The sequence below is a fragment of the Solanum dulcamara genome, chromosome 6 (genome assembly GCF_947179165.1).
Source record: "Solanum dulcamara chromosome 6, daSolDulc1.2, whole genome shotgun sequence".
In the NCBI taxonomy this organism is placed as follows: domain Eukaryota; kingdom Viridiplantae; phylum Streptophyta; class Magnoliopsida; order Solanales; family Solanaceae; genus Solanum; species Solanum dulcamara.
The window spans coordinates 5,194,877-5,298,943 of NC_077242.1; the positions used below are offsets into that span (position 1 = coordinate 5,194,877).

General features: G+C 34.7%; 6 protein-coding genes and 1 pseudogene across 8 annotated transcripts; 6 read left to right on the forward strand and 1 right to left on the reverse strand.

Moving 5' to 3' along the window:
- Nucleotides 1-16,376: 16,376 nt before the first annotated feature.
- Nucleotides 16,377-25,893, forward strand: LOC129891211 (cytochrome P450 CYP72A219-like; annotated as a pseudogene).
- A 1,226-nt stretch (nt 25,894-27,119) lies between these two features.
- Nucleotides 27,120-29,874, forward strand: LOC129891212 (cytochrome P450 CYP72A219-like). 3 transcript variants are annotated; one of them, XM_055966505.1, is made up of 5 exons: nt 27,120-27,515; nt 28,029-28,249; nt 28,344-28,588; nt 28,666-29,056; nt 29,138-29,874. In XM_055966505.1, the coding sequence occupies exons 1-5, from the start codon at nt 27,227-27,229 to the stop codon at nt 29,561-29,563; spliced, it is 1,572 nt and encodes a 523-aa protein (XP_055822480.1). In that variant the 5' UTR covers nt 27,120-27,226; the 3' UTR covers nt 29,564-29,874. The 3 variants fall into 3 exon arrangements, with proteins under 3 accessions (XP_055822480.1, XP_055822481.1, XP_055822482.1); XM_055966506.1 differs by having other exon boundaries at nt 27,121-27,515; nt 28,170-28,249; XM_055966507.1 differs by lacking the exon at nt 28,029-28,249 and having other exon boundaries at nt 27,238-27,515; nt 29,138-29,871.
- Nucleotides 29,875-32,864: 2,990 nt separating this feature from the next.
- On the forward strand, nt 32,865-35,482 carry LOC129891213 (cytochrome P450 CYP72A219-like). Its single transcript, XM_055966508.1, has 5 exons — nt 32,865-33,294; nt 33,689-33,909; nt 33,995-34,239; nt 34,326-34,710; nt 34,899-35,482. The coding sequence occupies exons 1-5, from the start codon at nt 33,018-33,020 to the stop codon at nt 35,322-35,324; spliced, it is 1,554 nt and encodes a 517-aa protein (XP_055822483.1). The 5' UTR covers nt 32,865-33,017; the 3' UTR covers nt 35,325-35,482.
- Nucleotides 35,483-36,826: 1,344 nt separating this feature from the next.
- On the forward strand, nt 36,827-46,289 carry LOC129891214 (cytochrome P450 CYP72A219-like). The gene is made up of 5 exons (XM_055966509.1): nt 36,827-37,179; nt 37,703-37,923; nt 44,594-44,838; nt 44,944-45,328; nt 45,639-46,289. Exons 1-5 carry the CDS (start codon nt 36,903-36,905, stop codon nt 46,062-46,064), a joined length of 1,554 nt encoding a protein of 517 aa, XP_055822484.1. The 5' UTR covers nt 36,827-36,902; the 3' UTR covers nt 46,065-46,289.
- Nucleotides 46,290-50,053: 3,764 nt separating this feature from the next.
- Nucleotides 50,054-68,521, forward strand: LOC129893438 (cytochrome P450 CYP72A219-like). The gene is made up of 5 exons (XM_055968967.1): nt 50,054-50,330; nt 63,324-63,544; nt 66,949-67,193; nt 67,298-67,682; nt 67,911-68,521. The coding sequence occupies exons 1-5, from the start codon at nt 50,054-50,056 to the stop codon at nt 68,334-68,336; spliced, it is 1,554 nt and encodes a 517-aa protein (XP_055824942.1). The 3' UTR covers nt 68,337-68,521.
- A 9,559-nt stretch (nt 68,522-78,080) lies between these two features.
- LOC129893216 (G-type lectin S-receptor-like serine/threonine-protein kinase SD2-5) lies at nt 78,081-80,815 on the reverse strand. Its single transcript, XM_055968713.1, has one exon. The coding sequence runs from the start codon at nt 80,764-80,766 to the stop codon at nt 78,280-78,282; it is 2,487 nt and encodes an 828-aa protein (XP_055824688.1). The 5' UTR covers nt 80,767-80,815; the 3' UTR covers nt 78,081-78,279.
- Nucleotides 80,816-93,453: 12,638 nt separating this feature from the next.
- LOC129892416 (G-type lectin S-receptor-like serine/threonine-protein kinase SD2-5) lies at nt 93,454-96,187 on the forward strand. Its single transcript, XM_055967982.1, has one exon. It carries the CDS (start codon nt 93,518-93,520, stop codon nt 96,029-96,031), a length of 2,514 nt encoding a protein of 837 aa, XP_055823957.1. The 5' UTR covers nt 93,454-93,517; the 3' UTR covers nt 96,032-96,187.
- Nucleotides 96,188-104,067: the final 7,880 nt, after the last annotated feature.

A 104,067-nucleotide genomic window follows, 5' to 3' on the forward strand; every position in this document is an offset into this window, starting at 1 on the left:
GGAGTACTTAAGGGATGTGCTTTGTCCATGTAAAATCTTTTTAAGATTTTCTCAGTGTAGGCAGATTGATGGACAAAAACTCCGTCTGCTAAATGTTCAATTTGTAGGCCTAGACAAAGTTTTGTCTTTCCGAGATCTTTCATTTCAAATTCTTTCTTTAGATATTCAATCGCCTTTTGGACCTCTTCAGGAGTTCCAATAAGATTTATGTCATCAACATAAACGGCGAGTATCACAAACTCTGATTCCGTTTTCTTAATAAAAACACATGGGCAAATGACATCATTTATATAGCCTTCATTTATCAAGTACTCACTGAGGCGATTATACCACATACGCCCTGATTGTTTTAAACCATATAATGATCTTTGTAGTTTTATTGAGTACATTTCTCAAGACTTTTTACATGCTTCAGGCAATTTTAATCCATTTGGAATTTTCATGTAAATTTCATTATCAAGTGAACCATAAAGATAAGCTGTAACAACATCCATTAGATGTATTTCAAGATTTTTATGTACAGCTAAACTGATGAGATATCGAAAAGTTATTCCATCCATAACTGGTGAATATGTTTCTTCATAATTGACTCCGGGTCTTTGAGAGAATCCTTGTGCAACAAGGCGTGCCTTGTATCTTACAATTTCATTTCTCTCATTTCGTTTCCGCACAAAAACCCATTTATAGCCAACTGGTTTTACACCTTCAGGGGTTTGGACTACAGGTCCAAAAACCTCACGTTTAGTAAGTGAGTCTAATTCTGATTGAATTGCCTTTTGCCATTCTGGCCAATCACATCTACGTCGACAATCTTCGACGGATTTAGGTTCAAGACTTTCACTATCTTGCATGAGGTTAATTGCAACATTATATGCAAAAACATTATCCACCGTAATTTTTGATCGATCTAAATTTATCTCATCACCGGTAGAACTTATTGAAAGTTCTTCATTCACTTGAGTCTCGGGTTCACTGATTTCTTCAGGAATATCTTCAGGAAGTTCGTGTGTAGTATCATCTTTATTATTTCTTATGCTTCTTTTTCTAGGATTTTTATCCTTTGAACCCAATGGTCTACCACGCTTCAGGCGTATTTGGGATTCAGAAGCTATGATACTAGTAGATGGTCCTTTAGGGACATCAATACGGATAGGTACATTCACTGCAGGGATATGTGAATTAGTTATCCGTTTCAAATCAGTAAATGCATCTGGCATTTGATTTGCTATTTTCTGCAAGTGAATGATCTTCTGGACCTCCTGTTCACATGTGCGGGTACGTGGATCAAAATGTGATAGTGATGAAACTTTCCACGCAATTTCTTTTTCTTTTTCGGGTTCCTTTTTCTCTCCCCCTAATGGCGGGAAAATTGTTTCATCAAACCGACAATCTACAAATCGAGCAGTGAATAAATCTCCAGTCAACGGTTCAAGGTATCGAATAATGGAGGGTGAGTCAAACCCAACATATATGCCCAACCTTCGTTGAGGGCCCATTTTTGTACGTTGTGGTGGTGCTACAGGCACGTATACCGCACAACCAAAAATTCTTAAATGGGCTATATTTGGTTCATGACCAAATACTAATTGTGATGGAGAATATTTATTATAATGTGTCGGTCGGAGACGTACAAGTGCTGCTGCATGTAAAATAGCATGACCCCAAACAGTAATTGGCAATTTTGTTTTCATTAGTAGAGGTCTTGCTATCAATTGTAGGCGCTTTATAAATGACTCTGCAAGGCCATTTTGAGTATGAACATGAGCAACAGGATGTTCAATTTTTATCCCAATTGATAAGCAATAATCATTAAATGCTTGGGATGTAAATTCTCCAGCATTATCAAGGCGAATGGCCTTAATTGGATAATCTGGGAATTGCGCTCTCAATCTTATTATTTGTGCTAACAACTTTGCAAACGCCAGGTTGCGAGATGATAACAAGCACACATGAGACCATCTAGATGATGCATCTATTAGGACCATAAAATATCTAAACAATCCACTTGGTGGATGAATAGGTCCACATATATCTCCATGTATACGTTCTAAAAATCCAGGAGATTCGATGCCAACCTTCAGGGTCGATGGTCTGGCAATTAATTTGCCTTGATAACAAGCAGCACATGAAAATTCATCATTTGTAAGAATCTTCTGGTTCTTTAACGGATGTCCAGTTGAATTTTCAAGAATTCGTCTCATCATTATTGATCCAGGATGACCTATTCGATCATGCCATAGCACAAATATATTTGGATCAGTAAACTTCTGGTTTACGATCATATTTGCTTCAATTGCACTAATTTTTGCATAATATAGGCCAGATGACAGAGTTGGTAATTTTTCCAAAATATATTTCTGGCCTGAGACACTCTTGGTTATACCAAGATATTCAATATTCATTTCATTTAATGTCTCAACATGATATCCATTTCTGCGGATATCTTTAAAACTTAATAAGTTTCTTGGAGATTTAGAAGAAAATAATGCATCTTCTATAACAATTTTTGTCCCTTTAGACAGAATTATAGTAGCTCTTCCGGAGCCTTCAATCATTTTGGAATTGCCAGAAATTGTAGTAACATTAGCTTTTCTTCTAAGTAAATTAAAAAAATATTTCTCGTCTTTAAATATAGCATGGGTTGTTCCACTATCAATTACACAAATATCCTCGTGATTTATCATTGATCCAAACAAGATTTGAGGCATTTCCATATTTTCTTCACAAAGAAAGAAAGTCAATATTATAATTAATACCTGATTTATTATACAAAGTTTTATTTCATTACATTGAGCTAGAAAAATACAAACATAATATTTAATACATACAACAACAAAGAGAATTATTTAAATATTATCGGGCTTATCAACATTCATATTTACTTCTGGAAAATTAAAGAAATCAGCTACATCCAGATGCATGGGCTCAATATTGTCCTCAGAGATAAAATTTGTCTCTGGATTATTTTCTGCCCTCTTTAACGATGCCTGATATAGCTGAACCAAGCATTTTGACGACCGGCAAATCCGCGACCAGTGCCCCACACCTCCACATCTATGACATATTGTTTCTGAATTATTCTTCGGTAAAGCTTCTGGCTTTATACCCTGCCTTTTATATTGCTGGTTATTTCTCGGTGCCAGCCGAGCATCATGATTAAAATTTCTTCTTTGACTACGACCACGACCACGACCACGACTGGGGCCATGGCCTCTTTCTCGTTGGTTAGAATTTGCCTGATTCACTTCAGGGAATGGCAAAGAACCAACGGGCCGACTATCATGATTTTTCATTAATAATTCATTATGGCGTTCAGCAATAAGTAAGTGAGATAATAATTCAGAATATTTTGTAAAGCCTTTTTCGCGATATTGCTGCTGCAGGAGCATATTCGCGGGTGGAAATGTGGAGTATGTTTTTTCAAGTTTATCTTGTTCCGTGATTTCATCTCCGCATAAAGTTAACTGAGCTATAATTCTAAATAAAGCAGAATTATATTCAGTTATATTTTTAAAGTCCATCAGTCTCAGATTTAACCAGTCATAACGCGCTTGTGGAAGCATGACCAACTTCAGGTGGTCATACCTTTCTTTTAAATTTTTCCACAATTTCAAGGGATCTTTTAATGTAAGATATTGTAATTTAAGACTCTCGTCAAGATGGTGGCGGAGGAAAATCATAGCTTTTGCACGGTCTTGACTAGATGCCTGGTTATCATCTTTGATGGTGTCTGCCAGACCCATCGATTCAAGATGAATTTCGGCATCTAGTGCCCATGAGGAGTAATCTTTTCCAGAGATATCCAAAGCAACAAATTCAATTTTTGAAATATTTGCCATTTTATGAAAATAAATTTAAATAAAACTCTTACCACTTTTTGTTACCTTGAAAAATTAGCCGGAGCCTCGTGCTGATAACGTGTTATAAAATTAACTTTGCAATTGATTAGGAGAATGAACAGTGAGAGAAAGGGAGATTTAAACAGAGAAACAGAGAAAAGAAATATGATAGTATCTGTATTCTACCGTGTGTTCTTTATCTGTCTTTCATTGCCCATATTTATAGGCATAATAAAAGTATTACATACCAAGTGGGCTAGTTGCCCACTTTGAGTGGGGCCCACTTGGGAAAAAGACATCCACTAAACAAATGCTCAATACCTAACATATTTATCTTTTTAATTTGATAGTATGGTAAGTAGATGTCGTATCTTAGTTTAATTTTTTTCAGATCATTAGTACAAAAATTGTATGTAAAATAATGTAAGGCAGGGTTTGTCCCGTGGGGCAGACTGGACCAGGCAGGACAAAATTATGAAAAGAAATATTTACTAAACACGCATAGTTTATTTATTATTTCTCCTCGATGTTAAATATTTTTATTAAAGCTTAATTAATTTGAATTTATATTGCGTATGATTCACTAAATTCTTGATGATGAATGAGTTAAAACTTGAGCGACTTAAGGCTTCATGACTTGAAATAAATGAAGTTTTATTTGAAGATGAAATTTTGTTTTCTTAAGTTATATTTTTTTCTCACAAGTATGAAAATCCCATAAGTTACAAAATTTATCAAAATTTTCTCAATTCTTTTGCAATCTTACCAAATAAGCAAACAATAGTTAGTAAATAAGATATTAGAATATCTAAGACAATGCATTGATAAATCACATACTCTATGTGTCTTTTGTAAATAATAGTAACTAACTATTAATATTACTATTATTTAATCACATACTCAATGTTTCTTTTGTAAATAATAGTAACTAACTATTATTTAATATAATCTTTTCATATGCTACGAACAATTTCTTCACAAGGTCATGATGACGCTAACTATGACCCATCGGTAGGCAAGACGACCTATATCCCGGATCTTCGAGTAATAGGATGTCAGGGTAGAAGACCAACAATTCAATCTAACAACAGTAATGAAATAATAGGAACATACATGAACGGGCGGAAGCAAAACTAAATATATATAAATAAAAGATGTCTCCCAGAACCTGCAAGTCACTGTACAGAGCTATTACAAAATAGTACAAGTCTCAAAAGTGGACCATAGGAATAGGATTGTCTCAAAATCAAAAGACAGGCAAAATATATATACAGAGGGAGATGGGTAAATCCAAAATGCAATGTGCTCACTCTGACCTCCGATCACGACCGCAACTCGCTCGAATCTACGCTGGTAGCTAGTACTCGAACCTGCATCACGAAAACAGATGCAAAGTATAGTATGAGTACCGAAACAACAGGTATCCAGTAGGCATCATAGGCTGACTGAGCAAATTAAGCAAAAGTAAACTGAAATGCGAGAAAGCAACCACAACCAAAACACGGGGCAAAAGTAAATGTAGGTATATACATGAGCGTACTCAACACACAAAGAGAAAGAACCTAGCTAAATCCGTCGGGCACCCATAAACCCAACGGGTAAGCTCATGCACAAGTCTAAGGTAACAAGCTGAACGGACTCCCATAAGCCAGGCAGGAATAAAGATAGTTTAAGTAAAAAGAGCGGATCTGATAAAGTTCCAACAATTCCACCAATTTTCCGGACTTGAACCGTACCGTCCTGATAACCTGAAACCTTAACCCAAAACTGAGGGTAGATAAGGAATTGAACCACGTGTAAGCTAGACCATAGACTTGAATCGGGTAACAGTAGCTAAGGAGTTGAACCACGTGTAATCTAGACTACGGACTTGAACCAGGTAACTGTAGCTAAGAAGTCGAACCATATGTGAGCTAGACCACAGACTTGAACCGAGTAGTTGTAGCTAAGGGGTCGAATCATGTGTAAGCTAGACCATAGACTTGAACCTGGTAACTGTAGCTAAGGAGTCGAACCAAAGTGAGTTAGGAGCGAAGGATTTGAACCGAGGTTGTATATAAATGCGGTGGGCTCGAACCATGGCTAAGTAAGCAAAATAAGAACTTAAACCACGAACAGAGACGAGTCGGTCCGAATTAGGATCAGCGGCCAACCGAGCATCATGGGGAGTACCCCAAATCGAGCACTATTATTGAATCACCCCAGCCTGACACACATCCAACCAGGATCATTGAAAGGACTTCCAAAACCAAGAACCAAGCGATACAAGACCAATAACAGAATAAGACGTTATAGAGGTAAGGTTCCCAAAGCTGTGTTACTGCCTATCTAAAGCTCACACTATCAGACTCAAGTCTGCTATATCAGTCTACAGGAAGCTAAGCAGTCCAAAACGATGTCGTTCTAAGACCCAACGGCACCCAATATCACGCAAGTCTAAGACAACACTAGTCTAAGCCTAGACTAAGGCCAAACATGCTTTTCAATATATAACCAAAGACACAACACACACCACAAGGTTTGTATGATCAACAATAACCGGAGACATGCTTAAACAGTCGGACAACATCCCGAAAATAACACCTAGGGCATGAAATCTATGAATTTAGCATGCTCGACATCCAAACCCCTCCAAACCCGTATAATTTAATATACAATTGCCTATACATGCTCAGTCTAACGATGGGAAAACCTGTAACACCCTGAATTTTTTTCGCAAAAACTCGAATATTTCTTCACGTGTGTGTAGACTCGAACCGAAGGACTTGTAATTTTACATATGAGTTAGTATTTATTCCTAAGTATTTGAAGTGTGTTAGAGGTGTTTAGGGGTCATAAGGGACCTCTAACACCAAGTCGAGTCCAAAGAACTCCAATTGATTAAGTTTTTGGATGAGTTAGTATTAGGGTCACCTTCAAACGAGCATATCTCCTAGAATATAATTAACTGGGTGGCCCATGACCTATCAAATTAAAGCTCTTTGAGTCTTCTTTCCAAATCCACCAATATTTCAATTTTTGGAGTTCAGAGTCAAAAGTTATGACCATTTTACTATAGACTAGTACTGCAGGAATTTTAGGCTTGGGCGACCACTGCAGGAATTTAGGAGTGGCACTCCAGTGGCGCCCGGCGCCACTATAGCACCAAAAAACAGCCTCAGTAGTTTGGTCCTTGGCGCGACGCTCCACTATTAGGTTTGCAGGGTTTTAAGCCTATTTTGGCTTGGCGCTGCAGGGGCGCGACGCGCCACTATAGCGCCAGCAGGATTTTTGCCCTGTTTTCCAGATTTTGAAGAGGGGCAACTTGAACATTTTTCCTAAACATATATACCCTCACTTGGAACGTTTTGGGATCATTTTTCAGTCCCCTCACCTCCCAAAAACCCTAATCTTCATCCCCTCTTCTCTTCCAAACATCTCCAACAAGAAATCCTCTCAAAAGCTCAAGGATTCAAGATCTTCAAGTCAAGTCTTGGTTTCTGGTGAGATGATCTTCAAACAAGGTATGTAAAGCTAACCTAAAATATAGATTGATTTCTTCCATATGCCCCATAGATGTGTTGGATGAAGATGGTGAAAGACTTGAACCTTCTATGAAGGTTTTCTTGAAATTTTTCTAAACTCTAGAATATTTTTATGTACTAGTAATGGATTTGGTGATTTTTATTGTTATGTCAAAAAATGGACGTGGTTTAAAATTAATTTCATCTTTTTAGAAAAAATCAATTTCATTAAAGAGGAGTCGCCACTTAATTTTTTTAAAAAATTAAGAAAACTTAATTTTAAAGATCCTAACAGATTTAAGTCTTAAAAATTAGAGAAAAGAGGTACGAGGTTCATATTACTATTTTAAGAAGGTTTTAGCACTTAAAATAGCCGCTAATATGCGGTTGTCCGATGATTTGAAATTATTTGACTAACTTTGGAGAAATGTGTTTTAACAATAATCAAGGTATTAAACAATTTGAAAGAAATATAAACTTTAAAACATTTAGAAAAATTTATAAGAGAAATAGATTTGGTATATAAATGATTTAATGAAGGAAGGATAATTTGAATAAATCATTTAAATGAGATAAAAACGATCGTAAATATTATACCAAATATAATGTTAACTATTACATAAATGAGAACATATTCAAATCATATAAGCAAGTTTAATATGTAATAGTAATAATAGTAGTATTAGTAGTAGTAGTAGTAATAATAATAATAATAATAACAATAACAATACTAACGATAATAATAAAATAATAATGACAACAATAACAATAATAAAAAAATAATGATAATAACAATAGCAAATAAAAATTTGCTACTACTACTAATAATAATAATAATGACGAAAATAATAATAATAATAATAATAATAATAATAATAATGATAATAATGAAAATGGTAATAATAATAATAATAATTATAATAATAATAATAATAATAACTGTAAAAGTACTAGTACTACTAATAATTATAATAATAAGGAAAATAATAATAGTGATAATAATAATAATAACAATAAATAAAGATACTACTACGAAAATAATAACAATAGTAATAATAAAAAATACTAATTCATGATAAAGAAACTAATACTACTACTAATAATAATAATAATAACAACAACGCTACAGTAAATAAACATACTAATAATAATGAAAATACTAATAATAATACTAACAGTAAAATAAAAATACAACTCTAACTACTAATAAAATATGTATACCAATAATACTAATATTAATAACGGTAATAAAATATGTATAATAATAATATTAATAACGGTAATAAAATATGTATAATAATAATATTAATAACGGTAATAAAATATGTATACTAATAATAACAGTAAATAAAATATACTATTAATAATGGTAATAATAAAAATGAATAATAATAATAATAATAAACATACTACTTCTATCAATAATATTAATAACGAAAATAATAATAATAAATATAATAATAACCGTAAATAAAATATACTAATAATAATGGTAATAATAACAACGAAAAATAATAATAATAATAATAATAAACATACTACTACTTCTATTAATAATATTAATAACGAAAATAATAATAATAAATATAATAATAACAGTAAATAAAATATACTAGTAATAATGATAATAATAATAATAACGAAAATACTAATAATAACAGTAAATAAATATACTATTACTACTACTACTAATAATAATAATAATAATAACAATAAAATGATAAAATAAACAAATAACAACAATAATGATAAAAACAGGAGCAACAATAATAACGACAATAACAATAATAATAATAATAATAATAATAATAATAATAAACAAAATGCTAAAAATATAAGCAAGCGGAATTGGGTCCGAGTGAGATCATCTTATTTCATTTTCTATTCGAGAGGTCTAAGATATCGGTTCCATGTGAGGGGATGACGACTATATTGAGTCTCAAATCAAGACTCCATTTTTGCTCCCAAAATGTCCATGCAAACAAGAAAAGAATGACGAAATTAGGGAGATAACATTTTTAGGACAATATTTTGTCATAATGACAACAAAAATAGAGGAACATGGAGTAAATATTACATGTTGTGGGGCCGTGAACGGAGATGGCTTCATCACGAATTTACTTTTGCTCTTTAAGTAAAATCGAATATAGTAGAGAGAAAACTAAAAAAATTCTTTAAAAAAATATGCAACTTTGTCTTTCAAATTTTTTGTCTCTCCTCCGTTTCTGTCTCCCTCTGCCCTTAGAATGAGTACTCGAATATATATAGGGAAGTAATAGGGAATGATGAATGATTAAAACAATACAGAGTGGATAAATTAATAAAATAATATGGAACGAGCAAAAATATAAAATAATGCGGAACGGCGAAAAATATAAAATAATGCGGAGTGGGCGGATAAATAAAATAATGCAGAAAGGCGAAAAAATATAAAATAATGCGGAGTGGGCGGATAAATAAAATAATGCGGAGTGATATTATTATATTATTATTTTTGAATAGATTATGGCAGATGAGTGTGTATATACATATATATATATATATATGGCGAAAATTGTTCCTTTACTTACTTATTTATTATTTTCGTTGCGGATGAATATATATATAGTGCAAAGATAAGGAATTATTTATTATTTTATTAATATTAGCTTATTCTTATTTTTTTTTATTTATTTTCTTTTTCAGATAAAAGGTATATATATATATGGGGGAATGGGGAGGGGACAAAAGTATGGCGGAATATTATATATATATATATATATTATTTTATTTTTATTTTATTTTATTTTTTGGTCGGATGAATATGAAATTATTTTATTTTATTTTTATATTTTAAAAAAGGGGGACAAAAGTGCGGCGGAATATATATTATTATTATATATATATATATATATATATTCATTTCATTTTTTTTAATTATTCGGATGAAAAGAGAAAAAAAATTATATATTCTTTATTATTATTTATTTATTTATTATTATTCATTTTTTAAATAGGGGACAACGGGTGATGGGTATTATTATTATTATTATTTTATTTTATTTTATTTTTAAATATCGGATGAATAGTATATATATTTTTTTTTCTTTTTATGATTCATTTAATTATTTATTTATTTTAAATTGGATTAATGATTTTTATTTATATTTCTTATATATATATTTATTTATGATTATTATTATTATATATTTTCGAAATAAAAAAAGGATAATATATATTATTTGCATAATGTAGTATTAATGTTAGAATTAAAATGTTGTTAATTATAATAGTAATTATGTGTTATTTAGGGGAAGAAATGAAAACGTAAAATTAATCAATTAATTTATGAAATAATTATTAGAAATAAATAAAATCTTTTTACGGGTCAATTTTTTTTAAAAAGGGTTATAATTATGCAAACTATATTCATTATCTTAAAATAATAAAGATGACAAAATTATTTCAAAATAACTTGAAAAATATATTTGACAAAGTAGAATAATTATTTGAAGAGGCTAGAATTAAAATAAGATGGGTATACGTCAATTAATTAACAAGTTTCTTAATTTTGACAAAGTAGAATAATTAACTCAAGTTTAAACTAATTAACTTGAAATGTGAGTCTATTAAATAGGTCAAACTAATTAACAAAATATTTATAAAAAAAATCTTTCTAAGACAATTTTCGAATAAATGATAAATACGTATATACTAATGATCAAGAATTATTTAATATATATATGCCAAAATTATTTTAAAATAATAATAATATATACATATTTCATTATTATATATATTCTTTTAATTTTTAATTTTTAATTTATTTACTTTTATTATTTTTTTTTAAAATTATTACGTTGTGGAGAGTCAAAATTGGGTGTCAACATTTATGACTTAAATTCTTGAATGATTATCTTTCATATTTATTTCACAAACCGTAGTTACATATTGACAACAATAAATTTTTGAATATAATTGATATGTAGTGATGGTGTTCTTGAGTTGAGTCTTGTTGAGAGTATGGATTTATGTATTCATTCACATGAATCCAAGATGAGATTTCTTTTATCATAATTGTCTTGAGGTTGAGATTGATGGTTTTGTGTGTATGTATTGGTTGGAATGAAAAGAATGAATTGGGGTAGTTATGAATGTGAAAGGCATAAAAAGGAACGAAACCTTGGTAGAGCTAGAATATTCTTTGTCTCTATAAATTGAACATAAAATTAAATAAGAATTTTAGAGTAGATGTTTGATGATGATGTGATGATGATGTTTGATGATGATGTGATGATGATGTTTGACTATGATGTGAACGATGATATTTGATAATGATGTGAATGATGATGTAAATGGTGGTTATTTAACATATGCAGAATGATTGATGAATAGGTTATGTTGATGAGGATGTTTTGTGATGAAGTGGATTGGAGTCTAATGTGATTATGTGATATGTGATTTGCATAAATTGATTTGATTGGAGTCTTATGAACATTTTGAAAATAAATGATCTTTTGAGAAGGAGTTTTAAATAAATGATTTGTGAACATTTTGCATAAACTATTTGTACACTATTTTGAGTTTAAAGAATGATTGTTTTCATCTTTGATTTAGAAAGAGTTTAAGCATGATTTGAGTTTGAAAAGTGTCTTAATTACTATTTTGAGTATGAGTATTTGGAGTATAAATGAGTTGAACATTTTTACATAAAAATGTCTATTTTGAGATTGTATCCAATTTAAAGAAAAGAGTTTGATGATTGAGATAAGTTGATTGGAAAAAAGGTCCAATGAGGCAAGATTTGACTGAGTTTTGAAAAGAGTCCAATGAGACTAAATGAGTTGATTTGAAAATAAGTCCTAAGAGACTAAATGAGTATTTTGAGTATTTTACTCACTTGATAAATATGAGCATATTGAGTCTTGAGAGGAGTATTGAGCACCGAATTGGGTATGAGTATAGTCCATACTTGAACTCCATAAACTACGTAGTCAGCGTAGGAAGGGATTGTACCGTGTCGAATGTTTCCCTATTTCATTGTCCTGAAATGATATGACTTGATTGATTGATAGATCCATGATTGATTGATTCGTTCATACCCTGGCAAAGTATAAACGGACGTGGCAATAACGTCGGCTTGTTGTATTATCACTTGCTCATATGGTGATGGTTGTCGGTTAGAGAAACTCCCAAATTGAGTGGATTGTGCATGATATGATTGGTTTGATTGAGATTGCTTGATGATTGAGTTGGATTCTATAACATAACTAAGTTCTAATTTGCATATTTATTGAGTTGAGTCCTTTGAATTGATTGTTGAGTTGATTGTATATGATATGATTGGATTGGATTTGACGATATGTGATTGGATTGGATTAGATGAATTGTGATTGGATTGAATAGAATGGTATGTGATTAGATTGGATTAGATGGTATATGATTGGTCTTTGTCTAAAAATGTATTCTTACTTTAGACTTATGACACTTTGATTGAGTCTCTCTTATCTTTCTGGTTTTGACATATTTGAACCAACATTATTCTTCCTTGAGGTATGTTTCATTCTGCCATATTAGATACTCCTACATTCCATGTACTGACGTCCATTTGGACCTGCATCATTTCATGATGCAGAGATAGGTTTAAGCGATCGTCAATAGGAGCACCATTGAGGATCTATACACATTCAGCGTATTGGTGAGTCCTTCCCTACATTCGGAGGACACCGCTTATGTTATTCTTGCGTTGAGTTAGCCCTTTCCATTTTGATTTGACGTAGCCATTAACATGTCATTGGCACCAATTAGATAGTAGTGATAGAGGCTTCATAGACTAGATAGTGATGGGTCGATTGAGTATTTTCTTTTCTTGAATTTTTCTTGCCAAAGTATTTTAATGACAAATATTAGAGTTGATTTGTTGGACCATGACCTTTATTCTTTGAGTTAGATTGATGATTTGAGTTGCTCGCTAAATTATTTCTTTATTTTAAACTTTCGCTGGTTGATTGATATTGAATGGATGTGTGATTGGACCAAGTGGTTCGCTTGGGGACCAACAATGGTCTTCGAGTGCCGATCACGTCTAGGGTACCCTCTCGGGGCGTGATAAAACCGTAGCCTACCTGTAGGCTGACCACGTATGCTCCAACTCACAGAATCTGAGCTTTCCCTTTTCGAATAGCCTCGGAACGATTTCACGCTGTCAAAAATCAGAACTACAATGTTAATACGGTCATTATGACACTAAAATTATCAAATTTGGAGACGGACCAATTTCAGAATATGAGAAATATGGGACCCGCGCCCAGAATTTCAAAATTGACTCCAAAAACTAGTCCAAAACAGCACTCCAAGCTCAACAATCAAATTAAAATACAGTTCGAGGTTGGGAAACGACACGAAATGAGCATGCAACGAAATTCCCGCATTTTCAAGATAAAAGAACGAACAAAGCAGCATCTATACACAGTAATTTCTTGAAAAAGAAACCCTCACGACCCAAACCAAACATACTATGATGTTTCTTGCGGAAAAACTCACAATTTAGCCTAAAAAAATCACTAAAAATGAAGCTAAAATGATCAAGTTACAATCCTCCTAAAAAGTCTTCCAAAAGCTATATGTGAATTGTGAGCCCTGGTCTGAGATAATAGAAACTGGCACACCATGAAGGCGAACCACCTCTCGAATGTAGATACGGGCCAACCTCTCAGCACTATAGGAAGTATGAACGGGAAGGAAGTGTTCTGACTTGGTTAATTGATCCACGAAGACCCAAATACTATCAAGACCACGGGAAGTGTGAGGCAACCCCACAATGAAATCCATGGTGATCCATTCCCACTTTCACTCGAGAATGGGTAATCTCTGAAACTCGCCACGAGGCCTCAAATGCTCGGCCTTAACCTGCTGGCAACTCAAATAACACGACACATAATCCATAATATCACTCCTCATGCTACTCCTCCAGTAATGCTGCCTCAAGTCACGATACATCTTAGCGGTGCCTGTAAACGCAAACGCAAAAGACATCACCAAGAACTCACAATGGTCGTAACGAGTCCTAAATGCGGTCTTAGGGACATCCGCTGCCCTAATCCTCAACTGGTGATAACCGGATCTCAAATCAATCTTAGAAAATACCACGACACCCTGAAGCTGGTCAAATAGATCATCAATCCTAGGCATGGGGTAACGATTCTTCACTATCACCTTGTTCAACTGCCTGTAATCAACATACATCTGCATAGTACCGTCTTTCTTAACGAACATGACTGGGAATACCAAGGCGATACACTTGGCCGAATGAGTCCTTTATCCAAGAGATCCTGAAGCTGAAAACTGAGCTCCTTAAACTCTGCGGGGGCCATATGGTACGGTGGAATAGAAATAGGACGAGTACCCGATTCTATATCAATGGCGAAGGCAATATCGCGATCAGGAGGAAGGCTGGGATGATCGACAGGAAGCACATCTGCAAATTCTCGGACTATAGGTACTGAATCAACTATAGGCCTTCCATACTCACACTCAGTACTAATAAAAAAGACACGGGATAATTATAGGGAGGGGTAAAATGATCATTTCACAAAAATTATAAAAAATGACTTTCAGTGCGATTATATTATCCACCACTAAAAATCATGTTCATCCTCGAACATAAAGTAGAAGAAAGAATACTTGACGTTACCAAGAGTCTGAGGCATAACCTCCAAGTTCCATATTTTTCTTCCCCAATTGAACCCATTCTTAGAGCATATCATCAGAAGCCACTATCATACTAAACTTTGAAATCAAACTTTGACGGTCTACAAGTCAGGAGTAATTTCCAAGTCACTGACGAATCCATGGACCAAACCTGAACTGAAATCTTCTAAACCACAACATGACCATCAGAACAAACCATGAGAGAATTCAAAACTAATACTCACTAAAATCAAGGGTAGGCTTGAATCAACCATCAACCACTTATAACTAAGGGTGTACATGGACCGAGTTGGTTCAAATTTTTTACAAACCAAATCAAATCATTTGTGTCTGGTTATTAAATATATAAACCAAACCAAACCAATAAAAGTCGGGTTTTTCGATATCAATTTTTCTCGGGTTTTTTTGGGTTTCTCGGGTTTTTCGGTTTTTTTCGAGTTTCTCAAGTTTTTCAGGGTTTTTCGAGTTTCTCGGGTTTTTCATAGTATCTAATAAAAAACACAGAGCAGTGCTTCTTAAAAAGAGTTCTAGTACAAAATATCAACATATAAGATGGAGGCAGAACACTATTTGAAGTTTTAACTTTATAAGATGAACTTTTTTTGTATATTATTTAGATGGGCTTCTCAAGTCCAAATCTATATGTAAGAAAGAAAACAAAAATTATGAAAATTTTTTAAAAAATATCTATAAATTACATTTTAATAAATATTTTTATGTATAACATAATTTAAAAGTAGTATATCTATAATCGGATCGGTTTGGGTTCGGTTTGACTTTTTTTAGTTAAAATCAAACCAACCCTATAATGATCATGTTTTTTTTCCAAACACCAAATCAAGTCAAACCAAATCACTAGTCGATTTTTTTTTCCGATTTGGTTCGATTTGTCGGTTTGATGCGGTTTATCAATTTGCCCTGTACAACCCTATTTATAACACACAAGCAGTTACATACTCTAGCAAAATCCTACCGTCCACTGGATACATTGGATCCAATTATACTAACCACATCCAAGGGACCAACCCAATTTTAAATTGCACTTTCTCACTAACATTGCCAACTAGTGTCACACAAGTATATTCCTTCTATAATGTCCATAACACACATTTCCATCTGTCTGACTTCACCATCGACCAGTCTGGTCTCGTAACAATCATAGACATACTCTATTTATCAACTTTCTCATACTCTCTGCAAGCTCAAGTTATACAAATCCGATTCATAGACGGTATCCACGGGGAATCAAATTTATCTGATCCAAAGAATTAAAATTATGATCCAAATGGCATGTGCAAAGCTGTTTCCTTTTGACTTCTTGTCATTTTTATATAAGAGGAGCAGTTTAGAGAAGCCTTGTCACTTGTGAAAATGGAGATGTCGAGCAACATAATAGCAACAATTTGGGGTGCAATTTTATTAATTTATACATGGAAAGTGTTGAATTGGGCATGGTTTAGACCAAAGAAATTGGACAAATACTTAAGACAAACTGGTCTCCAAGGAAATCCATACAAGCTACTCTATGGAGATTTGAAGGAACTGACAAAAAGTATCATTGAAGCCAAATCTAAACCCATCAATTTCTCTGATGATATAGTTCAAAGACTCATCCCCTTCTTTCTTGACACTATCAACAAACATGGTATGTTTCTATGAAGATGTTGTGTTTAGAAAAATGAGTTGTAAAATGTGTATCAACTGTTTGATAAAATGCCTGAATGAACTTTTGATATGCCTATCCTTATTTGAGAATTTCATCAGTGATTTTGTTGTTGAAATTTCCTTTCTGTAAAATGCAATAAATTATACCAAAAACTATTAGGTGTGTTTGGTATGAAGGAAAATATTTTGGAAAAACAAGTTGATTTCTTACTATTTTTTGTATGCATTTATTTGTAATCAAGCGAAACACTATGTGGGCGGGATGGGGTAGGGAGTGGGAGTTCGGGTGTGGTGGTGGTAGTGGGGGTGGGATGGTCAAGGGGTGGAGATTGGGGATGTTGGGTGGGCAGGGAGGGGACAACGAATACTTGTGGAACTTGTTAGTCCAACTTTCATTAGAGAAGTCAAGAGCTTGTTTTCCTAGGGAAAGTGTTTTCTAAAATATTTTAACCAACCAAACACGAGAAAATTGAAAAACATCCTCCATATTTAACACACACTGAGAGATTTTAGATTTTTCTAATCCCAAAATTAAAGTGACTACTTCGCAGGTAGTACTTCTTTTTATGTGGCTAGGCCCATATCCAGTTGTGCTGATAACAGATCCTGAACATGTGAAGGAGATTTTCACAAAAAATTATGTGTTTCTAAAGCAAACTCATCCCAATCCATTGACCAAGTTATTGGCTCAATGTCTAGCAAACATTGAGGGAGACAAATGGGCCAAACACAGAAAAATCATCACTCCCGCCTTTCACATCGAGAAGTTAAAGGTTCTTTTTATTACTCCCTCCGTTATATTTTATTGTTGTTACTGTTCTTGTTAAATTGATGACTGAAGATACAAAGAAAGCACACCTGAAATGGTGGAAACTAAGAAATCTCCATTAAAGGAGTATATGAAAGCTGAGAGAGAAACTTCTCTACTAACAGCTCTGCATAACTAACTCTAACGAACTCTGACGCACTCTAATTCTCTCTAACTATCTGACAAGTTGGAAAGCAACTAACTAAGCAATAAATATCTCAATACCCCACCTCAAGTTGGAGGTGAGATCAACACAACCAACTTGTTTAAGACTGCAGAGTGTTTGATCCCTGTGAGTGCTTTAGTGAGAATATCAGCCAGTTGATTATCAGTGCCAGTGTGATGCAATGAGATAAGACCATCCTGAGTTTAGCACGTACAAAATGGCAATCAATTTCAATATGTTTGGTTCTCCCGTGGAAGGCAGGATTCCTGGCAATTTGTAAGGCTGATTGGCTATCACAATAGACAGGAAAGGGACCACTCCTAGGAACAGTGAGCTCTGTAAATAGCCTGTCCAACCAAACCAACTCCCCAACTACCTTCCTAAGAGATCTGTATTCTGCTTCAGCTGAGGAGAGTGAAATGGTTTCTTGCTTCTTGGATTTCCAGCTAATTGGACTAGAACCTAATAGCACAATATACCCAGTAACTGACTTTCTTGAGTCAGGACATGCTTCCCAGTCAGAGTCACAGAAAGCTTGTACATCATAATTATCAGTAGAAGTCATGAGCAATCCTAAAGTTGGATCTTTCTTAAGATACCTGAGCTTATGGTAGGCAGCTTGCAAGTGTGGTTCCCTGGGGTCTTGCATGAATTAGCAATGTCCAGTCTAGTGTTGGTGAGGAAATTGAGTTTTCCAATCAATTTTCTATAGGAGCTAGGATCTGATATTGGTTTCCCTTCTTTTGCCTTGAGTTTGGCTGCTGCATCAAGTGGGGATGCAACACTAGAGTACTGAGAGCAGTGGTAGTCTTTGAGGAGATCAAGAACAAACTTCCTTTGTGAGATGAGGACTCCAGCTTTAGTGTAAAGGATTTCTAGACCCAAGAAGTAGTGTAACTTGCCTAGGTCCTTAATCTTGAATTGGTTATGGAGGAACCCTTTTAGATGATTAATCTCTTCAAGTTCAGTCCCTGTGAGTAGGATGTCATCCACATACACAGCTATGAAAACAGTAGAAGACCCCTTCTTGCTGTAGAACAGGGAATAATCATTGAGGGAATGAGTGTAACCCCTGGAGTTCAGTGCATCAGATAGCTTGGCATACCACTGCCTGCTGGCTTGCTTTAGGCCATACAGTGATTTGTTGAGTTTGCAAACCAAACCTTTGATAGAGACATCTAAACCACGTGGAATGTCCATATACACCTCATGTAATTCTCCATGGAGGAAGGCATTGTTCGCGTCCAACTGGTAGATATCCCATTGTTTCTTCACAGCAGTGGCAATTAGAGCCCTCACAGTGGTCATCTTAATGACAGGAGAAAAAGTTTCTGTGTAATCTATTCCATAATGTTGAGTGTAGCCTTTCACAACAAGTCTAGCTTTATACCTTTCTATGCTACCATCAGCCCTATGCTTGATCTTATACACCCACTTACACCCAATGGCCTTCTTACCATGGGGTAATGTTATGAGATCCCAAGTATTGTTATCATGGAGTGCAGACAATTCTTGAGTCATGGCTGCTTGCCATGCAGGATCTATAGCTGCCTCATCATATGATGATGGCTCACAGTCATGTGACACACTCAATACCAATGACTGGCTATCAGGATATAGAGTGTCAGAGGCAATATGATGATGGTTGGAAAATGATGCATGTAGTGAGTGAGGAGTGGGTTTAGGTGTAGGTTGATGTCCAGTGCAAAGGTAGTCATTCAGGTCTAGGGGTTTTGTGGACTCTAGTGGATTTTCTAGTTGTTGGAATATGTTCAGGTGGTTGATGGATAGGATTAATGGATTGGTCTGGTAACAAAGGTGGCACTATAACACTTGTATGTGCATGATCACATTGGACATTGTCAGATTCAGGATTAAAATGTGCCTCACTAGAGGGTACTGTCAGGAGGAATGGAATGATGAACAGAGAAAGGAGTGGAGTGGTCAATCACAGGAGAAAAATGATCAACCACAGGAGAGGAAGGAGGTTGAGATATATGTGAGTTATGCATCGTATTAGTCATATAGAAAGGAAACACTGTCTCATGAAATATAACATCCCTAGATACATGAATCTTGTTAGTGGCCAGGTTCAGCCCTCTGTATCCTTTTGTACCAAAAGGATATTCCACAAACACATGTGGGGTTGTTCTTGGGTCAAATTTGGTCCTGTGGGGTTTAGGTATGGTAGGGTAACATAGACAACCAAAACTCTTCATATGAGAGTATTGAGGTTCTTGGTTATACAACAATGTGAATGGGCATTTGTTGTGGAGAATGGCAGATGGGAGTCTGTTAATAATGAAGGTTTCTGTGAGTATGCATTCACCCCAGTATTCTGTAGGTAACTTGGATTGAAAAAGTAGTGCCCTGGCTGTTTCTAAGAGGTATTTGTGTTTTCTCTCTACACCATTTTGTTGTGGTGTGTAGGGGCATGATTTTTGGTGAAGAATACCTTTTGATTGAAAGAAAAGAGTGGATTCATTGTTGGTAAATTGGTAAATTCTAGGCCATTATCTGATCTTATAGTTTGGACAGTGGTTTTGAATTGGTTTTCAACCATACTGACAAATGCTTTAATGATATGCAAGGCATTGCTTTTGCAACTTGGTAAGTATGTCCAGGTGGCCCTGCTGAAATCATCAACTAAGGTGATGAAGTATTTAAAATTATCATGGGTTGTTATATTTTATGGTCCCCAAAGATCAACATGAAGCAATTCAAATATCTTTGTTGTGGTGTGTGATTTGGGTGTGAAGGGTAGTCTAGTTTGTCTTGCCATAGGACATATGACACAAGTAAAGGACTGTTTTGGGGAGAACTTCACAGGAATGGAGGATATGCCTTTCATTTTGACAAAAGGAACATGGCCAAGCCTGTAGTGCCATAACAAGTCTCTGTTAATTTCATGAGACAAATGAGGCAAAGAATCAAAAATATTACTTCCATTGTTGTGAATGCTATTCATTACAGATGGAGTGAAATGACACGAAGAATTGGAGACATTGGAAAGGGGTTATTTTACAGTGGGTAAGGGAATACAAGAACATGAATGAGAGAAACAGTTACATTGAGGACCTATGTTATCACTATGAGAAGGAACACATTGACTTGAACTCTTCAGTGGAGTAATGGAGCAGCTCTTCTGTATACAAGTTGAGCAAAGGAGGTACAGTCCATCTTGCATTTTACCAATCTCCAGAGGCCTCTTCATTGAAGGGCCCTGCAGTATACAAGATGAATTAGAGAAGGAAGCAATACATTTAAGTTGGATTGCTAAAGAACTGATTGAAATCAGGTTGTATTTAAAAGAACGAATGAAGAGGACTCTATACAATGTGATCATAGGAGCAAGTTTCACAGTACCAACTTCAGTTACTTTAACATTGTATCCATTAGGTAATTTTACTAGTAAGGGATATGGTAAGATAATGGTGTCTGAGAGATGGTTTCTACTAAAGGTCATATGATGCGAAGCCCCTGATATCCATAAATCAGTCCTTGCTTTGAGACAACCACATGAAAGTTTGTCAAAATCAATAGAAGTAGTACACACTATCATACCTGCAAAGTCTACAACTCCATTTGCAATTTGATTCCCATTGGTTTCTCCTGCACTACCAAGCTGAATGTCACGGACTTAGACTTCAACTAAGACCTCCGTGCGGCACTTGACAACTTACTCACGAATCTTTCACGATCGTGCAAGCTCAAGTAAGCCTTTAAGACTAGATCTCTAAGGGAACGCTAGATTTGTAAGAAAGACAAGAGAGCTTTTTACGTAGAAGGCTTTGTATTACTTGGAAGAATGCTTGATTTCTGGATGGATTGTTACAAATGAATGCCCCCTCTATTTATACTACTCCTAAGGGGCTTAAGTGTAAATAAAAATTGCTATACAAGTCCTTCCATATTTACAAAGAAGTCCCTCTCTAGAAATCTCTACACACTCTAGAGAAATCTAGGTCTTCAAAGACTAATCTACAAGATTCTAGATTTCTCTAAGTCTTTTCAAGAATTCTCTTGGACATTCTAGAGCCTTCTATTAACCTCTCCAAGACTCTAGATCTTTCCCCCGTCTTCATGATCAAGTGGCGGGTCATGACATGAAGCTGCTGCAGCAGATTGACAAGCTGACTGTATTGGTCTTTTGTAAGATTGGGGCTTGGGTTGTTTGTGGATCCAACAGCATCTCCAGTGTTGAGCCCAGTGTCAACTCCAAAAACATTTGCTGCTATTCCTTTTCCTTTAGCAGACCTTTGAAGTTGATTGAAATTTGAATTGTAGTGGGATGAAGATCTCTGACTCTGAGCATTACCATGTCTCTTTAGGTTCTGATTACCATAGCCATTGTGGCTTTGTCCATTGCCATTAGTGTTATTCTGGGGATAACCATAGATTTTGAGACATTTATCTTTGGTGTGGCCTAATTTTCTGCAGTGATCACAAAAGGGTCTTGATTTGTTACCGTTGTTGTTGTAGTTTGTTTTGTATTGTTGTCTTCCATTTGAGGAGCCAGATGAACTAGCATGCATGGAAGGGTTCATTGAACTTGCCTCTGCAAACATCTGATTGCTTGGCTTGAATTCTCTCTGCTTTTCCTCCTGAATCAGCAGAGCAAAAGCCTGAGCCATAGAGGGCAAGGGATTCAATCATCAGTATATTCCTTCTGATTACAGTGTACACCTCGTATAACCCCATGAGAAACTGAATGAGTCTCCTATCCTGTTCTGCTTTATGCATGTTCTCCTTTCCTCCACAGTTGCAAACATAGCTACACTGACCTTTGGCACTCAAATTACTCAACTCCTCCCATAGTTTCTTCATTCTAGTATAGTAGACAGTGATGTCAAGCACACCTTGACTTAGATCGTTAATTTCCTTTCGAATTTGAAACAACTTAGCCCCGTTTGTCTGATCATAGCGATCCTCTAGTTCCTTCCATAATTCCACTGCATCACAAACATATTCTACACTATCTGCAATCTCCTTTCCAAGGGAATTTAGAATCCAGGATGTGACCATATTGTCACACCTTTCCTATTGGTGATACTGGGGTGAATTGAGAGCTGGTCTCTTACACTCCCCATTGATAAAACCTAATTTGTTTTTCACAGAGAGGGATCTTACCACACCTCTCCTCCATGATCTATAACCGACTCCATCAAACGCTACTGGAACGAGAAGAAGACTTGGACTATCAGATGGATGAATGTAAAAAGGACTACTTATATCTATGGTATTGTTTCCTACAGAAGTGGTACTGTGATCTGTAACTTCTACCATTATGAGCTGAGAACTTAGTGAGTTTTGAACGAATCACTACTGCAAGAACAGATCAGGTGATTGCGAAAACTTCGAGAAAAAAAACTGGAGAAGACGATGAAGAAACAGATTGACGGATCTTAGTGAGAGCAACCTTGCTCTGATACCATGTTAAATTAATGACTGAAGATACAAAGAAAGCATACCTGAAATGGTGGAAACTAAGAAATCTCCATTAAAGGAGTATATGAAAGCTGAGAGAGAAACTTCTCTACTTTGTATTAGATGAGGATCAAAAGGTAATTGATACAATTGCTTCACTGTGTATTTATAGAGCTAATGAAAGCTAGAGGAAAACTAACTACTCCGACTTGTTCAGTAATGACAATAACAGCTCTGCATAACTAACTCTAACGAACTCTGACACACTCTAACTAACTCTAACTATCTGACAAGTTGGAAAGCAACTAACTAAGCAATAAATATCTCAATGGTTCTTTTCTCCATTATTTTTAACACAATTTTTTCACTATAGTATTGCACTTTTTAAACCTATTTTGAATTGTTATATTTGAGATGAGGGTCTTTCATAAACAACGTCTCTACCTTCGTAAGGTAGGGGTAAGGTCTTCGTACACCGGGATGTTATTGTTATTGTAGTTTGACTGGGCACGTACGAAGTTTAAGAAAATAAGGGTGACTATTGAATCTTGTGGTTTTAAACTAAAGGTGTGTATAAAGTACCAAAATATCTTTTGAATCTTGTGGTCTAAACATTCCATGTGGGATACTAGAAGGGAGGTAAGACAACTAATTGAATCAGAGGGAGAACCAAATTAGAAAACATGGCAAATTTCCCATGCCTATGACCTAGTATTGCTTATTGAGATGCCTTAACATTAGGAAGTTATCCATTTATAATAATCACTTGCTGGTTTTTTCATTTGTTTACAGCATATGCTGCCCGCATTTTATGTGAGTTGTAGCGAATTACTAAGCAAATGGGAGGAAATTGTTCCAATGGAAACATCATTCGAACTCGATGTATGGCCAGACCTTCAAATAATGACAAGTGAAGTTATATCTCGCACAGCATTTGGGAGTAGCTATGAAGAAGGAAGAACGGTATTCGAACTTCAGAAAGAACAAGTTGAGTATGTAATCGAAAAAGGACATTCAATTTATATACCAGGATCAAGGTACAGTAATTTACATACATCAGACTTCCATGTTCAAAACTTTCTTTGTGCTCGCAACTTCTCTGTGTAATTAAATATGAAAAATCTGATCCTAAACAAATTTTCTACTAAGAGACTTTTCTTGTTTGAATATTTGTTGATATAGGTTCTTGCCTACTAAAAGGAACAAAAGAACGATGGAAATTGAAAAGGAAATTCAAACGACAATTAGGTGTATCATTGACAAAAGATTGAGGGCAATCGAAGGAGGGGAGACTAGTAAAGATGACTTATTGGGCATATTACTTGAATCCAATTTGAAAGAAATTGAACTTCATGGTAGAAAAGATTCCGGAATGACTATATCAGACGTGGTAGACGAGTGCAAACTATTCTATTTTGCTGGACAAGAGACAACTTCAGTATTACTCGTATGGACAATGATTTTGCTCTGCTTACATCCATAGTGGCAAGTACGTGCCAGAGAGGAGGTGCAGCAGCTCTTTGGAAATAATAAACCAGATTTGGAAGGACTAAATCGCTTGAAAATCGTAAGTACTTTTCACAAGTTTTCCTCTTCTAAAATTTCAATATAGTAATTCTACAGGACTGCCGAAGTTGTCTAGAAGTGAGCTAAGAGCCCGATTAGCTTAACTAATTGAGACTTGAGAGTAGCTGATAAACATAAGTGTTGAAAACCATTTTTATGTGTTGAAATTGATTGTACAAATAGACAGTTACGTGTTCGAATAGAAGCACAAACAATTAAGATCTTTGTTAAAAAAATGTCCATAAGCATTTGTGTTAAAATGACTAAAATGCCCTGAAAGCTATTCACAAAAGATCTAAATGAAAAAGTATATTTACACGGAGAAGGAGGAATGACGGAAATGGCATGGAGAAGGAGTTAGTCGTGTTGATTTGAGAAGATATTTACTGGATTTCGAAATATAGTAGTGATAAAATAGTACTTAAGAAATTTTGGTCAGACCAAAAGTGCTTCAAAAGTTGAAAGCAAAAAAATCGCAAGTTGGGGCTAATCAACTTTTATATCTATTGGTTAATTTTGGGTTAAAAGCACTTTTGGTGTTTACCAAACGCGTATATTACCTAAAATTCTTATAAGCTTGTCAAAGCTTTACCCAAACACTTTCATTCTACTATCAACTTATGTAATACTTTTTTCCTTAGGTAACCATGATCTTGTATGAGACATTACGACTATTCCCCCCATTGCCAGTATTTGGTAGAAGGACTGAAGAGGAAGTGAAATTGGGAGAGCTAAATCTACCAGCCGGAGTGCTACTCATTATACCCGCAATCCTAGTACATTATGATAAGGAGATATGGGGTGAAGACGTGAAGGAATTCAAACCAGAAAGATTCAGTGAAGGAGTGTCAAAGGCAACAAAAGGACAAGTCTCCTTTATCCCATTTAGCTGGGGACCGCGTGTTTGCATCGGACAAAACTTTGCAATGATGGAAGCAAAAATGGCAATAGTAATGATACTACAAAAATTCTCCTTTGAACTATCACCATCATATACACATGCTCCATTTGCAGTAGTGACTATTCATCCTCAGTATGGTGCTCCTCTGATTATGCGCAAACTTTAAGATGATATTTTACGACATTGACGTTGTACGTTGATCTACTTGCATCATTCGAGTGATCGATACTAAATTTGTTGCGTGAACGCTGGAGTCTTCATGCTTCAAATTTAAACATTAACTGCAGTTTGGTTAATGTTATCAAAGTTGTTTAGCTTTTGATCTCCGATTTCTCCTTGTCTGTTTAACATTTTGGTGGACAATAGTTCATTTAATTGCGGATTTTTCTTCAAATGGGTTGATCTTAATTTTTTACCTTAGCAATCGAATTTATGTTTAGTGGGGCATATGTTCTTTCAAGGTGCGGAGCATAATTTGTGGGATCGATATTATGTTGAAAAAATATAAACCTATGCCCCGTAAATTATTTATTTGACAACATAAAATAGTAGCAAAAGTGCAAATGATCCAAATTGTTTGCACAAGAAACAAAAATAAGACGCTTTTCCATATAGTCAAATACAAATATAACGAGCTAAATAAATGAGTCAATATTAACCAAATGCGATATATAGAGAGAGCAATATTTAAAAATTGTATAGAATTCAAAAGAAAAAAGTATCTATAAAAAAACCAAAGGCATAAAAGTTTTTATAGGAGTATAGGACGAAGCTCACTTAAATTCATCAGCCCTATAAAAATTTTAACCCATCAAGTCTCGTCTTCATTTTTCATAATTTTAAAGAGTTTAAGTTATATACATTATCAGTACGTAAACAATTTATATGATTAGGTCATATTTACTTTCTATAGCAACCTATTTTATTTTCAAGTTACCAGAAAGATATCTGCAGGAGTGTGAGATAGGTAGACGAAGAGTACACGATCAAACATTAGGATTTCAATAGTCATATATAGTTGAACTAATAAGATGAGCCGTGCCTAATCCAAAACTGTAAATATCGATTTCGGTGAAGTTACAAATTAGAAAAACTCGAGAAATTTTGATTGAATCAAGCCTCCTTAAAATATAAGATTTGTAATCTTAAAATTAAAATAGATTATGTTGAAATACATAAATGTGTGACCAAATTGTATAAAAATTTCTTACACTAGCTATGGATATAACTTAAACAATTATATTGATTCTCATTGTTAATTATGACGGTGAAAAATTATGGAAAAGTCTTGGCCCTCATTCATGCACTAGTCCTTATTTTGTCTATCCATCATCCTAAAAAAGGTCCAGAAATTTGACCAATTGGGACAAGCATCTTTGTTAGTTGTGGAAAATTCACCAAAATAACTCTTTTTGTCGTTGATGCATGTATAATAGAAAATTCATGATAATACAGACATACATCTTAATTTTGCCTTCTTAACTTTCGTTTTTATTGTATTTCGTGGACACCTGAAATTGACGTGACACATAAATTTTAAAAGTGTCTAGATGATCATTTGGTAAGTTAGAGTGTTCAACTGATAACACAGTGAGAAGGTACTCTTAATTAATTTTTCATATTTATAAGAGAAAAGAGTACTTGAAAAAACTCCTTAATTTCATGGAGTACCAATCACTTGTGGGAATAGAGATGATAGCAGCAATCTGTGTTGCAATTTTGTTAGTAATATACACATGGAAAGTGTTGAATTGGGCATGGTTTGGGCCAAAGAAATTGGAGAATTGCTTAAGGCAAAGAGGTCTAAAGGGAAATCCTTACAAGTTACTCTATGGAGATTTGAAGGAACTCACAAATAAACTCAATGAAGCCAAATCTAAGCCAATCGATTTCTCTGATGATATAGCTCAAAGGCTCATCCCTTTTTTCTGTGATTCCATCAACAAAAATGGTAAGAACAAGAAGCAAGTTTTTTTTTTTTTTTAAAAAATTGTTTACTTATTTTTCCTCCTTGACTGCTCTGATATATCATGATTAAATGTGTGGTCATCTCATCTAAAACCATAAACTATTAAAGGGCTAGATATGTCTTCGACTTCATGCATGTAAGAAAGACAAGCACGACATTGCTCTAACTAGTGAAAAGTGGTGGTGGTTCACTAACGGCCATTCCTTGGCTTGAATAACGTAATTTCGGGAGGAGTTTTGTAGTTTGTCACTAGATCTCCTTGTATCTGGAGAATGTGTGACGTTAGGTTGGGGTTTGGTGAACCAAGCTAAGATTTTGAGTTTATGGGATTCTTGATTCTCGAAAATGCAACTTATTGGTTTCTTGACAAATTATTTATACGTATTACATAAAGTTTTGAACACAATATAGAGTTTGATCTACTGTCACTTACAATCTGGTTTAGTATAAGCCCTGCTTTTTTTTACCAACCCAAAACTTATAAATACTCTGCAGGTAAAAATTCTTTTGCCTGGCTAGGCCCCAAGCCTATCGTATTCATCACAGAACCTTCACTTATAAAGAAGATTTTTGAAAAATATTATATGTATCAGAAGAATAAACATTCTAATCCATTCGCGAAGTTATTGAATCAAGGTCTCGTTACCCTTGAGGAAGACAAATGGGCTAAGCACAGAAAAATCATCAATCCCGCCTTCCATTTTGAGAAACTAAAGGTTATATTCATACTACTAATTATATTTTTTCTTTTTGCGTATAGCTAGTATATATTTAGTGATCATGAGTGAAATTAACCTCTCTACGTAACAGCATATGCTGCCAGCATTTTATCAGACTTGTAGTGAAATGCTAAGCAAATGGGAGGAGATTGTTCCAAAGGAAACATCAGTCGAGTTCGATGTATGGCCACACTTTCAACTAATGACAGGTGAAGTCATTTCTCGAACTGCATTTGGGAGTAGTTATGAAGAAGGAAGAATAGTATTTGAACTTCAGAAAGAACAAGCTGAGCATGTAATGGAACAAGTTTTTTCGATTTATATACCAGGGTCGAGGTACGTACAAATATTAATGTATTTGATCAAATTTCTACTTCATAGCATAGAGAATTTTACTTAGATTTTACTTTTAGGTTCTTTCCTAGTAAGAGGAAGAAAAGAATGCTGGAAATCGAAAAGGAAATTCAAACGACAATTAGGCATATCATTGACAAAAGATTGAGGGCAATGAAAGCAGGGGAGACTAGTAATAATAATGAAGACTTATTAGGCATATTACTTGAATCCAATATGAAAGAAATTGAACAGCACGGAAGTAAAGATTTCGGAATGACAACATCAGAAGTGATTGAAGAGTGTAAGTTATTCTACTTTGCTGGACAAGAGACCACTTCAGTGTTGCTCGTATGGACGATGATATTACTGTGCCTACATCCAGAGTGGCAAGTACGTGCCAGAGAGGAGGTTTTGCACGTCTTCGGAAATGAAAAACCAGATTTTGAAGGACTAAATCGCCTGAAAATTGTAAGTACTTTTCACAAATTCTCTCATAAGTGCACTAATTCTACTTCCAACTTATCCAATGCATTTTATTTTTTTCCTCAGGTGACAATGATCTTGTACGAGACGTTAAGGCTATTCCCCCCAGTACCGACATATGGTAGAAGGAACAAAGATGAAGTCGAATTAGGGGACCTGAGTCTACCAGCTGATTTGCTACTCGTTATACCCGCCATCTTAGTACATTATAACAAAGAAGTATGGGGTGAAGATGCGAAGGAATTCAAACCCGAAAGATTTAGTGAAGGAGTGTCAAAGGCAACAAACGGACAAGTCTCGTTTATTCCATTTGGTTGGGGACCCCGAATTTGCATTGGACAAAACTTCGCAATGATGGAAGCAAAGATGGCAATAACAATGATACTACAAAGGTTCTCCTTCGAACTCTCTCCATCATATACGCATGCTCCAGTTGCAGTAGTGGCTATTCATCCACAGTATGGTGCTCCTTTGCTTATGCGCAAGCTTTAAAATGTTCACTGTTTTCTTCAGTTTGTGTTTTAATTCTTCAGCTTTTTATGGTGTTTAACTTTCATCTAGTCTTGTGAAGAGTTTGCATAGTACTTTCTGTATAAGCAGCTCGAACTTTCAACTGTGTTACAAAGAACAATAAATGGATCGGAATTTTGCATATTAAAGGGCAGGTCGGTGCACTAAAGCTCCCGCTATGCGCAGGGTCCGGGAAGGGCCGACCACAAGGGAATTTTGCATATTATTCACATTAATTAATAGTGTAAGTCAGTAAATGTAGCTGCTTCTCCAAGTATGAAACATTATTAAATCTTTTAACAATTGAGATATTTTTCAGTTTTGATTGTTTTGTCGTTATAACTAACCTTCTTTTGAATTTGGCTTGTCAATTTGGAGGAAAATCCAAAAGAATCTATAAAAATTAGACAAAAAATTATATAATACCATTGTATCCATTAGTATTATTTAGTGACGCTGAAAGCAAACCTAGTATTAATAAATATTCATAAGGATGATCTTTGAACTACTCAGTTGTTTTCCAACGGAATAGATTGGTCTGAGTTCCAATTTCATGATTGCATGAGAGTAATATTGACTTAAGTTTATGCATATAGAATCAATATTACTTTTCTCCTCCATGTTGGCCTGGATTGACATTTCGAGCCGTTTGAAGTTTCCATTCCGTAAGGATAAGTCATTTATAGTTAGAATGAAATTTTGTTTCTTCCTTGTGGACTCATCAATCATAGCATCAGCTAGTGCATCTCCTTCATAATTGCTACTGATTTTATTCATCCATTTAGGCTCCACAACACTGATAGCTTTGCACTGCCCTCAGCTACAATTCTATTTGGTTGCATCTTATAAACCTCAAACTGTCTAGACAATGCATCATTTACTCTGTTCTCAACTCATTTACTGCACTGTATATTTTAATCCCAATATCTTTGTGAGACCTTTTTGTTGTATGACTCTGGTAATCTTTTGTTCTAATAGGTATTTCAAACTGTTTCGATAGTAAAATATTTGAACTAGAGGTAGTGGCTCCATTTATCCACAACACTCAGAAGAGTCATATACTCCTTCTCATAAATGGATCTACTTTTCAATATATTATCTTGAATGTTGTTGTAAAAAAATTATTGACTAATATGAAGATTTGAGCTGTTTCATTTAAAGTTCTAAAATATTTCTGTGAAAAAGTAGATAGTTTTTCTTTCTTATTTTTTTAATATAAATTATGTAACTTTTTTTAATGTAAATTTTAATACGGAGAAGGGCCTAAAATGCCCTCAACTATTTGAATTGGTGCAAAACTATCCTTCGTTCATCTTTCGGCCCCTAAATAGACGTTAACATTTTGGTTCAAAAATACTCTTGTTTCTAACGGTCCACACTTATAAGGCGGATGAAGGACAATATTGTACCAAATTTCATAGTTGGTATTTTAGGCCCTTTTCATTAAAATAATTTGAATGAGCTCGTATGATTGGCTTGATTTTGGGTTTCATAGTAAATTTAAAATAAAAAAAGGCTAGTCATCTACTCTCTACACTCACCTATCCTCCCGCCCCCCTTTCTTCTATTTTTTTTTTGGATCTCGTCCATCATTTTAAATTTTAATTTTTTTAACTTATGAAAAAAATAGGGAGAAAAAAAGAGTAAAATAACGACAACATTCATACAGAAATAATTAGTTCATAGAAGATGATTTAATTAAGCAACTATGTATGTATACTGGATTTTTCTTTAGCATGTACCCAAAATTCAAAATAAAAGAATGAAAATAATCTTTTCTCCTACCCCGCCCCCCGCACGCTAACACACCATGATAATAATACAAATTAAAAGAATATAAACATGTAAATTCATTTCAAGTTTGAGTTCATGATATCCTAATTAAAAATAACAGATTAAAAAAAAAATAGAAAGAGGGAATGAGCAAGACAATTGGATAATTGATAAAAAAAATTGTATTAATGAAAAATAATAATATTTTTTAGATGGAAAATCAGACGGGCCAAGTATGAATTTTAGGTAGATCTCCAGTTATGAGTTGGGTTATAATAAATTGGGGGTTGATTTAAAATAGGCCAATAGAAACATGTCATGAAATTAATAATTTTTTGAATATTATTTTCAAGCGTATCGGGTCAAAACTTGAATTATATGTGATTTTTATTATTTATTTGAGAAGGGTTTAAATTTGAATTAATTAGATTAGGCAGCATAATAAATAAATATTTAATGATTATTTTTTATGGGGCTTTGATAAAAATAAAGGAAAATATGAGTCAAATGGTTAATATCAAGGATATTTTTGTATCAAAAAGTTGACGTCGTTAGGGATATTTGGAAGCTGAAAAGTGGATGAAGGGTAATTTTGTACCAATTCAAATAATTGAAGAGCTTTTTAGACCCTTCTCCGTTTTTTAATATTGTTTACGGTGAAATTAAAATAATAAAATTCACTATAATTTTTTTTTTGTGCCTCAAAACTTTGGGGGTGTAAACATATATCCAAAAGGTCATATCTTTGGATTTGGGTTTGATTTTTCTACAGAAGAGTAGGTGGTGTTAAGATTAGTTGGTTTTGAATTCATGATAGGGTAAAGATCCTATTGCTGAGTTGTATGCCTTTAGCAAATGTGATTGACAAGATATCATGGCTACAACTGGTTAAGTTCAATAACTTATGACGTAAAAAATGTTTTGTAAAATTAAGAGGAATGACAAAACATATTTTTTGAGTTATATGGGTGAGTTTGGTAAGGAGGAATTTCAGTTTTTTCATTTTTGATTGGTCAAAATTTTGGAAATACATTTTTTCTATGAAAACAAGTTACTTAAATATGTGGAATATGACTTTTGCAGTGGAAGTAGGAAAAATAAATATCACAAGTGACATTTCACATTGATTGTGTCTTCTGCACCTTCCAACACACTCATTATATTTGTCTAGATTATATATACGGGAAAAGGGCTAGAAATACTCTTGTACTATAAAAACATAGTTTTAAATATACTCATACTTTGGGTTCAAATATACCAATTTCGTTATATTTTCAGTCCAAAAATATATCCCTCCCATTATACTTTTGGTCCAAAATACCCTTCCAATTATACTTTTAAGTCCAGATATGCCCCTCCTAGAATAACAAGGGATATATTACTTTATATATATACACTTTTAAATTAATATTGTTTTTTTAGAACACAAGAAAATAATATTAATTTTCCTAGAAAATATCATTGGAATTCCTCAAAATTGAGTGGATCCAAACAGATTGGACAATGGTCTTATTAGTATGTCGTCGATATTATAGAGAGAAATAGCTAGGCCGGTGGCTTTATCTTGTCCAAACAACAAAAAATTAAAAGGAACATTAGCTAATTTCCCCTCTTTTTTCCTATGTAACAATAAACAGTTAGAAAGAAGCATATAACTAATTTCATGGAGATTTCTTACAACATAATTATAGCAACAGTTTGTGTTGCAATATTATTTGTACATACATGGAGAGTGTTGAATTGGGCATGGTTTAGGCCAAAGAAATTGGAGAATTGCTTAAGGCAGAGAGGTCTAAAAGGAAATCCATATAAGTTACTCTATGGAGATTTGAATGAACTCACAAAAAGTATAGTAGAAGCAAAGTCTAAGCCTATCAATATCTCTGATGATATTGCTCAAAGGCTTATCCCTTTTTTCCTCAACGCCATCAACAAAAATGGTATGTTTCTTTTATTGTTTTTTTATTTAGGTATAATACAAAATCAGACACTAAAACTTTGATTCAGCTGGAAAGTAAACACAATAATTTTGAGTACGCAAATTTAAACACTTCAACTCGTCTCTACTATTTGATTAGCTCACTCCAACTTACAAGATGATTGATTATTTAGACACTTGTAAAATCTATGTGTAACGTCAGCGTCAGGTGTCCACGAGACATACGGGAGACGAGTTGGAATGTTTAGTTACTAGTTGAGATCAAGTTGAGGTTCCTAGATTTGCACCTCAAAGTTGGAGTGATTCTTTGTCAGCTGAAATCAAATTTGAGTGTTTGTTTATGTATTATGCCGCCTTCTTTTTTTTTTTTCTAATCCAAAACGGATTACTCGCAGGTAAAAGTTCTTTTGTGTGGCTAGGCCCATATCCAACAGTGTTGATCACAGATCCAGAACATGTAAAAGAGATTTTGACAAAGAATTATGTGTACCAAAAGCAAACTCATCCCAATCCATTTGGCAAGTTATTGGCTCAAGGTCTTGTGGTGCTTGAGGAAGACAAATGGTCCAAACACAGAAAAATCATCAATCCTGCCTTCCATGTCGAGAAGTTAAAGGTTAGACTTCTTTTTTGTTTTATTGAATTTAGGCCTAACAAAGTAGAAAATTCAATGTTCTGGCTTTTCCATTTGTTTTGTACAGCATATGTTGCCAGCATTTTATATGAGTTGTAGTGAACTGATAAGCAAATGGGAGGAGATTGTTCCAAAGGAAACATCATACGAGCTCGATGTATGGCCAGACCTTCAAATAATGACCAGTGAAGTCATTTCTCGAACTGCATTTGGGAGTAGCTATGAAGAAGGGAGAATAGTATTTGAACTTCAGCAAGAACAAGCTGAGTATGTAATGGACATAGGTCGTTCAATTTATATACCAGGATCAAGGTATAACAATTTACTTGTGAGATTTCTACATAATATGGAAATCCACATGTTCATTACTTTGTTTGCTGTTAAATTTGTTTTGTTAGGTTCTTGCCAACTAAAAGGAACAAAAGAATGCTGGAAATCGAAAAGCAAGTCCAAACAACGATTAGGCGTATCATCGACAAAAGATTGAGGGCAATGGAAGCAGGGGAGCCTAGTAAAGATGACTTATTAGGCATATTACTTGAATCCAACATGAAAGAAATTGAACAACACGGAAGCAAAGATTTCGGAATGAAAACAGTAGAAGTGATTGAAGAGTGCAAGTTATTCTATTTTGCTGGACAAGAGACCACTTCAGTGTTGCTCGTGTGGACAATGATTTTGTTGTGCCTACATCCAGAGTGGCAACTACGTGCCAGAGAGGAGGTTATGCAGGTCTTCGGAAATGAAAAACCAGACATGGAAGGACTAAGTCGCCTCAAAATTGTAAGTACTTTCCACAAGTTCGTCTTGCCCATCATTAATGTGAAATTGTTCCAACTGAGATCAGATAGACCACATTTTTTACCGCGTGGGGAAGTTACTCTGAGACTGAAATATCTCGGAAAGGCATGACCCCTGAATTTTGTAAGAAGTAAACTTCCAACTTATGCAATACATTTTTTTCCCCTTAGGTGACAATGATCTTGTACGAGACATTAAGGCTATTCCCCCCATTACCAGTATTTAGTAGAAGGAACAAGGAAGAAGTCAAATTAGGGGAGCTGCATCTACCAGCTGGAGTGCTACTCATTATACCCACAATCTTAATTCATTATGACAAGGAAATATGGGGTGAAGACGCGAAGGAATTCAAACCAGAAAGATTCAGTGAAGGAGTGTCAAAAGCAACAAAAGGACACGTCTCGTTTATTCCATTCAGTGGGGGACCTCGAATTTGCATTGGACAAAACTTTGCAATGATGGAAGCAAAAATGTCAATAGCAATGATACTACAAAAGTTCTCCTTCGAACTCTCTCCATCTTATACTCATGCTCCATTTGCAGTAGTTACTATTCATCCACAGTATGGTGCTCCTCTGATTATGCGCAAACTTTGAAATGAATATTCTCCATTTATCAGCTCGAATACTAATAAATATATAGTTGGGTTATGGCTGAAGTCACTCTTTTCGAATTTCAAGTTTTGAAATGTTATCGTTGTTGTTTTTTCATTTCTCTTTTGTGGGTGAATTAATTTAAACTTATTATGATGCTCCATCTTGTCTCACAAAGAGTTTATATCAGTGGTTCCTATTGATCAAGGTCAAGCCTCTAACTATATAATGAAGATCTATATAAACTGCATTTTTTTTTGTTTCCATCCATGTCCGGAGTCCACATCTGGATTGCGCACTGCAAGGCCCATATGGGAGTGGCGCTCCCAACAAATTTTTTTCATACTCAGGGCTAAACCCAAGATCTCTGGTTAAGGGTGGAGACCACTGGGTGCCTGCATGTTGTTTCATAAGGTCGAAATCTAATTAAATAGGCAAAAATTTAGTCGCATCTAGTAATTAGATCAAAAGCAAGGAGTGGGTGCATAGTGAAGTGAATATGTAGGATTTAACGTCCAAAACTCCTCCAACTTCAAATTTTCAAACTGCGCCTCCAGAAATGTTAAAATTGTTCTTGTAAAACAAAAAGATAAAGAACGAAAATGAAAAGGACCCCTAAGTGAGGAGAACCTAAGACTGTTGTCAAGTAGTATAACTCCTATAGTTTAAATATGAAGAAGTAAATACACGAAGAAGACAAAGAGGAATCAACATTTACTATATATACATAAAAAAATAATTCTAACTATGCATCAACAGTGTTATATTTCACAGAAGAGGATTTGGATGAACCCCTCAGCCTTACTTGGCTCTGCCCTAGCCACAAGCGCTGGAAAAAAGAACAGAACACAATCTCCAAGTCTTCCAAACTAATTTATTGAAGGCATGGCTTTAAGTTTTACTCACTCCGTCCCTAAATAAGAATTGCTTTAGCAGAAAAAGAAATTGTTCCAAAATGAGTATCCCTTTAGAATTCAAAACAAAATATAGTAATTGTTTCCAACTGTACCCTTGTATTAAAAAACTACAAATAAAAAACTACGTGTTTTTAATAGTGCTCGTCTCTTAAAAAAAATCTAATAAATAAGGGTAACTTAGTAAACTAAACCTTTTATTTGTTTTTTCCTCAATAAGCATGAAATAAGCTAAATCGACACACTTATTTTGAGACGAAGAAAGTATATTCGAAGTAATTTTTTCAACATTGGAATTTATGCGGAAGTCTAGCCTTCGTATTTTGGATGAAGAAGACCAAATTAATCTATTACATTTGTCTTTTTTTAAAAAAACTATATTTATGGACAAGATAATATGTTGCAAAGATTGTGGGATTACAATAATATTTGAAAACTAAATAGATAATGTATTTATTAGCTAAATCTTGGTTAGAGATTTTCTTTGGTCAATTAAATCGCAGCCATTAAATCTAAGTTGTGCCAAGTGTTCCCAATCCAAGTAAGAATTTGGAGAAAATGAAGAGGAGCCGTATCCAACAGTGTTATTATAAAGTTATAAATTAGCTAACTTCCCCTCCTTTTTCTATGTAAAAGGAGGCAGCTAGAAAGAAGACTTATTAATTTCATGGAGATTTCTTACAACATAATTATAGAAGCAATTTGTGTTACAATTTTGTTGTTATATACATGGAAAGTGTTGAATTGGGCATGGTTTGGGCCAAAGAAAATGGAGAATTGCTTAAGGCAAAGAGGTCTAAAGGGAAATCCATACAAGTTACTCTATGGAGATTTGAAGGAACTCACAAATAAACTCAATGAAGCCAAATCTAAGCCCATCAATTTCTCTGATGATATAGCTCAAAGGCTCATCCCTTTTTTCCTCGACTCCATCAACAAAAATGGTATGTTTCTTTTGTTCTTCTTTAAACCAATAAAAAATTTCTATTCTTGTATAAATGCAGTGTAATTTTTCTATAAAGAGAGTCCAGATGAACCCCTTTTCGGTACCCTAGCTTCATCCATGAGTTGAGAGGAACTTTTAAGTAGAAACAGATCCAGAATTTAAAATTTATGGATTTTAATAGGGACCTTAAGTTAATATATAATAATAATTGGATACACAATTAAATATTTATTGATATTTTAATGCATATATTGTACAAGATCGGGAGAAAGCTACTTGATTTACATGAACCAGTATGTTTCGTGGTAGCTCTGCCCTTGCTCTCAAGACTACAGTTGACTGATGCAATTACCTAAGCAGTTAGAGCCCTATGCATTCACAGTTGATAATCAGTCTTGCCTATGTTAGCATATCTACATGTACACTCTCAAAATTGGAGTACTTATTTATTAGCTGAGGTCAAATTTGAGTTTCTGTTTATATTATGTCTTTTTTTCTAATCGAAAACGGATTACTCTCAGGTAAAAGTTCTTTTGTGTGGCTAGGCCCATATCCGGTAGTGTTGATCACAGATCCTGAACATGTAAAAGAGATTTTCACAAAGAATTATGTGTATCAAAAGCAAACTCATCCCAATCCATTTGCCAAGTTATTGGTTCAAGGTCTTGCAAAGCTTGAGGAAGACAAATGGGTCAAACACAGAAAAATCATCAATCCGGCTTTCCATGTTGAGAAGTTAAAGGTTATATTCACTTCATATTCTTAGTACTACAAGAATTTTGCAAACTTTGGTAAATTCTCATGCTTTGGACTTAAAATTGCATATTGAAATGTCTTAACATTATAAAGTTGTTCGTTTATATCCACACATGCAGTAACTGTTTGAGGGAGGAAGCACCACAACTAAAGTTTGATATGACAATAAATATGAAAATAAATTGGACACAAGAATTTTACGTGGAAACTCCTCTAACAGATAGAGGGGAAAAACCACGGGGTAGAAGGATCTCACTATTAAAATATGGAGTACACTGCTCTCAAATACAAGGGGAAAACAACAATTAACACTTCTCTCTTGTAAAAGAAACAACTACTAAAGAGGACACTCAAGACTAAAATATTTATTTTGGTGTATAACTCTCTTTGTATTCTTACTCTCTCTTTACGCATTAATTTTCTACGTGTTTTTCTATGCATTTGTCAAATTTTGCAAGCAAAAAGTTGCTTCATTTTTCTTTTTGCTTTTCACCATTTTGACTTCTTTGCATCAACCTTCTCTGACTTTCTCTCATTCTCCCACTTGAAGATTTAATTGAGAATCAATTAAGTCTTCACACCATCCTTTCTACCCAATTACTGCAATGTTACATTTCTGCTAGGCCAATAGAAGATCGACACCATGTAAACTTATTACTGTTGATCGGCTTCGTAAACATATCTGCTAGGTTGTCATTAGTGTGAATTTTCTGAATATCCACACTGCCTTCTTTCACCTTCTCACGAACAAAGTGATACTGAACTCGTATGTGCTTTGTCCTTGAATGAAATGCCGGATTCTTTGCAAGATGCAAAGCGCTCTGACTGTCACAAAATAAAGCAACCTTCTCTTGTTTGTGCCCGAGCTCCTCCAGTAATATCTGCATCCAAATTGCCTTTTTGCTAGCTTGTGTAGCTGCTACATATTCTGTTTCCGTCGTAGATGTAGCCAAGATAGATTGCAATTTTGAAACCCAGCTTACAGCTCCTCCAACAAGAGTAAACACATAATATATGGTGGACTTGCTTTTATCAAGATCACCTGCATAATCTGAATTAACATAACCTTTAACAGTAAAGTCTAATCCTCCATAACACATTGCAATATCTAAGGTACTCTTGATATATCTCAGGTCTTGTACATACCATGACGAACATTAAACTTCCCACTGCTGATGCATACAGTACTCGAGAGATCTCCATCCTCTTTGCTTCATTGCTAGGACTCATACTTGAGGATAACTTGAAATTAATAGGAAGTGGGGTAGAAATTAACTTATAGTCTTGCATCTTGAAGCTTCTCAAGAGTTTCTTCAAGTAGTTCTTTTGAGAAAGCCAAATCTTCTTATTATTTCTGTCTTGGTGAATTTGCATTCCTAGAATCTTATTTGTTGGTCCCAAGTCCTTCATTTCAAACTCTCTAGCCAATTGTGCCTTTAAATTTGTAAAACGATCTTTGTTGGGGACTGCTACCAACATGTCATTAACATACAACAACAAAATAACAAAATCGTCATTACCAAATCTCTTGTAATAAACACAAGGATCTGACTATGTCTGTTGTATCTAAGGACTATAATGAAGGAATCAAATCTTTTATACCAATACCTCGACACCTGTTTGAGACCATATAGAGATTTGTTCAACTTGCAAACCAAGTTCTCTTTTTCCTATTCTTCAAAACCTTCTGGTTGGAGCATGTAAATTTCTTCTTCAAGATCTCTATGAAGAAATGCAGTTTTGACATCTAACTGCTCCAAGTACAAGTCAAATGTAGCACACATCGCCAGGACCACACCAATTGTTGTGAGTCAAACCACCAGAGAAAATATCTCATTGAAGTCTATACCTTCTTTCTGAGCGAATCCTTTCACCACCAATCTTGCACGATACTTCTCTACTTGATCATTACCATTGCTTTTGATCTTGTAGACATATTTATTTCCAATGGCCTTCCTTCCTTGTGATAATTGAACAAGATCCCATATTTTATTTTTATGAAGAGCTTCAATTTCTTCTTGTATTGCTGCCACCCACAGAGATAATTCTTGGCCTTTCATAGCCTCGTGAAAAGTTGAAGGCTCTCCATCTTATGTTAGTAGACAGTATGCAATATTACTCTCCATAGAATAATCTGAGTGCCAAGATGGTTCTCTTCTCTCCCTAGTTGACCATCGAACTTCTAGAGTTTCGATCTCAGCTTGGTCTTGTTCTTCGTGCTCTGGTGCTGCTTCAGAAGAAACTGGAACTTCTTCTATTTCTTTAACTTCAACTGTAGTAATCTCTGGTTTTTCTTTTGAAGTGCTACCTTCTTTTGCTTGTATCTTATTTTCGATAAATACAACAACCTTGCTGATTAGCACCTTGCGGGCTGTGGGATCCCACAAGCGATACCCCTTGACTCCATTAGCATACCCTAAGAAAATGCATTTTCTGGATTTTGGATCCAACTTCAATTTTTCTTGGGTGTTGTACATAACATAAGCAAGACTTCTAAATATATGTAAGCGAGAATAATCAGCTGGTTTTCTTGTCCATATCTACATTGGCGTTTTTAGATCAATTGTGGTTGATGGTGACGATTGATCACATAACAGGCGGTTTTGACTGCTTTTGTAAAAATTGTTTTTCCAACCCTACAGTTGCCAACATAGCTCTTGTTCGTTTCAACAAGGTTCTGTTCATCCGCCCTGCTACTCCATTTTGTTGTGGAGTATATGCCACCATGAACTGCTGTTTAATACCTTCTTGTTTACAGAAGTTATTAAATTCATCACTAGTGTATTCTCCTCCATTATCTGTCCTCAAACACTTGATCTTTTTCTCAGATTCAAGTTCCACCCGCACTTTGAACTCTTTGAAAACTGGAAAAACATCTGTCTTTCTCTTGATTGGATACACCCAACTTTTTCTGGAGTAATTGTCGATGAATGACACGAAATATTTCGCTCCTCCTAGGGACTTCACAGGTGCTTGCCAGACATTAGAGTGGACCAGATCTAATATTTCCTTGCTTTTAGCAGAGGAACTGCTAAACTTTAGTCTATTTTGCTTACTTGTAACACAATTCTCACAAAAGGATAGTGAAACCTTTTTGAGCCCTCAAAGAAACTTTTGCTCAACAAGAATCTTCAAACCTCGTTCGGACATATGACCAAGTTTATGATGCCATATCATCGTTGATTCTTCAAATGGACTTGCTGACGTGGTTGATACTTCTCCTTCTTGGTGTGTTTCACACATATAGATTTGCAGCAAGTTTTTCTGCTTTCATCACTACAAGTGCTCCTTTGAATATTTTTATGACTCCACTATGAGTCTTATATGAACATTCATTATCATCTAATTGTCCGAAAGACAACAGATTCTTTCTCAAGTCTTTTACAAGTCGTACCTCCTAGATGGTGCATATCGTGCCATCGTACCTTTTTATTTTGAAGAACCCAATACCAATAACATCCAAAGCATGATCGTCTCCCATGAACACAGACCCTCCTGAGATAGGATTATACTGATGGAACCATTCTCTCCGGGAAGTCATGTTCCATGTTGCTCATGTGTCCATGAACCAGACATTAGTGAAACATTTTCTGCCTTCATTATTTGATATTGCTTCACTACATAAAATATCTCTATCATCCAAGGTAGATGCAATATTCCCTTGAGCATTTGATTGGTCAGGGTGTTCACTCTTCTTTTTGAACTGACAATCTTTCTTGAAGTGCCCTTTTTTGCCACAGTTGTAGCACTTGATATTCATCTTACTTCTTGATTGAGATCTACCATGATTATGACCCCTACTGGGGCCATGTTCCATTGGTCTTCCTCTCACCATCTTCAAAGCTTCAGCTTGCTGCGAACTTGCTTGTCTGTCATTCTTATTTTTGCGCCAATTTTTTTCTTCCAAGACAGTGGCTGCAATTTCATCGAAAACTAGACTGTTTGTATTGTTCGTCAGGTTGATGATGAGTTGATTATACGAGTCAGGCAGACTTTGAAGTAGAAGCTCCGCATGTATAGTCCCCTCTATTTTGCAACCCATTGTTGTAAGTTGCGAAAATAGAGTATTCAAAGTATTGATGTGTTCAGTAATTGACATGAACTCTGGCATTCGAAAAGTATACAATCTTCTTTTTAAGAAGATTTTATTATGCAAAGACTTGGCCTCATACAACCCCGTAAGAGTATCCCATATTTCCTTCGCCGTTCGTTTTTCAGTCACACTAGATAATACTTGATCAAGTAGTGTCAAGTGTAGATTAGCAACTGTGTTGCTGTCTATGTCATTTCACTTGCTGTCATCAACAAAGTCGGTGGGTCTGCCTTCAATTGCAGCTAAGCAATTGTCCTTTTTCAATATTTCTTTTATTTTCATTTTCCACAATGATAAATTAGTCCCATTGAATTTTTCAACGTCAAATTTTGTTGTACTCGACATTATTATTTTCTTCACACCCTTCTAGACCATTTCTGAATATTTTTACGAACAATCGTGACAAACTGCACCGTCACCAAAATTTACTATTCATGAAAATTTACTATTCATGGATAGTACCTTCGCATAAAACAGATAAAATAATCGAGGGCTCTGATACCACTATTGGGGGGGGGAAAGAACCACAACTAAAGTTTAATATGACAATAAATATGAAAATAAATTGAACACGAGAATTTTACGTGAAAACTCATCTAACAGATAGAGGGAAAAACCACGGGGTAGAAGGATCTCACTATTAAAATATGGAGTACGTTGCTCTCAAATACAAGGAGAAAACAACAATTAACACTACTCTCTTGTAAAAGGAACAACTACTAAAGAGGACACTCAAGAGTAAAATATTTATCTTGGTGTATAACTCTCTTTGTATTCTTACTCTCTCTTTCTAGAATGGTTTAAATAAGGGCAGAATGCTCTCTATTTATAAGAGAATGAAAACGCGTAGAAAATTTACGCGTTAATTTTCTATGCGTTTGTCAAATTTTACAAGCAAAAAGTTGCTTCATTTTTCGTTTTGCTTTTCATCTTTTTGACTTCTTTGCATCAGCCTTCTCTGACTTTCTCTCATTGCAGCTTTTTCTGACTTTCTCTCAGTAACAAACAACTTCAACTTTATCGGATTTTCATTATAGAAGTATCTATTTGAACCCATATTTCTATCATTTTGCACTTTGCAATTAAAAATGATAACATAAGGGGCACAATCAAAGAAATATAAGATACATATATTCTGTTAATTATCTATGTGATCACAATCACTATTAAAGTTACCCTAAATTAATAATCTAAACAAATTATATGCATACCATCAATTTTCTTTAGTCTTCTTTTCCCTCCACGAATCAAGATGTTTGGATTGATGGAGGAAAATAAGGCAAACTTGCAAAAAACAAATGATAAACACGAAATTTCAAAATAATGGAATTATAAATTTACAAAAAATTAAGAGAAGATCAAACATCTTGATAAGTAAAAAAAAATAAAAATTCTGGTAATTATTTTTAACCATATCAAATATGTAAACAACCATGAGAAGTAGGGAGTAAAACTCCTTTATACCATACGTGGATAAGTTATTTATTTTTCCAAAACTTAATTTTTTTTATTAATAATGGTATTTATTTTCAATGTTAAGATGCAATATTCCTCTTAATGACAGGCTTGAGTTGCACTAATTCAAAGGTTATAATATTGTCCCATATGTGGACAAAGTACCCTGCATAATTAGATGACAAAACATCTGATGATATAAGTATCACAAATCATAAAGAAATTGCACGTCAAAAGATTAGATAAGCACAAACATTTATAATAAATTTTTAACCTAGCATTTTGAGTATCAAACCTTTAATTTTCACTATTCGATGACAACTTTGCATCTAATCCTATGGTTGTGGATCCAAACTTTGGTTATAGGGTTGTGTGAAGTTTTATTTGTGCTATATAATATCCACCTCAACAACAAACATGACGATGATGTTATGAAATTGAAAAGATTGATAAGTAATATTGTTTGACAATTCACACGATATAAACTGTTTAAGTATAATAATCAAGGCTTTTAGATGAGGCAAGAACACACATATGCTAGACAAAAAGTTAATTAAAATAACAAAACTTGAGCTTGTGTAGAAAAATATATATATTAGGCAATCCAAGAGCACATGTGCAAAGGAGAAAAAGGAACCTATTGGGAGAGAAACCAAGAAAATACATTCATAGACAATTTTTGCTTGATCACTCACGGGAATCTCAAAGTTATAAAGCTCTCTTAATCTTCTCATCATAAATAAAAATATTTAATGATCATTAGTGGAGAATAGTAAGAGATTCAAATCATGGTTCATGAATATAGGTATTTTTTTAATCATAAGACGGTTAAATATTAAATAGGAATATGGTAATTATGTTAGGTGCACTTTCACAATATAGTCATAAGTTTTGGATTAACAATAATTTTACTTTTTATTATACATATTAAAATATAGACAACTTCTTAAATTACTATTTAATAATATAATAGTAATAATCATATATGTATATATTAATTAATTAATGATATTATTGTAGTAACTCAACTTTATATGGTTATTTTGATATTTCAACTTTCAACTTTTTTTGTTCCCACTTTTAGTAATATATGATTTGTTTTGTACAGCATATGTTGCCAGCATTTTATCTAAGTTGTAGTGAAATGATAAGCAAATGGGAGGAGATTGTTCCAAATGAAACATCATTTGAGCTGGATGTATGGCCAGACCTTCAATTAATGACCGGTGAAGTCATTTCTCGAACTGCATTTGGGAGTAGCTATGAAGAAGGGAGGATTGTATTTGAACTTCAGAAAGAACAAGCTGAGCATGTAATGGACATAATTGGTTCAATTTATATACCAGGATCAAGGTATAACAATTTATTTGTGAAATTTCTACATAATATGGAAAATCACATGTTTATTAGTTTCTACTAAAAAGACTTTTCTTGTTTGTTTTAAATTTGTTTTGTTAGGTTCTTGCCTACTAAAAGGAACAAAAGAATGCTGGAAATCGAAAAGCAAGTCCAAATAACGATTAGGCATATCATCGACAAGAGATTGAGGGCAATGGAAGCAGGGGAGACTAGTAAAAATGACTTATTAGGCATATTACTTGAATCCAATATGAAAGAAATTGAACAACACGGAAGCAAAGGTTTCGGAATGACAACAACTGAAATGATTGAAGAGTGTAAGTTATTCTATTTTGCTGGACAAGAGACCACTTCAGTGTTGCTCGTATGGACGATGATATTACTGTGCCTACATCCAGAGTGGCAAGTACGTGCCAGAGAGGAGGTGTTGCACGTCTTCGGAAATGAAAAACCAGATTTTGAAGGACTAAATCGCCTGAAAATTGTAAGTATTTTTCACAAGTTCGTTATGTAAGACAATTTAAAATAGCGCAAGATCACTGCATAGATCAAACTTCAAATATGAAGAACACCGTAAAATCAGGATAAAATAAGTAGCTTAAATTGTCTTGCCCATCATTAATGCGAAATTATTCCAACTGAGATCAGATAGACCACATCTTTATCGTCCTATTTCAGCCTCAGAGGGGCAATTACTCAGAGAATAAAATATCTCAGATAGGCATGACAACTAAACTTGCAAGAAGTGAACTAATTCTATTTCTAACTTATGCGATACATTTTTCTTTCCTTAGATGACAATGATCCTGCACGAGACGTTAAGGCTATTCCCCCCAGTACCAACATATCGTAGAAGGAACAAAGATGAAGTCAAATTAGGGGAGTTGCATCTACCAGCTGGAGTGCTACTCATTATACCAGCAATCTTAATGCATTATGACAAGGAAATATGGGGTGAAGACGCGAAGGAATTCAAACCAGAAAGATTCAGTGAAGGAGTGTCAAAGGCAACGAAAGGACACGTCTCGTTTATTCCATTTAGCGGGGGTCCTCGAATTTGCATTGGACAAAACTTTGCAATGATGGAAGCAAAAATGGCAATAGCTATGATACTACAAAAGTTCTCCTTCGAACTCTCTCCATCTTATACTCATGCTCCATTTGCAGTAGTTACTATTCATCCACAGTATGGTGCTCCTCTGCTTATGCGCAAACTTTGAAATGTTTTGCTGATATTTAAGATCAATGGTGTTGTGTTCTCCGTGTTTCAGCTCAAATATTACTAAACTAGTGGAGTTATGGCTGAAATCTCTCATTTCCTATTTCAACGTTGTAGTTTTGAAATATTATCAATGTTGTTCACTTTCTTTTTTCACTATTCCTGTGCGGGTGAAATAGTTTAAACTTGTTATTATGCTCCACGTTGTGTCGTGAAGAGTTTATATCAGTGGTTCCTAGTAATGCAAGTCAACATTTTGCTGAATAATCTTATGTGGTAACATTGGATTCATCTTCTCTTTTTTATTTTTAGTTTCCAAAAATATCTTCAGAGTAACAACAAAGATAAAATTACGAAGCAGAAACCACAATTGGAATTAACAATCAACTAGAACAATGAAGGGGATGAGAATGTGAGCGAGTGTTGCTTTTGAGCTAAACAAAATTTCAAAAAATGTCAGGATCTTTTTTCGAATTCAACCATATCATTCTCCTTCAAGCTTACCCATGCATGCTTCTATCCCATCGCCATTTCTTGTGTCAATCAGACTAATCAATTCATTATTTTTGCTAATAGTGCTCATCCATGATGAATTTTCCCAACCAAAGTCGGCTTCATACCAGGGAAATCTACACAAACTAGAGCAAAGATAAAAGTTCATGTAAAGAACTCAAATTCAATGCAACAGTAACCAACTTCTCAACTATACTAATAAGTTCAATTACAATTCCAGAAAGTAAGCGTAACAATTCAAATGGCAAAATCCCAAAACAAACACACAGAAATATTGAAAGTAAGACTAACGATTGATAGACGGAATAAGGGAGATGAAAAAATACAGACACTTGAGAAGGGAGATGAGGAGAACCATACTTTTATTAAACAATAAGCATAACCTCTCTTTCAAACTCCTCTTCCTTTTTAACTAGTTGCTAATTGACCCTGTATCCCAAACAACCTTCGTGAAGGCCTTCTGGTCCTATTAATTCTTCTTGGTCCAATAACTGATTCCGTGAAATCAATATTCATATCGGGCTGGGGCTGATTCATAACAATCCATCTCGTCCTTCTTACAAACTGGGAAACTGTTAGCAAACATGGAGGTAATATACTCGACGCTTGCCTTACCAATGTATGAAACCGTTACCAATGTATGAAAATGTGTCTCTTCTTAATATATAGTACCCAGCTATGAAGAAATATCTAATAAATAGGGCAACTTAGTAAACTATAACTTTTATTTGTTATTTTTCTTAATAAGCATGAAATGAGCTAAAGAGACACACTTATTTTGAGACGGAGAGAGTATATTCGAAGTAATTTTTTCAACATAAGAATTTGAGCCTTTCAGAAGTCTAGCCTTCGTGTTTTGGAAGAAGAAGAACTAATAAATCTATTGCATTTGTCTTTTTTTTCCTATGCTGTATTTATTGTCTAGTTATTGTTTAATTAATAATTTACAAATTTAATGGTTCGCCAGTTAAATGAGCTAACTAAAAAAAAAAGAGGTTACAATTAAAATAGGGGTTCATTTCTTTTCATGCGAACTCCAATTTTTTATTTTTTTAAAAAAGTTATTATTAAAAAATAATTGAACAATAGAGTTTGGGGGGGGGGAGTAAGAAGTGAGATTTATTTTTATTTACTATATTTATGGACAAAATAATATGTTGCTAAGATTGTGGGATTACAGTAATTTTTGGAACTAAATATATAAGTACTTATTATCCAAACCATGTCTTGGGACTTCCTTTGGTTAATTATCTTAGCCATTAAATCCAATCAAACAATGTTACTAGCTAATTACTTCCCCTCTTTTTATATGTAAAAGGAAGCATCTATAGAAAGAAGACTTTTATGAATTTCATGGAGATTTCTTACAACATGATTATAGCAGCAATTTGTGTTGTAGTTTTGTTGGTATATACATGGAAAGTGTTGAATTGGGCATGGTTAAAGCCAAAGAAACTAGAGAAATACTTAAGAGAGAGTGGTCTTAAGGGAAATCCATACAAATTACTCTATGGAGATTTGAAGGAACTCACAAATAAATTCAATGAAGCCAAATCAAAGCCCATCAATTTTTCTGATGATATAGCTCAAAGGATCATCCCTTTTTTCTGTGACTCCATCAACAAAAATGGTATGTTTCTTTTATTCTTCTTTAAAACACTAACAATTTTATTATTATATATATGCAGTGTAATTTTTCTATAAAAAGGGTTCAGATGAATCCCTTTTCAGTATACATGAGTGGAGAGGGAAACTCTCAAGTAGGACAAATTCAGGTGAAATTTATGAATTTTAATAGGACCTTAAGTTCATAGATAATAATAATCGGATACACATTAAGACGTATATGTTACCTATTGATGCAAGTCAAGCCTTTATGTCTTGTGCATACAGAAAAATAAAGATCAGAGTAAAAATTGTTATAAACTTGCACATCTGTTTAAATAAGTTCAACCACTGGAAAAAAAAAAGGCATGGCTTTAATTTTTTTTCTCCCTCCATCCCTAATTAATAAGTGTTGCTTGATCAATAAAAATTATTTCAAATAAGTATCGCTTTAAAATTCAAAACAAAATATAGTAATTGTTTCCAACTACACCGTTGTACTAAAGAAATACTTCTTCCTAATAGTACTCGACTCTCAAGAAATATCTATAAATAGGGATAACTTAGTAATTTACTATATCTTTTATTTATTGGTTTTTTAATAAGCGTGAAATGAGTTAAATCAACACACTTATTTTGATACGGAGAAAGTATATTCGAAGTAATATTTTCAATATAGGAATTTGAGCCTTTGAGGAAGTCTAGCCATCGTGTTTTGGATGAATAAGAACAAATAAATCTATGAAAATGTTCATAATTACCCTTTACTTACCAGAAAAGTAAGGGTGATAATTTCAGCTCATATAAGATAAAGGAGTCCATTTAACTCATATTTACTTAAATTTGATCATTCATATTTTCTAAATGAGTAAATATGGGTTGATCTATTTTAAAAGCTCATACAAATTTATGGTCAAAGTGGCTAAAAATATGATAATCCATAATATACATATATATAAAAAGAACACTAGGGGTGGGAGTGGAGGAGTGCGTGTGGGAACGGAGGGGAGGGGGGCAAAATAAATTAACTTTTATTTTGAAATTTTTTGAAAAAAAATTGGGGGTGGGGCTGAAAAAAATTTAACTTTATTTTTTGAAACTTTTTTTAAAATTTGAGTGGGGTGGGGGTAGGGGGTCCAAGTGAGGGGGTGTTAGGGTGTGAAAAAATTTAACTTTTTTTATTTTTCTTTAAAAAAAAAGGGGTGGGGTGGGGGTAGGCAGTAGGGCGGAGGTGGGGAGAGGCGAAAAAATTTATTAATCTTTTTTGAAATCTATTTTAACAAAAAAAATGGTGGTGGGATGGGGGTAGGGGGACAGTGGGGGTGGGGGTGGGGGTGGGGGTGGGGGTGGGAGAGGGAGAGGTAGGGTGTGCAATTATTTTTTTTATATCTTTTTATTAAAACAATTGAGGTGGGATGGGGGATAGGGTAGAAAAAAATTAAATTTTTTTGTACGAAAACATAATGTTTTTCAAAAAACACAATAATTTAGAAGTGGGTGGGGGTAGTAGGGGTTGGGTATTAATAATTTAGCTTTGATTCGATGTTTTTGGCTTTAGGATATCAAAATGTGTTAGAACCATGTTACCCAAATACCAAATTCATAGTATATTGGTGGATAATAATCCAATTTATTTTGACTCAATTCATTCATATCTGATTCAATCCAACTATTTGTCACCAGAAAAGACTCATAAATACCTTCATGCCCCTTTTTCCATAGGTAAGGGCTATTTATGAGGCTTTTTCCCATAACGGGAATGGAAAATATAGTAGGCAAAGGAATTTATTTATTTTTACTATATTTATGGACAATAATTTTTGAAACTAAATATATAATGTAATTAGTATCTAAACAGCAGCTAAAGAATACATGGAGATTTCTTACAACATGATTATAGCAGCAATTTGTGTTGTAGTTTTATTGGTATATACATGGAAAGTGTTGAATTGGGCATGGTTAAAGCCAAAGAAACTAGAGAAACACTTAAGAGAGAGTGGTCTTAAGGGAAATCAATACAAATTACTCTATGGAGATTTGAAGGAACTCACAAATAAATTCAATGAAGCCAAATCAAAGCCCATCAATTTTTCTGATGATATAGCTCAAAGGATCATCCCTTTTTTCTGTGACTCCATCAACAAAAATGGTATGTTTCTTTTATTCTTCTTTAAAACACTAACAATTTTATTATTATATATATGCAGTGTAATTTTTCTAAAAACAAAAGTTTAAATGAGCTCCTTTTAGGAATACGAAGGGAATTCTCAAGTAGGGATAGATCCAAAATATGAAATTTATGAATTTTAATAGGGACCTTAAATTCATATATAATAATAACCGGATACACAATAAGACCTTTATGGTACGTATTGATTTTTTTAATACATCATATCATCATCATCATCTATTATTAAAAGTCAGAAGCTTGAAAATGTAATTTTTAATTATCATTTTACCCCGACATTAAATCATACATCTTATTGATTAAATATTTTAATATTATATTATATACTAGTTCTGGGAACGTTTATCTCAAAATACATCATATAAATTTTGTATTGCAAATGACATATTTTATCCCCTTCAAATCTATTGCTATTTACTAAAAAATCATTGTTTTTATGGTAGAAGATGCATGCATCTTTCTAATAAAAAGAATACATCCTTAATTATAAAATTGACTAAAAATGCATAAAGCAAAAATAACTAACTATTGTACAAATACAACAATAACAAAATAATAGAAAGTTGTATATAAAGCAAATGCTATATGCTAGACAAATGTATATAAAACAACACTCCACTGTAAATTTTCAATAATAATAACAAAACAATAGAAAGTTGTACAATAAAAACAAACAACAAACATAAATATTAAACAAAACAAATTAAAAGTGTCACGCCCCGGGAGGGTACCCTAGACGTAACCGGCACCCGAAGGCCATTTCTGACCTCCGAGCGAACCACTTGGTACAGTCGCTCATTCATTCAAGCACATTCTCTTAGCGGAAACTCAATTAAGGAAATACTTCTCATAATATAAGGGCCGAAGGCCAAACATTTCAATCCAACAAGAGTAGTAAATTAAGACTCATCAAAATAACAGTTCAATCTCCCCCACTCCAGTCTATGAAGCCTCTATTCAAGTCAAAAAGGTGTCAATGACAATCCCATGGCTACCGATAATCTAAATAAAGAAAAGACAATCAAAAGTTGTACAAGAAGGCCCAATATCCTCCGGGAACTAGGAGGACTCACCGACTGGCTGGGAGTGTAGTGGATCTTCAACGGAGCGCCGGTTGATGATCTCTTGTACCTGTCTCTGCATCATGAAACGATGCAGGCCAAATGGCGTCAGTACATGGAATGTACGAGCATGTAAAATGGCCGAATACAACGAACATCAAGAAGGAATCAATCAACTCGGGATCTCAACTCAAAAAGGATGACAACTCAATCAAATGTCCTAAGTCTAAACACGGATATGATCTAGACGGGACCAATCATATATAAATCAACTCAATCCGACTCACAGTACTATCAACACTTATTTGGGAGTTTCTCTTAACCGACAACCATCACTTATGAGCCAGTGAAAGTACAACAAACCGACGTTGTTGCCGCGTCCGCTCATACTTTGCCAGGGCATGAACGAGTCAACAAATCATGGATCCAATCCAACCAGGTCCTATAATGTCAGGACAACTCTCTCGGGGAAGCATCCGACTTTAATAGTTCCATCCCCCCTACGTTTGGCGATGCAGTTATTGGGTTCGAGTATGGACTATACTCTTGCCCAATTCGGTGCTCGATACTTCTCCCAAGACTCAATGCTCATAAAACTCCATCCAATCAATTCAATCAAATCACATCGACAAGTCTCATTACAACCTTGTCAACTCATCAACTCAATCACAATCAAATCTCAATCTCAATGCTCAATCTCGATCATATCTTCAAGGAAGTGTTAAAATGCATATATGTACATTATCTAGATATAAAATCAATCATTACCTCCATCCATTTGAGAAAAATCTTTATAACTCATCACATCTTCAAGACTTCAAATCGACATTCTTATAATAGGCGACATGTTTAAGAAGATAGTATACTTTATCAAATCTACATAATTAATAAGACCAACAAAACATATTTATCAACTCATTTCTTCATCATCTCATACTCATATAAGGGCTCATTTTAGGAACCTCTTAGCTCAACAACATTAACACATAAATAATTAAATAAGATGGGAACAATACTCATTCAAACATGTACCATACCAAGAAACTCCATTTTCATGGATATCTAACCTCAAAACAAGAATGGGCACATGGGTGGACTCAACCCATGTTTTGGATAGCCTTACATACCTTAGTGAAGACTTGGAGAAAACCTTGAGGTTGGGTCTTCAATGGAGGACTCTAATCTTGAAGCTTCTTGGACTCCTTTTTGGTTAGAAGTGGAGAAGAAGAGTAGAGAGAGAAACTAGGGTTTTAGAAAGAGGGAGAGGCTGAAGAAAATGATCCCAAAATACACAAGGATTGTGTATATATAAATTTGGGAAATTTCCCAAATTGCCCTTTCTCTAATTTCTGAAAATTAGGCAAAAACGCCCTTGGCGCGATAGTGGCACGTCGCGCCCTTACAGTGCCAAGGCCAATTACGCCTAAAACCTGCACAACTTTTAGTGGCGCATCGCGACAGGGACCAAACTACTGAGGCATGTTTCTGGCGCGATAGTGGTGCGTCGCGCCCTTACAGCGCCAAGCCTATTGTCCTAAATTCTGGGAATTTGGCCTGAAAAACCCTGCACACTTTTAGTGGCGTGTCGCGCCAGGGACCAAACTACTGAGGCATGTTTCTGGCGCGATAGTGGCGCGTCGCGCCCTTACAGCGCCAAGGCCATTTCCCCAGCAGTTGTAACCTAGGCCAAAATGAAATCCCTGTCGTGATAGCTCGTCTTCGGATCGTCATATCTATTGACTCCTAACTCCAAAATTTACTTTCTTGGTGGCGTTGGAAAGAAGACTCGACGACCTTTAATTTGATAGGTCGTGGGCCACCCGGATTGACGTCTTTCGAAAGATAGGGTCGTTAAAAGTCGACCCTTACATGAACTCGTCCTAAACTTAGCCACGACGGATATTTTGGACTTAGCTCGGTCCTAGAGGCCCTCAATGACCCCACATCACCTCCAACGCTCTTAAATTTACCAGGGACTCATCTCAACTCAAACACATACTTCGAAATAAATACGATGGGCCCCCACACGTATGCAAAGAAGGCCCGAATCTTAGGAAAATTTTTGAGGGGTGTTACAAAAAGAGACAAGAGAAGAGATCATAGAGATTTTCTCATATATTTTTTTCAATTGTTTTAAGTGTGTATAGTATTGTGTCAAATGTCACTATTTATAGAATGGATTGAGGAACAAAGCGAATTGTCATGAATATGATATTAAACTATTTGAGATCATGGATGAGAGGTGGGAGTAGAAATCATAATGAATATAATTAGTGGGAGTTACGTTTATTTATTTTTACCAAAAATCATTCGCACAAGAGTGTTCACCTCCCGTGTGATGGGGGGTTTGGCAAGACCTCTACCATATCCACTTTGCTTCGAATCAAAAAAGTACATAAGTTGGAGGGGGACATCAAACCTTACCTTCTTTTTTCATTTTAGAATACAAAAAATATTTTAATAGTGTTTATGATCAAAAAAGAATTTTAAGACATTAACCTCCTATGTGATGCATCCAAATAGAACACCTAAAATGTAACACAAAGAAGAAACAAGAGATGAAACGAATTATGGAGGATCGTAATGCCAGTAAGAGGCCTTACTTGGTCTTCTCTTGAAGGAAGGCAATTTAAGTTTATTCATTCTTAAAGGGCCCCCGACCTCAGCCGGAATTTTGGACTCCTGAAAGTAAATGATTGGCTCATGTATAGTAATAGTGTGCTTAGTAAGAGCATTTGCAACTTGATTTCCTTCCCTATAACAATGCTTTACTATTATGTTTGTTTGAACAATTCTATTCTTGATGTCTTCAATGATGTTGTGGGTTCTCCAAGGTGGTTTACAACTCCCATTAATCATTCAGACCACAATTTGAGAATCCAATTCTACCTCCAAAGCTTCAAATTGTTGATCGAGGCACCAAGAGATACCAATCAAAGCTGCTTGAGCTTCACTATAATTGCTAGTGTAGAATTGGGTAGGGTATGAGAAAGCCAGAATCATGTCCCCAATTCTATTTCTAACAATTTCTCTGGCTCCAACCTTATTTTGGTTTCTCATGGAACTCCGATCAGTATTGAGCTTTCAGTTATTGCTATTAGGTTTATTCCAGTGTATCATCCTGCTTGTGATGATTACTTTGATGTTTTCAGCCATAAGACATACTTTGCTCTAGTTTCAGGTGTAATCTATGAATCTAAACTTTCTTTCAATAGCTACTTTAACTTGAACAAGAATTTGATAGCATATTTTAGAAGTAGTAACTTTTTTCCTTTCATATCTCTATATACATCTGGCTTTTCAGATTTCCCAATATGTAATAATCGGGGTGATGAGAAAAATATATTTGTGGATGTTTTTTTGCAGTTTCCTCCACCACTTTCACATAATTGAGTTAACTGTGTTTCCTGTGATATTAAAACCAAGTGGCCTAGATATCTGGCACCAAATCTGCTTGGTCATGTCACTAACTGCAAACAAATGATCATTAGTTTCATTCTGGGAAATCCTGCAACAAGAACAACTAGGAGATGAATTTGTATTTACATTAAATCTGGACATTGAGGAATCAATAAGAAGTTTGTTCCTCAGGAGTCTCCACATAAGAAAGGTTATCTTAAAGGGGATTTCCTTTATCCATATATAATTGAAGATTGGAGGAGCAATATGTTTTTCCCTCAGATTTTCAAAGGCTGTTGAATAAGAGAAATATCCATTATTGCTCAATTTTCAAATAGCTTTGTCATTTTTATATCCATTGCCAATTGGAGTACCTCTGATTAAGTTCAAGGTTTCTATTAGAATGGGATATGGAATATGATTCAAGTCCCATTGATGGTTAGTGATATAGGCGTTAACCTTAACATTATCAGGTTTGGGATTTTGATTAATCATAGGAAAAAGAGAATTTACCTGAGTCCATTTATTCCACCAGAACATAATATTACCTGAGTTGATCTTTCATATGATGTGTTGTTCCATCTTGTCTTTCATGCAAAGCAAGTCCTTCCAAGCGGTAGAATCTTTAGGAGCAATTACCTTTGAGTTTGGATTACTCCTTTGGCAATACTTAGCTTTTAAAAAACGAGTCCAAAGAGAAGGTTTTGATCTCAATATCCACCATCTTTTAGCCGAGAAGATTTGACAGTTATCTTGTAAGGTTTTAAAACTCAAACCACCTTTTTTAGTAGGGAAACACATGATTTTCCATGAAGCCCAATAATAGCTATTTTTTTAATCTTTCTGTCCCCAAAAGAAATTAGCAAACTGCATTTGTATCTCTTTAATAACAGTGCTTGGAGGTAGAAGCAAAAATATGTAGAGTCTAAGATTGAAGAATATGCTTAATGATTATAATTTTACCTCTTGAAAAAAGTAACCTGCCCTGCCAACCTCCAATCATGTTAAGAATCTTTTTGGAAATATCATAAAAATAACAAATTTTCTTTGCACCACTATATATAGGACAACCTAAATAATTAAAGAGGAATGAGTATACCCAGTCCATCTTTTAATCCTCTTGTTAAGAAGATTGTCCGTCTTACAGTGGGTCAAAAATAACTTTTGTCCTTGTTAACCTCCTAGGTAGAAGCTAATTGGTAATTGTGCGAAAGTTTCATATATTTACATGGAGAGCTATTAGTGAAAATAAAATTTATGTAATTCACTTCACATTAACATAAACAGTAAATCTAAATGTAATTAAACATCTAATTAAATGCTAAATAGTAGAATAATATATTCATGATATATATCTATTTAAACAACACTGCTTCTATAATTTTAAACCACAATACAATGAACATACCCTCCAAATTATTGCATCACCATTAATGTATGAAACATAATGTAAATTCAGCAAATGGTATAAAAAAATAGACTACATTAGCTGAATTGTGTTATGTTATAAATAATTGAGGAGTTATCTGTATGATTATTTTTTTGTGAAGGACAAACATAACCATTCATATTTTCAATTGGAAGATGAATAAAACAAAAAAATTCATGAATTTACTCTAGCATGAAATTAATATAAAGAATTCATATTCAACAGATTTTATGGTGGTTGATTCATGTACTAATATGATGATTTACTATTTAATATTTAATTTATTAAATAGTTTATAACATTTAAATTTAATATAGGCATAAAACCGTAATTTAACTTTTGCCTAACATTCTTCCCACCTTTAGTAATATATGATATGATACTCTTTATAAACAACTTAATCCTACAAAAATTAATATATATACAAGTGAATAATTTAAGTTAGCATTCATCATTTGTAAATGCACATTATTAAATAGATGATGTTTGGAGTTCCAAAACAGTGAGACAATGCATAAATGTTTATCGACAAGCAAATTCTGCCAAAGATTTCAGAAATATGAGTTGTAGAAATCAGTTATTCTAAATTCAAACTTCCTCTTTAGATTAGAAACATTATTTCTTCCGATCCTATTTGATCCCAATATATTCGTCATAAATTGATTATCATTGATTTAGCCCATAAATTTTTTAGCTTTTTGTTTTTCATCTACTACATTATTGGATGCATACAAATATAACTATATAAGTAACTAAACATTATTTCTTGTGCAGGAGAAGTAAATAATTAGTAATAAGATACATTGCTATTGACTTTGAAATATGAAAGGATCAAATGAAACTGTTATTTGCATTATTTACTTTTTTTGGTTGTTGATAAATTCTATGAGATGATAATCTATATATGTGATTGTTAATCATTGTTATCGCTCTTATTGTTTGACACTACTACTCTCCCCAGTCTATCTCTGAAAAAAAGAAAAAAGAAAGAGAAAAAATTACAAGAAAGAAAATGAAAGATTCTATATACGTGTAAATGTAGTTATTTTTGTTTTATTCTCTCTACCTTTCTCTATTTAAGCACTTTGAATTTATAGTAGAAAATGATGAAAGCAACTTTAGAGTTTTTATTTCAAAATATGTAATATAACGGCAAGAAGAATTCATATTGGTTGAGTGTATTTTTTTTTTTTTAATAAAACATATTGGTGGAGTGTCTTTATTTTTTTAATTGCTTTTTGAGGATATATTTGAGTCAACTTATTGTGTTTGAGTTGTTTCTTTTTAAAAACATCATAACTTTTTCCCTGGTGTTTAAATTTTATATAATAGTAGGAGACAAATATGCAACACACGTTTTCAAAACTAGTATATTACATAAGATTTCAAAAAAATGCTATTTGGTTCACATGAACCAGTATGCTCCGCCCTTGTAAAGATTTAGAGAATGAGAAGCTGAAGATTTTCTGTGTATTCTTCATCAAAATATACATGTACTTATATACAAGTTTCTACAACCAATTGTAATATAGACAAAGAAAAATGGGTTGGTTTTGTCATATTCTAACTTGTCATTACTTTATTTTATTTACCCATAACTATATGGGCATAGTCATATTTTAATTTGGTTGTGTTGTATGGACTGGATGAGTCCATTTGTAGGGACAGGATGAGGCCACGTGGGGGAGCATCATATCATCAGAAGAAGCTGAAGAGCTTCCGTCTTCTTCTTCACTCTTCTTCTTCTTCACTCTTCTTCTCATTTTTTCTTCTTCACTTCTCTTCTTTATTTTTCGTTTGCTGTCTCCTTTCTCTCCTTTCTCCAACATCCCCCCTCAAGTTGGAGGGGAGATTCATGACCCCCAACTTGTGTAGGAGCGCACGATGAGAAACCCCAGAGAGGGGTTTGGTGAATAGATCGGCAAGTTGATCCTTAGAGGGTACAAAGGAAAGAGTAATCAGCCCGGATTGAAATTGTTGGCGCACAAAATGACAGTCCAAGTCAACATGTTTGGTGCGTTCGTGGAAGACTGGGTTTCGAGCGATATGGATGGCAGCTTGACTATCAGAGTGCAGCGGAATTGGGAGCGAAATTGGAGCAGAAAGGTCCTCAAGAAGACGAACCAACCAAGTGAGTTCAGCGACAACACGGCGCATGGACCGATATTCTGCTTCTGCGGAGGACAAGGATATGGAGGCTTGTTTCTTCGATTTCCAAGAGATGGGGGCACCTCCGAGGGTAATGAAAAATCCACTGACGGATCTACGAGAATCCTTACATGAAGCCCAGTCCGCATCGCAAAAAGCCAGTAAAGAAAAGGATGAAGTGGAAGATAGTAGTATGCCTTGACCCGGATCTGAGCTCAGATATCGTAAAACTCGTAAAGCAGCCGAGAAATGTGATAAACATGGTCGTTGCATGTATTGACTCAGAGCAAGAACAGCAAATGACAAATCGGGGCGAGTGTTGGTCAAATAATTCAGCTTGCCTATCAAGTGTCGATAAAGGGTGGGGTTATCCAAGCGAGGGCTATCATCTGCGCGAAGCTTGGAGGAGGGATCCAGTGGAGAATGAACTGCAGGCAGATGAGAGACATTGAAGTCATGAAGCAGATCCATGGCAAATTTGCGTTGATTGACAATGAAGCCATGGTCTTCGCGTAAAATTTCCATGCCAAGGAAGTGGTGAATTTCTCCCAGGTTCTTAATTTTGAATTCTGAATTGAGGAAGCATTTGATATTCTCGAGTTCATGCAGATCATCTCCTGTGAGAAGAATATCGTCGACATACACTGCTAGGATGGAAATTAGTGGCCCAGTGTGTTTAAAAAAGAGGGAGTAATCGTTGAAAGAAGAGGAATAACCTTTGAAAGCCAAAGCTCCTGCAAGCCGAGCATACCACTGCCGTGAAGCTTGCTTTAAACCATATAGAGACCTTTTCAGAAGACAGACATGGTTAGGGCTAGGAGGTGTCAGCCCTGGGGGAAATTTCATAAAGACCTCTTCTTGGAGGTCACCATGCAAGAACGCATTGTTGACATCTAGTTGTGAAACAGACCACCTCCTCTTAGCAGCAATGGTAAGTAGGCACCGTATAGTGGTCATTTTCACAACAGGTGAGAATGTCTCTCCATAATCTATACCTTCCCTTTGTATATCCCCCCTCACAACTAGTCGTGCCTTTAATCTTTCAATACTACCATCAGAGAGATGCTTTATCTTGTATACCCATTTGCAGGGTAAAGCTCTTTTTCCTTTGGGTAGCAAGACAACATCCCAGGTTTGATTGGTCTCCAAGGCCTGAATCTCTGAGTTCATGGCTTCCTTCCATTCTGGATGTTGAGAAGCCTGGTGAAAGCAGCTAGGCTCAGTGACATTGGAAAGGGAATGGAGTAGTTGCTGATTATTGAGGGATAAGGAGGAGAAGGCATATCTCTTAGCCTTAGGAGAGTGATCAAAGAAAGTTGTCCATGGGTCAGTGAGTATCACAGTATTGCAAATGTAGTCTGTTAGATATGCAGGCTCATGAGATATTCTACCAGACCTTCTTGGTAGAACTGTTACAGGGACAGGAGGGGAAGTATCTGATGTAGTAGAGCTTGGATAAGCATGTTCAAGTTGTGGTGATATAGGTTGCTGAGAGGGACTCAGTGACAGATTAGGAAGTGTAGATTCAGGATGTGGACTATAACCAGAGGCAATATGTGGGGATTCTGAGGGTGTGACTGGGTAGGAACAATCATTTACAGGTTGAGTTGAGTGATTGTGGAGTGATAAATCAGAATAATTATCTGAGGAAGAGGGGGAGTTGAAAAAAATAGGTGTGTGTGAGTTCTTAGATGAGGTGAAAGGAAAATGTGATTCATGGAATCTCACATCCCTAGATACAAACACTTTCCTTTTATCAAGAGACAACAATTTATATCCTTTCTGTTGTGGAGGATATCCTAGTAAAATACAAGCAGTAGCCTTTTCATCAAACTTGTTTCTTCCCTGTGCCAGGGTGGAAGCATAGCACAGACACCCAAAGTTCCTCAAATGATCATAGGTTGGTTTCTGTTTAAGCAATATTTCATAAGGTGTAACTCCCTTTAGAACACTAGATGGCAGCCTATTGATGATGTGAGTAGCAGTTAAGATGGATTCTCCCCAGTAACACATAGGTAATTTGGATTGAAACATCAGTCCTCTTGCAATCTCCAATAGGTGTCTATGTTTTCTCTCAACAGTTCCATTTTGTTGAGGTGTAGCTACACATGACAATTGATGCAAAATCCCCTGAGAAGCAAGAAATGCTGATTCTTGTGTGCCTTTCCCCAATTCCAAAGCATTATCAGACCTGATCATCTTAACCTTTACATTGAATTGTCTTTCTACCATAGATAGAAAACTTTTCAGTACAGGAAAAGCATTACTCTTAGTACTCAGCAAGAATGTCCATGTACCTCTACTGAAATCATCCACTATGGTGAGGAAGAACCTGAAACCATTGTAAGTATTACACTTGTATGGTCCCCAAGTATCTATATGAATAAGGTCAAAAATGTGCTTGGATTTTATGCTGCTGGTAGGAAAAGGTTGTCTAGTTTGCTTAGCTCTAGGACAAATGTCACAAATAAAATTGGAGTTGGATACATTAGGGAGAAAACTTAAATGTTTCATTGCTGAAAATGGGATATGCCCCAACCTGACATGCCAGAGCTTTACATTAGGTACAGCATTAAGATAGACTGAATCAAAATCTGGAACTGAGATGGGATTTCTTCCTTTTGGGATTGAAAATACATCATTTGAATTGAAAACATTGCTACACTTGTCACTATTAGAATTCAACAAATAGAGACCCTCTCTAACTTCACCAAAAACTTGAGGACTCTTCACTGAAAGGTCCTGCAAGAAACATCTATTAGCAGTGAACAGGACATCATATTGAAACTGGACACAAAACTTGTGAATTGACAGTAAATTGTACTTAAAGTCTGGCACAAATAACACATCACTTATGACATGTCCTGGCAGGATGGAGATGCTGCCAATATGGGTCACACTTACCTTGAAAGAATTAGGTAAATTAATGTTCAAAGGCACAGGGAGAGGTTTTAGAAACAAAAAGGAGTTGGGATCAAAACACATGTGTTCTGAAGCTCCTGAATCAATTATCCAGGAATTCTGTTTAAGGTTACTGAATACAGAATTTGAGTATTTAAGAATGGTACCGGCTACTGCATTTGCATTGATTCCTGTGTTTGTCAATTTGCTTTGCTTGTACATTTCCATCATCTCTGCAATCTGTTGTTTGCTACACTGTTTTTCAAAATCTCCATCATTTACTGCAAAATCTGCTCTCCCAATGTCTTCATTTTTCTGCTGAGTTAAACTTGCATTTGCTTTAACCTGAGGCTGATAGTTCCTGGAGTTAGTGAACTCAAAGTCTGCAGGAAACCCATGCAGCCTGTAGCAATCATCATGCAGATGTCCTGTTTTCCCACAATAAGTGCATGACAGGTTTGGATCATACCTCTTCTTACCCTTAAACTTATTTTGTGGGTTCTCAGATCTCTGGTTTTGGTTTGGGTTACCATACTTCTGATATCTGTTTGTTCCTTTCATTGGTTGATATCTGAGCCTCTGTGCATACCTCCCCTGTCCATTAGCCATAAATGCTGCAAACTCAGCAATTAATTTGTTGTTTGCCTGGTTTGCTTGGCCTACTGCCATAAATGATCCAGAATCAGAAGTGACACTAGTGTTTGCATATACTTCCCTTTGGTTCTCATCCTGCAAGAGTAAGGAATATGCAACATCTATTCCAGGTAATGGATTCATCATAAGTATGTTTCCCCTTGCCTGAGTATATATATCATTCAGTCCCATCAGAAATTGAATCAATCTTTGATCTTCCAGTGATTTTGTTAACTTTGCTTTCCCATTACAGGTGCATTCACATGAGCAACATGCAATCGCATTCATCCCATCTAATTCATCCCATAATCTCTTAACCTTGGTGAAATAACCTGCAATGTCACTATTGCCTTGTACTAATCCTGTTAATTCCTTTTGCAGATGATAGAGTTTGGCACCATTTGATTTGCCAAATCTCTGCTCAAGGCTGTCCCAAAGTTCTTTTGCAGTTTTGGAACTCATTACACTATCTGCAATATCCTTAGATAATGCATTTGATATCCAACATATAATCATGTCATTGACACAATTCCATTGCTCAAAATCTGCAGATCTTAGGTCTGGAACCTTGCAAGTTCCATTGATAAAACCAAGTTTTCTTTTAGCTGATAGAGATAGAAGGATAGATCTTCTCCAACCTGGGTATCCTCTTCCATCAAAAACACTGTTGACTAGAATCATACCAGGTGAATCTGAATTGCTTAAGTAGTAGGGATGGTTGTTTTCATATATGATTCCTTTTTCACCACTGTCTGATTTGATTTCAGTTGTTTCAGGCATTTTGGGATTTTAAAGATGACTTTGATGCTTTGACACAGATTTGGATAGAGCTTAGAGGTGCTCTGATACCATGTAAAGATTTAGAGAATGAGAAGCTGAAGATTTTCTGTGTATTCTTCATCAAAATATACATGTACTTATATACAAGTTTCTACAACCAATTGTAATATAGACAAAGAAAAATGGGTTGGTTTTGTCATATTCTAACTTGTCATTACTTTATTTTATTTACCCATAACTATATGGGCATAGTCATATTTTAATTTGGTTGTGTTGTATGGACTGGATGAGTCCATTTGTAGGGACAGGATGAGGCCACGTGGGGGAGCATCATATCATCAGAAGAAGCTGAAGAGCTTCCGTCTTCTTCTTCACTCTTCTTCTTCTTCACTCTTCTTCTCATTTTTTCTTCTTCACTTCTCTTCTTTATTTTTCGTTTGCTGTCTCCTTTCTCTCCTTTCTCCAACAGCCCTTGCTCTCAAGACTAGAGTTAACTCAGTGTCTCCACCACTGCCCAAATTAGTCTTCTGCTTCTTAATTTCTATCAAATTTGAGTATATATTTATGTCTTCTATTCTCTAATTAAAAATGGAATACTGGCAGGTAAAAGTTCTTTTGTATGGCTAGGCCCATATCCAGTACTGTTGATCACAGATCCTAAACATGTAAAGGAGATTTTCACAAACTATTATGTGTACCAAAAGCAAAGTCATCCCAATCCATTAGGCAAGTTATTTGTTCAAGGTCTTGTGTTGCTTGAGGAAGACAAATGGGCCAAACACAGAAAAATCATCAATCCTGCTTTCCATGTTGAGAAGTTAAAGGTTAGATTCACTTCATATTCTTATTACTACTAAATTTAGCAAACATTGGTAAATTTTCATGCCTTGGACTTAAGAGAGCATATTGAAATGTCTTAACATTATGAAGTTGGTCCGTTTATATCAACGTGTGCAGTAACAAATAACGTCAAGAATTCTAAGAAAGAGATTTAAAACAATGCAAGCATGTCATACCTGAGATTTGAACCTGAAATCTAAAGCAACTTTTGAACCACCTTTTATGACTATTGTCATGTCCCGGGAGGGTAACCTGTTGGGTTTTAAAGGTGTGAATGGAAAATGAAAGGTTGTGACTTTCCGAAAGGTTATGACTTTTTCAAAAAAGTTGTGACTTTTTTAAAGAGTTGCGACTTTTTTGAAAGGTTAAAAGGTTGTGACTTTTGAGAAGGATTGTGTCTGTTCCAATAAGCCACAATAAGCCCACACTACCCTTTGTTGTCTATAAATAGAGGATTTTCCTCTCATTTTTAAACATAAAAATTTCTCCTTCTTCTGCATATATATTTTCTTTCAAAAAAAGTTGAATCTTGTGTAATTTTGTTGCTGACTTTTGAGTTCGCTAAAATTATTGAAGTTTGAGGTACCGCTACTTCTTTAATAGTTTATCCATTTTATCTTGGGAGGAAATAATCCATAACCTCGGGTACAATGAGGGGATTAAATTCCTTAAGGACACACAGTGAATCTATGGACTCGATACTATTTTTTTTTATTTTCATCTTTATAGTTTCTGGTTTACTAATCTTAATACAGCAGGAATAACATAACCTAGACGTGACCGGCACTCGAAGACCATTGCTGGTCCCCAAGAGAACCACTTGGTCCAATCACACATCCGTTCATTCAATCAGTGGAAGACTTAAAATAAGTAGATAATTAGATGGGCAATTCCAATTAACAATCTAGCTCAAGGAACAAAGGTCATGGGCCAACAAATCAAACTCCAATCTATGTCATTAAAATAGTTGGACAAGAATAATTCAAGGAAATAAAATACTCAATCAACCCATTACTATCTAGTCTATGAATCCCCTATCACTACTATTTAATTTGTGCCAATGACAAGCTCATGGCTACCTCAAATTAGAATAAAAATACTAAACTCAACGCAAAAATAACATAAGTGGTATCCTCCGAATATAGGGGAGCACTCACCAATAAGCTGAGTGTGAACAGAACATCGACGGTGCGCCTATTGATGATCTATTAAACCTGTCTCTGCATCATGAAATGATGTAGGTACAAATGAACATCAGTACGTGGAATGTACGAGAATGTGAAATGGCATAATGAAACATGTATCAAAATCTCAACTCAGAAGAAAGAACAACTCAATTAAGATGTCCTAAGTCTAAACAAGAATATGATTTAAACAAGACCAATCATAAACAATCCAATCTAATCCATTTCAATCTTACTCAGAGTACTATCAAGTCCTATATGGAAGTTTGTCTTATCCGACAACTGTCATTTATGAGCCAGTGATAGTACAACAAACCGACGTTGTTGCCACGTCCGTTCATACCTTGCCAGGGTAGGAACGAATCAACAATCATGGATCCATAACCAATCAAGTCCTATCATGTTATGACAGTAATTTGGAAAATATCTGACTTTAACGTTTCAATCCTATCCAACGTTTGGCGACGTAGTTATTGGGTCCGAGTTATTACTTACTCTTACCCAATTCGGTGTTCGATACTCCTCCCAAGACTCAATGCTCATAAAACTCTATCCAATCAGTTCAATCTAGTCATTTTGACAAGTCTCATTTGGACCCTTATCAAATCAGTCCTTTCAACCAATCAATTACCCAATCATTCTCAAATCATTTAGTTATGAGGGGTTTTAGACAATTGTTTATGACAACATCTAAGACTATCAATTCGTCAATACTATCATCATCCTCACATTCCAATCATAATCATGCATTCACAGTTCAAGGCTCTAAATTAAATCCTTAATCATGATGCTCTTTCAAATCAACTCAATCAAATCCACTCATTTAAATTAAATACTCAATTGTTTTAAATCTCTTTAAGAACATGCAATCTTGACTCAAAATAATACATAGAGAAATCACGATCACAACATAGTTATAATCTTAAATACTCTTTCCAATTCAACTCGGGCTCTGCTCATGCTCAAATCATCAAATTCTTTCAGAAAAATATATTTTTAAAATCAATCATAACTTATTAAAACTTTGTTTCAAAACCATCATTTATGCTCAAAATATTCATGTTCAAAATAATGAAAACTTTCAAAGACTCGTCAGACTCAACTCATGTAAAATCAACACTTAAAATCAAATATAATCCTCAGTTAGAGTTCATGTGACTGAAGACATGAACATGCATCCAAATCAAATACTCAACCTATGAACAACATCAATACGTATTTAAATAAGTACAAGAAATCCAAAAAGACAATAGATAACTCAAGAATTCAATTCAAAGAACTCGAAAACTCTAACTCAACTCAACTCGAATCAATAAAGATGAAGGGGCACGTGAATGAACTGAGTCCAACGTTGTGTTAGCCTTACATACCTGAAAATCGAAGGAAATCAAGACTTGAAGAAATGTCTTGAAACCTAGCTCTTCTTCTTCTCTCTAATCTCTTCTCTCCAAGGATACCCCTAGGAGGTGGATTTTTAGTCTCAAAACGTAATAGGTTAGGTTTGGGAAGGGTGAGGAAAAGTACGGAATTCCCTTCTTCAAAAGAAAATCTGAAAAAAGGGTCTAGGACCCTGCAGGCGCTATAGTGGCACGTTGCACCAAAGCCTAAACTACTACGGCTAGTTTTGGGCGCGTTAGTGGTGCGCCGCGCCAAGCTCCCATACTGCTGCAGAGGTATTCTTTGGTAAATCAATCATAACCTTTTACTCAGAACTTGAAATGAGACAAACTCGATGGCGTTGGAAAGAGGATTCAAAGACCTTTAATTTTATAGGTCATGGGACATCTATCTCTTAATATTCTGAAAGTTATGGTCATTTGAAGTTGACTCTTATACAGACTCATCCAAAAACTTAGCCGATAGAAATTATTTGGACTTGGCTTGATGTTAGAGATGCCTCATGAACCTAAATCACATCTAATACCCTTCAAATACTTAGGAATTGATTCTAACCCATATATACAATTACATCATTCAATTTGAGCCTATACGCATATGAAGAATGGTTCGACTCTTGACAAAAAAATTTGGGGTGTTACAACTACACTACCTTATGTCGAAGGGAGTCAAAAGTTTATATCTTAATGCCCCAAAACTATTGTTTTTGCCCTATTCCCGCAGTTAATTGAAACCCCTTCAAGACATGTAGCTCTGCCACTGATAATTAGTACTGGTTTTTGCGGTTAATTTGTTTTTTTTTTCAGCATATGTTACCAGCATTTTTTCTCAGTTTTAGTGAAATGATAAGCAAATGGGAGGAGATTGTTCCAAATGAAACATCATTCGAGCTGGATGTATGGCCAGACCTTCAACTAATGACTGGTGAAGTCATTTCTCGAACTGCATTTGGGAGTAGCTATGAAGAAGGGAGAATAGTATTTGAACTTCAGCAAGAACAAGCTGAGTATGTAATAGACCTTAGTCGTAAAATTTATATACCAGGATCAAGGTATAACAATTTATTTGCGACATTTCTACATAATATGGAAATCACATGTTTATTACTTTCTACTAAAAAGACTTTTCTTGTTTGCATTTAAATTTGTTTGTTAGGTTCTTGCCTACTAAAAGGAGCAAAAGAATGCTGGAAATCGAAAAGCAAGTCCAAACAACGATTAGGCGTATCATTGACAAAAGATTGAGGGAAATGGAAGCAGGGGAGACGAATAAAGATGACTTATTAGGCATATTACTTGAATCCAATATGAAAGAAATTGAACAACACGGAAGCAAAGATTTTGGAATGACAACAAATGAAGTGATTGAAGAGTGCAAGTTATTCTATCTTGCTGGACAAGAGACCACTTCAGTGTTGCTCGTCTGGACAATGATTTTGTTGTGCCTACATCCAGAATGGCAAGTACGTGCTAGAGATGAGGTTTTGCAGATCTTCGGAAATGAAAAACCAGATTTAGAAGGACTAAGTCGCCTCAAAATTGTAAGTACTTTCCACAAAAAATTTAAAATAGCTAGCTAGCTGCATAGATCAAAATTCAAATTAAGATGAATAACACTATAAAACAAGTAGCTGTTAAATCGTGTTGTCCATGCGAGATGAGATAGATCACATCTTCTATATATCATCCTATTTCAATCTCAGATTCTGAGACTGAAATATCTCGTAAAGGCATGACCTCTGATTTATACATTATATTATTTTCCTTAGGTGACAATGATCTTGTACGAGACGTTAAGGCTATTCCCCCCATTACCAGTATTTAGTAGAAGGAACAAAGAAGAAGTGAAATTAGGGGAGCTGCATCTACCAGTTGGAGTGCTACTTCTTATGCCCACAATCTTAATTCATTATGACAAGGAAATATGGGGTGAAGACGCAAAGGAATTCAAACCAGAAAGATTCAGTGAAGGAGTGGCAAAGGCAACAAAAGGACACGCCTCGTTTATTCCATTTGGCGGGGGACCTCGAATTTGCATTGGACAAAACTTTTCAATGATAGAAGGTAAAATGGCATTAGCAATGATACTACAAAAATTCTCCTTCCAACTCTCTCCATCTTATACTCATGCTCCATTTGCAACAATTACTATTCATCCACAGTACGGTGCTCCTCTGCTTATGCGCAAACTTTGAAATGGATGTTGCTCATATTTAAGAAAGAGAAACTTACGTAAATGACTATATCACTCTTTTCCTATTTCAAACATCCTAGTATTGAAATGTTGTTCACTTTTTTTGTGTTGGACCGGTCACTTTTGGGCCGGCCTTTTGTTGGATCCATTTGCTTCTAATAAAGGGAAAAGAGCTGTTAGATTAAAGGGAAATTTACATAGAAACACTATGAAAAAAAATATTTACCATTTATAGCAATAATGATTTTTTTTTCACTAAATACTTTATTAAAAAGTGTTCACCCAATTAATTTTTTGAAGATTGATTAAATTGACATGTTTTAACCGAATAAATATTTAACAAATAAAAGCTTCAAAAGAATTGACATTTAATAGTCATACATGTACTATGCATAATTGGAATTGGTAACGTTTAAAATTCTTTGCCAAAAAATTAAGTTCATTAAATTTATACAATTCGATAAATTTGGTATACATTAGACTATTATTTTCAACTGTTAGCTTCTCCATGTTTTGGACATAATGATTATAATTGGTGATATGAAGAATTAATGTTGTTTTTGATGGAAAAAGTTTTTAAAATAATGATTACTATTCAATATTTAATTAATAAGATATTTAATTAAGTTTTGGTTTAGTTTAGAGGCAAAATTGTAATCCAACTTAGGATATGAACTTTCCACTTTTAGTATGATATAATGACTTCATGTTAGCTCAACGAACTTTTGTCAACTCATAGTTTAGATATGAATTCGCAAGTTTAGGAGGTTTCCAAATATCTATTCACTCTATTAGGTATTCCCCATTCATCAAAGATTGTTTTTTTTTGTTATAGCATGTGCAACAATTCATAAGCAGATAATCATGTAACATTAAGATGTCAAATTTTCGTTTATTTTGACAACAAAAATAGCGATTATTATTTTTCTCAACAAATTTAGAGATCCCAAGTAATGTTACAATTTATTACTAACAATTAATTTGCAATTGTTGGGCACTTTCCTCCTCATTAAGGTTCAGGTCCAGTCTTGTACTGAATGGGATGTGCCATAAATTCCAAAGTCCAAGTCAATTGTTGTTCCACTCTACACATATCTTAATTTTTGCCCACTCAATACATAGGGGGACCTCAAAGAAATTTCTTTAATGTGCTATTTTTTTTTTCAAACTTTAATTGACTATGGGTGTGTTTGCGTGTTTGGAACGAAGGAAAATGGTTTTTGGAAAAAAAATGGGGCTTGGCTCTATCTTTCCACTGATGTAACCATTTTGATCATTTCCGAGTTATAACTTTATGTTAAAATTGACAAGATTCTAGATACTCTTAATGTAACAACTTGGTAGGTGAAAGTTAGATGAAAGTTTGGTAATCTTGGTAGGTGAAAGTTTGGTAAACTTTGATATCTTAACAAAATGTGATGTCATGGATGACAACAAGAATTTATTCTTATAAATTGGTAGCTCTTGATTCATTTGAAACACACCTAAAAAATATTTCTCTCTTGTCTTCTCATATTCTAAGGCATTTGCAAAATACATTAGAAGAGTAGAGAATTGATAAAACAATTCTCTTAGTTGTATTTGGGATCTCTCCCCTTTCTTTGTTAATATAAAGATAGTTGTTCTCTGGTGGACATAGGATTATTCTGATCCGAACCACGTTAAATATTGTTGTTCTTCCTTGTTTTTTTATATTTTCACGTTTCCGCTAACTTTCAATATTATTCAACCTTGCAGGAAAGTACATAGTTTGTGTGTGAAACTATTTAATAAATTTATGTTTTATTATCAACCAAGTAAAATGGTTGTCCACTTAAAATGGTGGATAGTCCATTTAATTTTTAAGTGGGAAAATTGCCCACTAATATTTTCCTCCACTTGTAAATATGGCTATAAATATAGCCTTAAACTTCAATGTAAAAACACACAAAACACATAAAAGAAGAGAATTATTATTACTCTCTCTATATTAGTACTCTCTCTATTAATACTTTCTATATACATATTCTCTTGTTCTTCTTCCTTTATAAAATTGTCAAGTTAGTTAATTTATAACACGTTATCAGCACGAAGCTCTAATTTTTCAGAAAATTAACTTCTATATCAGGTATATCTACTAAAGAAATTTAATTTTTAAGTTATCTTTGTTACTTTCAAATTAATTTTCATCATGTCAAACTTGTCAAAATTGGAATTTGTGACACTTGATATTTCTGGTAAAAATTATTTGTCATGGGTACTTGATGCTGAAATTCACCTTACCGCTAAGGGTCTTGGTGATGCTATAATCGAAGGAAATACAGCATCAAGTCAGGATAAAGCAAAGGCTATGATTTTCCTTCGTCATCATCTAGATGAAAGCCTAAAAATGGAATACTTGACAGTGAAAGATCCACTTGAATTGTGGAAAGACTTAAAAGAGAGGTATGACCACCTCAGGGCAACGGTATTGCCAAGGGCTCGTTATGAGTGGATGCACTTACGGTTTCAAGATTTTAAAACCGTAATTGAGTATAATTCTGTTGTATTTAGAATAACTTCCCAATTAAAATTATGTGGGGAAACTATAAATGATGAGGATATGTTAGAAAAGACACTAACTACTTTTCACGCCTCTAATGTAATATTACAGCAGTAATACCGTGAAAAGGGTTTTAAAAAATACTCTGAATTGATATCATGCCTTCTGGTGGCTGAACAACATAATGTCCTTTTAATGAAAAATCATGAAGCCCGTCCCACTGGAACTGCTCCGTTACCGGAGGTAAATATGGTAAAGGCACATGACCAATTTGAAAGAAGACAAAATAAAAATTATGGCCACAATAATGTGTGTGGACGTGGCAATGACAGAAGATGATTTAATAATCGTCGAGGTGGTGGTCAACATAAAAGGGAGAACAATATCAGTTCTCAAAATGGCCCTTCAAGAAGTAACTGTCATCGTTGTGGTATGAAAGGCCACTGGAAAAATAAATGTCGGACGCCTGAGCATTTTATAAGACTTTATCAAAATTCTTTCAAAAGAAAGGCAAATAGAAGTGGTGCCTCTTCTTCTAATGCTCGGATAGAGTCATACTTGGCGTTCGAAAATAATATTGAGGCAAGGCCTTTGAATAATGATAATATTGAAGCAAATCTGGCTTTAAGGGATGATGATTTTAATGACCTCAATGATATTACTCATTTGGAGGTTGAAGATTTTTTTAAGGATCTTAATTGATGTTTAATTTCATGTTTTTCAATATGTTGTCATGTACTTCGAATTATTGTGTTTTTACGTTTATGTATTTGAAGGGAAAAAAATCAAGGCCACATTTTTATGATAATTGTATATTGTTTATTACATTATGCTATTTTACAAAGTTGTAATTAATTACTATTAGTGTGCTATTATTTAATCTTAATATCATATTGTTACTAAAAATAATATTCACCTTATTTAATGTCATTATACTAATTGTTTATTCTTGTTGATGTTTTAGACATTAATAATTTATAATGATTGTATTATTTTTGTCAATAAACAAATTATCTATACATGATGAATAATATTATATTAATACAACAACAACAACAACCCAGTGAAATCCCACAACATGGGGTCTGGGGAGGGTAGAATGTACGCAGACCTTACTCCTACCAAGGTAGGACGACTGTTTTCTAGAGACCCTCGGCTCAGTAAAAGCATAAATGCATAAATGCATTAGAATAGGAAATTAAAAGCTTTATGAGATGAATAATATTATATTAATGTTTTATAATATTTTATATTTATTTTTAATACTTACGTATAATATTTATTTAAGGTTAATAAGTATATAATTCGATAAACTAAATTATTGTAACATTCATCATAATTGAATCATATAATTTTTTAAATTCTAAATAACCATAATTTAATTTTTTTTTAAAAAGGGGGACTTATATTTTTCTAGCAAAATTATTACTTATTTTATTTCTTACAATGCATTTTTATTTTATGAAGATAAATAAATTTATCAGTCTTCAATTGGATTCAAGATGAATAATGAAGATATGTGCATTTTGGATAGTGCCACAACTCATACGATATTAAAAGAAAAGAAATATTTCTGTCATTTGATTATGAAAAAAGCATATGTCAATACAATATCTGGTAGTACAAAATTAATTGAAGGCTCTGGAAAAGCAGCCTTATTACAACCTAGAGGAACGATATTGGTAATTGATAATGCATTATATTGTAGTAAGTCTCAAAGAAACTTATTAAGTTTCAAGGTTATTCGCCAAAATGGCTATCATATTGAAACTGCAAATGAAGGAAAGGTTGAATACCTTTATATTACTACAATAAATATGGAGAAGAAAATTGTGCACGAAAAATTACCTGCACTTTCTTCTGGGTTGTACCATACAAATATTGGTACTGTTAAATCACATGCCATTGTAAACAAAAGGTTTACTGATTCTAATAATTTTATCATTTGGCATGACCGGTTGGGCCATCCCGATTATAATATGATGCGCAGAATTATTGAGAATTCACATGGACACACTTTGAAGAATCAGAAAATTCTTCAATCTAAGGAATTCTCTTGTGTTGCTTGTTCCCAAGGAAAATTGATTATCAAACCATCAGCAACTAAGGTTGGGATTGAATCCCCTGCGTTTCTGGAACGTATACATGGTGATATATGTGGGTCAATTCACCCTTCATGTGGACCATTTAAATATTATATGGTCTTGATAGATGCATCTACAAGATGGTCACATGTGTGCTTATTATCAACTCTCAACATGGCTTTTGCGAGATTATTAGCTCAAATTATAAGGTTAAGAGCACAATTTCCAGATTATGCAATAAAGACAATTTGTCTTGATAATGCTGGTGAATTCACATCTCAATCATTTAATGATTATTGTATGTTGGTTGGAATAAAAGTTGAGCATCCGGTCGCTCATGTACATACTCAAAATGGTCTAGCAGAATCATTGATTAAACACCTTCAATTGATAGTTAGACCATTGCTAATGAGGACAAAACTTCCTATTTCAGTATGGGGGCATGCTATTTTGCATGCAGCAGCACTTGTGCGCATAAGGCCAACGAATTATCATGAATTTTCCCCATTACAGTTGGCGTTTGGAAGGGAGCCAAATATATCCCATCTTAGAATATTTGGGTGTGCGGTATATGTCCCAATTGCTCCACCACACCGCACAAAGATGGGTCCCTAAAGAAGGTTGGGAATATATGTTGGGTATGAATCTCCTTCTATTATAAAATATCTGAAACCTATGACTGGAGATTTATTTACGGCAAGATTCTCTGATTGTCATTTTGATGAATCAGTATACCCAACATTAGGGGGAGAACATAAGCAGTTGAAAAATGAGATAGATTGGAATTCATTGTCACTATCTCATTTAGATCCTCGAACAAATCAATGTGAGCAAGAAGTTCAAAAGATGATTTATTTGCAGAATATTGCAAATCAACTGCCGGATGCATTTACTAACCTTCCACGGGTTACTAAATCGCATATCCCAGCCGCTAATGCTCAAGTTTGAGTTGATGTTCCGGTAGGACAACTTGTTCAGGCAAATGAGTCTAGACCACGCTTAAAACGTGGAAGACCATTTGGTTCCAAAGATAAATCATCTGAAAATACCACCAAGAAGGTCCAAGTACCTGAAAATAATGAGAATGAAAAAATCTCAATAAGTTATGTCTCGACAAGAAAACGGTGAAACCGAAATGATATTGTGGTCGATAATATTTTTGCTTATAATGTTGCCATTGAAATAATGCAACAAGATAAGGATCTTGAACCAAAATCTGTCGATGAATGCAGATAGAGAAATGATTGGCCAAGATGGAAGGATGCAATTCAAGCAGAGTTAACTTCACTTGAAAAACGTAAAGTTTTCGGATCAATAGTTCGAATACCTGAAGGTGTCAAGCCAGTAGGGCACAAATGGGTTTTTGTGTGTAAACGAAATGAAAAGGGTGAAGTCGTAAGATATAAAGCACGACTTGTAGCCCAAGATTTTTCGCAAAGACCTGACATTGACTATATGGAAACATTTTCCCCTATGGTGGATGCAATTACTTTCAGGTATCTAATGAATTTGGCAGTTCATGAAAAGCTTGAAATACACTTAATGGACGTGGTCACTGCCTATTTATATGGCTCATTGGACCACGATATTTTTATGAAAATTCCCGAAGGGTTCAAAGTGCCTGAAGCGTATAAGGATTCTCGAGAAAATTGCTCAATAAAACTTCAGAAATCCTTGTACGGGTTGAAACAATCAGGGCGAATGTGGTACAATCGTCTTAGCGAATATTTGCTAAAAGAAGGATATAAAAATGATCTAATTTGTCCTTTTGTCTTTATGAGAAGGTCTGGATCTGAATTTGTCATAATAGCAGTATATGTTGATGATTTGAATATTATTGAAACTCCAGAAGAACATTCAAAGGCAGTAAAATATCTGAAAAAGGAGTTTGAAATGAAAGACCTTGGAAAGATAAAATTTTGTCTTGGTCTACAAACTGAACATTTTATAAATGGGATATTTGTCCATCAGCCAACATATACTGAAAATATTTTAAAGAGATTTTATATGGATAAAGCACACCCATTGAGTACTCCAATGATTGTGAGATCTCTTGATATTAATACAGATCCGTTTCAGCCTTATGAAAATGATGAAGAACTTATTGGTGCTGAAATACCATACCTTAGTGCAATTGGTGCAATAATGTATCTTGCCAACAATTCTAGACCAGATATAGCTTTCTCAGTAAACTTGTTAGCAAGATTTAGTTCTTCACCAACACGCAGACACTGGAATGGAATTAAACATATATTCAGATACATTCGAGGTACCATTGATATGGGATTGTTTTACTCAAATGATTCTTTACAGACAAAAGTATTCGGTTATTGGGGAAAAATCAATATACTTCTAATGCGGGCAGGGGGGACGGCGGGGAGGCCGGCTCCACATCACAATTGATCGGTTATGCAGATGCGGGATATTTATTTGATCCCCATAAAGGTCGGTCGCAAACAGGCTATTTATTTACATATGGTGGTACAGCTATATCATGGCATTCAACAAAGCAAACTATGGTTGCCACTTCCTCAAATCATGCAGAGATAATAGCCATTCATGAAGCAAGTCGAGAATGTGTTTGGTTAAGATCAATAACTCAACACATTCAAGAAACATGTGGTCTTTCTTTGACAAAAGACGCTCCAACAATATTGTATGAAGACAATGCTGCATGTATAGCTCAACTGAAGGGAGGATACATCAAAGGAGACAGAACAAAACATATTTCACCAAAATTCTTTTTCACTCATGATCTTCAAAAGAAGAGTGAAATAGATGTCCAACAAATTCGTTCAAGTGACAATTTGGCGGATATGTTCACCAAAGCATTGCCAACTTCAACCTTTGAGAAAATGAGATACAAAATTGGAATGCGTCGTCTTTGAGATATTAAGTGATATTTTCATCAGGGGGAGCAAAATACGCACTGCACTCTTTTTCCCTTAGTCAAGGTTTTGTCCCACTGGGTTTTCCTGATAAGGTTTTTAATGAGGCAGCACTCAAGGCGTATTATCAGATGTGTGTATTCTTTTTCCTTCATTAGGCTTTTTCCCACTGGATTTTTCCTAATAAGGTTTTAATGAGACATAACATCTATGGATGTTCAAAATAACAATGTATATTATTTTATTTTTTGTAAAGTTTTAACGAGGCACATTTCTCGTGGACATCCAAGGGGGAGTATTATCAACCAAGTAAAATGGTTGTCCACTTAAAATGGTGGATAGTCCATTTACTTTTTAAGTGGGTAAATTGCCCACTAATATTTTCCTCCACTTGTAAATATGGCTATAAATATAGCCTTAAACTTCAATGTAAAAACACACAAAACACATAAAAGAAGAGAATTACTATTACTCTCTCTATATTACTACTCTCTCTATTAATACTTTCTATATACATATTCTATTGTTCTTCTTCCTTTATAAAATTGTCAAGTTAGTTAATTTATAACATGTTTAGAATTATTCTTCAATACCTATATAAACCCCTTGTAATTATGTACGATACCAATGGCACACAGCAGAACTAGAGTGTTTTATTTAGGTTGTGGGTTGAGTAAAAGGAATGGGTCGGATTTTATTTAAATGGATCCGATTTTAATTTAGATTTTAATTAAATATTGAGTCTTTTTAATTAGGTGACGGGTACCTCTAATAAGAGGTTGGTTGTAGAGGACACATAGAAAGGTAAAGGTAGGCCAAAGAAGTACTGGAAAGAGTGATTAGAGAGGACATGACAAAACTTAATATTATCGAGAATCTGACTCTTGATTGAAAGGAGTGGAGGTCATGTATCAGGGTACAGGGATAGTAGTCGTAGTACTAACTATACACTTGTAGTTATTGCCATTTATTGTGTTTTCGATTATCACACTATTGTGATGATTGTTAGTATTCCTTTTTTGTAAACTTTGCAGTGTTTTTCTTATTAATGACTATATGCTTTCTTCATTGTTCTCTTCTTCCTCTACTTGAGTTTGATACACTTGAGCCGAGAGTCTTTCGGAAACAGTCTCTCTATCTCCTCAAAGTAGTGATAAGGTTTTGGTACACTCTACCCTCCCAGACCTCACTTTTAGTGGGTTTTCACTAGGGGTGTACATCGGTCGATTCGGTTCGATTTTATGTATTATGGTTCGATTTATCGGTTTTCTATTTTGAAATATGCTAAACCAATAACAAATCAATAAGATATTTTTTTATTGATTTTTGGTTTATTGATTTTGGTCCTTCACTGTTCAGTTTTCGGTTTAGCCAGTAAAAAATGCTCATAAAATAATTATACGACTTCTCTAACAATTTGGTGCGACAAGACAATAATATAACTTTATGGAATGCTTATAAAATAGAAATAATAGTGACTAACATGAAAAGAACTTTACAAGTGCAACACAAATAAAAGAACTAGGACAATAATGTGAATTGAAGACTAAAGGGCAAAGGTAGTAATCAATAAGGTACTGATATCAATATTTAATATTTATTTAGGGGTAAAATAGTAAATTACTATTGTCTTAATGGGCTATCGGTTTACCCAATAATCCAACATTAAAAACCAATAGCGAACCAATAACCGGATAATTTTTTTTTATAAAACCATTAAGAATTCATTAACTCAATAACCCAATAGCATTTTTTTCTGTTCGATTAATTAGTCGGTTTGGTTTTTGCACCACCCTAGATTTCACTGGGTCGGTTGTTGTTGGATATAGTTTTGCATAGATGAACCCAACTTTTAAAAGATACATAGATGAGTCATTTCTAATAGTTCAATGACATAATTGAGCCTTCTCCCAATCTAAATTGCATTGATTTTAACAGTGCGAATACAACATAATTATTCCTCTGATTTAGTGTAGGGAAGGGCCATAACAGAGAGCATACTGTCACAGAAGATACCTTGATCATGGTGTTGTAGGTGAACTAAATGGTGTTGCACTTTATCCTGATTAAGATAAATGTTTGTTTCTGTACTTGGCAGAGCATCTGACCCTCGATGTGATCCTATTCATGATGTTCTTGTGAGTCTTGATACTTCCCTCACAAAAAATGAGCGGAACTTTTCAAACAGTCATTCTATACTACTAAACTTGCGTTGTGGATCTTTTCCGATAGCATATCACAGTAAAGCTTAGTGGACACAACCAGCTGAAGTTACTAATGAAAGTATCAGCACTTAAATTACACAATATTATATCTGCTGTCGCATATGAATTGAGGAGCTTCTACATGATAGTACATGAAGCTCAAAAAATCTAATGCAAAGGACTGAATATTACATTCATGAATTGTAATCTCATACACCATAAGTTATGCTAGAATTAGAAATATTGTTTACCTCGGTCCCGATAAAACTGATGGCAATTTTGAGCTGATAGTGGCGTCCCTCTGTTGGTTACCTGCCCCAACCTTAGGTACATTTCTGAAATTATAATCTAAGTTGGTTTCAGCAGTCACCAAACCTTCTAGTACCTTAACCACCAATGACATGGAAGGTCTCTTGGAGAAATCTCCCTGTAAACACCATGCAGCAAGGCTCATCATTTCTACCACTGCTTCTCTGTGGAGCTGCATATCCTTGTTGTTTTTGTCAACAATATCCATGAGCTCCTCTTGTTCCGCTTTTCTCGTAAAGACACTCAACAAATGGGCATCTTCTTCATCAGCTTGGGACCAATCCAAATTCTTTCGCCCACAAAGAATTTCCAAGAGTACAATTCCAAATGCATACACATCAACTTTCTCAGTGATTACCGAGCTCAACCATTCAGGGGCTAAATACCCAGGTGTTCCTCTCATTCGAGTCACAACTTTGCTTATGTCTTTCTCAATTAGTTTCGACAACCCAAAATCAGATATCTTAGCATTGAAATATTGATCCAAAAGGATGTTTTGGGGTTTGATGTCCAAATGAATTATCTTATGGCTGCAATCCTCATGTAGATAAGCTAATCCTTTTGCAATATCTGATATTATCCTCTGCCTTGTGTTCCATGTAAGCCCATTCTCTTGATTTTCATGCGTAATCCACCTATCCAGTGATCCATTTACCATGTACTCATAGATTAGAAGCCTGTGGTTTTTTTCGGCACAAAATCCAATGAGTTTTACCAGATTGATATGGTGAATGCCACCAACTGTCTTTACTTCTGTTAAGAATGATTCCTTTACTTGACCTACACCATCCAGATGCTTCACAGCTATTTTGGTGCCATTTCTCAGTGTTCCTTCATAAACAGAGCCAAATCCTCCTTCCCCGAGCTTTCTACTGAAATCTTCTGTAATTATTTTCAGCTCATTGTAAGAGAATCGAGTTAGGATTCCTGGTAAGATTGGTTCTAGATCCAGAAAATCACCAGTCTTGCTTTTCTGCGACCTCTTTTTGGAAAGAGCAGAGCAAACTGAAAGAATCAAAATTATCCCAATCAAAGTACATCCTATTATAACTCTGAAAGGCTTTGTTTTCTGTCTAGGGGAAATGACCGGTGCATTTGAGGAATTCTGCACCTTAAGAAATATTGTCTTGTCGCTTCCTACTCCACTGTCCATGAGGGAGAAAACTTCATTCAGTAACAGACAGTTCCCTCTTTGATTCACATTGTAATCCTGTTCAAAAACAGCAGCTTTGCAAGAACAGTTACTCAGACATGCCCTTTTGCAATCTTCAATCTTTTTCCCCTCAAGCCAAAATACGCCAGAGGTTAGTTTGTGATTGAACAGAAATGCAAAATATTTGGTATTTTTTAGCTCTACAAGACTATGATACTGCGAAGAGTCACAAGAAATGGGCGTCATCTCTGTGCATCCGAGATCTGGATTCCTCTCAGAAAATGGCCTGAAGAAGTTACCTTCAACTGGACAGCTACATTGTACTCCATTTGTACAAATGCTGTATCTTCCACACACCATTGGGTACCCACAGTCAGAGGTTGTCAAAATGTCATCTACCTCTTTCCAATTAAGGCGGCCCAACATATTGGTTTCAAGGTCGCCCAATTGGTATACGCGTAAATGTCCATCGTGCCCAAGCTTTATGTATTGAGCTATCGATGTAGGAGGGTATTGTAAAGCAGTAAGGGTTTGACCATCAAAACTGTAATAACGACTATCGGGATTATCTGAAGCATAGTAATACTGAGGTGGATCAGAATTTATGTAAGTGGCGAGGTGTCCATTGAGAATAGTAAGAGATAATAAACCTTGACTCGAATTGTCTGCAGAAACGCTTGCTGTTAGCTTCTCTCCGGAAACCAAATTCTGTCCCGGGAGCAAACAATTTGTAGGATGATCAAAAGACTGCCAAATTGTGCGATTGGTTGTATCAAAGAGCACCAGATTCCCCATATCCGTCAACTTTAAGGCTGAAACATATTTGCCAGTAGTATTAGTGGACCAAACAGGAGTGCCATCAAAATCTGCCAAGACCAAGTTGCCATCTCGGCCTAGTTCCAAGGTTGCATTGACTTGCACTGGACGGTCTCGATTAGCAGACCAAACTAACTCTCCACCCTCTATATAAATGGTCTCACCGGTGGTGTTGTAGAATACTAAGGAGATACCAAGAAAGCATTTTGCGTGATCGAAATTGCAAGAGAAGCCATAGAGGAATTGTAGGCTGGCATTTCCTTCCAGAAGGATGGGTGTATAATTAAGGATGCCTCTATTTAATCTACTCCCAATGGATGGCCTGTTGATCCACAAAGTGGAAACGCCGGCAATGACATCTCTATTCCCTGAAGGTTGGGATATAGCGAACTGAGAAGTGAAGAGGAGATAAATGAAGAAAAAGATAAGAAAATATTCTCTCTGTCCAGGAATCATTGTTTTCTGAACAAAGCCAAAAGCTAACAGAAAAATTATTTGTATCGGTTCGCTGGTATTATGTATAAGTAAAGCAAGCAAACTTTTGTTGACTTGTAACACTCTTTCCAGCAACTGTGTAAGCTGGTTCCACATTTTAATTTAACGGGTTCAGCTATTAACTTTTTACCACTTGACTCATTATATTTTAGAAAGTACAGGTTCAACATGTATGTATTATTGTTTTAAAAAAATTCCTAGTTAGATTTTTGCTATTTATTATTTCCGTAAAAAATAGGATTTGAATTTCCCCGGTTATCATTAGAGAAATTTCTCTTCTTTACATTCTTTAGGACGTTAATTCTTAACTTGATAAGTAAAGTAAATTAAAGAAGATAATAAGTCAGATACTAATTATTGTCTTTGATTTCTTCGAATTAAAGGTCTAAATTTTTTTAGATGTAAGTTTTTGAATTGACTCTAGTAGTATCATAATTATTTTTAATCCGGTAAATTTTGATTACTAAAATCAATTAAGATTCTTAACACTTATTTTTTAAATTTGAAGATTTTAGTCTCAAATTTCGACATTTTTTTCTTATTTTTATTCAAGTAATTCGATTTTTATCGTATGATTGGGGTTTGGCTTTACGCCCCAGCTAGTCAATATTAAGTTGCTTGAAAAGAGAGAAGAAATCAATGAGGCCCCTCTCCAAGTTGACTGGACAAGGATTGACAAAGAGACATAAATGTTTGAAGTTTGTTGTACTTTTCTTCCTTAACTGTACACTAAGAGAAAGTGCATATCCAAGAAAAAACACAAGAACCCAAGAAGTCAACTTTGTGAATCGTTAGTCCATGAAGTCAAAAATATTTTTTTCCAATAAGAAGACGAAGCTAAACTTTGAGATAGGACAGGTGAATAGAATGTTCAATATTCAAAGCAGAGAACTTTGTGACTGAGTTGGAAATGATCCCTCAAGTGAATTCCTTGTCCTGAACCATTAATATGCTTTCACCAAACAATCATTCAAGGTGTTAGAGTCCCACGTTGGTCCGCTTATATGGAGTTTGACAATCTTAAAAATGAAAAAGAAATATAAAGGTACGTAAATCTGGTATTACATCTTTACTGCAGGACTTTTTGTTCTCAGGAGATAATTGCATTTTGATTGAGTTATTGATATAAGGAAAAGGGAAGTAATTAATAAGTACAGAAAAAAAATCGCTTAGTCAATAAACTGAAAAGTTGTCACGCCCCGAACATACATCTTGGACGTGGCCGACACTCTGAAACCACTGCTGGTCCCAAGCGAACCCTTGACCATGCAAAAGCCTTATAAAATAAATATTTAAAATCATTTAAAGATATCTCATGCATGCAAAAGTGCTGCCTATTATTGTTGTTGGGTGGGCATCGATTGTTGCGGGGGGGCTGATGGAGGATTCGTCGATCGGTTGAGCAACAACCGTTTTGATCGTGGTGGTAGTCTTCTTGAGTTCCTCATGTAAGAACATTTCATGATCAAGAAGCTTATCAAAAAGCTCTGGATAACTTATTGGAGAGAGTCCTATGCCCTTATGGTTGCGGAGATTTCACAGAACTCTGGCCAGAGTCCACTCAATATTTTCACCACGAGTTCCTCGTTATTAACGGGGGAACCTGTTGTGGCTAGTTCATCAGAGAGAGTGTGAATTTCCTGCATATATTCAACAACCGATTTGTTGTCTTTGCTGACTCGACTGAGATGGTGATGAAGGCTGAAGATGCAAGTTTGTGATTTGTTCGCAAAGGAGGTGTGAAGTTGATCCCACGCAGCTTTGGAGCTTAGACTGTGGATACGATCCTAACATCAACAGAGGCCATGAGAGCATTTTGGATCAGCTTATCTTGAAGAAACCAATCCTTGTACTCAGGGTTGGCAGTTTACAGGCCATTGGTGGTGACTGTTTCAGGAGGGGACACTTTGGTACCGTCAACATGACCATAGAGGTCATGACCATGAAGGAGCATGGCAATTTGGGTCTTCCATAAGCTAAAATTATGGCTGCCAGAGAGTTTAATGGGTAGCAGGGATGATGGATTGCATTAAATTAGGTGCTTGAGGACAAGAACGGAGTCAGCATTAGCGACAGGGTAGTAGTGGCCATTTGTGCGAAGAAAAAAAATTGGATCTTGGACTTGTTAGAGTAGTTTGGTTCTGATACCATATAAATGCAGAGAAGTAGAATGAAAATTGTGTAGTATTAGTAAGTCTCTAGTACAGTTTATATACAAAGCAAAGTGAACATATTGTGCTAAGCTAACTTCCCAGGAATTAGGAGTAGATAAACTACGTGAACAGTCCTATATTACGTGAGTTATTCTAAAGTAACTGAAGTCCTAATCTATAGCAACTGCTAAGTAGCACATGCACTGTTAATTCTTTTCTAGTGGTTCTCTTATTCGGCTTAGTGCATTTGGTGAATCTGATTGGGTTGGTTGTCCTAATACTCGCCATGTTTCTAGGAAATTGCTTGATATCTTGGAAGAGCAAGATGGTATTTCAAAATCTTCAATGGAGTCTGAATATCGTTGTTGCTGTAAATTGAGAAATCAAAACTAATGGAATTATGAAAAGTTGCAACTTGAATAAATTGTCAACGCTATTGATAATTGAAATCCAACTTCATGCTGCTTTCAAATTTTAGTAAAATAAAATTAGAAATCATTGTTATAGTCAAAGTTGGCTGCTGAAAATAATGTTGAAAGTCAACAGAATGGAAGAAATTAAATGTGATGCCTTTACACTTAACAAAGATTGTTATAGTTAATGTAAACTGATTTTATGGAGAAAAAATTACAATTACAGATATCACTTTGGAATTCTGTATGCTCACTTTCTTTCTTCAACTATACACAACAAGAAGGTCATAGCCCTAAAAAAGGCACAACAACAAGATTCCATATATTTTATTGTCCTCGTAGTTCAATTGATTGGCTAGCTACTTTCCTTACCAGCAGTGTTATTGCATCACAATGAAGAGATATGGCGGGGTAAAAATGCAACGAAGTTCAAGCCAGAGAAATTCCGAGATGGAGTCTCAAGTGCAACAACTTCTTCTTCGCTCCAATCTACAACACTAGTACAAGGAGACATGAATGTTGCACTCGAGGACATGTACAAGAAATTCATATTTTGTTCTCAAATATAGTAGCTTCATGACTCGATTATAAGTCCTTTGAATGAGTCACCAGATACTATTCAAGTATTTTTGGTATGCTTTCGCCATTGATCTAATATTAAATAGTTGACCATCACTTCTCTCGTATCTTCATTTATGTTTTTAGCATATTTAGAATAGACGGGTTCACCTAATGGGTAGTGATTCGTTGAATGCCCTATTGCGGTCTAAATTTCAGATCATGACAGTATTTCTCTATATATTATTTGTCACTCGTTTTTATATAACTAGTTTCTAGACACGTATATGGCATATGTATCTCAGGCAAGTAGTATATACGATATAAGTTATATTAAAAACATAGTTTGTAATCAATAACAAAAAAAAATTAGAAAAAGTACGAGCTAAAATTGATGGAGACTCATCCAAGTTGAATGACTTTTTTGTTGAGTGGAAAATGATTAATAATTGTCTGAGCTACAAAAGTGAATAACTAAATTGAGTTAGATAGGTAAAAAGTATAATGAGTTACATTATAATGATATAATTAGGTGACTTGACAATTTTATAAAGGAAGAAGAGCAAGAGAATATAGAGAAAGTAGTAATAGAGAGAGAGTAGTATGAATTTTCTTCTATTTTGTGTGTTTATTTCAATTACAAAACTAGGCAATTTATAGAAAAGAAAAAGGAAAAAGGTATGGGGAGTGAAAATAAAAGGGGAAAAATAAGTGGAAAGAAAATTAGTGGAACATCCACTTCTTCCTAATAGGTGCAAATATGTAATGCTAATACTCCCTTATAGACAAAATCTTGGTGTGATAGCCATATATTTTTCAATTGCTCTATTATGATCATAATGTTTGCAGTGGAAGGCTGGAAGCTAGCTATATGTACGACCATATTACTTAATTATTTTAAATGAATAATTATAAAAGTGTAGAAGTGTTACAAATTAAGTTTCGTAATACAATAATCCAAGTAATAATGACGTGTGATACCCATACCAATTAGTAAAACAATGAATCTAAAATATTTAAACAAAGAACTTGATATAATATTTGAAATATTAAAAAGTACAAAATGCAAATAATATATGATAAGTAAGAATTTAAAAGTAATTGTTACAGTAACAATTGTGCATGGAAAGAAAACCCCCCAAGCAAATGGAATTCTAATGCATGTGAAATCACATTAGCCATCAATACATTTGGAATCAAACAATTTTACATACTTCCATCTCTTTGTTTATGCAAATTTTGGGAGCGCATAAAAAGAAAAGGGAAAAAAATGAAAGCAAAAGATTAAAGAATATACATCCAAACTTTAGAAGTTACAAAGAGGGAGATGACGAATAAGTCACCCCATCTAGCTGTCATATTAAACCTGTTAACTGGGCCGAGTGGATCGGTTTTCAACCCTGCTAGACTGGCCCATCAAGGGTCGATATCGGTATGGCCTGACCGATCCCCAACCCATTTCTTAATAAATTGGGCCGGTTCAGTTAAATTTTGGGTCAAACCCAATTAGACCGGCCCGGTAGGAGACTAGGACTCGATTCACCGGCCTAATTTTTTAAAAAAAATTGTAATTAATTAATTTTGTAATTCAGAAAGTGGCCAAATTTTCAATTTTTTTTATATATAAATACCTTTAATAGTTCATTATTTTTTCCTACAACAATCATCTAGTTATCTCTCAATTTCTTAATTCTCTCCTAAAATGTTAGCAATCTTTTATATAAAGTTTATATAATGTTCTTTCTTAGTCCTTTGAAATTTCCTTTCATATATTTACTAATTGGATAAATTTAGTAATTAATATTCAATTCAACTTTCAACTTCTTTGCACTTACTATAGCAATGAAAGGTTGGCAATTGGTTAATGTAACAATTAATTTGAACCACCAATGTTTCATATAAAGTTATAGTCATTATCCTTGTTAAAGACAAATATTTTGTGTTTTATTGTATGAAATATGTGTATTTATATTTTGTATTAAACTTTTTTTTGAAATAATAATTGCTTGAATGATAAAATGGTTGTTTTAACTTTTAATAGGAGATTTGTAATTCAACTTTTTATTTGGAAGATTTCCACTTTAGAATGAATATGATATATAATATAGTACGTATATGATATAATATGATATGAAAGTGTAGTGGCGAAATGATATAATGTGATGATGTTCAAAATTTTACTATAAAATTAATAAACCAGATAATAAGGAGGAAAAGAAAGATAGAAACATTTTGGGTTACAAATGAAGAGAATATGAATGTCCTATACCCTTATTAAATTTATTGAATTAAGTGTGAGCATTAAAATAGTATTGCCCATTTCCAAATCATCCGTTCAATTCATATAATTTAAAACTAATTTAATTGAAGTTTTTTTTTTTACTTATGCTTTAAAATAATAATAATTTAATTAAACTTTGATTTAATATAAGGGCAAAATGGAGAATCAACTTTGAAGATAGAAGCTTCTCACCTTTAATAATATATGATGATATGATATGATGATACGATAATGAGCTCTTGGTAGTTCAACGAACTTTCGTGAACAACTCATAGTTTAGATATGAAATTCGCAAGATTAGGGAGTTTCTAAATATCTATTCACTCTATTAGGTATTTTCCATTCATCAAAAATCGTTTATTTTATTTTTTTAGTTATAGCATGTGCAACAATCCATAAGCAGATAATCATGTAACATTAAGATGTCGAGTTTTCGTTTATTTTGACAACAAAAATAGCGGTTATTATTTTTCTCAACAAATTAAGAGATCCCAAGTAATGTTACAAATTATTACTAACAATTAATTTGGAATTGTTGGGCACTTTCCTCCTCAATCAGGCTCAAGTCAAGTCTTGTACTGAACGGGATGTGCCATTAATTTCAAGAGTTTAACTTTGGTGCATTGTTAGTGTACAATTTTTTTTACAATATCAGGTAATTTTAAAGATAATTATCATAATTTTTTCAAGTAGCATTTATACCTTTTCAAAAAAGATTATAATTTTAAGTTTAGAAAAATATTAAATGAAATGTGAATCCTAATTATACTGTAATTCAAATTCCTTCCTAGTTTTTAGACTATTTTCTTTCCTAGTCCACCACACTATTTCTCTCTTTACCGTAGGTATTGTCATGACAGCCACGACGGTGTTGCAGTTCTTCTCTTTTTATTCCTTCCATTTTCTTAAATTATTATGTTCATCTTCTATTTTTGATTTTAAGAAAATCCAATTCATGACAATTACATTTATAATAATAATTATAATATAAAGTGTAATCAGAAGATTTGAAAGAGATGAAAGATGTAGGGAATTACTCAAGAAATTTTTTGTGTTTTATGAGAAATACAACAATAGAAAAATGAACTCAAAAAACACTTAATTCATGAGACAATACCAACAAATCCTAGAAACAATAAACAAGACAAAAACTAATTTGGAAAAGTTAGCTTTGATTGTAGATATAAAAAAAATGAAAAATGTAATTGTTATGGATTGAAACAAGGATGCACAAAAAACTGTTGTGAAGGAGAAAGAAATAGGTGTTTATGCTTGTAGAATAATTAAGGAGAAAGATACTCAGATGGTGAGGAGGACAAAAGGTGAAGCAAAGAGAGAAAGATAGAGAAAAAATTATAATTGTGTTTAATCTTTTTACAAATAGGGCAAAGGGCAGTCCGGTGCACTAAAGTTCCCGCTATGCGCAGGATCCGGGGAAGGGCCCGACCACAAGGGTCTATTGTACGCAGTGTTACCTTGCATTTCTGCTAAAGGCTGTTTCCAAGGCTTGAACCGTGACCTCCTAGTCATATGGCAGCAACTTTACTAGTTACTCCAAGGCTCCCCTTTTTTTTTACAAATAAATAAATAAATAAATAATACTTGGTAACCTATAATAGTAAGTCACTATTACCTGATACTCTAACAGTGTACAAAAGTTAAACTCTATTTCCAAAATCACAAGTCAATTGTTTTTCCACTCTAGAGTGAAGAAGCCTATACCACCAAACGATTTCAAGAACCTGCAGGTTTTTGAACTAGTAATATGAACGTAAACAGTAAAGACAAGACACAAAATTTATTGTGGAAAACTTCCTTGCTCAAGGAAAGAAAAACCACAACCTACATCTCGTAGGATTTCCATCAAACTTCACCAACTTTCAAAGAACAGTTTAGATTACAACTCAATAATCAAAGAACTAACTCAAACACTTAACTCTAGCGATTAACTATAATCGCAATTCAAACCCTCCAAGAAGTCAAACCAACTTCTTGTTACAAGCCTCACTTTCTACCTTAGAAAATTATAACTCAATAATATTTCTAAGTAGAGTTCAAGCACATGAAATAACTTTCAGAAAGAAAGCCTAACTTTGGTTCTTCTTTCTTCAACGTTTTTTGCTCTTGGAACGCTGTCTTGCCTTGTGCTTGAAAGAACTCACGATATCAGATTGCAAAAGCTGAAGAATCCTTGGTATGTCTTTCTCCTTTTATAGTATTAGTTTTTGAAGACCTAGTTGAGTCCTACAAGAAAAATACAATTTTTGTTTTATTGTTTTTCCTTATAGGAGTCCTATTGTGCCGTCTTTTCTGATTTCTGCGTTTTTGACTTATACAAGAATTTGTCCAATTTCTCGCGTCTACCTATTACACCATCCAACAAATGAACCAGGTTCTCATAATCTAATTTTCAGTTGTCATTATCAAAACCTTCTTGAATGGTGTGAACATAGAGAATATCTTAATCTTTGCTCTAGTCAAGTCTTCTTCAATGTGCCATTTTTTTCCAAACTTTAATTGATTATGGGTGTGTTCACATGTTCGGTAAGAAGAAAAATGTTTTTGAGAAAAATAGTGGGGTCGGGCTCTATCTTTCCACTAATGGAACCATTTCCAAGTAGATTGGCAATTAAGATATCTAAATTGTGCACAAACCATGCACAGTTTGTAAAAAAACTTAAACCAGTTGGAGTAACATCACATCTCATGTTTTGGTGATAAGTTTTTGGCCAAAAATATTTTTAAACTATACTTCAAATTTAAACTACATTTTTAAAATATCTCTTTTGGCATAAAACATACTTCAAGTATTTGAAAGTTAACAATTTTCGTCATTCTGTTAGATATTGTCAAAAAACTAAGGGATCCTATAAAAACTTGTGCAGTTCACGCGACTATCGACAAAAGTTTTCCTGCATAATTTCATTACCTGCTATAAAAAGCTCTTGAAGAAAAAAATATTAAAAATCTTGGACACTAGTGCTTGTTGAAACAAAAAATGTTAGGACGGTGTGAGGATATATGATCTGCTCTTCTTCTCATTTACCAACGGAAAGAAGCCGGAGCTTAATTATTTCACCTTTTTCAAAGCCAAATTGTAGTTAGATCTATAAGTTTTGGGGCAATCTGATATTGAGGTCATCAAAATTCTGATTATGTCTTGCATTCAAGTTTCATTCTCCATTATTAGCAGTTTCAATTAAGAAGAAACATATTCCAACAGACAAGTTTTTTAATATTAAATAACAGAAAAATAAATGTAAAATCTGTTAATTAAAATTTTTTGAATAATACTAAACTTAATTGCCGAAAAAGTTCACGATAATATTTTTGAAGAATCTTAGAATAATAAATATGAAAGGGTGACTTAATTTTTGTGGGATCTGTTAGTTTCAAGATAATTTTTAGTAGAAGGATGAAAGTTGTTAATTTTAAAATACTTGGAGGATGTTCTCTGCTGAGAATAATATTTTAAGGATGTAATTTAAGTTTAGAGTATAATTTAATGATGATTTTGGCCAAAAACTCTTTTGGTGATTCATTAGATTACTTATTATTGGATAGCAATTCATTTGGAATTGCTGGGCACTTTCCTCCTCAATCAGGTTCAGGTCAAGTCTTCTACTGAATGGGATCGGACATTAATTATTGTTCAACTGTACATAGTAGCTCTCTTTATTCCATATTAATTGAATTTTTGAGAGATTTTTCATTATTCAAAATAATTGAATTGCTCAAAGTTCAAGATAGATGTTTGAATTTTTTTTCATATTTGCCCTTTTATTTATTGAAGTTTTATATTTTCTAAGAGATAAATCACACTACTTATAAAATTATATTTATGATTTTATAAAGGGCAATAGTAAAAAATATGATTTATTATGTCCTTGAATATTTTTAGTAATATGTGTGCATTATCTCACAAATTCACTTAATATGAAATGAAAAGAATATCTAATTAATATTCGATGACTTTCAACCACAATGTGTAAAAGGACTTCACTTAGATCCTTGCTCACACGTGACAGGAATATCTATTTTGATACAAGGAACTGGCAATAGAATAGAAATGGAGTTTGTGGTGCATTTTTTTGAATCTTTCATCCCAGAAATGTGTCACAACTGATGGGACCATTCTCAGCATTTCCAAGTTACAATTTCATTATTGTTCAACCTTGCAAACAAATCAAAGTGTAACACCCCTCAAAATTCTTCCAAAGATTCAGACCCTTCTTGTGTTCAGGAGGGGTCGAACCCGAGTATCTTGAAATATATTCGTGAGTTAAGATGAGTCTCTAAGGGACTGAACAGTGTTAGAGGTGAGTTCGTATAAGGGTCAACTTTTGACGACTCTATCTTTTGAAGGACGCCAATCTAGGTGGCCCATGACCTATCAAATTAAGGGTCGTCGAGTCTTCTTTCCAATGCCACCAAGAACGTAAATTTTGGAGTTCGGAGTTAAAAGATATGACGATCCTAAGATGAACTAGCACGACAGGAATTTCATTTTTTGGCCTGGGTTGCAAATGCTGGGGAAATGGCCTTGGCGTTGTAAGGGCGCGACGCGCCACTATCGCGCCAGAAACATGCCTCAGTAGTTTGGTCCTTGGCGCGACGCGCCACTAAAATTTGTGCAGGGTTTTTCAGGCCAAATTTCCAGAACCCAGAAAATTTAGCCTTGGCGCTGTAAGGGCGCGACGCGCCACTATCGCGCCAGAAACATGCCTCAGTAGTTTGGTCTCTGGCGCGGCGCGCCACTACGAGGTGTGCAGGTTTTAGGCGTGTTTCAGCCTGGCGCTGCAATGGCGCGATGCGCCACTATCGCGCCAAGTGCATTTTTGCCTATTTTTTAGAACTTTTGAGAAGGGGAAATTTGGGAATTGCCCCAAATTATATATGTATCACCCTAGACTATTTTGGGATCATTTTCTTCAGCCCTCACTCTCTCTCTAAAAGCCCTAGAAACCTCTTCTCTCTCTCTCTTCTTCTTCCTCTCCAAATTCTTCTCCAATAAGAAGAGTTCCAAGAGCTTCAAGATTTGAGTTCTCCATTGAAGACCCAACGTCAAGGTTTTCTTCAAGTCTTCACTAAGGTATGTAAGGCTATCTAAAATATGGGTTGAGTTCACCCATGTGCCCTACTCTTGCTTTGAGGTTAGATGTTCATGAGAATAGAGTTTCTTGGTATTGTTTGTGTTTGTATGAACTTGGTCCCCTATCCATTTGATTCTATATGTGTCAATGTTATTGAGCTAAGAGGTTCCAAAAATGAGCCCTTAGTTGAGTATGAGTGATGGAGAAATGAGTTGTGAAATATGTTCTATTTATCTTCTTACTATGTAGATTATGATAAAGGATGCTATTTTCTTGAGAATGTTGCTCAATATGAAATGTCTATTTAAAGTCTTGAAATTGTGATAAGCCTCAAAGATTTCTCAAATGGATGAAAGAAATGATTGATTATGTCTAGATGATGCTATATATGTGCATTTAAATTCTTTGAAGATATGATTGAGATTGATCAGATAGTATGATCAGAAGCGATTCAATTGTGATAGAGTTGATGAGCTGACAAGGTTGTAATAAGACTTGTTTATGTGATTTGATTGAGTTGATTGGATGGAGTTTTATGAGCATTGAGTCTTGGGAGGAGTATCGAGCATCGAATTGGGCAAGAGTATAGTCCATACTCAAACCCAATAACTGCGTCGCCAAACGTAGGGGGGATGGAACCGTTAAAGTCGGATGCTTCCCCGAGAGATTTGTCCTGACATTATAGGACCTAGTTGGATTGGATCCATGATTTGTTGATTCGTTCATACCTTGGCAAAGTATGAACGGACGCGGCAACAACGTCGGTTTGTTGTACTTTTACTAGCTCATGAGTGATGGTTGTCGGATAAGAGAAACTCCCAAATAGGTCTTGATAGTACTCTGAGTTAGATTGAGTTGAATTGTATGTGATTGGTCCCGTCTAAATCATATTCTTGTTTAGACTTATGACATTTGATTGAGTTGTCATTCCTCTTGAGTTGAGCTTCCGAGTTGATTAATTCTTCCTTGATGTTCGTTGTATTCGGCCATTTTACATACTCGTACATTCCATGTACTAATGCCATTTGGCCTGCATCGTTTCATGATGCAGAGACAGGTACTAGAGATCATCAACCGGCGCTTCGTTGAAGATCCACATACACCCTCAGCTAGTTGGTGAGTCCTCCTAGTTTTCCGAAAGATGTTGAGCCTTCATGTACAGTTTTGTTGACATTTCCTTTACTTTGATTGTTGGTAGCCATGGACTTGTCATTGGCACCTCTTAGACTGTGATAGAGGCTTCATAGACTGGAGTGTGGGGAGGTCGAACGATTATTTTGAGGAGTCTTATTTTATGGCCTTGTTGGGTTGTAAATGTTTGGCCTTCGGCCCTATATATGAATAGTATTTCTTTAATTGAGTTATCCGCTAAGAGAATGTGATTGATTGAATGTGTGACTGGACCAGGCGGTTCGCTCGAAGGTCAGAAATGGCCTTCGAGTGCCGGCCACGCCTAGGGTACCCTCCCGGGGCGTGACACAAAGTCACTAGGACTTTCATTTACTTTCGGCTATTACTCTAGTGAAAAAGTAACTATTAAATTAACGTATTAAACATAAAATTAATTAGCAATGTTGCATCTTGAATTTTGATAATTTAACAAACTATCGTACGAATGATGTAAGGAGGGACAGGGAACACAAGGGGAAGCATACTAATAAGGGGAATATACAAGGAGTGGCAATAATCAAAAAGGGGGAACAAACTTGATATAATTTGTCATCATCAAAAAGGAGGAAAATATTATATTAATATTTTGATGATTTAACAAACTATGAGACCTGGTAGAGTGACCTGATCCCATGAGTAACGTCTGTCCAGGACAAGCAGCTAAGGTGGAGTACACCTATAAAGCTAGCTTCAAATGTTGGTGGGCGCTGCAGCATAACACATATAATATATTCAATTTGAAAGGAATGTGTTTTAATACATAGATGACAATAGTTTAGGTAGTTAAAGGAAACAACTTCTAGTTAAGATGTGAAACTCGCGAAAAAATAATAGTTGAGGTGTTTTGTTAACTGTTTAACTCTAAATAAAATGATAAATCACTGTTATAGACTAAGTTGACTGCTGAAAATAGTGTTGGAAGTCAACAGAATGGAAGAAAATAAATGTGATGCTAATTTAAAACTGATTAATGCTAGTCTGAAGAGAGGTCATATCTCCAAAAAAAGGCACAACAGAAAGATTCCATATAATTTAGAAAAAACAATGTTTGCAGAAAAGAGACTGTATTTTCCTATCCTTCTCTTCATTTATCTCCTCTTCTGTTCATCTCAGTTTGCTATATCGCAACCTTTATGGGACTACAACACCAGTCTTTCGAATTCAACAGGGCTTGCCGGGCTTTCCTCTTTCTGGATCAACAGGCCGTCTCTTCCTGTTAATTCCACCATTGACGACTTCTTTGCTTCGGTGACACTCATACTTCATCGGGGAAACGCTGGCCCACAATTCGTCTGTGGCTTTTACTGCAACTTCTATGCCACGGAATGCCTTCTTGGTATCCTTTTGTACCACAACCTACCCGACGGGGAGGACGATATGATAAATAAACCCCAGTTAGTTTGGTCTGCCAACAGAAACCATCCAGTGAAAGTCAATGCAACCTTGCAACTAGGCCAAGATGGCAACTTGGTCTTGACAGACTCTGATGGCACTCTTGCTTGGTCCACTAATACAATTGGGAAATCTGTTTCAGGCTTAAACTTAACAGAAATGGGAAATCTTGTGCTCTTTGATAATAGAAAACGCGTAATTTGGCAGTCTTTTGATCACCCTACGGATTCTTTGCTTCCAGGGCAGAATTTGGTTTCCGGGCAGAGGCTCATAGCAAGCATTTCAGCAACCAATCAGAGTCAAGGTTTGTTTTCTCTTACTGTTCTCCATGGAAGCTGGGCAGCTTACACTGATACTGACCCACCTCAATATTACTACACTTCAAACTATGCTGATAGTCCTTATTACAGTTTTGATGGTCAAACCTTTATTGCTATACAATATCCTAATAAATTGACAGCTCAATTCATGAAGATTGGGCCTGATGGGCATTTAAAGGTATACCAATGGTCTGCAATTGATTGGAACGAAGTATCTGACATTTTGGCGCCATATGTAGAGAACTGTGGGTACCCAATGGTGTGTGGAAGATATGGCATTTGTACAAATAACGGGCAATGTAGTTGTCCACCGCAGAAAAACTTCTTCAGGCCATTTTCTGAGAGGAAACCAGATCTTGGATGTTCACTGCTGACTTCCATTTACTGCAAATCTTCGCAGAATCATAGTTTCGTAGAGCTCAAGAATACTACATATTTTTCATTTAAGATTAATCAGGAACTAAATTCGAGCATATTTTGGCTTGAGGGGATAAAGATGGAAGATTGCAAAAGGGCATGTTTGGGTAACTGTTCTTGCAAAGCTGCTGTTTTTGAATATGATTGGAATGGGGCTCCAAGAGGGAACTGTTCGTTACTGAATGAAGTTTTCTCTCTCACAGACAGCAAAGAAGGAAGAGGCCAGGCAGTATTTCTTAAGGTGCAGAATACCTCAAAGGCGCTGACTCAGTCTCCAATTATTCCTGGATCAAAACCTTTCAAAGTGATAATAGGATCTACCCTTGCAGCTTTGTTAGGGATAATTTTAAGCATAACCACTTGCTTTGTTATCTTCAAAAAGAGGACACATAAGTCCAGAAAGGCTGAGGATTTTCTGGATCTAGAACCAATCTTACCAGGAATCCTAACTCGATTCTCTTACAATGAGCTGAAAATAATTACAGAAGATTTCAGTAGAAAGCTCGGGGAAGGAGGATTTGGCTCTGTTTATGAAGGAACACTCAGAAATGGCACCAAAATAGCTGTTAAGCATCTGGATGGTTTAGGTCAAGTAAAGGAATCATTTTTAACAGAAGTAAAGACAGTCGGTGGCATTCACCATATCAATCTGGTAAAACTCATTGGATTTTGTGCCGAAAAAAGCCACAGGCTTCTAATCTATGAATTCATGGTAAATGGATCACTGGATAGGTGGATTACGCATGAAAATCAAGAAAATGGGCTTACATGGAACACAAGGCAGAGGATAATATCAGATATTGCGAAAGGATTAGCTTATCTACATGAGGATTGCAGCCATAAGATAATTCATTTGGACATCAAACCCCAAAACATCCTTCTAGATCAAAATTTCAATGCTAAGATATCTGATTTTGGACTGTCGAAGCTAATTGAGAAAGACAAAAGCAAAGTTGTGACTAGAATGAGAGGAACACGGGGTTATTTAGCCCCTGAATGGTTGAGCTCGGTAATCACTGAGAAAGTTGATGTTTATGCTTTTGGAATTGTGCTCTTGGAAATTCTCTGCGGACGAAAGAATTTGGATTGGTCCCAAGCTGATGAAGAAGATGTCCATTTGCTAAGTGTCTTTAGGAGAAAAGCGAAACAAGAGCAGCTCATGGATATGGTTGACAAAAACAACGAGGATATGCAGCTCCACAGGGAAGCAGTGACAGAAATGATGAGCCTTGCTGCATGGTGTTTACAGGGCGATTTTACCAAGAGACCTTCCATGTCATTGGTGGTTAAGGCACTAGAAGGTTTGGTGACTGTTGAAACAAACTTGGATTATAATTTCACACACGTACCTGAGGTTGAGGCAGGAAACCAACCGAGGGAAGCCATTATCAGTTCAAAAATTCCTTCAATTTTATCGGGACCAAGGTAAACAATATGCTTAAGATTTTGTCTTTGAAGGAACCAATTTATGGTTGCGTAGTGTCAAGTATTGCAACATTTCCAATTCTAGCATAACTTTTTTATGGTGTATGAGATTATAATTCATGAAATGTAATCTATATTAAATTTTTTAGCTTCATGTTAATATCATGTAGAGGCTTCTCAATTCTTGTACGAAAATAAGTATAATGTTGTTGAAGTGGGACTGCTGAACATTGTTTTAAGTGTGTTAGAGAGGGTAAAAGTTCTACATTGATTGGGGAATCGACCGGAGGTCTTCTTATATGGACTTGGTCAATCCTCCCCTCACGAGTTAGCTTTTGGGGTTAAGTTAGACTCAGATGTCATATATTTAGAAAGTGTTGACATTTGCATTAGGGATTCAACTGGTAGTGTGCAGTAAGCTTTATTGTGCTTTTCAGCATGTCCTAATCAGTGAACTGATGCAAAGTTTACCTAATAAAAGAGAAATCACTAATCCCCCTTTGTGGACACACAGGTTTAAGAACTCTTATAGTGGGTCGGCAATAGGCCACCAATATCAGCCACTCCTGCTTGCCAGCTCCATTTTCCATCTCTAGTGAATAGTTATCTGTTGAAAAGAGTGTTGAAGTTAACAAAAGTGTGGGCATTCCTCTTTTAAAAACTACTCATTCCTAAAAAGTAAAATGTATTTTTGCTAACTTATCATTAATAAATACCTTGAAAAAGACGTAGCTTTTTAGTAGTTTTTTGATTATGTAAAACTCTCTTTACTTGAATAAGCGTACAATTGAAAGAACATTACTTATGTCTTCTTGATTATGTAAAACACTACTTATTTTGAAGGGAGTAATATAAAGGGCGTAATGACACATTGAAGAAGTCAACTTATTGACGGGGTTAAGTTGGAATTTTGTTATAGTTTTTTTCCCCTCCAAGTGTACAAAACGAGAAGGTGAATACCAAAAAAGCAAAACAGAAGGCATAAATATAAACAAAGAAGAACCCGACAGAGTTGAACATTTTCAAGTAGTTCATATTTTGCCTGAACAATAATTGACATGGAATTTTACTAATGAACCCATCATGAATTACTCGTCCTGAACGAGGGTGAGTGCCAAAATAACAACAACAACATATCTATTGTAATCCCAAAAGTGAGGTCTGGAGAAGGTGGTGTGTATGAATTGTAAGGATATTCATTTAGAGCACTGCTTAACTTATTTCATGTGTCGGATTCATAAATCCACTTGCAAGGTCTAACACAATGAAAACTTATAAGCTTTTCAAAAAGGCATATCATCAATCTCTATATCGAGACATGGATTTCATCAACTAACTTATTATTTCACCAATATATATTATTATCATCCAATCTACCAAGCATATTGACTCATCTTAGAATCTCACCTTTTAATAAATCAAAACGATAATTAATATATACAGATCATAATAGTTATATCAGGATTGAGAATATAAGTACATTTAACAGTTTAAAGAATATGTTTTATTTGTCAGTCAGTCTAAAACAACTATCTTTACTCGGTCCCGTTCAATACATACAAAATGCACTAGCACAAGAAGTTGGAACTATACCGTTCCCATAATCAAGATAAATTACATATAATCTTGTGCTACAATCATACCGATGGCTTGTCCAATTTCCATCTTAGATTGTGAACAAAAAACTTTATACTTACAAGAACCGATAATTTAATCATCTGTGTATAAGTTAAAACTCTATACACTAAATCATCTACTATATAAGTAAATGAACACATAAACTAATATACGATCTATTAAAACTTTTATTAAAATTGAATAAACAATTGTTTTATAATAAATACTATATCTAAACTCATGGTTAATAATATATATTTCATGGTTAATAATATATATCCCTCTCGAGCCTCCTGTTGTACCAATGTCTATATTCCGTTCTAGGAATAAGGTAAATTTCTTTTCCGAACGTGAACACGTAATTTGTTTTCCGATTTTGGTTTGTAAAAAATGATAGAAGTCATTTATTATAGTCAAATCAGCTGCTAAAACAGTGTTGAAAGTCATTTATGTTTGTTATATGCTTTCGCCACTGATCTATATATTCAATAGTTGAGTATATCACTTTTCTCCTATTTTCATCTATGTTTTTAGCATATATAGATTAGACGGGTTCGTCTAATGGGTAGTGATTCATTGAATGTCCTATCACAGTCTAAATGCCAGATTTGGATCATGCCCTTCTCACGAAGTCGTATGTGGATATTACCGCTCATACTGGTTTAAGCCAGCAAGCAATTAGCTTTCCTCTACCAGGAATGAAAGTGTCTCTCTATATATTATTCGGCACTCTTGAAGTTGATTAAACCACTCACAGCAAAACAAGTTTACAAAATCCAATCCTATCCGAACAATCTGTATGTGAGCAAAAAAAGGTCTACAAAATCCACTCCGTACATATCTCCTAATTTAAAATAAAATAAAATTAGAAAAAAAATGATTTTGTATTTTTTTATTTACTTTTTGTTAAAGTCTAATTATTTGATTTTTAAAAATATTTTATCTATATCTATATTATTATAAAAGGCATGAATATAAATATCGATTGACCAAAATATCCACTAAAAGTTGATTTACTTATTTGCTCTTTTAAATTAAAATTTCTTCCATCTAAAAAATTACTAATGAATACAAATGTAATTTTGTACTAGGACTAAACAAAATATATTTCTATTAGGATAGTTTATTGCATGATATATATATATTATCCTATTAATACTAGGAGTTTAACATTAAATCTATTTCAAGTAAACAATGAGTGTGGAATTTCTACATGTTCTATAATATAGCTTAACCAAAATATCCACTAAATATTGAACGACTTTAATATCCTTAATGAGTAAATAAATATTTAATAGTTATAACTTTAATTAATTTCAAAGACCTACATATTTGCATATTAATTAAATAACAATTATTTTTTTAAAAATAGTAAATGATAATTTTGTCAATTTTAGAAAAATACTAAATGATAATTTTATCTTAGAGTCTTTCAATAAAGGTCAAATTGTTCAATCAACAATTAAATGAGATACAACCTCCCGTCATTTTTTCCAAAATTCAAGATGATTCAAGACCCAACTCTTGGATTTGGGATCGGATCAGAGTCAAATCTCAATTTGAGTGTTGGATCCCGAGTTAAAAATCGAGGTAAGATTCGGGTGGGTGTCAGAGTTGAGTCCCGAGTTAGGTGTTAGGGAGGGGTTCCATGCTGGGTGTCAGAGTTGGATTTCAAAGCGAGAGTCGAGGTAGGGTCTTAGGTCAAGTATTGAAGTGGGTCCTTAATTGATTGTTGGGGTCCATTGTCGTGATTGGATCCCGGTTCAAAATTTGGATCTCATGGTCGAGGCTTGATTTGAAAGTCGGGTCCCGAATCAAAAGTTGGAGTCTGGTCTTAGGTCTAAAGTTAGGATCGGATCCTAGATCGAAAGTCGGGGTATGGGTCAGATCTCGATTCGCAAGTTAGGTCCAGGTTTTGATGTTAAGGTCGGATATTTGGGTTGAAAGTCGGGTCGAGTTAGGAGTCGAAAGTCGAGGTTGGATCTCATGTTATATGTCAGGTTCGGGTGGGGTCAGATCTTGGTTCGAAAGTCGGGTGCAGGGTCGAATCTCAAGTCTGAAGTCGAATCCTGATCCGGAATTAGGATCGGATCGTAGGTCAAGAGTTGGTGTCAGAAGTCGGGTCTCAAATCAGTGTCGGGTGTCGGATGTCGAGGTTGAGTTTTGAGTCGGGTCCAGGATCGAATCTCGGGTTAGAAGTCGGTCTTTGATCGAGTCTTGGGACAAGTGTTGGATCGAGTCCTGGGTCGGGAGTTGGGGTCGAGTCTTGGTTTGAAATTTGAGTTCCGATTCAGGTGTCGAATGCGGAATGGGACTCAAATTAGTCATCGAGGTTCTTTTTGTATGATAATTGATAGGGAGTAACGTGTTCATACACACTAGTTATTATAAAAACATGAATATAGATGTTGATTGACCAAAATATCCACTAAAAGTTGATTTACTTATTTGCCTTTTTAAGTTAAAATTTCCTCCATCTAAAAAATTACTAAAAAAAATTCCTCCATCTAAAAAGTTTGAAATATTTGTTTCTTCGTGGTGACATCGATGACATCATAGAAGTAATTTTTCCTATAAATAGAGCATTCTTGCTCATTTGAAAGAACACACTAAGATACAGAGAAAAAATATTCGAGATCAAAGTGAGGTATTTCATAAACTATAAGAAAATAGTTTTTGAAGAAAAATATAGTATGAGCGATATTTTTAGTAAGGTGGAAAATCAAAAGAGTGTTATTCCTTTTGAGTGTATTGTGGTCACTTTGAGTATTGTACTTGCAACTACCCAGTGTAAAATTCCTTACTATAGTGATATCAGTTGTTCCTCTTGACCTGTGGTTTTTCTCTTATTTAAAAGGATTTCCACGTAAAATTCTTGGTGTCATTATTTTTCTATTTTATTTCAAACAACAGAGCATGGTTGAACTTTGAATAAGGAGAACTTGTTAATCTAGCAGAGCATGATATAGTAAAATTGTACAGATAAAATCATTGCAACTTAATCAGTTAGGAGGGTATTGGTTATTAGTTGTTAGGGGTAATTATAAGTAGTGGAGTTTAGGTGTTTTGTATTAGCTTGGCTCATTTTCTATTGATTCGAATATAGACTCAGAGCTCTTTTCTCTATTACATTCTAGATTGTCCTAATCAGATTTCTCTAAACTAGAACTAACTTTGCAATAAAGCAACATGGTCATCATTCTATAATATATGTACTAAAAATTGATTAAATTCTCACAAAAACTATACTGCATAATAAATTCTCATAAACACAACGCTAAATCTTAGTTGCCTCTTCAGATTCAGATGTAGCCCCACTGCTTCAATAGAGCAACACTAAACTTTCAACGTATTTGCTCAAGAAGAACGAATTGAATGTACCATAGATATGAAGATCCTTCAGTTCCCTACTCTCTGGATCATATGATAAAAGATCTCCGGGATACTGCACAACCAGAAATTCCCCATTTCTTGTGAACCCAATAGCGTCGCTAATCCCACCATTCAAATTCACAACGAATCTCTCCATCCATGACTCCATTTTACCATACTGGTTCAAAACACAGACAACACAACTATGAAATAATAGACCGCGACTGCTAGCCGATCATGTTTCTTATATGAATTTGTCAATAACTTTATGTACTGGGGAACATATATCTCTGATTTGTTACAAAGAAAGTTTGGTAAATACATTCATCCAAATACATAAGAATACATCGGTATTTATTCACAAGAGAAAATATTCTACATTAATGTAAATCATACAAATTAAAGTGCATGATACTCTATACTAAATGTAGTATCTAGAATATCTCTTACATATATCCTGTTGTGCGAGATATTCTTGATACTACATTTACAGTATAATATTGTGTAACATTAGTTTTAGAATATCATGCACATTTATCTAGAAATATCTCTTACACGGTGTACCTTTAGTTTTAGTTAAATCGAATCTCTAATAGGAATCAGACATTAATACGCATATTAAAAGCTCATATGGATTCTGCCATCTTACCTTGCTGGGAAAAAAAAATTTTGCTTTCATATCCTTTCTTCCATGTTCAATGCATTTCGTTCCTTGATTTCTTTTAAAGGCGCGATTTAACTTAGATCATATATAGAAGTCTCTAAGGTCGCACAACATAGTTTAGATTCAGTTTGAGATGTAGCGCAAAAGTGAAGCATGAGAGTGTAAAAACCAGAAGCAAATTGAAAAGTTACGTTTCTCAACCCTAAATATTAGCTGCCTCTTCAGATTCAGATGCAATGGAAGGATCAAGCAACACTAAACTCTCGGTGTATTTGCTGCTCAAGAAGAATGATTTTCCTGTTCCATGGATATCAAGTTCCTTCAGTTCCCTACTCTCTGGATCATATGATAATAAATTTCCAGGATACTGCACTACAAGAAATTCACCATTTTTTGTGAACCCGATAGCATCGCTAATCCCTCCACTCAAATACAACACGAATTTCTCCATCCATGAATCTGTTTTATCATATTGGTTCATCACCCAGACAACACAACTATGACATGTTGGACGATCGCGACCCTTTTTGTACCAAATCACTGAAATCTTTTCCCCACATAAAGTAATAGACACATCCAAAGAAGAAAAATGAGCTACCTCTTGTGGCAAACTCATTTCACTAAATATCTCATCACTTAGGTCGAAAACAAACAGGCTATTAGTGGTTTCCCCAACTTCATTCTTACTGTAGGAAAGCCAATGAATAGCCCCATTTAAGTAAACACTACCTTTCTCTATATACATTTTACAATGGAAGATGCCCTTTGAGTGAACTGTTTTCCATAGACCTGTACTCAATTCATAAACGTCAACTCCCACAGGCATCATATAAAAATCTTTAGCTCCTCGTTGATAGGCTATCCTCACCACTTTAAAATCACGAGTTTTGTGATCAAACCCAAATCCAATGTAAATTATGTGTATACCGTATGGACCAGAGCAAACAGGATGCCTAGGGAGGGTGATACTTTTGCGAGTAGCAGGGTTCCAGAGAATGATAGTCTATGTGCTTACCAAAACATCATCACCAATGCAAAACAAACCATTACAGAAACCCACAACTCTGAAGCTGTAATCAGAAATAGTCTTGAAGGGTACCTTGAGTTGTTTGATGAGGGTGAGATTTTCGGGTTTTTGAACAAGGATCAAAGTAGAGAGAGTTCTTTTGTTGTTTCTTGGAGAAGTGAGTGAGGAAGAGAAAGGGAGTCGTAGTAGCAGTGATTGATTGGTAAGTAGAGATGAAATGAGGAAAGGAAATGAGAGAACAACATTGCTTTGACATACACCTGTATCGTAAAAGGCTTTCAATGGGTAGCCTGTAAAGGATTTCAGACAGCAAGCAATTAGGCAAATAGTCTGACATTTTACAGATTTTTTTCTATTCTATTATGAGAAGGAAGATAGAGCAACATTATGAGAAAAAAGGAATATATATAGATATATGTTGAATGATTTAGTCATAATTTGCTGCATGAATGAGCTGGCAGATTTGATTATTATCTGTTCATGTACGTATATTTTAGGAAAAGCTATTAGGAGTTATTTAAGGAAAAATATAATTTAGGAAAAGCTATTAGGACTTATTTTAGGAAAAGCTATTAGAAGATTTATTTTCCTCCAACCATGTTGTGCTTTTTCTCTTGCCCTAACAGACCTAAGTTTTCCAGTTTCAACAATTTCTTTTTCAAGCGTAATGCAAAATAGTAAAAACTAAATAGGTCCAACTTCTCTTTGTAAGTTCTCCAGCTGATAAAAATAAAATGAGGCAAAGCAGGATGGAGCAGAACACTAATTTTCTTGAGACTCTTTAAAAGCAAGATGCAAACAGAATAGGTCAGTCAATTATACGCCAAACACTTACGTGGAAGAATCAAAGATCTGACTACTACAACATTGATGAGATTAACCTAAACTGATATGTTTGAGGTGCTAGTGTTGGTCCCTTTGATTATTGAGTATTAATCTAAATCGATTTCTGAAGGTTGTTGAAAATTGTACACACTGTAATTGTAGTCAGAAAGGGAGACCCTTTTCTGTGTTTGGTTTTGTCTTTGATATGAAAAGCAAAGATTACAAGTTTATTAAAATGAAATATGTTCAAAGTCGCTATGCATGTTTGGCAACCCCCAAAGCTGAAATTTTTGCACTTAGTTTGGAAATTTGGAAGCAATTTGATGGTTTTATTGTAGAGACTTGCATCATGGAGCAGTTATATAAACAAGTTGTTGTTCATAGGAAAGTCCACTGGATTGAATACAAAGCAAATTTTAGAAGACACAGTAGTATACAGCTCAAGCACTTAAAGTAGCGTCAATTTGCATTGACGTATCCGGTATCAAATAATATGCGTTCTAGTGTATTTGTGCATGTATCTGGTATCAAATGT

Bases quoted from the DNA above. Each gene is read 5' to 3' on its own strand.
- LOC129892416 (XM_055967982.1), top strand. From the start codon at position 93,518: ATGTTTGCAGAAAAGAGACTGTATTTTCCTATCCTTCTCTTCATTTAT.
- LOC129893438 (XM_055968967.1), top strand. From the start codon at position 50,054: ATGGAGATTTCTTACAACATGATTATAGCAGCAATTTGTGTTGTAGTT. The intron at 50,331-63,323 runs GTATGTTTCTTT...GAATACTGGCAG, and splicing joins TGACTCCATCAACAAAAATG to GTAAAAGTTCTTTTGTATGG. The intron at 67,194-67,297 runs GTATAACAATTT...TTTGTTTGTTAG, and splicing joins ATTTATATACCAGGATCAAG to GTTCTTGCCTACTAAAAGGA.
- LOC129891214 (XM_055966509.1), top strand. From the start codon at position 36,903: ATGGAGATTTCTTACAACATAATTATAGAAGCAATTTGTGTTACAATT. The intron at 37,924-44,593 runs GTTATATTCACT...TGTTTTGTACAG, and splicing joins TCCATGTTGAGAAGTTAAAG to CATATGTTGCCAGCATTTTA. The intron at 44,839-44,943 runs GTATAACAATTT...TTGTTTTGTTAG, and splicing joins ATTTATATACCAGGATCAAG to GTTCTTGCCTACTAAAAGGA.
- LOC129893216 (XM_055968713.1), bottom strand. From the start codon at position 80,766: ATGATTCCTGGACAGAGAGAATATTTTCTTATCTTTTTCTTCATTTAT.
- LOC129891212 (XM_055966505.1), top strand. From the start codon at position 27,227: ATGGAGTACCAATCACTTGTGGGAATAGAGATGATAGCAGCAATCTGT. The intron at 28,589-28,665 runs GTACGTACAAAT...TTTTACTTTTAG, and splicing joins ATTTATATACCAGGGTCGAG to GTTCTTTCCTAGTAAGAGGA. The intron at 29,057-29,137 runs GTAAGTACTTTT...TTTTTTCCTCAG, and splicing joins GACTAAATCGCCTGAAAATT to GTGACAATGATCTTGTACGA.
- LOC129891213 (XM_055966508.1), top strand. From the start codon at position 33,018: ATGGAGATTTCTTACAACATAATTATAGCAACAGTTTGTGTTGCAATA. The intron at 33,295-33,688 runs GTATGTTTCTTT...GATTACTCGCAG, and splicing joins CAACGCCATCAACAAAAATG to GTAAAAGTTCTTTTGTGTGG. The intron at 34,240-34,325 runs GTATAACAATTT...TTGTTTTGTTAG, and splicing joins ATTTATATACCAGGATCAAG to GTTCTTGCCAACTAAAAGGA.